The following is a 119,473-nucleotide window of genomic DNA, read 5'->3' on the forward strand; positions in this document are numbered from 1 at the left end:
ATTGATGTTTGGTACAGGACTGTTTTGGAATCGGTGAGGCAAAGTTAAACTAGGGTCAGGGGAGTTTTCAACGAGGCTGGTTTCGAAATTCGGCCATGGGTGTTTCAGAGTTGGATGGGAACGTTGTCACTTGTGACAGTAAACGAAGGGGGATAAATGTTTGTCTGTTACTTTGTCTGTCCAAGTAATAGTGTGGGTAGAGGTACGGTCTGTTTATCTAGCGGGTGTTTAGGGACGGGGGCGAGGGCGGCAGACATAGGTGGCTAGGGTGCAAGAGATATTCAACGAGGAGTAGTGTCTACAAGTTACATAGACCAGTCTGTTGGATTAGTGTCTAGGGGTTGTGATATTAGTTGAGTGTAGATAAATGTAGGATTGTCATACATCCTTTGTCTCTTAAATGGAATAGAATGGGTAGTGGTACGGTCTGTGTATCTATCGGTTGGTATTGAGGTTAGGGATGGGAGAAGGAGAAAGGGGTTGCGGACAAAGGGAAGGGGAAAGGCGAATAGTGATAAAAATACCTCACCCAGCCCCTTAATCAATAAAAATTATTGATTTGTACTTTAGAGTGATTAGATTGTATGATATGTATGCTAACGTCATATCATATTTAGTTTTTACGTCATTATATTGGTGAACTTTAAATGTAGACATTTTAAACGGTGTGTCATTTGACACGACGTACTATAACGTTGTTGTTTTTTAAAACTCGAAGTTTATAATCTTAAGCAAATTTTTACTAAGGTGATCAAAAATTAAGATGACAATGTAAGATATAGAAAAAGAAAATACATTGAGTGGTGAAAATAAAAAATTGTAATTAGACATAACGTCTTATGTATAAGTAAACTTTCTTAAAAAATTAAAGAAGTTCAAGTCAAAAAGAAGTTTGATGAAAACTGTAATACTAAAGCGAACATGGGAAGGTAATCTGCTTGAGGTTAAACATCGCCATGTTTTCAAATATCGCGATGCAAGTCACGTTCTCTCCCCTCTTACTTAGTAATCGCCTCCTCTACCCATTGTTTACAAGACTCTTACAAAGAAAAAATATCCCACCCCTCTACTTGAGACATAAACTACAAAAGTGTATTGTGCCTTGTCGTCACATGAAACAAAAATGGTGGCGTCTAATGTTGTTAACCCTTGTCTTCCTAAATTATTTTTAACTTGTTAAAGAAATTGACTGTTTAGTTAAGGATTCTGACGCGCAATTTTTTTCACAAGGGATGATACTCGTGGCTGTAAACAAGTCTGTTCTAATTTTAGAACAGTTGTCTTTCCTCTCGTTTCTCTATTAGGGAAGACATGTGGGGAAGACACGCGATACGTCTTTTAAAATGTAAACAAACGTGCACAAGGTGCACTTAAAATAAACCCCGCTGTGAAAATGGCAACGGCCTGGTGACACTTTTTGGAAAACACGCTTTCATGTTAATAAAATAAGGGTTGCTTTTGTTGTCGCCATGATAATGTATACCTATAAGTTCTCTCCGCCTTTACCGACCTAGTATGAATTTCGCGCGCGCGCGCGCGTGTGTGTGTGTGTGTGTGTGTACGTGTATCTCAAAAAAAGTGTATCATGTCAACACCTGGACAACCAGTCATAGTCAACAAGGCCTACTTCATTACAGATCTATAGGAAATCCCTCTTTACCTGTACTTACATTAGGAAAAGTAAACTCGTTTGAATCAAAAAAATGTATTTAAATATATAGAGTTATAGAACCTTAAAGTTAACAGATGCTGCAAAAATAAAATAAAAAATTAAAATTAAAATCCACCTCCTCACCCACCTCACTCAGGTGGTAGAGTCTTTTAGTATATATCCTTTACTCCTACTCGTGTTCCCCCCTTCACCCACCTTCTCCACCTTCACCCACCTTTCACCCTTCACCCACCTGATAAGACCGTCACCCGTCTGCTTACACCCCTTCACCCATGTTACTATAAGCGAGTATGTATTGAACATTTGTTAATATTTCCCCCTTCACCCACCTGTTCACACCGTCACCCGCCTGCTTACACCCCTCACCCATGTTACTATAAGCGACTATGTATTGAACATTTGTTAAATTTATCTGGCTCAGGGTGGTCAAATGGTGGTCAGATCAAAAGAAAATCGGAACGGTCATAAAAAACTTAATTACTTTTCCAGACTTGTAAAAAACATGTCTACCCCCGCATACCTTACGTACCAACGCACTAAGTCGCCCATGTCGCCCATTAAAAAGCACGAACCTACCGAGACCTCGTTTCGTCTCAAAACCTGATTTAACGGTGGTTGAAAGAAAATTCCGACCCTTAAATATATTTTGTTTTCGTTGACCCTCGCTATAAGCGAATAGTTACAACCATTAATCTTTCATACATAGCAAGGGACGGTTCGTAGGACATGTGGAAACAAAAAATTTTAATTTGATCAAAGAATGACCGGGCGTACGATATGTGAACATAGTTCATGGACAGTTGTAATCTAATGAAAAAAGCCGAGAGCCGTGACTAATTACAGCACCAGCTGTTACCTAAGGGCTTCACGGAGCTGACAAATCGATCGGTTTTCGCTGACCTCGCTATAAGCGAATAGTTACCGATGTCGCTACACTTAACGCGGAGAGGCACTTAATGTACGTCGTAAATTACCATGACCTTTCAAGCCGAGCGGGGGAAACTCGGTGAAGCATAACAAAAATTTAATTAGGTGGGACATCATGCTGTGATGGCCCCGTGGGTGCGATCAATACATTCCCATTAAAACGGGCAGCGCCGAGAAAACTTCGCGGGCGGTCGATACGTAACAGGTGTTACATGTCTGGTTAATGGATGTTATTCACAAAGTACACGCTAACGCACCCCTACCCTCAAACCCCATCATTACTCCCCCTCTCATCCACCAACACCCCTATCCGTTTAAAATCAAATAAACAGTGTCTTTTATTTTAAATACCATACATCAAAGAAAAGAAATATATCAAATAAATAAATAAACAAAAGTAATTAAAATCAAATTACGTAACTAGTTAATAATAATTTAACTAATTATAAAATAAAATAAAATTAAAAATAAACAAAATAAAAATAATTAAAAAGTAAACAAATAATCAAATTACGTAACTCGTTAATAAAAAATTACACAATATAAACAAAGTAATTAAATTAAACAACAAGTAAACAAACAAATTAAACAAAATAAAAATACAATCAAAGTAATTAAATTACGTAACTAGTCAATAAAAAATTAATTAAAATTTAAAAAACTCATTAAAACTCATTAAAATGCATTAAAATTACGTAACTAGGTCAATGATTACGTCACAAGGTCACTAATTACGTCACAAGGTCACCGGAGATTACGTCACAAGGTCACCCCCACCACCTCTCCCACCCTAGGGTGGGGGAGTATTTTACTATATCTCGTTGTACCTGCGGCTCCACCACCCTCACCCACCTGCTCCCCCAGGTGGGTTAGTATTTTACTATATCTCATTGTACCTCCGGCTCACCCACCCTCACCCAGTTGGGTGAGTATTTTGCTATATGTCGATGTACCTCCACCTCCCCCAGGGAGTATTTTACTATATCTCGTTGTACCTCCGGTTCACCCGCCTCACCCAGGTGGGTGAGTATTTTGCTATATGTCATTGTACCAGGCTGGGGGAGTATTTTCCTATATAGCCTTTGTTCCACCTCCACCTCCACCTCCACCACCACCACCCCCATGCGACCCAAAAGTGACCTAATATACTACTAACAGCTCTAGAATTGTGCCAACAGCTCTAGAATTGTGCCAACAGCTCTAGAATTGTGCCAACACAACAGCTTTAGAATTGTGCCAACAGCTCTAGAATTGTGCCAACAGCTCTAGAATTGTGCCAACAGCTCTAGAATTGTGCCAACAGCTCTAGAATTATGCCAACAGCTCTAGAATTGTGCCAACAGCTCTAGAATTGTACCAACAACTCTAGAATTGTGCCAACAGCTCTAGAATTGTGTCAACAGCTCTAGAATTGTGCCAACACAACAGCTTTAGAATTGTGCCAACAGCTCTAGAATTGTGCCAACAGCTCTAGAATTGTGCCAACAGCTCTAGAATTGTGCCAACAGCTCTAGAATTATGCCAACAGCTCTAGAATTGTGCCAACAGCTCTAGAATTGTACCAACAACTCTAGAATTGTGCCAACAGCTCTAGAATTGTGTCAACAGCTCTAGAATTGTGCCGACAGCTCTAGAGTTGTGCCAACAGCTCTAGAATTGTGTCAACAGCTCTAGAATTGTGTCAACAGCTCTAGAATTGTACCAACAGCTCTAGAATTGTACCAACAGCCAGCTCTAGAATTGTGCCAACAGCTCTAGAATTGTGCCAACAGCTCTAGAATTGTGCCAACAGCCAGCTCTAGATTTGTGTCAACAGCTCTAGAATTGTACCAACAGCCAGCTCTAGAATTGTGCCAACAGCTCTAGAATTGTGCCAACAGCTCTAGAATTGTGCCAACAGCTCTAGAATTGTGCCAACAGCTCTAGAATTGTGTCAACAGCTCTAGAATTGTGCCAACAGCTCTAGAATTGTGCCAACAGCTCTAGATTTGTGCCAACAGCTCTAGAATTGTGCCAACAGCCAGCTCTAGAATTGTGCCAACAGCTCTAGAATTGTGCCAACAGCTCTAGAATTGTGCCAACAGCTCTAGAATTGTGCCAACACAACAGCTTTAGAATTGTGCCGACAGCTCAAGAATTGTGCCAACAGCTCTAGAATTGTGTCAACAGCTCTAGAATTGTGTCAACAGCTCTAGAATTGTACCAACAGCTCTAGAATTGTACCAACAGCCAGCTCTAGAATTGTGCCAACAGCTCTAGAATTGTGCCAACAGCTCTAGAATTGTGCCAACAGCCAGCTCTAGATTTGTGCCAACAGTCAGCTCTAGAATTGTGCCAACAGCTCTAGAATTGTGCCAACAGCTCTAGAATTGTGGCAACAGCTCTAGAATTGTGTCAACAGCTCTAGAATTGTGTCAACAGCTCTAGAATTGTGCCAACAGCTCTAGAATTGTGCCAACAGCTCTAGAATTGTGCCAACAGCTCTAGAATTGTGTCAACAGCTCTAGAATTGTGTCAACAGCTCTAGAATTGTGCCAACAGCTCTAGAATTGTGCCAACAGCTCTAGAATTGTGCCAACAGCTCAACCAGGAGCTTCTCTAACGAAAACAGCCAGTGATGCCAATTTGAGGGTCGGAGAAAGAACTCCAAGCTAAAGTTGTCTACCTTGGTTCAAATTGCTTGTTTTATCTCGCTATCTTTATTACACAATTTCGGCAAACTTAATTGGGTGAGCATAATTAATAACGTCATGAAATTATTACATGACAGGAACTTAGTTTTACATGGCAGGATTTATTGACCACATGTAATTAGAGGATGGCCAAAGTTTAATGAGATGGTGGTCCAAGACAAGTTTAATGAGACGGTGGCCCAAGACAAGTTTAATGAGACGGTGGCCCAAGTTTAATGAGACGGTGGCCCAAGTTCAATGAGACGGTGGCCCAAGTTCAATGAGACGGTGGCCCAAGTTCAATGAGACGGTGGCCCAAGTTTAATGAGACGGTGGCCCAAGTTCAATGAGACGGTGGCCCAAGTTCAATGAGACGGTGGCCCAAGTTCAATGAGACGGTGGCCCAAGTTTAATGAGACGGTGGCCCAAGACAAGTTTAATGAGACGGTGGCCCAAGTTTAATGAGACGGTGGCCCAAGTTTAATGAGACGGTGGCCCAAGTTTAATGAGACGATGGCCCAAGTTTAATGAGACGGTGGCCCAAGTTCAATGAGACGGTGGCCCAAGTTCAATGAGACGGTGGCCCAAGTTTAATGAGACGGTGGCCCAAGACAAGTTTAATGAGACGGTGGCCCAAGTTTAATGAGACGATGGCCCACGTTTAATACGATGGTGGCCCAAGACAAGTTCAATGAGACGGTGGCCCAAGACAAGTTTAATGAGACGGTGGCCCAAGTTTAATGAGACGATGGCCCACGTTTAATACGATGGTGGCCCAAGACAAGTTTAATGAAACGCTGGCCCAAGTATAATGAGACGGTGGCCCAAGTTTAATGAAACGGTGGCCCAAGTATAATGAGACAGTGGCACATTCTTTTAAAGTTCATTTTCCTTGTGATAATCATGGAATCTTTTGATAACATCAAAGCAGTTAGGCTAAATTGGATATTATGATTAGAAGGCTAGGTAAAAGAAGGAAAGCCTTGTTTAAAAGTACGGAAAAATATAACATTGATGTTTTGTAAATCTTATCTACCCTCCCCCCCAACACCCCCACCTATAATCCTTGATGTCATTAATCATATCTCCATCCCTAACGCCCCCCCCCCTTCAAGACATGATGTCATATATACAACCAAAGCTAAAACACACAAAGAACGCAAACATAACACAAACGCAAACACAAATACAAATACAAACATAAACGATAACACAAACCCAAACACAAGCCCAACCACAAACGCAAACACAAACCCAAACACAAAGAAAACTTAAACGCTAAAAAAAACGAAAACACAAATACAAATGCAAACACAAACGCAAACACAAACCTAACCACAAACGTAAACACAAAGAAAATCCAAACACAAACGCAAACAAAAAGCAAACGCAAACACAAACACAATTGCAAATACAAATTGAAACACAAAACGTAAATTTAAACGCAAGCAATAACTCAAAATAATGCAAAAGTAAGCTCGAACATAAACACAAACTTAAATGCAAACACGAACGCAAAGTGCTCACAGTCTAGCCCCTGACGCCTTAATTGCACCCTGCTGGGGCGCCGGCGGAACCGCCTGATTTTACTTAGTAAACGACTATAACACCCCAACTTATTCATAGTCTTTGTATTCACTTTAACGATCGTATGCGCCATAGCAAACACGGGAAGGCCCGGGGCGCCAAATAGCACTCTGTTGGGGCGCCAGAGGACGACCTGGATTCGATTTAGTGAACGACTTTAGTAACCTTTCTTATACATAGTCTATCGGTAGCCTATCGCATTGTATAAAACGAATGTATACGCCATAGTGCTCACGGAAAAGCCCGGTGCGCTAAATAGCACCCCGTCGGGGCGCCGGAGGACGCCCGGATTCGATTTAGTTAAAGACTATAGTAACCTTTCATATCCAGCCTACTGTTTAGAACGAACGTATGCACCATGGCGCTCACAGTATATCAAAGGCGCCAAATCGAACCCTGCCGGGGCGCCAGCGGACGCGCCTGATACAATTTAGTGAAAGACCTCAACAAGCTTATCCGCAAACGGAAAGATAGAAGTAAACATAGTGGACATTTAGGAGCTGGCATCTAAACTATTATTGATTTTTAAAATATTAGTAAACAGTACGTTCAGTGTATAAAATAAATAAAAGGCAGCATTTAAAATATCTGTGTTTTACTAACCACATTTCACTTGATCAACCCACGCTAATTATGTAATTATTTTTTTCCCAACAAGACAAAGTAATAAAAAGTAAATTAAAGGGAACTATTTGTGTTTTCCTAATTTATCAAGGGGCGTGATTAGTGCAAAAGGACCAAAAGTAAAAAATTTCAGACACAATTAGAATTTTTGTAAAGGGTGATACATTTTCTTTAATTTTGTTTAATGCACATGCAGTCAGTTCACACTATAAGTTTGGAAAATGAAATTTAATTTACAACACCTTTAATATTAATTTTTTAAATATCATTGATTTAGATGATGAGCACTTTAGATATATCACACTATGGCGACCAAGCCTTTATTTTTTGCTCTATTACTTTGTAATCACGGGTCCGCTCGCTGTCCACTGTCCACCTCATACATACATAGTTCAACTTTATCTCTATCCACTTACCCTCAGACATAAAAACACCACTTTCCCTTTAACTGTTCCAACGACCCCACCACCCACCTCAACATTAATTTCGAATATCTATTCATTTACTTTTTAAAGTTCTAAATCTTGTTTCTTTCCCCTCATTTTTTACACAGCAACCTTTTGAAAACTCAATGCGACCAGTACATAAATAAACACTCTTTTAACTAGTCAACTTAATTTGTTTCCCTACATTGAAAATGCTCCACTGGCCCTTTGTCATTCTCGGAAAAATATCCTTTCCACTCCCCACCCAGACTTCTGACACGTTTATTTGACCTTCACCCATTTTACTGCCATCTTTTGTAATTTTTGTTTTAATCATATACATGACATCATGTAAATATTCATTATGTACATGTTCAAAACCTTTCGTTTTCATTTGAAACTATGTAAAAAAATGTGATGTTGATGTACTTGTTTTAATTGCAAATAAAAGTATTTAAAAAAAAAAAAAAAAAAAAAAAAGAGTTCAACTTTATATATTAGACTAGCCGTCCCGGCCAGACCCTGCACTGGCCTATGTGAAAAACTTATCTGTATAGGACCATGACATGTGTGTTTAGTAATCAGCATATAACCGGCATAGCCCACCCTAACTACAACAAACCAAAACAAAAACACACAAAAAACGCAAACATAACACAAACACAAATACAAACACAAACGCAAACACAAACCCAACCACACACGCAAACACAAACAAAAAGAAAACACAAACAAAAACGCAAAAAAAAACCAAACACAAACCCAACCACAAACGCAAACCCAACCCAAACACAAAGAAAACACAAACGCAAAGATCAACGCGCCTGTTTCAATTTAGTGAACAATTCCGCAAACGGAAAGAAGTATGCGCAAAAAAGACACAAATAATAACCTGCGGGCATTCCCGTTCCCAAATAAAGATGTCTTTGTTTACGTCAACTGTCTTTGATTTAAAAAATAATAAGAGTATGAAATAAATAAAAGGCAGTATGTAAAAGATCTACCACATTTCACTTGATCAATCTACGCTAAAATAATAAAAAGTACATTCCCCCCCCCCCCCCCCCGCGAGGTGATGTTTTAATAAAGGGAAGTAATTGTGTTTTCCTAATTTATCAAGGGACGTAAGAAGTGCTAAAGAACTAAATGTAAATAATTAGAATTTTTGTGAAAGGTGATACGTTTTTTAGAATTTCGTTGGATGTACATGCCAACAATTATTACTATAAGTTTGAAAAACGAAAATTGTTTTACAACACCTTAATAGTAATTTTTTAAATCCGGATATTAGACGATGAGCAATTCAGACTTTGGAACCACGGTTTGTTCGTTACAAACGTACACAATTGAACTTTATATATTAGATATAGAAAGCTAAATGTGACTTTTTAAAATGGCTGACAAAAAAGTCTGAAAGAAACACTAAAATCTGTCAGGGTGTATATAAGGTTTGTTTAAATATCTGATCATCTTTTTAAAAAAAAATATTTACGAACGAAACAATATTTGTTTGAAGCTTAGAAAAAAATTATTTTTAATGTAGCACATTTTACAGCAATATTTAACCTTCTTTTTAAATTCAAGACAGAGTTAATAAAAAAATATGTTGAAATATAAGCTAATTTCAGAAAAATAGCAAAGCTCATTTAGTTTAATTAAAATGACAGCTTTCAATTCGTTGTCAAGTCATGTAAAACTTTAATTTGTTGACAATTAATTGGTTTATAGCCAGCTTGACTATTGTATATATAGCTTGGCTCTCTAAAGGTAGCCTCCAACACTGTCACCGGTTTCTGACGTGTTTTTTTTTCACTTCTCCATGCTATCAACTAATTAGTCTTCACTGACGACGTGCTTGAGTTGTATGTGGGTTGTTTATGTGGGTTGTTTATGTGGGTTGTTTATGTGGGTTGTTTATGTGGGTTGTTGTATGTGGGTTGTTGTATGTGGGTTGTTTATGTGTGTTGTTTATGTGTATATGATCGCTGTTCGGGGATTGATATACACCACGCACTACGTTTGGTATGAGGTTGATGTATGTGTATGTACCACGCTCCACCTTATGAGGTTGATGTATGTGTATGTACCACGCTCCACCTTATGAGGTTGATGTATGTGTATGTACCACGCTCCACCTTATGAGGTTCTGTGTACAGTATGTGTGTACATACTGTCCCGGGACAAGACCCCATATACTTACCCGACTTTAATATAAAACGTCCCACAATGCACTACAAGAGCTAATTATAGAAATGTGTGGGGACGACAGGAAATGAAGCAGACACAATGTGACAAAATGAGGAAATAATTACAGCTTTTTTAAAATAAAATTACTTCTAGCTTGAGGGCACAAAAAAATTATTCTTTTTCTATCTGAACATCTAAAACATTGACTAAAAATAAGAACAGATTTTTTCAATTGGATCCCAGACTTTTATTTCTTAAACTTGTCCATCGTCTCAAAAATATATCAAATGATTCAGCAGGACATTTAACAATTCAAGGAGCCAATAGGACATTCAACAATTCAAGGTACCAATAGGACATTCAACTATTCAAGGAGCCATTAGGACATTCAACAATTCAAGGAGCCAATAGGACATTCAACTATTCAAGGAGTCAATAGGACATTCAAGTACTAGAGGAACTAATAGAGCGTTCATTATTTTAATGAACTAATAAGACGCTCAATAATTTAATTACCTAATAGGGCATCCAATAATGTAATTACCCAATATTACCTTATAGGAAACCCAATAATAGTGCTTGTAAGTACATCTGGCTACTGTACTTGCCATCTAGAACTTTCGAACCAAATACGAATATTTTTATCGAACCGGGTAAAAAAAATGAACAGAGAAGTAACTTCCGCTTTTATTAAGTTTTTTTTATCATTTTATAGGCTGGAAGAAGAATGTTAGCTTTAAGAAAAATGTAAGAAAATAGAAAAAAGAAACATAAAGCCTACGTTAAATTTGTTATTTGTACAGACGCGAACAGTTCGACAGTTATTCGAATCAGTATCAAGTTGTCCTAAACATCAAGTTGTCCTAACATCAGGTTGTCCTAAACATCAAGTTGTTTTAACATCAAGTTGACCTAACATCAAGTTGTCCTAAACATTTAAACATCAAGTTGTCCTAACATCAGGTTGTCCTAAACATCAAGTTGTTTTAACATCAAGTTGACCTAACATCAGGTTGTCCTAACATCAAGTTGTCCTAAACATCAAGTTGTCCTAAACATCCACTTGTCCTAACATCAAGTGGTCCTAACATTAAGTAGTCCTAACATCAAGTTGTCCTAACATCCAGTTGTCCTAACATCAAGTTGTCCTAACATCAAGTCGTCCTAACATCCAGTTGTCCTAAACATCAAGTTGTCCTAAACATCAAGTTGTCCTAAACATCAAGTTGTCCTAAATATCAAGTTGTCCTAACATCAAGTTGTCTAAACATCAAGTTGTCCTAACATCAGGTTGTCCTAAACATCAAGTTGTCCTAAATATCAAGTTGTCCTAACATCAAGTTGTCCTAAATATCAAGTTGTCCTAACATCAAGTTGTCCTAACATCAAGTTGTCCTAACATCAAGTTGTCCTAACATCCAGTTGTCCTAAACATCAAGTTGTCCTAAATATCAAGTTGTCCTAACATCAAGTTGTCCTAACATCAAGTTGTCCTAACATCCAGTTGTCCTAACATCAAGTTGTCCTAAACATCAAGTTGTCCTTAACATCAAGTTGTCCTAACATCAAGTTGTCCTAACATCAGGTTGTCCTAACATCAAGTTGTCCTAACATCAAGTTGTCCTAACATCAAGTTGTCCTAACATCAAGTTGTCCTAACATCAAGTTGTCCTAACATCCAGTTGTCCTAACATCAAGTTGTCCTAAACATCAAGTTGTCCTAAACATCAAGTTGTCCTAACATCAAGTTGTCCTAACATCAGGTTGTCCTAACATCAAGTTGTCCTAACATCAAGTTGTCCTAACATCAAGTTGTCCTAACATCAAGTTGTCCTAAACATCAAGTTGAGGAGGGCTAAAACTCTACCAGCCACGCCTTAATGGGTTCTCATTAAATTTTTATCAATGTTTTATAGACGTTGTTTCAAACAAAAATCATACTTTTATGTATTCATTAGCACTATTCACATCTTTTGAAAATTAAGTCTGGCGTATAGGCCTAGGCATATACATATATATATATATATATATATATATATATATATATATAGATATATATATATATATATATATATATATATATATATATATATACAAATATATATATATATATACAAATATATATATATATATATATATATATATATATATATATATATATATATATATATATATATACAAATATATATATATATACAAATATATATATATATATATATATATATATATATATATATATATATATATATATATATATATATATATATATATATACATGCCGGTTTTTAAAGACAGTTTTAAGACGCCGGACATTAATTGCAAGTGTCCTGTTACAGGATTTTACCGGTTAACCGTTTTGGCATTGGCTGTAATTAAGGTTAATTGGCTCTAATTAAGGTTAATGTGCTGATGGACAAGTCTAATAGCAGCAATCTTTAATTCTTTAATGTCGTTGACTCAAACACCGCTACATTGTTTATGTTGGAAATATTTTAATGAACTTTTTATAGCTAAAGACAATGCTGACGCCATTAAGTAATTAGTTAGGAGGCTATTGGGTAGCATGCCAGTATGGTTGACTTGCGTCTATTCTGACTTGTATTAGCTGACAAGTTATGTAGACAAACTAGTATGTCAATAGACTAGTTGTGTCAATAGACTAGTTGTGTCAATACACTAGTTGTGTCAATACACTAGTTGTGTCAATAGACTAGTTGTGTCAATAGACTAGTTGTGTCAATAGACTTGTTGTGTCAATAGACTAGTTGATTCAATAGACTAGTTGTGTCAATAGACTTGTTGTGTCAATAGACTAGTTGTGTCAATAGACAAGTTGTGTCAATAGACTTGTTGTGTCAATAGACTAGTTGTGTCAATAGACTAGTTGTGTCAATAGACTAGTTGTGTCAATAGACTAGTTGTTTCAATAGGCATGTTGTATCAATAGACGATGAACTGTGGACACCAGTTGTTGTGTCAATAGACAAAAAAATGTTTCAACAGACGACTCGTTGTACCACGAGACAACAGACTGTTTTACTACAAAAATTATTGTGTGAACAGAGTTCCCTGCCAAGAGAAAAGTAGTTTGGTCAATATAAAAACTCAAAATTCTAGTACAAAAAAAAATGTTGTGTAAACAGGGAAATGACAGTGTGAATAGGCAAGTAGTCAGACAAGAATTAGTTTCTTTATGTTTTGGTCCACTAACAAGCCAACGTGGTCACCAAAAAATTTGTTTTTGGTTAACAACAACGCACTTTTATCTGGCTCACTAATTGTTATGAACCCAACATTCTACAAAAAAATGTCGTTATTCACTGTCTCTTCCTTTAGTTTTAGAGTATAGTTTTAATGTCTGGCACAGTAATGACAAAACGTATTGTTGAAAGTCGGATTTTACAAAATTTGACTCAAAGTTTCAATAGTTGAGAAATAATATTGTTGAATGTCTAATTTACCAAGATTTGGCCCAAAGTTTCAATTGTTCACGCGGAGACATTATTAGTGAGGGAAAAAAGTTAACAAAAGGAAGGATATAGGGAATGACTGTTAACAGAAGGAAGGATATAGGGAATGACTGTTAACAAAAGGAACGATATAGGGAATGTAAGGTTAGGTTTGCCTGTCGCCCCTCCTGGGACTTAGGCCGCTGATAAGAGCATCGTTGAGGGATATCGGAGAAAAAGACGGTTAACGAATAGGTAAATGTAGGAAAATTAGCAACCCTTACAGGTAAATTAATGTTTATGTGTTTTATTTCTATTTTATTCCTATTTAAAACATCATTGAACCCCGCGTGATAGGTGTAGTAAAAACAGGTTGACTCTTCATTCTCGGTGATTCGTGACTCCACTGTGACCCCTGACCTAGTGGCTTCACTGTGACCCCTGACCTAGTAACTCCACTGTGACCCCTGACCTAGTGGCTTCATTGTGACCCCTGACCTAGTGGCTCCACTGTGACCTCTGACCTAGGGGCTCCACTGTGACCCCTGACCTAGTGACTCCACTGTGACCCCTGACCTAGTGATCCCACTGTGACCCCTGACCTAGTGGCTCCACTGTGACACCTGACCTAGTAACTCCACTGTGACCCCTGACCTAGTGGCTTCATTGTGACCCCTGACCTAGTGGCTCCACTGTGACCTCTGACCTAGGGGCTCCACTGTGACCCCTGACCTAGTGACTCCACTGTGACCCCTGACCTAGTGATCCCACTGTGACCCCTGACCTAGTGGCTCCACTGTGACACCTGACCTAGTGGCTCCACTGTGACCCCTGACCTAGTGGCTCCACTGTGACCCCTGACCTAGTGATCCCACTGTGACCCCTGACCTAGTGGCTCCACTGTGACCCCTGACCTAGTGGCTCCTCTGTGACCCATGACCTAGTGATCCCACTGTGACCCCTGACCTAGTTGCTCCACTGTGACCTCTGACCTAGTGATCCCACTGTGACCCCTGATCTACTGGCTCCACTGTGACCCCTGACCTAGTGGCATTACTGTGACCCCTGACCTAGTGGCTCCTCTGTGACCCTTTCCCACATTCTCTAATTTAACCATCAGTTTAAATAAAACAGAAAAACAAAACAATTTCAGAAATTATAGAAAAAAAATTATAAAACTCTTCGCCGACTAATTAGAAAATAATATATATAATCTTAACATTAATCTATTTTAATTATGAGCCTTAACATATACATTCTTTAATAGAAATATTTAGCGTGAGTTTAATTTCTTCTTTAAATTACCTTCCCTGGCATTATTATTAAACATTTTATTAAAAATTTTATTGATTAGTTTTATTCGACCCTATTGTAATTAAAATGAATCTATTTTTTTAAACGTATAAGCGAAAATATTATTTGACGTAGATTCCTATAATATGTTTTAGCAGTGCTTCTGTATTTAATATTTGTTTTATGTTTGATTTTTAACGTATGCAAAAGAATAAACACGTCGCCGACGATCGACACATTACTATATTTGTATCGTCATGGCTGCGTTTCATCGATTGTTGCTGTCTTTGTGAGTAGCTCGGTTGGTGAGTGTCTAGGTAGGTGCTCCTAATGATGTGATTTCAAACTTTTTGGGTAAGTCTCTGACCCACTAAAGTGCCTGTCAGATGTTTCACAAGACACATGACTTGACGACACCCTCGTTCCTGCACTGGTCATTTGGGCAGATGGGTCGGTAGTAAGCTGACGCAACGCTGTGACTAGAGCACAGGTACCCATTAGAGCTGGGTGGACTCAGACTAAAGCCAGGCACCCATTAGAGCTGGGTGGACTCAGACTAGCGACTAAATATTTGGATGGGACAAAACAATCGATTAAAAACAAGCAAGTTTATTTCGAAGAAATACTTTACAAATTGTTTAATAAGCATATTTTTTTCTTCACCTTTAAATGGTCGTAAAAACAAGATGAACATGATTCGAATTTTCACGGATAGAAATGTTTGAAATTATTGAAAACATGCCATTACTGGGTGGGAGGTTAATTAAAGGAGCCAATCAGGCAGACAAACAAAGAGCTAATTACACCCGCCAGACGAGGGTGTGGCGGGGACAGCTAAATGTGGAAACCAGCATCACTTCATTAAACCTGGGAAATTACCTTAATTAGGTGCCGAGCGGACCAATGAATTACCGGATTTAAAATACCTCTGCAAAATACGCTCCGGCCTTGGGTGTCTTGAAAATATAAATCTATATCACCCCCCCCCCCCTACCTCTTTGATATTTTAATACAAAGAATATTCTATTTTAGAATAAAAATGAAAGCCTCGCCTTTTACAGGTTGTTTGTTCCACAGTTATAAAACGTGACTCGGGTAAAGCATTCGATCGTGTTGGCTGTAAAGCATATTGACACGTGTGATATTTACCTCGCTAGTGCCTATTGAGGTCATGAACTTGACGAAACAAAACGAAAGTCTTGAGGAAGTGGCCACTGTCCATTGGACGAATTGTTATCACAAAATGTTTGTGTGAAGCCATTCTCCAACCACGGTAAGGAAATAAAGTTAACGCTAAACTTGCATTTAATGAACCTGCCTGTATGACCGTTTAACGATTGTGTGCAAGCCAGGTGGTGTCTAGTGTCAGATGGTGTCTAGTGTCAGATGGTGTCTAGTGTCAGATGGTGTCTAGTATCAAGCCAGATGGTGTCTAGTGTCAAGCCAGATGGTGTCTAGTGTCAGATGGTGTCTAGTATCAAGCCAGATGGTGTCTAGTGTCAGATGGTGTCAGATGGTGTCTAGTGTCAGATGGTGTCTAGTGTCAGATGGTGTCTAGTGTCAAATGGTGTCTAGTGTCTAGCCAGGTGGTGTCTAGTGTCAAGCCAGGGGATCACCTGACCTGTTTCTCCTATGATCGCAAAAAGATAATTTGTCGGAATTAGTAGCCGGTATCGATCTCATTGCTAGAGGGTGAAGGAGGGGAGGGACTGGCGCGGGGGGGGGGGGGTCAAAGAGTGGAGAAAATCGTTCACTTAGCTGGCAGAGATAAGACGTTTAGGTATTGAGAGACAATGTGTTCATGAGAAAACTATGACCTTGACCCGTATACTTGAGACTTTCCAGTTCTGGGAAACACGGGCAGGAGTATGGTGTGGTGGTTTATATATATATATATATATATATATATATATATATATATATATATATATATATATATATATATATATATATATATATATATATATATATATATATATATATATACACATATATTAGCTGCTTAGCCACCATCAATCTTTTTAAAATGTACCAACGGGAAAAAACCCAACACAAATATAAAGGAAAACAATCGCAAACAAAAACACAAACCGGACACGTCTGATTCAACTTAGTGAGCTTCTGTAACGCCGCATCTTATCCATTGTCTATCATACTGTTTAGACCGAACGTAGTCGCCATAGCGCTCACTGGAAAGACCAGGGCGCCAAACGCATCCTGCCGGGGGCCGCCCATGCAAAAGTAGATTTTCCCCCCCCCCCCCACCACCCACCCATTCCCACCACTCAAGTTGTGAAACCGCAATCAACTTTTTTTTAATATACCGTTTATATAGAAAAAACAAAGACCAGAAATCTCCCAAAGAATATTCTCAACAGCTTCCCAAAGTTTCATGGCGATCGGATGAAAGGTGTAGTAACGTATACAAGACAGACACACACACAGACACACACACACACACACACACACACATACATTGCTTTTTATTATATAGATATATTTATATATTTATTTATGCTTTTATAGAATCTGAGGGGGGGGGATTGACAGGGGGTAATTGACAGGGGGGGGAATGTGATGTATCCCTTGTCACTATCCTGCGGTAAGCTCCGCCCACAGTTGAATGGTGTAATCACCCTAAAGACGTTTGACCTCATTATTTTCCTGGCTCTGTTTCCACAACGATCTGTACGCAGGGTAAAAATAGCCACCTTTTTAAAAAACCATTGAGGAAGTTCTGACTTCCCTCCCTTTTTTCCTTCAGTCAGCCCACTGGTCAATGAGTCACGGCAATATTGACTGTACATCAACTTTTGGACTAACGTCAGATTTTATTGACTGTACATCAACTTTTGGACTAACGTCAGATTTTATTGACTGTACATCAACTTTTGGACTAACGTCAGATTTTATTGACTGTACATCAACTTTTGGACTAACGACAGATTTTATTGACTGTACATCAACTTTTGGACTAACGACAGATGTTATTGATTGTACATCAACTTTTGGACCAAAGACGGATTTTATTGATTGTACATCAACTTTTGGACTAACGACAGATTTTATTGACTGTGCATCAACTTTGGACTAACGACGGATTTTATTGACTGTACATCAACTTTTGGACTAACGACGGATTTTATTGACTGTACATCAACTTTTGGACTAACGACGGATTTTATTGATTGTACATCAACTTTTGGACTAACAACAGATTTTATTGACTGTACATCAACTTTTGGACTAACGACGGATTTTATTGACTGTACATCAACTTTTGGACTAACGACGGATTTTATTGACTGTACATCAACTTTTGGACTAACGACGGATTTTATTGACTGTACATCAACTTTTGGACCAAAGACGGATTTTATTGACTGTACATCAACTTTTGGACTAGCAACATACTTTATTGACTGTACATCAACTTTTGGACTAACGACAGATTTGATTGACTGTACATCAATTTTTTGACTAACGACGGATTTTATTGACTGTACATCAACTTTTGGACTAACGACGGATTTTATTGACTGTACATCAACTTTTGGACTAACGACGGATTTTATTGACTGTACATCAACTTTTGGACCAAAGACGGATTTTATTGACTGTACATCAACTTTTGGACTAGCAACATACTTTATTGACTGTACATCAACTTTTGGACTAACGACAGATTTGATTGACTGTACATCAATTTTTTGACTAACGACGGATTTTATTGACTGTACATCAACTTTTGGACTAACGATGTTTTTTATTGACTGTACATCAACTTTTGGACTAACGATGTTTTTTATTGACTGTACATCAACTTTTGGACTAACGACGGATTTTATTGACTGTATATCAACTTTTGGACTAACGACGGATTTTATTGATTGTACATCAACTTTTGGACCAAAGAGGAAGTGGTTGTGTCCAGTCACTGCGACCAAGAGCGACTACAGACAGACTGACCCTTGACCCCGAACGGAAGGAGTCAACTATCTCAAACTGAACCCATGACCCAGGTCACATTAAAGTTCGGACTATTGCGTCATCAGCAGCCGGAGAACATCCTTGACCTTCCAGGATCGATTACCCAGCTGATTGGGCGAACGATTTAAGAGCCTCGTTGTGAGCCCGAGTTAACTGTCGTTGACTAAAGCCCTCGTCTGCTGCAACAGTTCACAGTTTTAAAATTCCCGGATGTGACGTCACAGGCATTGTCCACACGTCTCTCGGGGTTTGACTGGTTGGACTTGGTGATGGTTCTCATGGTTACTGCTGACAGTTAGGTCATGAAGGTCACTGCTAAGAGTTAGGCCATGAAGGTAATTGCTAAGAGTTAGGTCATGAAGGTTTCTGCTAAGAGTTAGGTCATGAAGGTCACTACGCCTCTGCACTGTTTACGAGCTTATTTATTGATATTTAGAAGAGCCTCTGTTATTTACACAGTATCAAACTCAAGTGTAAACGAGCCTTTGTTTCATTTAGTCCTGTGTTGTGTAACTTGTTTGTGTTTGCTCGTCTTTAAGGTTGCGCGACGCACTGGATCACCCGTAAAGGTGTGTCCGTGAATTCATGAAGATATGCCTGAAAGAAACACTGGCACCCAGTCTATAAAGGTGTCTTCAGCTAACCATCACAACAAAGATGGAACCCAGTTTATAAAGGTGTCTTCAACTAACCATCATGACAAAGATGGCACCCAGTCTATAAAGGTGTCTTCAGCTAACCATCCCAACAAAGGTGGCACCCATCCAATCATCAAGACAAAGATGGCACCCAGTCTATAAAGGTGTCTTCAGCTAACCATCCCAACAAAGGTGGCACCCAGTCTATAAAGGTGTTTTCAACTAACCATCCCAACAAAGGTGGCACCCAGTCTATAAAGGTGTCTTCAGCTAACCATCACGACAAAGATGGCACCCAGCCAACCATCACGACAAAGATGGCACCCAGCTAACCATCACGACAAAGATGGCACCCAGCCAACCTTCACGACAAAGGTGGCACCCAGCCAACCATCACGACAAAGATGGCACCCAGTCTATAAAGGTGTTTTCAACTAACCATCACGACAAAGATAGCACCCAGCCAATAAAGGTGTCTTCAGCTAACCATCACGACAAAGATGGCACCCAGCCAACCATCACGACAAAGGTGGCACCCAGCTAACCATCACGACAAAGATGGCACCCAGCCAACCATCACGACAAAGATGGCACCCAGCCAACCATCACGACAAAGATGGCACCCAGCCAACCATCACGACAAAGATGGCACCCAGCCTATAAAGGTGTCTACAGCTAACCATCACGACAAAGGTGGCACCCAGCCAACCATCACGACAAAGATGGCACCCAGCCAACCATCACGACAAAGATGGCACCCAGCCAACCATCACGACAAAGATGGCACCCAGCCAACCATCACGACAAAGATGGCACCCAGCCAACCATCACGACAAAGATGGTACCCAGCCAACCATCACGACAAAGATGGCACCCAGCCAACCATCACGACAAAGGTGGCACCCAGCTAACCATCACGACAAAGATGGCACCCAGCCTATAAAGGTGTCTACAGCTAACCATCACGACAAAGGTGACACCCAGCCAACCATCACGACAAAGATGGCACCCAGCCAACCATCACGACAAAGATGGCACCCAGCCAACCATCACGACAAAGATGGCACCAAGCCAACCATCACGACAAAGGTGGCACCCAGCCAACCATCACGACAAAGATGGCACCCAGCCAACCATCACGACAAAGATGGCACCCAGCCTATAAAGGTGTCTACAGCTAACCATCACGACAAAGGTGGCACCCAGCCAACCATCACGACAAAGGTGGCACCCAGCCAACCATCACGACAAAGGTGGCACCCAGCCAACCATCACGACAAAGGTGGCACCCAGCCAACCATAACGACAAAGATGGCACCCAGCTAACCATCACGACAAAGGTGGCACCCAGCCAACCATCACGACAAACGTGGCAACCAGTTAACCATCACGACAAAGATGGCACCCAGCCTATAAAGGTGTCTACAGCTAACCATCACGACAAAGGTGGTACCCAGCCAACCATCACGATAAAGATGGCACCCAGCCAACCATCACGACAAAGGTGGCACCGAGGCAACCATCACGACAAAGATGGCACCCAGCCAACCATCACGACAAAGATGGCACCCAGCCAACCATCACGACAAAGATGGCACCCAGCCAACCATCACGACAAAGGTGGCACCCAGCCAACCATCTCGACAAAGGTGGCACCCAGCTAACCATCACGACAAAGATGGCACCCAGCCTATAAAGGTGTCTACAGCTAACCATCACGATAAAGGTGGCACCAGCCAACCATCACGACAAAGATGCCACCCAGCCAACCATCACGACAAAGGTGGCACCCAGCAGACATTACTGCGAGACCCGTCCAAAAAAAAGATCGTGCCCTCATTCCACCTTATTCGCCCCACCACAGCCCCCACACTCCCACCCCACAAATCCCTCACTCCACAAACCTCTCACCCCTACGCCCCCCCTCCCCTAGTGTTTTGATCCCTGCAGTGATAGCTCCTTAAACTCCCATTAGCCGGTCCGACTATCTGCTCCTGTCTCCCATTAGCCGGTCCGACTATCTGCTCCTGTAGGATTTGTGGGGGATATCAATAAGATGACCCGCCATATTTAACGGACCCCCTTTTAGCCAGCGGAAGTCGATACGCTGGTTGCACTTTTAGAAAAGTGCATTCGGCTTTTTTTTTTAACTTTTAACACATCGATGTCACCAGATAAATGTATTCTCGTCAATAAAACATTTGGGGTTCCCAAAAATTCCACCCAAATCACAAAATGCCAGGATTTTCTGCCGCTAATCGGAAGTTGAAATTTTAACTCTCAATGTCAAGGCCTCTAGGCATTATTTTCCTCATTGGACTCTAAAGGGTGAACTAGTTGGGACATTGTGTTGAATGTATTCCCACACAGTGTATGGAGGTGTGTGGGACGGTGTGGTCAAGCCTGCTCACATCGACACACACTGTGGCTGTGGTGTGGTGTGGTGTGGTGTGGCTGTGGTGTGGTGAAATATTTCAGCATCCATAAAAACTTTATTGGGCGGCAGTTAACTGAAGTTTCAAATAATTTAACCACGGTCAAATCTCATGGGGCCATCGTCAAATTTGGTGATTGGCTTGATACTGTCAAATTTGATTTGTAAAGAATTTACGAGATTATGTGAAGAACTACCGAGATTATGAGAAGAACTAGCGAGATTATGTGAAAAACTAACGAAATAATGTGAAGAACTAACGAGACTATGAGAAGAACTAACGAGACTATATAAAGAACTAACGAGACTATGAGAAGAACTAACGAGACTATATAAAGAACTAACGAGACTATGAGAAGAACTAACGAGACTATATAAAGAACTAACGAAATAATGTGAAGAACTAACGAGACTATATAAAGAACTAACGAGACTGTGTGAAGAACTAACGAGACTGTGTATAACGAATGCCTCTCAAATGAAATCCCAGTTGATTTCGTTGAATCGACCAGTTCTTCAGCTGATACAGACCAGACATAGTTGTAAACCATTTAAATATTTATATCAAGCCAGCTTATACACCATAGCGACGGCTTTATACTACAGCATATCCCCCATATTATTCAATATACCGTATGGAATAAATGTTTTTACAAAAGTTTTTAAAAAATGAATGCACAATTCAAACAAAATGAATAGTATTGTAATATTTGTTAAATAGTTGATGTGTTTCAAATATTTGTTAAAAAGTTGATATGTTTCAAATATTTGTTAAAAAGTTGATGTTTCAAATATTTGTTAAAAAGTTGATATGTTTCAAATATTTGTTAAAAAGTTGATGTTTCAAATATTTGTCAAAAAGTTGATGTTTCAAATATTTGTTAAAAAGTTGATATGTTTCAAATATTTGTTAAAAAGTTGATGTTTCAAATATTTGTTAAAAAGTTGATGTTTCAAATGTTACGTCAATCTAGGACGTGTTAGACGTCAACTCATACGTCTTATGTACGTCTTATGTTATGGCTGCTTCACCGCTGTAGGAATGACGTCTACCGGACACATATAAGCAACACACATACATTTAGAACAGTCAACAACACAAATATCTTCGACTAATATTTTTAGCCTTGACTAATATCTTAAGCCTTTGACTAATATCATATTTTATCCTAATATCTAAAAGCTGAGAGGTTCAGAGATGATGGAGAACTTAAAGATTCGGAGTTTTGTTAAAAATAATGTTGAATGTTTTAAATGTATAAACTAAATTTTATTTAAAGAAGGAAAATATAAATAAAGTAATATTCGAATATAGAAACACATTTTCAATTATGCATATGGAAAAGTGTTTATGATTGTGACAAGAACAATAATTATCGTCACATGCCACATATTTTAACTACGGATAGTACACAAAACTAATGGCGTCATCTTCCAATTTTAGAATATGAAGAAATAAACTATTTCATTCACATTTGATTTAGATCTAGATCTAGATTCTATAAATCTACTTATCACGAAGTACGCTGAAATGAATACAATTTTTCTCGGTGAAACTAATAAAAATTACTTTAAAAAACAACATGATGACAATAGGACTGCCGTATTTTTAACGGAATCATGTACGTCTCTTAATCAGTGTGTGCATTTAATTTGGTGTTGTGTTGACAAATAATATATATCATTTGGTTTTAATTTTTCTAATGTGTATTGTTAGATATGTTATTTTAAATGTGACAAATGTGTAGCTATTTTGTCATTTCTTTGCTTTCTCACCAATATCGTTCAACGTGTAGTAAAGCACATTTGGTTTTGACCAACAACTATTTTATAAATTATTTTTCCCAAATAAGTCAAACAGAAAAAATACCTAGGCCTATAATTCACGTGAAATTGGTACCCATAGCTAATACTTTATGTGTTGTGTATTCAGCAAGTGCAAACCAACATAAAATTAATAAAATTTAAAAACATTTAGTTTGAATTATGTAGGTTTTTATTCCATTATACTTAAAACATTTAACAGAATTAAGTTAAATTTAATTGAATGCCCCGACCTACTCAGTTTGTTTTTTGTCGTGTTTTTCTAATACAAGATTTACATCAACATGAAACTGGAAAAACACATAGTTGATATTATGATTTGCTGCCCTCAACTCATCGCAACAATAGTTGAACCATCCTTACTGCTGATATGATTTGCTGAACTCAACTCATCGCAAAAATAGTTCAACCATCCTTACTGCTGATATGATTTGCTGAACTCAACTCATCTAAACAATAGCTCAACCATCCTTCCTGCCTACATTAATCACGTTCATTGCATAACAAGCATAGGATCAAGACCAAATGCCGACAAGGTAATAAGGTCAACATAGACGTAATACGTCAACAACTCACAATGTGGATGGACAAGGCCGACAGAGAAAAAGACGACAAGGTAATAAGGTCAACATAGACGCGATACGTCAACAACTCACAATGTGGATGGACAAGACCGACTGAGAAAAAGCCGACAGACCTACGGGAACAACATACACAACACAATTTTGTGCCTAGATTTTATTTTATAATTATTTTTTTTACTGGATATTCAAATAAATGTAAAAAATTGAGGCTGTTCTTTAAATTATCAAACAGCATTTTACTTAAGAAGATCAAATTCAGTTTATTATTATAAATCATAATGCTTTTAAAATTTATAAATACACCAATAAAAAAAACTCTAATTTATAAACACCCACAATTTTGCAATGCTCAAGTAAATCAAAACATTTTTGAGACTTCTTTTTAACTTTTTCTCCTTTTAACAGATACATGGTTCGCCTACCGAACTCTACCGTAGCCAATACCGTCCCAAAAAGTACAAAGCTTGTCGTTGTAGTTGGAGACGATTCGGTTGACTGGAGTCTGGAAATACATGGCCTGCCAGCCGGTGGTGCTGCTGTACCTGGGCCACTCTAGAACGTCTGCAGCACACGTGACTCCCCCGCCCCGTCCCCCGGGCTGCAGGATTTCGAACAACGAGACATCGCTTTGACCTGATCTCACAACTTCCGGTTTCGTCGGTCGCCGTCTAGCAGGTTGAAGGTCACGTGGTCTGGCGGGCAGCCAACCAGCGGGCTGACGGTTGGGGTCGCCGGTCCAGGCGAAGTTGGTCCAGTAGGTCATCATGCTTGAGCTCAGCAGCTCCTCGTCTGGCGTGAAGGTGAAGTTGGCCAGGTAGGCGGTGTGGAACACGTACACCACCTCCACCCCGTGGCAAGCTCGACCTGGGGGGTCAAGGTCAGGTCAACATTAAATCATGACGGTCAAGTTGCCCAGGTAGGCGGTGTGGAACACGTACACCACCTCCACCCCGTGACAAGCTCGACCTGGGGGGTCAAGGTCAACATTAAATCATGAAGGTCAAGTTGCCCAGGTAGGCGGTGTGGAACACGTACACCACCTCCACCCCGTGACAAGCTCGACCTGGGGGGTCAAGGTCAGGTCAACATTAAATCATGAAGGTCAAGTTGCCCAGGTAGGCGGTGTGGAACACGTACACCACCTCCACCCCGTGGCAAGCTCGACCTGGGGGGTCAAGGTCAACATTAAATCATGAAGGTCAAGTTGCCCAGGTAGGCGGTGTGGAACACGTACACCACCTCCACCCCGTGGCAAGCTCGACCTGGGGGGTCAAGGTCAACATTAAATCATGAAGGTCAAGTTGCCCAGGTAGGCGGTGTGGAACACGTACACCACCTCCACCCCGTGACAAGCTCGACCTGGGGGGTCAAGGTCAGGTCAACATTAAATCATGAAGGTCAAGTTGCCCAGGTAGGCGGTGTGGAACACGTACACCACCTCCACCCCGTGGCAAGCTCGACCTGGGGGGGTCAAGGTCAACATTAAATCATGAAGGTCAAGTTGCCCAGGTAGGCGCTGTGGAACACGTACACCACCTCCACCCCACGGCAAGCTCGACCTTGGGGGTCAAGGTCAACATTAAATCATGAAGGTCAAGTTGCCCAGGTAGGCGCTGTGGAACACGTACACCACCTCCACCCCGTGGCAAGCTCGACCTGGGGGGTCAAGGTCAACATTAAATCATGGATTAACTTGTTTTATTCTAAAGCAACCAAAACAAGTACAAAGTGAGAGGATTTTAAAAAGCCTTGTCAACTCACACACTTTTGCCATTTCTCAGATACGCATTTTGTCATTTCTAAGTCAAATGTCATTAACCTTGTCAATTTTAAGCCACTCACAAACGTTTCGCATTTCTCTGACCTACCTTGGCCACACGTGTAGGCTAAGGCCACACGTGTAGACTAAGGCCACACAGTTCTCTGACCTACCTTGGCCACACGTGTAGACTAAGGCCACACAGTTCTCTGACCTACCTTGGCCACACGTGTAGACTAAGGCCACACAGTTCTCTGACCTACCTTGGCCATACGTATAGACTAAGGCCACACAGTTCTCTGACCTACCTTGGCCACACGTGTAGGCTAAGGCCACACAGTTCTCTGACGTACCTTGACCACACGTGTAGGCTAAGGCCACACAGTTCTATGACCTGGCCACACGTGTAGACTAAGGCCACACAGTTCTCTGACCTACCTTGGCCACACGTGTAGGCTAAGGCCACACAGTTCTCTGACGTACCTTGACCACACGTGTAGACTAAGGCCACACAGTTCTCTGACCTACCTTGGCCACACGTGTAGACTAAGGCCACACAGTTCTCTGACCTACCTTGACCACACGTGTAGACTAAGGCCACACAGTTCTCTGACCTACCTTGGCCATACGTGTAGACTAAGGCCACACAGTTCTCTGACCTACCTTGGCCACACGTGTAGACTAAGGCCACACAGTTCTCTGACCTACCTTGGCCACACGTGTAGACTAAGGCCACACATTAAGATATAAAGAATGGCCAGTTCTCACCAGACATGGCCGTCAAGGCCAAGCCTCTCCACCCAGATGATCCCCAATAACCTCGCGGACAAATTGCTAACGTGATGGAATCGGTGACGTATGGGCTGGAGAGTATGGTCAAATAACCTTCATCAGACCTTCAAACAGACGCAGCTTTTAGCGCCGTTACTCGCGAGACTTCGTTTGTTCGAGTCATATGAGGTTACGGTTTCCGCTTCTCTGAGAGTAATATGTAGGCACCAGGTCTTCTAGTGCTACTAGACGTACCGTTACAGTAGGTAGCAGGTCCCTAGTGCTACTAGACGTACAGTTACAGTAGGTAGCAGGTCCCTAGTGCTACTAGACGTACCGTTACAGTAGGTAGCAGGTCCCCACCCAGGGAAGGAGAGGGCGTGGTCGAAGACGTAGAACCAGACGTCCTGCAGACCCCGGGTCAGCGCTGTACGGGTCAGGTTCCGGGTCGGGCACTTGAAGACCAGGTCGGTGCTGATGTTGACCAGCACCTCCCTCTGGTCACGTGACGAGGCGGTGGGCGGGTAGTGCTGCACGATCTGGGGGGGGGGGGGGGGGCGAGAGAGATATGCATTAGATGTGCTCACCTCCGACATAGCCTAACTGTAACACCTGACCTACCTGTAACACCTGACCCACCTGTAGCCACCGACCCCCGGCAGGACTGACCCACCTATAACCATCGATCCCTCTCTCCCTCCTGCAGGACTGACCCACCTGTAACACCTGACCCACCTGTAACACCTGACCCACCTGTAACACCTGACCCACCTGTAACACCTGACCCACCTGTAACACCTGACCCACCTGTAACACCTCACCCACCTGTAACACCTGACCCACCTGTAACACCTGACCCACCTGTAACACCTGACCCACCTGTAACACATGACCCACCTGTAACACCTGACCCACCTGTAGCCACAACCCACCTGTAACACCTGACCCACCTGTAACACCTGACCCACCTGTAACACCTGACCAACCTGTAACACATGACCCACCTGTAACACCTGACCCACCTGTAACACCAGACACCCCCCCTCCTGCAGGACTGACCCACCTGTAACACCTGACCCACCTGTAACACCTGACCCACCTGTAACACCTGACCCACCTGTAACACCTGACCCACCTGTAACACCTCACCCACCTGTAACACCTGACCCACCTGTAACACCTGACCCACCTGTAACACCTGACCCACCTGTAACACCTGACCCACCTGTAACACCTGACCCACCTGTAGCCACAACCCACCTGTAACACCTGACCCACCTGTAACACCTGACCCACCTGTAACACCTGACCCACCTGTAACACCAGACACCCCCCCTCCTGCAGGACTGACCCACCTGTAACACCTGACCCACCTGTAACACCTGACCCACCTGTAGCCACAACCCACCTGTAACACCTGACCCACCTGTAACACCTGACCCACCTGTAACACCTGACCCACCTGTAACACCTGACCCACCTGTAACACCTGACCCACCTGTAGCCACAACCCACCTGTAACACCTGACCCACCTGTAACACCTGACCCACCTGTAACACCTCACCCACCTGTAACACCTGACCCCCTGTAGCACCAGACCCCCCCCCCCGACAGGACTGGCCCGCCTGTAACACCTGACCCACCTGTAACACCTGACCCACCTGTAACACCTGACCCACCTGTAACACCTGACCCACCTGTAACACCTCACCCACCTGTAACACCTCACCCACCTGTAACACCTGACCCCCTGTAGCACCAGCCCCCCCCCCCCTGCAGGACTGACCCACCTGTAGCAACTGGCCTGGCCTGGTGACCCCTATCAGCGCCAAGTAGTCCTCAATGTCCATGCTCTTGTTGTAGCTGCCGTAGATGTAGAGGACCGTCTCCTCGCGGGTGTTGCCCACCACCATTGGCTTCCTGCTGAACTCACCTCGGCTGTACACGTCCAGAGGCTGGCCTGACCAAGGTCAAGGTAAACAGGTCAGTAAAGCGGTGCATACAGGGAGAGGTCTGCTAACAGTCTGATACAGGCCATGTCCCCGGCGCTAATTGTCGTGTTGACTCACCAGTGACCAGCTGACCGACTCACTCACCCTTGACCAGCTGACCGACTCACTCACCCTTGACCAGCTGACCGACTCACTCACCCTTGACCGCTGACCGACTCACTCACCCGTGACCAGCTGACCGACTCACTCACCCTTGACCAGCTGACCGACTCACTCACCCTTGACCAGCTGACCGACTCACTCACCCTTGACCAGCTGACCGACTCACTCACCCTTGACCAGCTGACCGACTCACTCACCCGTGACCAGCTGACCGACTCACTCACCCTTGACCGCTGACCGACTCACTCACCCGTGACCAGCTGACCGACTCACTCACCCTTGACCAGCTGACCGACTCACTCACCCGTGACCAGCTGACCGACTCACTCACCCTTGACCGCTGACCGACTCACCCGTGACCAGCTGACCGACTCACTCACCCGTGACCAGCTGACCGACTCACTCACCCGTGACCAGCTGACCATCGATGTACGGGTTGAACGGCTCAAACATCTCCAGGAACTTCAAGGACGCGACCTTGGCCCGGGTGTCAAAGGCGGCCTTGGCTACGTCATCAGCTGACCTACTTCTGAGACACGTCACATCTGGAGCAGACGAGAACATTTTGTCAGACGTATTTGACCAGCGGGTCACGTCGGTGACGTAATGATTGACAGGTTAATTTCATCCAACCAATTTAGATGGGCGTGTCAAAACTGAGTGCTAGAAACTAATTTGATGAAGTTAGCCAATCACGTGATCTGATATAGGCCAAGCTTCAGGACAAACAATATCTGCCCCATACACAAGGAAGTGTTGGACAATATCTGCCCCATACACAAGGAAGTGTTGGACAATATCTGCCCCATACTTAAGGATCTGTTGGACAATATCTGCCCCACACACAAAGTTTGATTCAGTAAAAAATTCTCCCTCTCTCGTACGCCCACCTACAAAAGCCAATGAACTCAGCCCCCCCCCCCCCCCCCACCCTAACCCGTCCCTTGTCATTAGCCACAATATGCAGGTGAAACATCACACCAAATGATCACTTCTTATTTATCACAAATGTAATTATTTTAAACAAACAAATTACGGGCAAATTTTGCTTTTTGTTGAAATGTAGGAAAGAAGATCAGGAAAATATTTTTGTTAGGAATCTTATCTTTGTAAAAACTTGGTTCTAATCATTCACTGGCATTTTTTTTGTTCACTGAACAGCGCACTTTTAGCTGCATGCACAGTTACATAGATGGTGTGTCTTATATCGATGTTGGAAAGGTGGTTGGTGTATGCCATAGGGGTGGGTTAGTGTGTGCCACAGAGGTGGGTTGCTGTATGTCTTACAGTGTCATATGGCATAGCATTGGATGTATAAGATCTCACAGCGACAGAGCCAGTGCAACCCCTACCCTCCACCTGACAACCCAGCCAGTACAACCCTTACCTTCCACCTGACAACCCAACAACCCAGCCAGTACAACCCCTACCATCCACCTGACAACCCAACAACCCAGCCAGTACAACCCCTACCATCCACCTGACAACCCAACAACCCAGCCAGTACAACCCCTACCATCCACCTGACAACCCAACAACCCAGCCAGTACAACCCCTACCATCCACCTGACAACCCAACAACCCAGCCAGTACAACCCCTACCATCCACCTGACAACCCAACAACCCAGCCAGTACAACCCTTACCTTCCACCTGACAACCCAGCCAGTACAACCCTTACCTTCCACCTGACAACCCAACAACCCAGCCAGTACAACCCCTACCATCCACCTGACAACCCAACAACCCAGCCAGTACAACCCCTACCATCCACCTGACAACCCAACAACCCAGCCAGTACAACCCTTACCTTCCACCTGACAACCCAGCCAGTACAACCCTTACCTTCCACCTGACAACCCAGCCAGTACAACCCTTACCTTCCACCTGGCAACCCAGCCAGTACAACCCTTACCTTCCACTTGACAACCCACCCAGCCAGTACAACCCTTACCTTCAACCTGACAACCCAATGCCTCAGCCAACAGCCCACCCAGTACAAAAGCCTCGGCGTAAGTCTTGTAGGGAAGGGCAATGGGCGAACTCTCGATGATGACCTTGTGGAAAAGGTCAGCACTCTCTGCTGACGTCATGTGCTGCAGGGTTGACTGGGCGCCGGCACTCTGGCCGAACAAGGTCACCTACCAGGACATACAAAAGTTGAAGGTCACCTACAAGGACATACACATGTTGAAGGTCACCTACAAGGACACACAAAAGTTGAAGGTCACATATAAGGTTATACACATGTTGAAGGTCACCTACAAGGACACACAAAAGGTGAAGGTCACCTACAAAGACATACAAAAGTTGAAGGTCATCTACAAAGACATACAAAAGTTGAAGGTCGCCAACAAGGACATAGAACAGTTGAAGGTCATCTACAAGTACAATACACTTTTTTTTTTTGGCTTAGATTTGCTGTATAAAACAAAATTATTTTTATCATTTGGGCTGTGTTTAAAAACGATTCAATTATCCAGAAATTATTTTAACGAAACGACCTGGTTCGGATTCCCGCCAAACGACCGGATGTTGTCTCTGATCCACTTGAGAGCCTCGATCTGGTCGTACAAGCCGTAGTTCCCTCGGGCGTCTTCCTGTCTGCTGCCCGTCACTAGGAAACCCAGGGCACCTGTGGGCAGACAACAAGTGCCGTTAAACTCACTCCACATGGATCATCGCCCCTGTGGGAACAGATTTCTCTCCCTGATTAACGTTATGTGAATGGGAAGCCTGGGTGGCTTCCCTTGATTACTATTTTTATATTTGGGTTAGTGCCCTTGTAAACGATTCGGTTATAAGTGGGCTCGTGGGTAACGACGCCATTTTATTATTGATCTTGTGGGGGGGGGGGGGGGGGTAATATTTTGCAATAGCGAATAATACAGTTTGCAAAAAAGATAACTGCTGCTTCAGACATATTGGTGGCTCTGATTTAGACACAATTTGTGTATGAAATTAAACTGCTTCAGACATATCGATGGCTCTGATTTAGATACAATTTGTGTATGAAATTAAACTGCTTCAGACATATTGATTAGTCCAGTTTAGACCTAATTTGTTTGTTAAATTGAACTCAGAAATAGAACTAGTTATAATATGAAGCAACCTCAATTCCGCCAGCACAACGCCAACATAACGCCAGCATAACGCCAGCCTAACGCCAGCCTAACGCCAGCATAACGCCAGCATAACGCCAGCATAACACCAGCATAACACCAGCATAACGCCAGCATAACACCAGCATAACGCCAGCATAACGTAGTCCATATCGACGCCTACAAGAGCTAGGACGATTTGGAAAGATGTAAATATTACAATGATCAGTATCACATAGACGATCTACTTTGACTTTATTAGAGGAAATATTACAATGATCAGTATTACATGGACGATCTACTTGACTTAATTACAGTAAATATTACAATGATCAGTATCACATGGACGATCTACTTTGACTTTATTAGAGTAAATATTACAATGATCAGTATCACATGGACGATCTACTTAGACTTCGGACTGAAGAACATAGAGATCTAAATCTATAATGGGCCACGTTCGCACCTCTCTCTGTCTCTCTCTGTCCGCAAAATATTTTCGCCGGACATCACATCAGAATCTACAGCGATATATCGAGAAATTTTTACGGACTTTTGTTGAAAATAATATGGTAAATGTTTTAAATGTATAACCACAATTTTTTTTAAAGAAGAAAAATAAAAAATAAAGGCGTATTCGAATGTAGAGAAACAGTATTATTTATGCAACCGGTAAAGCATTTATAGATGTGAAAAAGAACGCATTAAACTGTGACGTCACTAATGTTTATACATTAACTAATGACGTCATCTGCCGTGTTTAAAAAAAAAAAAAATCTGCCGTGTTTAGAATAGAAAGAAATGAACCATTTCATTCAAATTTGATTTAGATCTACGTACACTATGAAATGGTTCCCAGAAAGAACCGCAACGGAAAAAAGCGCAACGGAAAAAAGCGCAAATCAAAAAGCGCAACGGAAATAAGCGCACACGGAAAAAAGCGCAAAGAGAAAAAAGCGCACACAGAAAAAAGCGCAAAGAGAAAAAAGCGCAAACGGAAAAAAGCGCAAACAGAAAAAAGCGCAAACGGAAAAAAGCGCAAATAGAAAAAAGCGCACACGGAAAAAAGCGCAAAGAGAAAAAAGCGCAAACAGAAAAAAGCGCAAAGAGAAAAAAGCGCACACAGAAAAAAGCGCAAACAGAAAAAAGCGCAAATGGAAAAAAGCGCAAAGAGAAAAAAGCGCAAACGGAAAAAAGCGCAAACAGAAAAAAGCGCACACGGAAAAAAGCGCAAACGGAAAAAAGCGCAAACGGAAAAAAGCGCAAACGGAAAAAAGCGCAAACGGAAAAAAGCGCAAACGGAAAAAAGCGCAAACAGAAAAAAGCGCACACAGAAAAAAGCGCAAACAGAAAAAAGCGCAAACGGAAAAAAGCGCAAACAGAAAAAAGCGTACACAGAAAAAAGCGCAAACGGAAAAAAGCGCAAACAGAAACAGAAAAATGCGCAACCAGAAAAAACACAACGAAAAATGTTTGCGCTTTTTTCTGTGTGCGCTTTTTTCCGTTTGCGCTTTTTTCCGTTTGCGCTTTTTTCTGTTTGCGCTTTTTTCTGTGTGCGCTTTTTTCTGTTTGCGCTTTTTTCCGTTTGCGCTTTTTTCCGTTTGCGCTTTTTTCCGTTTGCTCTTTTTTCCGTTTGCGTTTTTTTCCGTGTGTGCTTTTTTCTCTTTGCGCTTTTTTCCGTTTGCGCTTTTTTCTGTTTGCGCTTTTTTCTGTGTGCGCTTTTTTCTCTTTGCGCTTTTTTCTGTTTGCGCTTTTTTCTCTTTGCGCTTTTTTCCGTGTGCGCTTTTTTCTCTTTGTGCTTTTTTCCGTTTTCGCTTTTTTCTGTTTGCGCTTTTTTCTGTGTGCGCTTTTTTCTCTTTGCGCTTTTTTCCGTGTGCGCTTTTTTCCTTTGCGCTTTTTGTTTTGCGCTTTTTTCCGTTGCGGTTTTTTCCGTTGCGGTTCTTTCCGGCCACCCTATGAAATGTACACAATACAATTTTTCCGGCCTAAACTCATAAAATTTATTTTATTTATTTGGATTCTAGATCTAGAATCTAGAGATTCTAGATCTAGACTAGATCTAAATCTACAAATCTACGCAATAACTAGATCGAGACGTAGACGCTAAGATCTAGATTTAGACTCTATCTTCTCTAAAATCTATTCCAAAAATAAATTTCTATATTAGGACTAAACTATTTCAAGACATAATTATTTTATACAAAATCTTTGTTTGGAACTGGCTAATTTGGGATAAAAAAATTAATTTGAAAGAATAGGCATATTTGCGTAAGTTAAGATTTTGAAATACATCTTTCATTCTCCGAGTTTTATAAGGTGCTTATATAGCGGAGATGATAGTGTACTTAAACCCACGCAGGTGGTGCGGGTTCGAGACGCACCAAGACAACTTGGTTAATCTATTTTTTTTTTATTTTGCTCGGGCTAAACTTTAAAAAAAATTCTATTAGGATATTCTATTAGAAAAACTAGACTTACACAGATGTAGACCCTACCTAGATCTAGAATCTACTCAAACAATACATTTCTATACTAAAGTATTTCAGGCCTTAATTACTTTATTGAAATCTTTGTTTATCTTTGCAATTTGCTAATCTCTATATTATATAAAGCAAAGTTGTCGGATGTCCGATAGGGCACTTCCCGGCGCCGCATGCGCTCCAAATTTGGCAGGATCTTGCCTTGGGGCGACAGAACACGAGGGCCGGTTGGCCGAAAAGTCTACGATGAGGGGGTCAAAACTGACCTCGACTGACCGGCGCCTTATATGAGCTATAAATAAAAAAAAATTGTCCACTCCTGAGGTCGTAGACCGACCCTCGGGCGAATTAATTAAGCATTCAAATTCTCAATGTTTTCGAAAGCCTAAGCGAAGCTGGGCAGCATGCCTAGTTAAGTCATAAGTACAGTAAAATAGATTCAAAGTATGTATGGGTCTCACCACCAATTTAAAGTATGGGGGTCCGGCCAATTTAAAATATGGGGGTACGGCCAACTTAAAATATGGGGGTACGGCCAACTTAAAGTATGGGGTACGGCCAACTTAAAGTATGGTGGTACGGCCAACTTAAAGTATGGGGGTACGGCCAACTTAAAGTATGGGGTACGGCCAACTTAAAGTATGGGGGTACGGCCAACTTAAAGTATGGGGGTACGGCCAACTGATGAAACCCGAGCTCTTGATTTGACCCATGTTAAGGACACCCCACTTGACCCACTTTAAGGACACCCCACTTGACCCACTTTAAGGACACCCCACTTGACCCACTTTAAGGACAGCCCACTTGACCCACTTTAAGGACACCCCACTTGACCCACTTTAAGGACAGCCCACTTGACCCACTTTAAGGACACCCCACTTGACCCACTTTAAGGACAGCCCACTTGACCCACTTTAAGGACACCCCACTTGATCCACTTTAAGGACACCCCACATGACCCACTTTAAGGACACCCCACTTGACCCACTTTAAGGACAGCCCACTTGACCCACTTTAAGGACACCCCACTTGACCCACTTTAAGGACAGCCCACTTGACCCACTTTAAGGACACCCCACTTGATCCACTTTAAGGACACCCACTTAACCTATGTTAAGGACACCACCCTAAAATAACCAGACAAATATAAATCAAATCGATTTTAAAAGCGGATAATTTTAATGAAACGTTTTACATTTGAAATTGCCGGGATACATCGGTGCCAATATCGAGTTCTTGCTTCTAGCGGTGTCTGCTTGGTAATGGAGATTCCCGATTTCTTTTTATACCCGCAGCAAGGATTAGCAGTAAAAATATTTAAACAAATTATAGACGGATAAAATCGGTGGGGGGGGGGGGGGGGGGGTGGCGACAGAACAGTGTGGGGGACAGTGTGGGGGACAGGGATGTAAGCTGTAATCCTGCTCGTCAGAACTCCAAGCTGTGTGGGCAAGGGTTAACGATTGGAAACTTTATAAAATTATATTTAGAACATTTAAATTTATTAAAACAAAGAATCCATCTGCAATAGACATTAAAGATTGAAAGATAAAAATAAAATAACAATGAAATGTGGCTGAAAATTTGCTTGAATCACGTGACCTTGTATTCGATCGTTGCCGACTTTACAGACCTGAAGAAGGTTTCGATGTTATTGGTCAATTTCAAACTGTATAAATCAAACCAAACTTCCTAACAAGCGTTTCCCGTTTTGGCCAAGATTTATCTTGCTCAGTTTACTTTGGCCAAGATTTATCTTGCTCAGTCTACTTTGGCCAGAATTTTTTTTGTGTGGAGCATTCGCTTCCTGGCACGTGTTGACGTCACAACACGCGAGTTTAGGCAAAATGTCCAACCTTGACCTTGATTGGAAATAAACATTTCATGATTGATGAAGAAACGACATTTTCATGACAGATGAAACAACATTTTCTTGACAGATGAAACAACGACGCTCAACCACCACCACCACCACCAGCAACAGCTAACTGTTAAACCACGGACCGGCTGAAATGGTTTTGAACCCAGGTCTTGAACAAACATCAAACGCGGCCGATGATTTTTTTTCAATTCTCAACAATGTCACGTGATATTCGCGAATGTCGGATTTAAGTCATGAAAGAAATGTTGCATATTTCTAGCAGACATGTGATGCAACTCGGACTAGGCGAAAAACAGATTTCAAAATGTACATCTGATGACAGTTATACCGGCGCTATGTTCAGTGATCAATGTCTATTAATATCGTAACAGTATCAAATGTCTATTTATGGCTAAAATTTATCTAACAAGCCACCGACCCAAACCTTTATTAACTCCTAACAGTGTTTCTTCCAGACTTTTTTCGGGGGGGGGGGGGAGCGGACACTGTTAAAAGTATATATTTTCTATATAAATTATATAAATTTCATTTCGTTGGGGGGGGGGGGGGGGCGGTAGAATTTTTTCGGGAGGGGGGGAGGGAGGGCAATTGGCCCCCCCGAGGAGATGCCTGGAAGAAGCTCTGACTCCTAATGTCCTTAACCTTTACTTAGTCCTAATGTCCTTAACCTTTACTTAGTCCTAATGTCCTTAACCTTTATTTAGTCCTTATGTCCTTAACCTTTACTTAGTCCTAATGTCCTTAACCTTTACTTAGTCCTGATGTCCTTAACCTTTACTTAGTTCTAATGTCCTTAACCTTTACTTAGTCCTAATGTCCTTAACCTTTACTTAGTCCTAATGTCCTTAACCTTTACTTAGTCCTAATGTCCTTAACCTTTACTTAGTCCTAATGTCCTTAACCTTTACTTAGTCCTAATGTCCTTAACCTTTACTTAGTCCTAATGTCCTTAACCTTTACTTAGTCCTAATGTCCTTAACCTTTACTTAGTCCTAATGTCCTCAACCTTTACTTAGTCCTAATGTCCTTAACCTTTACTTAGTCCTAATGTCCTTAACCTTTATTTAGTCCTAATGTCCTTAACCTTTACTTAGTCCTAATGTCCTTAACCTTTACTTAGTCCTAATGTCCTTAACCTTTACTTAGTCCTAATGTCCTTAACCTTTACTTAGTCCTAATGTCCTTAACCTTTACCTAGTCCTAATGTCCTTAACCTTTACTTAGTTTCGCCCCAAACAAATCAGCATGGACGGTGTAAATCAGTGAAAATGTGCACCGTTTTTATTTTCCAGCTTTCTGTTTGTATCGACCCGAGAGGAAACACTGTCAGGGCAACAAACGGCTTGATGACGTCATGGCGGTTAGCCAATGAAAACTGTCGCTGTGTTAACGGTGTCTTGTTTCTATTTTTAGCTGTTGAGACAGCCCGCTTTGTGTTGCCTGACCAGTAGTTTTTGGACAACTTTGGAGAAGGGGGGGGGGATCTATCTCCGCCCCCACGAAGATATGCCTGGAAGAAACTCTGATCTACACTATGTGAGATTTGGGGAAATCTATTTCATTTCATTAAAAAAAATTATATATATATATATATATATATATATATATATATATATATATATATATATATATATATATATGTATATGTATATATGTATATATATATATATATATATATATATATATATATATATATATATATATATATATATATATATATATATATATATATATATATATATTTGAGCAATTGTGCGCGTGTGTGCGTGTGAGCGTGTGCGTATGTGAGCGTGTGTGTGCGTGTGTGAGTGAGTGTGTGAGTGTGTTTGAGTGTATGCTTATGTGAGCGTGTGTGTGCGTGTGTGAGTGAGTGTGTGTGTGAGCGTGTGTGTGAGCGTGTGTGTGAGTGTGTATGTGTGCGTGCGTGTGTGTGTGTGAGCGTGTGTGTGCGTGTGTAAGTGAGGGTGTGTGTGTGTGAGAGAGAGAGAGTGTGTGTGAGTGTGTGTGTGCGTGTGTGAGTGAGTGTGTGTGTGCGTGTGTACGTGAGTGAGACCTCACCTAATCTGTAGTTGATGTTGACCAGTATGACATTGCCTCTCTGAACAAAAACCTCCCCGTCAAATATTGGACTCGCCCCACTCATGAAGAAAAAGTTGCCGCCGTGAATGTTGACCATGACTGGCAGGTTGGACCCATTCTTGGCGAGTAGGGGTGTGAAGATGTTCATGTATAGACAGTCCTCTGAAGTCTGTGGATGAGAGAGTGGTGTGGTGTTGTGGTGGTCTGTGTAGATGTGTGTAGATGTCTGATGTGTGTAGATGTGTGTAGATGTGTGTAGATGTGTGTAGATGTGTGTAGATGTGTGTACATGTGTGTAGATGTCTGATGTGTGTAGATGTGTGTACATGTGTGTAGATGTCTGATGTGTGTAGATGTGTGTAGATGTGTGTAGATGTGTGTAGATGTGTGTAGATGTGTGTACATGTGTGTAGATGTCTGATGTGTGTAGATGTGTGTAGATGTGTGTAGATGTGTGTACATGTGTGTAGATGTGTGTAGATGTGTGTAGATGTGTGTAGATGTGTGTAGATGTGTGTAGATGTGTGTACATGTGTGTAGATGTCTGATGTGTGTAGATGTGTGTAGATGTGTGTAGATGTGTGTAGATGTGTGTAGATGTGTGTACATGTGTGTAGATGTCTGATGTGTGTAGATGTGTGTAGATGTGTGTAGATGTGTGTAGATGTGTGTAGATGTGTGTACATGTGTGTAGATGTCTGATGTGTGTAGATGTGTGTAGATGTGTGTAGATGTGTGTAGATGTGTGTAGATGTGTGTAGATGTGTGTAGATGTGTGTAGATGTGTGTAGATGTGTATAGATGTGTGTAGATGTGTGTAGATGTGTGTAGATGTCTGATGTGTGTAGATGTGTGTAGATGTGTGTAGATGTGTGTAGATGTCTGATGTGTGTAGATGTGTGTAGATGTGTGTAGATGTGTGTAGATGTGTGTAGATGTCTGATGTGTGTAGATGTGTGTAGATGTGTGGTGGTGTGTGTAGATGTGTGTAGATGTGTGTAGATGTGTGTAGATGTGTGTAGATGTGTGTAGATGTGTGTAGATGTGTGTAGATGTGTGTAGATGTGTGTAGATGTGTGTAGATGTGTGTAGATGTGTGTAGATGTGTGTAAACCCAACCAATGTTCTGGAACTTACCGTCTTAGGGCAGAGATATTGTGGCTCGCACAACAAATGTTCTGGAACTTACCGTCATAGGACAGAGATATTGTGGCTCGCACAACAAATGTTCTGGAACTTACCGTCTTAGGACAGAGATATTGTGGCTCGCACAACCAATGTTCTGGAACTTACCGTCTTAGGACAGAGATATTGTGGCTCGCACAACAAATGTTCTGGAACTTACCGTCTTAGGACAGAGATATTGTGGCTCGCACAACAAATGTTCTGGAACTCTCTTAGTACAGAGATATTGTGGCTCGCACAACAAATGTTCTGGAACTTACCGTCTTAGGACAGAGATATTGTGGCTCGCACAACAAATGTTCTGGAACTTACCGTCTTAGGACAGAGATATTGTGGCTCGCACAACAAATGTTCTGGAACTTACCGTCTTAGGACAGAGATATTGTGGCTCGCACAACAAATGTTCTGGAACTTACCGTCTTAGGACAGAGATATTGTGGCTCGCACAACTAATGTTCTGGAACTTACCGTCTTAGGACAGAGATATTGTGGCTCGCACAACAAATGTTCTAGAACTCTCTTAGTACAGAGATATTGTGGCTCGCACAACTAATGTTCTGGAACTTACCGTCTTAGGACAGAGATATTGTGGCTCGCACAACAAATGTTCTGGAACTTACCGTCTTAGGACAGAGATATTGTGGCTCGCACAACAAATGTTCTGGAACTTACCGTCTTAGGACAGAGATATTGTGGCTCGCACAACTAATGTTCTGGAACTTACCGTCTTAGGACAGAGATATTGTGGCTCGCACAACAAATGTTCTAGAACTCTCTTAGTACAGAGATATTGTGGCTCGCACAACAAATGTTCTGGAACTCTCTTAGTACAGAGATTATGTGGCTCGCACAACAAATGTTCTGGAACTTACCGTCTTAGGACAGAGATATTGTGGCTCGCATCCAATTTGTGGACACCCAGGCGGATCCTGGTCAGCATCCAGAATGTTCGGTGCCCAGGCATTGGGGGGCAGAGGCAGAGTCCATCTGTGGGCATATATGTCACAATAAAATGGCGCTTTATAATGTCACTTTATTGTGTCACTTCACTTTATTGTGTCACTTTATAATTATAATTTATAATTTAAGTGTGTCACTTTAGTGTGTCACTGGATTAAGTTACTTCAATGTGTCCCTTTATTGTGGCAGTCTATAATGTCTCTAATCAGTGTCGCTCTATAATCCGCCTGATGAAATTTGATCAATTTTTACACAACCTTCCGAGATTGAACGTTACTGGTGTCAAGTTTTTTTGTCAAGTTTTGTGTCAAGTTTCTGCAGTGTTGAGTTTCTGATGTGTCCGATTTCTCTAGTGTCACATTCTCTGTCACGTTTTAGCTGTCACATTTCATGTCAGGAAATAGGGTCTCAACAAGTAAGTCTTGTTGTACTGTCCTACAGGCTACAGGCTCACACTGTCTTACAGGCTCACACTGTCCTACAGGCTCACACTGTACTACAGGCTCACACTGTCCTACAGGCTCACACTGTCCTACAGGCTCACACTGTCTTACAGGCTACAGGCTCACTCTGTCTTACAGGCTACAGGCTCACACTGTCCTACAGGCTCACACTGTCCTACAGGCTCACACTGCCCTACAGGCTACAGGCTCACACTGTCCTACAGGCTCACACTGTCCTACAGGCTACAGGCTCACACTGTCCTACAGGCTCACACTGTCTTACAGGCTCACACTGTCTTACAGGCTACAGGCTCACACTGTCTTACAGGCTACAGGCTCACACTGTCCTACAGGCTCACACTGTCTTACAGGCTCACACTGTCCTACAGGCTACAGGCTCACACTGTCTTACAGGCTCACACTGTCCTACAGGCTCACACTGTCTTACAGGCTCACACTGTCCTACAGGCTCACACTGTCCTACAGGCTCACACTGTCCTACAGGCTCACACTGTCTTACAGGCTCACACTGTCCTACAGGCTCACACTGTCCTACAGGCTCACACTGTCCTACAGGCTACAGGCTCACACTGTCCTACAGGCTCACACTGTCCTACAGGCTCACACTGTCCTACAGGCTACAGGCTCACACTGTCCTACAGGCTCACACTGTCCTACAGGCTCACACTGTCTTACAGGCTACAGGCTCACACTGTCCTACAGGCTACAGGCTCACACTGTCCTACAGGCTCACACTGTCCTACAGGCTACAGGCTCACACTGTCCTACAGGCTCACACTGTCCTACAGGCTCACACTGTCCTACAGGCTACAGGCTCACACTGTCCTACAGGCTCACACTGTCCTACAGGCTCACACTGTCTTACAGGCTACAGGCTCACACTGTCCTACAGGCTCACACTGTCTTACAGGCTACAGGCTCACTCTGTCTTACAGGCTACAGGCTCACACTGTCCTACAGGCTCACACTGTCCTACAGGCTCACACTGTCTTACAGGCTACAGGCTCACACTGTCCTACAGGCTCACACTGTCCTACAGGCTACAGGCTCACACTGTCCTACAGGCTCACACTGTCCTACAGGCTCACACTGTCCTACAGGCTACAGGCTCACACTGTCCTACAGGCTCACACTGTCCTACAGGCTCACACTGTCCTACAGGCTACAGGCTCACACTGTCCTACAGGCTCACACTGTCCTACAGGCTCACACTGTCTTACAGGCTACAGGCTCACACTGTCCTACAGGCTCACACTGTCCTACAGGCTCACACTGTCCTACAGGCTCACACTGTCCTACAGGCTACAGGCTCACACTGTCCTACAGGCTCACACTGTCTTACAGGCTACAGGCTCACACTGTCCTACAGGCTCACACTGTCCTACAGGCTCACACTGTCCTACAGGCTCACACTGTCCTACAGGCTCACACTGTCCTACAGGCTCACACTGTCCTACAGGCTACAGGCTCACACTGTCTTACAGGCTACAGGCTCACACTGTCTTACAGGCTACAGGCTCACACTGTCTTACAGGCTACAGGCTCACACTGTCTTACAGGCTACAGGCTCACACTGTCCTACAGGCTCACACTGTCCTACAGGCTCACACTGTCTTACAGGCTCACACTGTCTTACAGGCTCACACTGTCCTAAGGCTCACACTGTCTTACAGGCTCACACTGTCTTACAGGCTCACACTGTCTTACGGGCTCACACTGTCCTACAGGCTCACACTGTCTTACAGGCTACAGGCTCACACTGTCTTACAGGCTCACACTGTCCTACAGGCTCACACTGTCTTACAGGCTCACACTGTCCTACAGGCTACAGGCTCACACTGTCCTACAGGCTACAGGCTTACACTGTCTTACAGGCTACAGGCTCACACTGTCCTACAGGCTCACACTGTCCTACAGGCTCACACTGTCTTACAGGCTCACACTGTCTTACAGGCTACAGGCTCACACTGTCTTACAGGCTACAGGCTCACACTGTCTTACAGGCTACAGGCTCACACTGTCTTACAGGCTCACACTGTCTTACAGGCTACAGGCTCACACTGTCTTACAGGCTCACACTGTCTTACAGGCTACAGGCTCACACTGTCCTACAGGCTCACACTGTCTTACAGGCTACAGGCTCACATTGTCCTACAGGCTCACTGTCTTACAGGCTCACACTGTCTTACAGGCTACAGGCTCACACTGTCCTACAGGCTACAGGCTCACACTGTCCTACAGGCTACAGGCTCACACTGTCTTACAGGCTCACACTGTCTTACAGGCTCACACTGTCTTACAGGCTACAGGCTCACACTGTCCTACAGGCTCACACTGTCTTACAGGCTACAGGCTCACATTGTCCTACAGGCTCACACTGTCCTACAGGCTCACACTGTCTTACAGGCTCACACTGTCTTACAGGCTACAGGCTCACACTGTCCTACAGGCTCACACTGTCCTACAGGCTCACACTGTCTTACAGGCTACAGGCTCACACTGTCTTACAGGCTACAGGCTCACACTGTCCTACAGGCTCACACTGTCCTACAGGCTCACACTGTCTTACAGGCTACAGGCTCACTCTGTCTTACAGGCTACAGGCTCACACTGTCCTACAGGCTCACACTGTCCTACAGGCTCACACTGCCCTACAGGCTACAGGCTCACACTGTCCTACAGGCTCACACTGTCCTACAGGCTACAGGCTCACACTGTCCTACAGGCTCACACTGTCTTACAGGCTCACACTGTCTTACAGGCTACAGGCTCACACTGTCTTACAGGCTACAGGCTCACACTGTCCTACAGGCTCACACTGTCTTACAGGCTCACACTGTCCTACAGGCTACAGGCTCACACTGTCTTACAGGCTCACACTGTCCTACAGGCTCACACTGTCTTACAGGCTCACACTGTCCTACAGGCTCACACTGTCCTACAGGCTCACACTGTCCTACAGGCTCACACTGTCTTACAGGCTCACACTGTCCTACAGGCTCACACTGTCCTACAGGCTCACACTGTCCTACAGGCTCACACTGTCCTACAGGCTACAGGCTCACACTGTCCTACAGGCTCACACTGTCCTACAGGCTCACACTGTCCTACAGGCTACAGGCTCACACTGTCCTACAGGCTCACACTGTCCTACAGGCTCACACTGTCTTACAGGCTACAGGCTCACACTGTCCTACAGGCTACAGGCTCACACTGTCCTACAGGCTCACACTGTCCTACAGGCTACAGGCTCACACTGTCCTACAGGCTCACACTGTCCTACAGGCTCACACTGTCCTACAGGCTACAGGCTCACACTGTCCTACAGGCTCACACTGTCCTACAGGCTCACACTGTCTTACAGGCTACAGGCTCACACTGTCCTACAGGCTCACACTGTCTTACAGGCTACAGGCTCACTCTGTCTTACAGGCTACAGGCTCACACTGTCCTACAGGCTCACACTGTCCTACAGGCTCACACTGTCTTACAGGCTACAGGCTCACACTGTCCTACAGGCTCACACTGTCCTACAGGCTACAGGCTCACACTGTCCTACAGGCTCACACTGTCCTACAGGCTCACACTGTCCTACAGGCTACAGGCTCACACTGTCCTACAGGCTCACACTGTCCTACAGGCTCACACTGTCCTACAGGCTACAGGCTCACACTGTCCTACAGGCTCACACTGTCCTACAGGCTCACACTGTCTTACAGGCTACAGGCTCACACTGTCCTACAGGCTCACACTGTCCTACAGGCTCACACTGTCCTACAGGCTACAGGCTCACACTGTCCTACAGGCTCACACTGTCTTACAGGCTACAGGCTCACACTGTCCTACAGGCTCACACTGTCCTACAGGCTCACACTGTCCTACAGGCTCACACTGTCCTACAGGCTCACACTGTCCTACAGGCTCACACTGTCCTACAGGCTACAGGCTCACACTGTCTTACAGGCTACAGGCTCACACTGTCTTACAGGCTACAGGCTCACACTGTCTTACAGGCTACAGGCTCACACTGTCTTACAGGCTACAGGCTCACACTGTCCTACAGGCTCACACTGTCCTACAGGCTCACACTGTCTTACAGGCTCACACTGTCTTACAGGCTCACACTGTCCTAAGGCTCACACTGTCTTACAGGCTCACACTGTCTTACAGGCTCACACTGTCTTACGGGCTCACACTGTCCTACAGGCTCACACTGTCTTACAGGCTACAGGCTCACACTGTCTTACAGGCTCACACTGTCCTACAGGCTCACACTGTCTTACAGGCTCACACTGTCCTACAGGCTACAGGCTCACACTGTCCTACAGGCTACAGGCTTACACTGTCTTACAGGCTACAGGCTCACACTGTCCTACAGGCTCACACTGTCCTACAGGCTCACACTGTCTTACAGGCTCACACTGTCTTACAGGCTACAGGCTCACACTGTCTTACAGGCTACAGGCTCACACTGTCTTACAGGCTACAGGCTCACACTGTCTTACAGGCTCACACTGTCTTACAGGCTCACACTGGCTTACAGGCTACAGGCTCACACTGTCTTACAGGCTCACACTGTCTTACAGGCTACAGGCTCACACTGTCCTACAGGCTCACACTGTCTTACAGGCTACAGGCTCACATTGTCCTACAGGCTCACTGTCTTACAGGCTCACACTGTCTTACAGGCTACAGGCTCACACTGTCCTACAGGCTACAGGCTCACACTGTCCTACAGGCTACAGGCTCACACTGTCTTACAGGCTCACACTGTCTTACAGGCTCACACTGTCTTACAGGCTACAGGCTCACACTGTCCTACAGGCTCACACTGTCTTACAGGCTACAGGCTCACATTGTCCTACAGGCTCACACTGTCCTACAGGCTCACACTGTCTTACAGGCTCACACTGTCTTACAGGCTACAGGCTCACACTGTCCTACAGGCTCACACTGTCCTACAGGCTCACACTGTCTTACAGGCTACAGGCTCACACTGTCTTACAGGCTACAGGCTCACACTGTCTTACAGGCTCACACTGTCTTACAGGCTCACACTGTCTTACAGGCTACAGGCTCACACTGTCTTACAGGCTACAGGCTCACACTGTCTTACAGGCTCACACTGTCTTACAGGCTCACACTGTCTTACAGGCTCACACTGTCTTACAGGCTACAGGCTCACACTGTCTTACAGGCTCACACTGTCCTACAGGCTCACACTGTCCTACAGGCTTACACTGTCTTACAGGCTACAGGCTCACACTGTCCTACAGGCTCACACTGTCCTACAGGCTCACACTGTCCTACAGGCTCACACTGTCCTACAGGCTCACACTGTCCTACAGGCTCACACTGTCTTACAGGCTACAGGCTCACACTGTCTTACAGGCTCACACTGTCCTACAGGCTCACACTGTCCTACAGGCTACAGGCTCACACTGTCCTACAGGCTCACACTGTCCTACAGGCTCTCACTGTCCTACAGGCTACAGGCTTACACTGTCCTACAGGCTCACACTGTCTTACAGGCTACAGGCTCACACTGTCCTACAGGCTCACACTGTCCTACAGGCTCACACTGTCCTACAGGCTCACACTGTCCTACAGGCTACAGGCTCACACTGTCCTACAGGCTACAGGCTCACACTGTCTTACAGGCTACAGGCTCACACTGTCTTACAGGCTACAGGCTCACACTGTCCTACAGGCTCACACTGTCCTACAGGCTACAGGCTCACACTGTCTTACAGGCTACAGGCTCACACTGTCCTACAGGCTCACACTGTCTTACAGGCTCACACTGTCTTACAGGCTCACACTGTCTTACAGGCTACAGGCTCACACTGTCTTACAGGCTCACACTGTCTTACAGGCTCACACTGTCTTACAGGCTCACACTGTCTTACAGGCTACAGGCTCACACTGTCCTACAGGCTCACACTGTCCTACAGGCTCACACTGTCCTACAGGCTCACACTGTCCTACAGGCTCACACTGTCTTACAGGCTACAGGCTCACACTGTCTTACAGGCTACAGGCTCACACTGTCCTACAGGCTACAGGCTCACACTGTCTTACAGGCTACAGGCTCACACTGTCTTACAGGCTCACACTGTCTTACAGGCTCACACTGTCTTACAGGCTACAGGCTCACACTGTCTTACAGGCTACAGGCTCACACTGTCTTACAGGCTACAGGCTCACACTGTCTTACAGGCTCACACTGTCTTACAGGCTCACACTGTCTTACAGGCTACAGGCTCACACTGTCCTACAGGCTCACACTGTCTTACAGGCTCACACTGTCTTACAGGCTACAGGCTCACACTGTCTTACAGGCTCACACTGTCTTACAGGCTCACACTGTCCTACAGGCTCACACTGTCTTACAGGCTACAGGCTCACACTGTCCTACAGGCTCACACTGTCTTACAGGCTCACACTGTCTTACAGGCTACAGGCTCACACTGTCTTACAGGCTCACACTGTCTTACAGGCTCACACTGTCTTACAGGCTACAGGCTCACACTGTCCTACAGGCTCACACTGTCCTACAGGCTCACACTGTCTTACAGGCTACAGGCTCACACTGTCTTACAGGCTCACACTGTCCTACAGGCTCACACTGTCTTACAGGCTACAGGCTCACACTGTCCTACAGGCTCACACTGTCCTACAGGCTCACACTGTCTTACAGGCTACAGGCTCACACTGTCCTACAGGCTCACACTGTCTTACAGGCTCACACTGTCTTACAGGCTACAGGCTCACACTGTCTTACAGGCTCACACTGTCTTACAGGCTACAGGCTCACACTGTCCTACAGGCTCACACTGTCTTACAGGCTCACACTGTCTTACAGGCTCACACTGTCCTACAGGCTCACACTGTCCTACAGGCTACAGGCTCACACTGTCCTACAGGCTCACACTGTCTTACAGGCTACAGGCTCACACTGTCCTACAGGCTCACACTGTCCTACAGGCTCACACTGTCCTACAGGCTCACACTGTCCTAAGGGCTCACACTGTCCTACAGGCTCACACTGTCCTACAGGCTCACACTGTCCTACAGGCTCACACTGTCTTACAGGCTACAGGCTCACACTGTCTTACAGGCTCACACTGTCCTACAGGCTCACACTGTCCTACAGGCTCACACTGTCCTACAGGCTCACACTGTCCTACAGGCTCACACTGTCCTACAGGCTCACACTGTCCTACAGGCTCACACTGTCCTACAGGCTACAGGCTCACACTGTCCTACAGGCTCACACTGTCTTACAGGCTACAGGCTCACACTGTCCTACAGGCTCACACTGTCCTACAGGCTCACACTGTCCTACAGGCTCACACTGTCCTACAGGCTCACACTGTCCTACAGGCTCACACTGTCCTACAGGCTCACACTGTCCTACAGGCTCACACTGTCCTACAGGCTCACACTGTCCTACAGGCTCACACTGTCCTACAGGCTCACACTGTCCTACAGGCTCACATTGTCCTACAGGCTCACACTGTCCTACAGGCTCACACTGTCTTACAGGCTACAGGCTCACACTGTCCTACAGGCTACAGGCTCACACTGTCCTACAGGCTCACACTGTCCTACAGGCTCACACTGTCCTACAGGCTCACACTGTCCTACAGGCTACAGGCTCACACTGTCCTACAGGCTCACACTGTCCTACAGGCTCACACTGTCTTACAGGCTCACACTGTCCTACAGGCTCACACTGTCCTACAGGCTCACACTGTCCTACAGGCTCACACTGTCTTACAGGCTACAGGCTCACACTGTCCTACAGGCTCACACTGTCCTACAGGCTCACACTGTCTTACAGGCTCACACTGTCTTACAGGCTCACACTGTCTTACAGGCTACAGGCTCACACTGTCTTACAGGCTCACACTGTCTTACAGGCTACAGGCTCACACTGTCTTACAGGCTACAGGCTTACACTGTCTTACAGGCTACAGGCTCACACTGTCTTACAGGCTACATGCTTACACTGTCTTACAGGCTACAGGCTCACACTGTCTTACAGGCTACAGGCTCACACTGTCTTACAGGCTCACACTGTCTTACAGGCTCACACTGTCTTACAGGCTACAGGCTCACACTGTCCTACAGGCTCACACTGTCCTACAGGCTACAGGCTCACACTGTCCTACAGGCTACAGGCTTACACTGTCCTACAGGCTACAGGCTCACACTGTCCTACAGGCTACAGGCTCACACTGTCTTACAAGCTCACACTGTCTTACAGGCTCACACTGTCTTACAGGCTACAGGCTCACACTGTCCTACAGGCTCACACTGTCTTACAGGCTCACACTGTCTTACAGGCTACAGGCTCACACTGTCTTACAGGCTCACACTGTCTTACAGGCTCACACTGTCTTACAGGCTCACACTGTCTTACAGGCTACAGGCTCACACTGTCTTACAGGCTCACACTGTCTTACAGGCTCACACTGTCTTACAGGCTACAGGCTCACACTGTCTTACAGGCTACAGGCTCACACTGTCTTACAGGCTCACACTGTCTTACAGGCTCACACTGTCTTACAGGCTCACACTGTCTTACAGGCTCACACTGTCTTACAGGCTACAGGCTCACACTGTCCTACACGCTCACACTGTCTTACAGGCTCACACTGTCCTACAGGCTACAGGCTCACACTGTCCTACAGGCTCACACTGTCTTACAGGCTACAGGCTCACACTGTCCTACAGGCTCACACTGTCCTACAGGCTCACACTGTCCTACAGGCTCACACTGTCTTACAGGCTTCAGGCTCACACTGTCCTACAGGCTACAGGCTCACACTGTCCTACAGGCTCACACTGTCCTACAGGCTCACACTGTCTTACAGGCTCACACTGTCTTACAGGCTACAGGCTCACACTGTCCTACAGGCTCACACTGTCCTACAGGCTCACACTGTCCTACAGGCTCACACTGTCTTACAGGCTACAGGCTCACACTGTCTTACAGGCTCACACTGTCTTACAGGCTCACACTGACCTACAGGCTCACACTGTCCTACAGGCTCACACTGTCTTACAGGCTCACACTGTCTTACAGGCTCACACTGTCTTACAGGCTCACACTGTCCTACAGGCTCACACTGTCCTACAGGCTCACACTGTCCTACAGGCTCACACTGTCCTACAGGCTCACACTGTCTTACAGGCTACAGGCTCACACTGTCTTACAGGCTCACACTGTCCTACAGGCTCACACTGTCGTACAGGCTCACACTGTCCTACAGGCTCACACTGTCCTACAGGCTCACACTGTCTTACAGGCTCACACTGTCCTACAGGCTACAGGCTCACACTGTCCTACAGGCTCACACTGTCTTACAGGCTCACACTGTCTTACAGGCTACAGGCTCACACTGTCCTACAGGCTCACACTGTCTTACAGGCTCACACTGTCTTACAGGCTCACACTGTCTTACAGGCTACAGGCTCACACTGTCCTACAGGCTCACACTGTCTTACAGGCTACAGGCTCACACTGTCCTACAGGCTCACACTGTCCTACAGGCTCACACTGTCCTACAGGCTCACACTGTCTTACAGGCTACAGGCTCACACTGTCCTACAGGCTACAGGCTCACACTGTCCTACAGGCTACAGGCTCACACTGTCCTACAGGCTCACACTGTCTTACAGGCTACAGGCTCACACTGTCCTACAGGCTCACACTGTCTTACAGGCTCACACTGTCCTACAGGCTCACACTGTCCTACAGGCTCACACTGTCTTACAGGCTACAGGCTCACACTGTCCTACAGGCTCACACTGTCTTACAGGCTCACACTGTCTTACAGGCTCACACTGTCTTACAGGCTCACACTGTCCTACAGGCTCACACTGTCCTACAGGCTACAGGCTCACACTGTCTTACAGGCTACAGGCTCACACTGTCCTACAGGCTCACACTGTCCTACAGGCTCACACTGTCCTACAGGCTACAGGCTCACACTGTCCTACAGGCTCACACTGTCCTACAGGCTACAGGCTCAAACTGTCTTACAGGCTACAGGCTCACACTGTCTTACAGGCTCACACTGTCCTACAGGCTCACACTGTCCTACAGGCTACAGGCTCACACTGTCTTACAGGCTCACACTGTACTACAGGCTCACACTGTCCTACAGGCTCACACTGTCCTACAGGCTCACACTGTCTTACAGGCTCACACTGTCTTACAGGCTCACACTGTCTTACAGGCTACAGGCTCACACTGTCCTACAGGCTCACACTGTCCTACAGGCTCACACTGTCCTACAGGCTACAGGCTCACACTGTCTTACAGGCTCACACTGTCCTACAGGCTCACACTGTCCTACAGGCTACAGGCTCACACTGTCTTACAGGCTACAGGCTCACACTGTCTTACAGGCTCACACTGTCCTACAGGCTCACACTGTCTTACAGGCTACAGGCTCACACTGTCTTACAGGCTCACACTGTCCTACAGGCTCACACTGTCCTACAGGCTCACACTGTCCTACAGGCTCACACTGTCCTACAGGCCCACACTGTCTTACAGGCTACAGTCTCACACTGTCTTACAGGCTACAGTCTCACACTGTCGTACAGGCTACAGTCTCACACTGTCTTACAGGCTACAGTCTCACACTGTCCTACAGGCTCACACTGTCCTACAGGCTAACATTGTGCTGCCCAGTTCTATTTTATGAGGAAAATTGTATGCTAGTTTTTACAGGAATTAATCAGTTTTAATTTTTTAATAATTTGCAATGTAATTACCCCCTTCTGTAATGTAATTACCCCCTTCTGTAATTTGATTACCCCCTTCTGTAATTTGATTACCTCAACTTCAGACCTTGAACCCTGTAACACGCATGTTGTTATCTAAGTGCACTGGGGTTGGGTGTACCCTCTCTCGCTGGAATAATCGTATGCTTACCTGAGTGCCCCCACGGGGGGTCTGGCGTAGGGCACGCCCCTGAAAGACACGGCTAAGGTCGAGCTGACCCCACGTATGCGGCCATACCCGGTCTCAACGATGACGTCACCTGCGTGAGCACCAGGTAGCAGAGACAGGAGCAGACAGGTAGCGAGTAGCTCTGGCACCATGACGTCGCCTGATCTCGTGAGCAATGACGTCATCTGGGGATGTGACCGTTTGGTTTTCAGAATCAGGCGGGTGTGGGTGGTGGGGGGGGAGTATTTTGTCGGTAAGTCAAGCTTCAAAACGTCTCTGATAACAGTTCAATCAATACATTCGAAAATATTGATCTAGACATACGGCAAATGAAATAAAATATTTCATGACATGAGATGACACCAGATGACACGAGATGACATGAGATGACATGAGATGATATCTGCTGACTTGTCGAAAATGAGATATAGAAATGACGTCATCACATGGTCCCTGTGGACGCCTCAAGGTGACACGTCATTGTTACGCGCCTTTTTTTTCACTCTTTAGTTTTTACTTCAGAATTAAAACTGTCGCGTCTTCAATCATCCAATCATTGGGACACTGAGACATGGCCGCGTCTTCAATCATACAATCACTGGGACATGGCCGCGTCTTCAATCATACAATCACCGGACCACTGGATGGTGTTACAAATGTTGAGGTGAGCCGGTATAGCCATTAGTCAGGTAATGTTGGTGTTGGTGGTAGCCATTAGTCAGCTGATTTTGGTGTTGGTGGTAGCCATTAGTCAGGTGATGTTGGTGTTGGTGGTAGCCATTAATCAGGTTATGTTGGTGTTGGTGGTAGCCATTAGTTAGCTGATGTTGGTGTTGGTGGTAGCCATTAGTCAGGTGATGTTGGTGGTAGCCATTAGTCAGCTGATGTTGGTGTTGGTGGTAGCCATTAGTCAGGTGATGTTGGTGTTGGTGGTAGCCATTAGTCAGCTGATGTTGGTGTTGGTGGTAGCCATTAGTCAGCTGATATTGGTGTTGGTGGTAGCCATTAGTCAGGTGATGTTGGTGTTGGTGTTAGCCATTAGTCAGATGGTGTTGGTGTTGGTGGTAGCCATTAGTCAGGTGATGTTGGTGTTGGTGGTAGCCATTAGTCAGGTGATGTTGGTGTTGGTGTTAGCCATTAGTCAGATGGTGTTGGTGTTGGTGGTAGCCATTAGTCAGCTGATGTTGGTGTTGGTGGTAGCCATTAGTCATGTAATGTTGGTGTTGGTGGTAGCCATTAATCATGTAATGTTGGTGTTGGTGGTAGCCATTAGTCAGGTGATGTTGGTGTTGGTGGTAGCCATTAGTCATGTAATGTTGGTGTTGGTGGTAGCCATTAGTCAGCTGATGTTGGTGTTGGTGGTAGCCATTAGTCAGGTGATGTTGGTGTTGGTGGTAGCCATTAGTCATGTAATGTTGGTGTTGGTGGTAGCCATTAGTCATGTAATGTTGGTGTTGGTGGTAGCCATTAATCAGGTTATGTTGGTGGTAGCCATTAGTCAGCTAATGTTGGTGTTGGTGGTAGCCATTAGTCATGTAATGTTGGTGTTGGTGGTAGCCATTAATCATGTAATGTTGGTGTTGGTGGTAGCCATTAGTCAGGTGATGTTGGTGTTGGTGGTAGCCATTAGTCAGGTTATGTTGGTGGTAGCCATTAGTCAGATGATGTTGGTGTTGGTGGTAGCCATTAGTCAGCTGATGTTGGTGTTGGTGGTAGCCATTAGTCAGCTGATGTTGGTGTTGGTGGTAGCCATTAGTCAGTTGATGTTGGTGTTGGTGGTAGCCATTAGTCAGCTGATGTTGGTGTTGGTGGTAGCCATTAGTCAGCTGATGTTGGTGTTGGTGGTAGCCATTAGTCAGTTGATGTTGGTGTTGGTGGTAGCCATTAGTCAGGTGATGTTGGTGGTAGCCATTAGTCAGGTGATGTTGGTGGTAGCCATTAGTCAGCTGATGTTGGTGTTAGTGGTAGCCATTAGTCAGCTGATGTTGGTGTTGGTGGTAGCCATTAGTCAGTTCATGTTGGTGTTGGTGGTAGCCATTAGTCAGCTGATGTTGGTGTTGGTGGTAGCCATTAGTCAGGTTATGTTGGTGGTAGCCATTAGTCAGATGATGTTGGTGTTGGTGGTAGCCATTAATCATGTAATGTTGGTGTTGGTGGTAGCCATTAGTCAGCTGATGTTGGTGTTGGTGGTAGCCATTAGTCAGGTGATGTTGGTGTTGGTGGTAGCCATTAGTCAGGTGATGTTGGTGGTAGCCATTAGTCAGGTGATGTTGGTGGTAGCCATTAGTCAGGTGGTGTTGGTGTTGGTGGTAGCCATTAGTCAGGTGATGTTGATGTTGGTGGTAGCCATTAGTCAGATGGTGTTGGTGTTGGTGGTAGCCATTAGTCAGGTGATGTTGTTGGTGGTGGTAGCCATTAGTCAGTTGATGTTGGTGTTGGTGGTAGCCATTAGTCAGCTGATGTTGGTGTTGGGGGTAGCCATTAGTCAGGTTATGTTGGTGGTAGCCATTAGTCAGCTGATGTTGGTGTTGGTGGTAGCCATTAGTCATGTAATGTTGGTGTTGGTGGTAGCCATTAGTCAGCTGATGTTGGTGTTGGTGGTAGCCATTAGTCAGCTGATGTTGGTGTTGGGGGTAGCCATTAGTCAGGTTATGTTGGTGGTAGCCATTAGTCAGCTGATGTTGGTGTTGGTGGTAGCCATTAGTCATGTAATGTTGGTGTTGGTGGTAGCCATTAGTCAGCTGATGTTGGTGTTGGTGGTAGCCATTAGTCAGGTTATGTTGGTGGTAGCCATTAGTCATGTAATGTTGGTGGTAGCCATTAGTCAGCTGATGTTGGTGTTAGTGGTAGCCATTAGTCAGCTGATGTTGGTGTTGGTGGTAGCCATTAGTCAGCTGATGTTGGTGTTGGTGGTAGCCATTAGTCAGTTGATGTTGGTGTTGGTGGTAGCCATTAGTCAGCTGATGTTGGTGTTGGTGGTAGCCATTAGTCAGGTTATGTTGGTGGTAGCCATTAGTCAGCTGATGTTGGTGTTGGTGGTAGCCATTAGTCAGGTTATGTTGGTGGTAGCCATTAGTCAGATGATGTTGGTGTTGGTGGTAGCCATTAATCATGTAATGTTGGTGTTGGTGGTAGCCATTAGTCAGCTGATGTTGGTGTTGGTGGTAGCCATTAGTCAGGTGATGTTGGTGTTGGTGGTAGCCATTAGTCAGGTGATGTTGGTGGTAGCCATTAGTCAGGTGATGTTGGTGGTAGCCATTAGTCAGGTGGTGTTGGTGTTGGTGGTAGCCATTAGTCAGGTGATGTTGATGTTGGTGGTAGCCATTAGTCAGATGGTGTTGGTGTTGGTGGTAGCCATTAGTCAGGTGATGTTGGTGTTGGTGGTAGCCATTAGTCAGGTGATGTTGTTGGTGGTGGTAGCCATTAGTCAGCTGATGTTGGTGTTGGTGGTAGCCATTAGTCAGCTGATGTTGGTGTTGGGGGTAGCCATTAGTCAGGTTATGTTGGTGGTAGCCATTAGTCAGATGATGTTGGTGTTGGTGGTAGCCATTAGTCAGGTGATGTTGGTGTTGGTGGTAGCCATTAGTCAGCTGATGTTGGTGTTAGTGGTAGCCATTAGTCAGCTGGTGTTGGTGTTGGTGGTAGCCATTAGTCAGCTGATGTTGGTGTTGGTGGTAGCCATTAGTCAGGTGATGTTGGTGTTGGTGGTAGCCATTAGTCAGCTGATGTTGGTGTTGGTGGTAGCCATTAGTCAGGTGATGTTGGTGTTGGTGGTAGCCATTAGTCAGCTGATCTTGGTGTTGGTGGTAGCCATTAGTCAGCTGGTGTTGGTGTTGGTGGTAGCCATTAGTCAGCTGATGTTGGTGTTGGTGGTAGCCATTAGTCAGGTGGTGTTGGTGGTAGCCATTAGTCAGCTGATGTTGGTGTTGGTGGTAGCCATTAGTCAGGTGATGTTGGTGTTGGTGGTAGCCATTAGTCATGTAATGTTGGTGTTGGTGGTAGCCATTAATCATGTAATGTTGGTGTTGGTGGTAGCCATTAGTCAGCTGATGTTGGTGTTGGTGGTAGCCATTAGTCATGTAATGTTGGTGTTGGTGGTAGCCATTAGTCAGCTGATGTTGGTGTTGGTGGTAGCCATTAGTCAGCTGATGTTGGTGTTGGTGGTAGCCATTAGTCAGGTGATGTTGGTGTTGGTGGTAGCCATTAGTCAGATGGTGTTGGTGTTGGTGGTAGCCATTAGTCAGGTGGTGTTGGTGGTAGCCATTAGTCAGGTGGTGTTGGTGTTGGTGGTAGCCATTAGTCAGCTGATGTTGGTGGTAGCCATTAGTCATGTAATGTTGGTGTTGGTGGTAGCCATTAGTCAGGTGATGTTGGTGGTAGCCATTAGTCAGCTGATGTTGGTGTTGGTGGTAGCCATTAGTCAGGTGGTGTTGGTGGTAGCCATTAGTCAGGTGGTGTTGGTGTTGGTGGTAGCCATTAGTCAGCTGATGTTGGTGGTAGCCATTAGTCATGTAATGTTGGTGTTGGTGGTAGCCATTAGTCATGTAATGTTGGTGTTGGTGGTAGCCATTAGTCAGGTGATGTTGGTGTTGGTGGTAGCCATTAGTCAGCTGATGTTGGTGTTGGTGGTAGCCATTAGTCAGGTGATGTTGGTGTTGGTGGTAGCCATTAGTCAGCTGATGTTGGTGTTGGTGGTAGCCATTAGTCAGCTGATGTTGGTGTTGGTGGTAGCCATTAGTCATGTAATGTTGGTGTTGGTGGTAGCCATTAGTCAGCTGATGTTGGTGTTGGTGGTAGCCATTAGTCAGTTGATGTTGGTGTTGGTGGTAGCCATTAGTCAGCTGATGTTGGTGTTGGTGGTAGCCATTAGTCAGGTGGTGTTGGTGTTGGTGGTAGCCATTAGTCAGCTGATGTTGGTGTTGGTGGTAGCCATTAGTCAGGTGATGTTGGTGTTGGTGGTAGCCATTAGTCAGCTGATGTTGGTGTTGGTGGTAGCCATTAGTCAGCTGATGTTGGTGTTGGTGGTAGCCATTAGTCATGTAATGTTGGTGTTGGTGGTAGCCATTAGTCATGTAATGTTGGTGTTGGTGGTATCCATTAGTCAGCTGATATTGGTGTTGGTGGTAGCCATTAGTCAGATGGTGTTGGTTGTAGCCATTAGTCAGCTGATGTTGGTGTTGGTGGTAGCCATTAGTCAGGTGATGTTGGTGTTGGTGGTAGCCATTAGTCAGCTGATGTTGGTGTTGGTGGTAGCCATTAGTCAGGTGGTGTTGTCGGTAGCCATTAGTCAGCTGATGTTGATGTTGGTGGTAGCCATTAGTCAGGTGGTGTTGGTGGTAGCCATTAGTCAGCTGATGTTGGTGTTGGTGGTAGCCATTAGTCAGATGATGTTGGTGTTGGTGGTAGCCATTAGTCAGGTGATGTTGGTGTTGGTGGTAGCCATTAGTCAGCTGATGTTGGTGTTGGTGGTAGCCATTAGTCAGGTGATGTTGGTGTTGGTGGTAGCCATTAGTCAGCTGATGTTGGTGTTGGTGGTAGCCATTAGTCATGTAATGTTGGTGGTAGCCATTAGTCAGGTGATGTTGGTGTTGGTGGTAGCCATTAGTCAGGTGATGTTGGTGTTGGTGGTAGCCATTAGTCAGCTGATGTTGGTGTTGGTGGTAGCCATTAGTCAGGTGATGTTGGTGTTGGTGGTAGCCATTAGTCAGGTGATGTTGGTGTTGGTGGTAGCCATTAGTCAGCTGATGTTGGTGTTGGTGGTAGCCATTAGTCAGGTGGTGTTGGTGGTAGCCATTAGTCATGTAATGTTGGTGGTAGCCATTAGTCATGTAATGTTGGTGGTAGCCATTAGTCAGGTGATGTTGGTGTTGGTGTTAGCCATTAGTCAGATGATGTTGGTGTTGGTGGTAGCCATTAGTCAGGTGATGTTGGTGTTGGTGGTAGCCATTAGTCAGCTGATGTTGGTGTTGGTGGTAGCCATTAGTCAGGTGGTGTTGGTGGTAGCCATTAGTCAGGTGATGTTGGTGTTGGTGGTAGCCATTAGTCAGGTGGTGTTGGTGGTAGCCATTAGTCAGGTGATGTTGGTGTTGGTGGTAGCCATTAGTCAGGTGGTGTTGGTGGTAGCCATTAGTCAGATGATGTTGGTGGTAGCCATTAGTCATGTAATGTTGGTGGTAGCCATTAGTCAGCTGATGTTGGTGTTGGTGGTAGCCATTAGTCAGGTGATGTTGGTGTTGGTGGTAGCCATTAGTCAGGTGATGTTGGTGTTGGTGGTAGCCATTAGTCAGGTGATGTTGGTGTTGGTGGTAGCCATTAGTCAGGTGATGTTGGTGTTGGTGGTAGCCATTAGTCAGCTGATGTTGGTGTTGGTGGTAGCCATTAGTCAGATGATGTTGGTGTTGGTGGTAGCCATTAATCAGGTGATGTTGGTGTTGGTGGTAGCCATTAGTCAGCTGATGTTGGTGTTGGTGGTAGCCATTAGTCAGCTGATGTTGGTGTTGGTGGTAGCCATTAGTCAGATGGTGTTGGTGTTGGTGGTAGCCATTAGTCAGATGATGTTGGTGTTGGTGGTAGCCATTAGTCAGGTGGTGTTGGTGTTGGTGGTAGCCATTAGTCAGATGATGTTGGTGTTGGTGGTAGCCATTAGTCAGCTGATGTTGGTGTTGGTGGTAGCCATTAGTCAGCTGATGTTGGTGTTGGTGGTAGCCATTAGTCAGATGGTGTTGGTGTTGGTGGTAGCCATTAGTCAGCTGATGTTGGTGTTGGTGGTAGCCATTAGTCAGGTGGTGTTGGTGTTGGTGGTAGCCATTAGTCAGCTGATGTTGGTGTTGGTGGTAGCCATTAGTCAGATGATGTTGGTGTTGGTGGTAGCCATTAGTCATGTAATGTTGGTGGTAGCCATTAGTCAGCTGATGTTGGTGTTGGTGGTAGCCATTAGTCAGGTGATGTTGGTGTTGGTGGTAGCCATTAGTCAGGTGATGTTGGTGTTGGTGGTAGCCATTAGTCAGGTGATGTTGGTGTTGGTGGTAGCCATTAGTCAGGTGATGTTGGTGTTGGTGGTAGCCATTAGTCAGCTGATGTTGGTGTTGGTGGTAGCCATTAGTCAGATGATGTTGGTGTTGGTGGTAGCCATTAATCAGGTGATGTTGGTGTTGGTGGTAGCCATTAGTCAGCTGATGTTGGTGTTGGTGGTAGCCATTAGTCAGCTGATGTTGGTGTTGGTGGTAGCCATTAGTCAGATGGTGTTGGTGTTGGTGGTAGCCATTAGTCAGATGATGTTGGTGTTGGTGGTAGCCATTAGTCAGGTGGTGTTGGTGTTGGTGGTAGCCATTAGTCAGATGATGTTGGTGTTGGTGGTAGCCATTAGTCAGCTGATGTTGGTGTTGGTGGTAGCCATTAGTCAGCTGATGTTGGTGTTGGTGGTAGCCATTAGTCAGATGGTGTTGGTGTTGGTGGTAGCCATTAGTCAGCTGATGTTGGTGTTGGTGGTAGCCATTAGTCAGGTGGTGTTGGTGTTGGTGGTAGCCATTAGTCAGCTGATGTTGGTGTTGGTGGTAGCCATTAGTCAGATGATGTTGGTGTTGGTGGTAGCCATTAGTCATGTAATGTTGGTGGTAGCCATTAGTCAGCTGATGTTGGTGTTGGTGGTAGCCATTAGTCAGGTGATGTTGGTGTTGGTGGTAGCCATTAGTCAGATGGTGTTGGTGTTGGTGGTAGCCATTAGTCAGGTGATGTTGGTGTTGGTGGTAGCCATTAGTTAGCTGATGTTGGTGTTGGTGGTAGCCATTAGTCAGGTGATGTTGGTGTTGGTGGTAGCCATTAGTCAGCTGATGTTGGTGTTGGTGGTAGCCATTAGTCAGCTGATGTTGGTGTTGGTGGTAGCCATTAGTCAGATGATGTTGGTGTTGGTGTTAGCCATTAGTCAGATGGTGTTGGTGTTGGTGGTAGCCATTAGTCAGCTGATGTTGGTGTTGGTGGTAGCCATTAGTCAGGTGGTGTTGGTGGTAGCCATTAGTCAGGTGATGTTGGTGTTGGTGGTAGCCATTAGTCAGGTGATGTTGGTGTTGGTGGTAGCCATTAGTCATGTAATGTTGGTGTTGGTGGTAGCCATTAGTCATGTAATGTTGGTGTTGGTGGTAGCCATTAGTCAGCTGATGTTGGTGTTGGTGGTAGCCATTAGTCAGCTGATGTTGGTGGTAGCCATTAGTCAGGTGATGTTGGTGGTAGCCATTAGTCAGGTGATGTTGGTGTTGGTGGTAGCCATTAGTCAGGTGATGTTGGTGTTGGTGGTAGCCATTAGTCAGCTGATGTTGGTGTTGGTGGTAGCCATTAGTCAGGTGATGTTGGTGTTGGTGGTAGCCATTAGTCAGCTGATGTTGGTGTTGGTGGTAGCCATTAGTCATGTAATGTTGGTGGTAGCCATTAGTCAGGTGATGTTGGTGTTGGTGGTAGCCATTAGTCAGGTGATGTTGGTGTTGGTGGTAGCCATTAGTCAGCTGATGTTGGTGTTGGTGGTAGCCATTAGTCAGGTGATGTTGGTGTTGGTGGTAGCCATTAGTCAGGTGATGTTGGTGTTGGTGGTAGCCATTAGTCAGCTGATGTTGGTGTTGGTGGTAGCCATTAGTCAGGTGGTGTTGGTGGTAGCCATTAGTCATGTAATGTTGGTGGTAGCCATTAGTCATGTAATGTTGGTGGTAGCCATTAGTCAGGTGATGTTGGTGTTGGTGTTAGCCATTAGTCAGATGATGTTGGTGTTGGTGGTAGCCATTAGTCAGGTGATGTTGGTGTTGGTGGTAGCCATTAGTCAGCTGATGTTGGTGTTGGTGGTAGCCATTAGTCAGGTGGTGTTGGTGGTAGCCATTAGTCAGGTGATGTTGGTGTTGGTGGTAGCCATTAGTCAGGTGGTGTTGGTGGTAGCCATTAGTCAGGTGATGTTGGTGTTGGTGGTAGCCATTAGTCAGGTGGTGTTGGTGGTAGCCATTAGTCAGATGATGTTGGTGGTAGCCATTAGTCATGTAATGTTGGTGGTAGCCATTAGTCAGCTGATGTTGGTGTTGGTGGTAGCCATTAGTCAGGTGATGTTGGTGTTGGTGGTAGCCATTAGTCAGGTGATGTTGGTGTTGGTGGTAGCCATTAGTCAGATGGTGTTGGTGTTGGTGGTAGCCATTAGTCAGATGATGTTGGTGTTGGTGGTAGCCATTAGTCAGGTGGTGTTGGTGTTGGTGGTAGCCATTAGTCAGATGATGTTGGTGTTGGTGGTAGCCATTAGTCAGCTGATGTTGGTGTTGGTGGTAGCCATTAGTCAGCTGATGTTGGTGTTGGTGGTAGCCATTAGTCAGATGGTGTTGGTGTTGGTGGTAGCCATTAGTCAGCTGATGTTGGTGTTGGTGGTAGCCATTAGTCAGGTGGTGTTGGTGTTGGTGGTAGCCATTAGTCAGCTGATGTTGGTGTTGGTGGTAGCCATTAGTCAGATGATGTTGGTGTTGGTGGTAGCCATTAGTCATGTAATGTTGGTGGTAGCCATTAGTCAGCTGATGTTGGTGTTGGTGGTAGCCATTAGTCAGGTGATGTTGGTGTTGGTGGTAGCCATTAGTCAGGTGATGTTGGTGTTGGTGGTAGCCATTAGTCAGGTGATGTTGGTGTTGGTGGTAGCCATTAGTCAGGTGATGTTGGTGTTGGTGGTAGCCATTAGTCAGCTGATGTTGGTGTTGGTGGTAGCCATTAGTCAGATGATGTTGGTGTTGGTGGTAGCCATTAATCAGGTGATGTTGGTGTTGGTGGTAGCCATTAGTCAGCTGATGTTGGTGTTGGTGGTAGCCATTAGTCAGCTGATGTTGGTGTTGGTGGTAGCCATTAGTCAGATGGTGTTGGTGTTGGTGGTAGCCATTAGTCAGATGATGTTGGTGTTGGTGGTAGCCATTAGTCAGGTGGTGTTGGTGTTGGTGGTAGCCATTAGTCAGATGATGTTGGTGTTGGTGGTAGCCATTAGTCAGCTGATGTTGGTGTTGGTGGTAGCCATTAGTCAGCTGATGTTGGTGTTGGTGGTAGCCATTAGTCAGATGGTGTTGGTGTTGGTGGTAGCCATTAGTCAGCTGATGTTGGTGTTGGTGGTAGCCATTAGTCAGGTGGTGTTGGTGTTGGTGGTAGCCATTAGTCAGCTGATGTTGGTGTTGGTGGTAGCCATTAGTCAGATGATGTTGGTGTTGGTGGTAGCCATTAGTCATGTAATGTTGGTGGTAGCCATTAGTCAGCTGATGTTGGTGTTGGTGGTAGCCATTAGTCAGGTGATGTTGGTGTTGGTGGTAGCCATTAGTCAGATGGTGTTGGTGTTGGTGGTAGCCATTAGTCAGGTGATGTTGGTGTTGGTGGTAGCCATTAGTTAGCTGATGTTGGTGTTGGTGGTAGCCATTAGTCAGGTGATGTTGGTGTTGGTGGTAGCCATTAGTCAGCTGATGTTGGTGTTGGTGGTAGCCATTAGTCAGCTGATGTTGGTGTTGGTGGTAGCCATTAGTCAGATGATGTTGGTGTTGGTGTTAGCCATTAGTCAGATGGTGTTGGTGTTGGTGGTAGCCATTAGTCAGCTGATGTTGGTGTTGGTGGTAGCCATTAGTCAGGTGGTGTTGGTGGTAGCCATTAGTCAGGTGATGTTGGTGTTGGTGGTAGCCATTAGTCAGGTGATGTTGGTGTTGGTGGTAGCCATTAGTCATGTAATGTTGGTGTTGGTGGTAGCCATTAGTCATGTAATGTTGGTGTTGGTGGTAGCCATTAGTCAGCTGATGTTGGTGTTGGTGGTAGCCATTAGTCAGCTGATGTTGGTGGTAGCCATTAGTCAGGTGATGTTGGTGGTAGCCATTAGTCAGGTGATGTTGGTGTTGGTGGTAGCCATTAGTCAGGTGGTGTTGGTGTTGGTGGTAGCCATTAGTCAGGTGATGTTGGTGTTGGTGGTAGCCATTAGTCAGGTGATGTTGGTGTTGGTGGTAGCCATTAGTCAGGTGATGTTGGTGTTGGTGGTAGCCATTAGTCAGCTGATGTTGGTGTTGGTGGTAGCCATTAGTCATGTAATGTTGGTGGTAGCCATTAGTCAGGTGATGTTGATGTTGGTGGTAGCCATTAGTCAGGTGATGTTGGTGTTGGTGGTAGCCATTAGTCAGGTGATGTTGTTGGTGGTGGTAGCCATTAGTCAGCTGATGTTGATGTTGGTGGTAGCCATTAGTCAGCTGATGTTGGTGTTGGTGGTAGCCATTAGTCAGGTGATGTTGTTGGTGGTGGTAGCCATTAGTCAGCTGATGTTGATGTTGGTGGTAGCCATTAGTCAGGTGATGTTGTTGGTGGTGGTAGCCATTAGTCAGCTGATGTTGGTGGTAGCCATTAGTCAGGTGATGTTGGTGGTAGCCATTAGTCAGGTGATGTTGGTGGTAGCCATTAGTCAGGTGATGTTGGTGTTGGTGGTAGCCATTAGTCTGGTGATGTTGGTGTTGGTGGTAGCCATTAGTCAGGTGATGTTGGTGGTAGCCATTAGTCAGGTGATGTTGGTGGTAGCCATTAGTCAGGTGATGTTGGTGTTGGTGGTAGCCATTAGTCAGGTGATGTTGGTGTTGGTGTTAGCCATTAGTCAGGTGATGTTGGTGTTGGTGGTAGCCATTAGTCAGATGGTGTTGGTTGTAGCCATTAGTCAGCTGATGTTGGTGTTGGTGGTAGCCATTAGTCAGCTGATGTTGGTGGTAGCCATTAGTCAGCTGATGTTGGTGGTAGCCATTAGTCAGGTGATGTTGATGTTGGTGGTAGCCATTAGTCAGATGGTGTTGGTTGTAGCCATTAGTCAGCTGATGTTGGTGTTGGTGGTAGCCATTAGTCAGCTGATGTTGGTGTTGGTGGTAGCCATTAGTCAGCTGATGTTGTTGGTGGTGGTAGCCATTAGTCAGGTGATGTTGGTGTTGGTGGTAGCCATTAGTCAGGTGGTGTTGGTGTTGGTGGTAGCCATTAGTCTGGTGATGTTGGTGGTAGCCATTAGTCAGCTGATGTTGGTGTTGGTGGTAGCCATTAGTCAGGTTATGTTGGTGTTGCTGGTCTAGAGCTGCTGTTGGGGGGTGGAGGGGTGGGATGTTGTTGTCGTTTACAACGCCAGAAAGTTTCTTCAATGTCTTGAAAAGATTGCACGTGCCACCCCCACGTGTTACCCCCACGTGCCACCCCCACGTGCCACCCCCACATGCCACCCCCACTTTGGCCGTTACATCTGAAGAACGTGTACTTCTGTTTGCTTAGGCTGTCAAATGACAGGCAAAAACATTGTTTAAATTGATGTTATTTTCGATGTTCAATTTTCTAGGTCAGTTCCTTGTTGATCTGTTGTATAATATTTGATATCAGCAAACTTGCAACATGCGAACATGTTAATTAATTTTAGAACATCTAATAATTAAAAAAACTAATTTGTGCTTTAAAAAAATGATTACATTTATGACATATTAGCTTTATAAAAAACTTTACCAATCTCACGGAGTAATTCTAGATGTTTCCAGTGACGGCCCATGCGCACGCAGCAAAGATAAAAATTATTTTAAAAATGAAGAGTGAATCGGTGTAACTTTATAAACCTAATTTTCACGGATCTACAAGTTGTTCACGTAATTTCTGATGTCGGCAAAAAAAAATATTTGCTCACATCTCGGCCAGGCCAAATTTTAAAGATTTGAAACATTCCAGAATTTTCATCATCAGCCTTTTTAGTATCAGCTTTTATTTCGTTCACTGTTGGTTTTTTTCTAATCACAGTTTGTGGCTAATCGAGTAAGTAAATATGGACCCACTTCTTACGCAGCAATGTCAAATTTATAGATACATTCGTCTCTAACGACAACGCAAGAATGGATCATTTTTTAATCCACTTAGATATTAAATTGTTAATAAAACTTAATTTAAAGATTACTAAAATTAAAAAATAAAAGGGGAGATAACAACATAATTAATACCGTCCAACTTGATTAGCCAGGTCTGGTTAAGGACGATTGGTTGCTCGACTGAGATCCGAACCTCGGACCTAGTCGGGGTAGATAATTAGCTTTTAGAGATCGCGAGCTACTGTTTGGGTTTAAAGCGAATATTTTAGTGGCGGGTGCTATCGGCTTCATTAGGAAAACAAAAAAGCGGGAGTGATCTCCCCTAAACTTTCTCCAGTATTCTTATATAAAAAATACGTGGGATGGCAACTTAAATATAGACATGATTTTTAATCCATTTTTAATTACTTAAACTGTTTATAATAGAATAGAATATCGCAGAAAAAAAAAAGAATTGCGCACTAAGTGAATGGCAAACATTATCTTTAAAATAGTACGGAATATTATTTCTTTATAAATTCATATTAGTTTTTTGAGAAATCGGAAATAGCATAAATTACTACTTCCGGTCAAGGGAAATTTCTCAAAAATTTTAACGAAGGCAGAAAATAATATCTTTTTTACATGTTTGAAATTCCATTTATCTATTCTAAACAGTACCCAAGTTATAGGCTTTTTAAAAATTAAAAGTAGAATAAGTTCCACTTTCGGTTACCGGAAATTGCTGAAAAGTTGATACAAAACTACAAAATTTGAAAGAATATTTATATCTGAAGTTTCAGCAACCTGGGTGTAATGGTACTCAAGTTATCGTGTTCACACACATATATACACACATACATGCATACATACATATACTTCGCATGCAAGAGAGTAGATAGCTTTAAAATTGGTTGACACTGTGTAAATACACTGACTAACGAACATACGAGAACTTACATAGAGATTTACAATCCAAATCTAACGGTTGTCCTACACAAGTTGTCTTACACAGGTTGTCCTACATAGGTTGTCCTACATAAGTTGTCTTACACAGGTTGTCCTACATAGGTTGTCCAACATGTCCTACACAGGTTGTCCTACACAGGTTGTCCTACATAGGTTGTCCTACATAGGTTGTCCTACACAGATTGTCCTACACAGGTTGTCCTAGATAAGTTGTCCTGAACAGGTTGTCCTACACAGGTTGTCCTACATAAGTTGTCCTACACAGGTTGTCCTACACAGGTTGTCCAACATGTCCTACACAGCTTGTCATACATAGGTTGTCCTACACAGGTTGTCCTACATAAGTTGTCTTACACAGGTTGTCCTACACAGGTTGTCCTACATAGGTTGTCCTACATAGGTTGTCCTACACAGATTGTCCTACACAGGTTGTCCTAGATAAGTTGTCCTGAACAGGTTGTCCTACACAGGTTGTCCTACACAGGTTGTCCTACACAGGTTGTCCTACACAGGTTGTCCAACATGTACTACACAGGTTGTCATACATAGGTTGTCCTACACAGGTTGTCCTACAAAGGTTGTCCTACACAGGTTGTCCTACACAGGTTGTCCTACATAAGTTGTCCTACATAAGTTGTCCTACACAGGTTGTCCTACACAGGTTGTCCTACACAGGTTGTCCTACATAAGTTGTCCTACACAGGTTGTCCTACATAGGTTGTCCTATACAGGTTGTCCTACACAGGTTGTCCTACACAGGTTGTCCAACATGTCCTACACAGGTTGTCATACATAGGTTGTCCTACACAAGTTGTCTTACACAGGTTGTCTACATAGGTTGTCCTACACAGGTTGTCCTACACAGGTTGTCCTACACAGGTTGTCCTACACAGGTTGTCCTACACAGGTTGTCCTACAAAGGTTGTCCTACACAGGTTGTCCTAACTCTGACGGATCACTCTCTAAATGTTCCGTTATCTGCTGTGCCACATGACTTGATTAGAAGTACACCAAGGCCAAGGCCACACTGCTGTCATATGATGGCCGAGTTTGGCCAAGGTCATACTGCTGTCATATGATGGCCGAGTTTGGCCAAGGTCACACTGCTGTCATATGATGGCCGAGTTTGGCCAAGGTCACACTGCTGTCATATGATGGCCGAGTTTGGCCAAGGTCACACTGCTGTCATATGATGGCCGAGTTTGGCCAAGGCCACACTGCTGTAATTTATGGTATTTATATTACTGCCTATAAAAGTCCCAGGATTTTATATATTACTGCCTATAAAAGTCCCAGGATTTTATATATTGCTGCCTATAAAAGTCCCAGGATTTTATATATTGCTGCCTATAAAAGTCCCAGGATTTTATATATTGCTGTCCATAAAAGTCTCAGGATTTTATATATTGCTGTCCATAAAAGTCTCAGGATCTAAAGTCACATTTGTGAAACATAAAGTCCCAGGATGTAAAGTCACATTTGTGAAACCTCTCGACGTCGGGTTGCGGTAACTTTTTGACTTGACTGGACTTAGATCTCTCTATCAAGTCACCTTGAGGAAATTATCTTGCCATATCTCATTGATAATGATTAGCCGTCAAATAATCTCATAGATAAAGTTTTCGTGTGGAAAATATAATCACACGTCTACTGATCGCGTGGTTGTGCGGCCTTGTTGATTTATCTTTGACCAGCCCACCTCCCCCCTCAGCTAAAAACTAACCTGACAGAAAAGACCCTCCAATAACCGACCCCTACCCCGCCCCACCCCCACGTACCCCTCAGCTAAAACCTAACCTGACAGAACAGACCCCACCACCACCACCACCACCACCACCACCACCACCACCACCACCACCACCACCACCACCTCCACCACCACCAACACCACCACCACCACCACCACCACCACTACCACCACTACCACCACCACCACCAACACCACCACCACCACCACCACCACTACCACAACCACCACCGACCATTCCAGACTTGCTCAGTCATTTAGTAAATTAATCACCCCCTCACCTTTATAAATCTTCTAGCAATACGACAGCAGGTCATTACGCCAGCGTCCAACCGGGTGACGTCACACTAATCAAGGGGTTAATGAGACACCTGTAGTCGTTACATTATGAACCCTTGACAAGGGAATTTGAAATCTCGAGACATTGAAAGGCTCGGGTTTCTGGGGAACTTCCTGGGGAACCTTTTCTGGAGGGTTACATTGTTAAAATCAGATGGACGATTACAACTTTAAAATCAGATGGACGATTACAACTTTAAAATCAGATGGACGATTACAACTTTAAAATCAGATGGACGATTACAACTTTAAAATCAGATGGACGATTACAACTTTAAAATCAGATGGACGATTACAACTTTAAAATAAGATGGACGATTACAACTTTAATTGCACTAATAATGTGTGTATGACGTCATATTCGACACGTCAGATAATACCCTCTGGCTAATATCGAGCTGTTTCAGTGGATAATCCTATGCAGTGGCGTCGCTAGGTTGGGTGTCACTGGGTGCGGAACCTTATGGTGCATACGTTCGTTTTAACGAGTGCGATACTCTGTGAATAAAAAGGGTTTCTATAGCTTTCACTATATCGAATCCAGGGCGTCTTATGTGTTGACACTTGTGTTTGCTTTTGTTATTGCGTTTATGTTTGTGTTTGCGTTTATGTTTGTGTTTGCCTTTGTGTTTGCTTTTTTGTTTGCGTTTATGTTTGCGTTTGCGTTTTTGTGTTTGTGTTGGGGTTTGGGTTTTCGTTTGTGTTTTGGTTTTGGTTGATTGTGGCATGGGTTAATTCGAAAAGTAATATATTTCCTAAACCCGAACAGAGCCGTGTATATACTGATTACTAAACACACAAGTCATTGTCCTTTACAGATATAATATTATATATATATATATATATATATATATATATATATATAGATATATATATATATATATATATATATATATATATATATATATATATATATATATATATATATATATATATATATATATATATATATATATATATATATATATATGCATGTGTGTGTATGTGTGTGTGAGAGTATGTGTGTGTGTGTGTGTGTAAGACTACAAATGACTATAATTTAAATGTGTGCCATATACACGTAGGTGTATGTGTATAAGCATGTGTATATGTAATTGTATGTCGTTTTTCTTGATGTATTTAAAATTAGTAAAGCTACGCATTTTTGGTTTGGTCTACGAACTCTATTTCTAATGTATAAGAAAGTTATTTCTATAGTGACCAATGAGACTTGCCGTTATTTCTATAGTGACCAATGAGACTTGCCGTTATTTCTATAGTGACCAATGAGACTTGCCGTTATTTCTATAGTGACCAATGAGACTTGCCGTTATTTCTATAGTGACCAATGAGATTTGCCGTGGCAATCCGCTAAGGGTTCTTTACCTTTATTTTGTTTTGACCAGTAGACTACATTGCTTGTCATTGAAAGTTGCAAATGGTATCACCCCCTTCCTCGCATTTTACCTAATGCCGTTTATTTGTGCACGTTATTATATCAATGTACCTATAAATTCAAGTGAAAAATATATATTTTTCAATGTAAACTATTAGATATGGTGTTCCCCCACCCCGGTCTTTGATTGAAAATATTCAACAATTTCATCTTTAAATTTTGCAGTTGATGTCACCCCCTCCCCCAGTACCCCGGGTGATATATTTAAGGTATTCCCAGTTACTAGTCTTTAGTAAATTGTGCAGTTTTTTTGCCTTGGTGTCACCCGGTCAGGGGGGGGGGGATACTGTTAAATGTATATATTTTCTATATAAATTTCATTTCGTTCGGGGAGCAGTAGACTTTTTTCGGGGATAGGGGGCAGAGGCGTAGCTAGGGGAGGGCGGGGAGGGCGGCCGCCCCGGGCGCCGACCCTCGGGGGGCGCCAAAAGGGGTAGAAAATAATGTTAAAAGCTCATTTTAAGGTGCAGTTTTGAATTATAAACAGTCAAAGTAAAGAAATTTAACGGCTGTGAGCCTTTACATACTGATTTAACTGTTTTCTACCTTGATTAAGTAACTGTAAAACGTATAACCTTAAGAAACAGTGACCGGAAAAACCGCTTTCCAGCTTCCTAGATGGGGGGGGGCGCTTTTTCCAAGACTAAAATCGTAAAAATTCACACCGGAATGACTCAAAAAAGAAACCTATTGTACTAAAGCGTATTGTGTAACATAAAAAAAGAGTTAGTGACGTTTAAAATCCGCTCTCCCTTTTTTGTCCAAGATGGTGGTTGGGTGGGGGCGCTTTTTCACCAGCAAAAAACCGCAGGATTTGTACTGGATCGGTTGCTAGATAAATCTTTTAACACTTAGAAAAGAGATCAATTGAATTAACACTTAATGTACGATTTCACTACTTAGTTTTGCTAAGTAATAAAGCGACTAGTTCTTTGTAAGATTCTTACGATTCTCTCAACTTCAACGTAAGAGATTAGATACTTTTACTTGATTGCATTATATCTAACCTTGATCACTTCATTAAAGAGAACTAAATATCACGGATTCTTGTATCGCTATTCGTTCGATAAAATAGCAGACTGTCGGAGCGGGTGGGTGTATAGCGACACTCTTTGCCAAAATTTTAAGAGAAAAGAAAATTAGTATATTGTACTGAATAGATAATTTTTTATTCATTTTTAGCGCAATTTCCATTCTGGAGAATTGCGTTTATTAACCCGTCATTTCTGGATGTATGAATGTATGAATGAATGGATGGATGGATGTGTGTCCGCAGCTTTAAGTCGTATCTCCTCCTCAACGAAGCAATATCGAGGACTAGTTCCAAAAGCAATTATGTTAAGCAAGTTACGAGGATGAACATAGGCCATAAAAATTCCGGGTTTCTTTCATGGATTTCCCGGAAAAGCCAAAAAAACTCGAAAAAAAAGCAGTTTTTGGCCCATATCTCGGCAACCAGACCACTTAGCGACTTGAAACATTTACCAATCGATTCCTGCCATAACTTAGAACAATATTGCCGAAGAAAGTTTTTAAAAATATCCTTTCGTTCGGTCACAAATTTTTTTTTGAATTAATTAAAATTTGGACCGAATTAGTAGGCATGTTTATCCAACCACACCACACGCGTCATCACGTTCAATAGCTGCGCCATCACGTTCGGTAGCTAGGCGCGCAACGGTTTTTAGTCATGTAACTCTATTGTAAATAAAACATGTAAAATACTGAAAAAAAAAATAAAAAACGTTTTAATAACTAACCAATGGTTTTACTAACCCTGCTCTTGATTTACGCTACGACAGAGCTATTTTTAGATAACATAAGGAAATTGCGCTAAAATTGTCACTAGACTTTTTAATTACCTTGTTTTCATAACACTTTGGTTAACCTAAGTGATAATTTAAAATTGTGATATAGGTATTATCGAAATTGTTCTAAAGACACGACCAAAAGTAGATCAGATCGGGTTGCACCTTTTACAAAGTACACTCTAAAGCAGTGGTTCTTAACTTTTTGGAGTAACTAACCCCACCCGTTTTATATGCCCAATCACCGAACCCTTCTTAATAGTTGTATCGTCCACATTGACAAAATCCGATCGCGAATCATATGAGTCGGGTGTGTCTTGACCTCCGCGGAAGCCCTGAGATTGAATTACCTAACCTCTTGGGTTCGATGGAACCCACTGTTCTAAGCTCTTTTGATTTTCTTCTTTTTATTCGTTTTGGCTTCATAAGGAACACAAACGTAGGCAACACTTCGTCAACTCACTTGATTTTTATGAAGATCGAACCCTAATAATCCAGCCTCCCTCATCTCTATTTCAAACGATTTCCTTCAGGACTTATTTAGTCTTTTCCTCTTTCTCTTTTCCCTTGGACTTCACACAAGCACCTGCATAGTGATGTTATTTTTTGTCTTTCTCAAATTATGCCCTTACCACCACCTTTTCATTCTCCACTGTCTTTAACCTAGATCCAAGCCATACAGTAAAATAGATATCATATTAGCTATGGATCCTGATTGAATTGTTTTGACAATGCATTTGAATTCCACATCAACTTAGAATGTTAATACGCATTTTATCGCCGCTAAAATTCTAATCTGAATGTCATGGACTGTTGCACACACACACGCACATATATATATATATATATAAATATAAATATATATATACATATATATATATATATATATATATATATATATATATATATATATATATATATATATATATATATATATATATATATACATATATATATATATATATATATATATATATATGGGGGCGCCAGACTGAAAGTTCGCCCCGGGCGCCGGGAGGGGTCGCTACGCCTCTGATAGGGGGGGGGGCTCCGCCTGGAAGAAACTCTGCACCCGGTGCGGTCCTCACCCCCCGCCCCGTTGTCCCATGTTGGGATAATCGTGTGGTAGAAATATAAATCTATTAGTTAATGACACAACACATCGTGCGATAGAAATATAAATCTATTAGTTAATGACACAACACATCGTGTGGTAGAAATATAAATCTGTTAGTTAATGACACAACACATCGTGCTATAGAAATATAAATCTGTTAGTGACACAACACATCGTGTGGTAGAAATATAAATCTATTAGTGACACAACACATCGTGTGGTAGAAATATAAATCTATTAGTTAATGACACAACACATCGTACGGTAGAAATATAAATCTATTAGTTAATGACACAACACATCGTGCTATAGAAATATAAATCTATTAGTTAATGACACAACACATCGTGCTATAGAAATATAAATCTATTAGTTAATGACACAACACATCGTGCGATAGAAATATAAATCTATTAGTTAATGACACAACACATCGTACGGTAGAAATATAAATCTATTAGTTAATGACACAACACATCGTGCTATAGAAATATAAATCTATTAGTTAATGACACAACACATCGTGCTATAGAAATATAAATCTATTAGTTAATGACACAACACATCGTGCGATAGAAATATAAATCTATTAGTTAATGACACAACACATCGTACGGTAGAAATATAAATCTATTAGTTAATGACACAACACATCGTACGGTAGAAATATAAATCTATTAGTTAATGACACAACACATCGTACGGTAGAAATATAAATCTATTAGTTAATGACACAACACATCGTGCGATAGAAATATAAATCTATTAGTTAATGACACAACACGTCGTGCGGTAGAAATATAAATCTATTAGTTAATGACACAACACATCGTGTGGTAGAAATATAAATCTATTAGTTAATGACACAACACGTCGTGCGGTAGAAATATAAATCTATTAGTTAATGACACAACACATCGTGCGATAGAAATATAAATCTATTAGTTAATGACACAACACATCGTGCGGTAGAAATATAAATCTATTAGTTAATGACACAACACATCGTGCGATAGAAATATAAATCTATTAGTTAATGACACAACACATCGTGCGGTAGAAATATAAATCTGTTAGTTAATGACACAACACATCGTGCTATAGAAATATAAATCTGTTAGTTAATGACACAACACATCGTGCGATAGAAATATAAATCTATTAGTTAATGACACAACACATCGTGTGGTAGAAATATAAATCTATTAGTTAATGACACAACACATCGTGCGGTAGAAATATAAATCTATTAGTTAATGACACAACACATCGTACGGTAGAAATATAAATCTATTAGTTAATGACACAACACATCGTACGGTAGAAATATAAATCTATTAGTTAATGACACAACACATCGTGCGGTAGAAATATAAATCTATTAGTGACACAACACATCGTGTGGTAGAAATATAAATCTATTAGTTAATGACACAACACATCGTGTGGTAGAAATATAAATCTATTAGTTAATGACACAACACATCGTGTGGTAGAAATATAAATCTATTAGTGACACAACACATCGTGTGGTAGAAATATAAATCTATTAGTTAATGACACAACACATCGTGTGGTAGAAATATAAATCTATTAGTTAATGACACAACACATCGTGTGGTAGAAATATAAATCTGTTAGTTAATGACACAACACATCGTGTGGTAGAAATATAAATCTATTAGTTAATGACACAACACATCGTGTGGTAGAAATATAAATCTATTAGTTAATGACACAACACATCGTGTGGTAGAAATATAAATCTGTTAGTTAATGACACAACACATCGTGTGGTAGAAATATAAATCTATTAGTTAATGACACAACACGTCGTGTGGTAGAAATATAAATCTATTAGTTAATGACACAACACGTCGTGCGGTAGAAATATAAATCTGTTAGTTAATGACACAACACATCGTGCGGTAGAAATATAAATCTATTAGTTAATGACACAACACATCGTGCGATAGAAATATAAATCTATTAGTTAATGACACAACACGTCGTGCGGTAGAAATATAAATCTGTTAGTTAATGACACAACACGTCGTGCGGTAGAAATATAAATCTATTAGTTAATGACACAACACATCGTGCGGTAGAAATATAAATCTATTAGTTAATGACACAACACATCGTGCGGTAGAAATATAAATCTATTAGTTAATGACACAACACATCGTGCGGTAGAAATATAAATCTATTAGTGACACAACACATCGTGTGGTAGAAATATAAATCTATTAGTTAATGACACAACACATCGTGCGGTAGAAATATAAATCTATTAGTTAATGACACAACACATCGTGCGGTAGAAATATAAATCTATTAGTGACACAACACATCGTGTGGTAGAAATATAAATCTATTAGTTAATGACACAACACATCGTGCGGTAGAAATATAAATCTATTAGTTAATGACACAACACGTCGTGTGGTAGAAATATAAATCTATTAGTTAATGACACAACACGTCGTGTGGTAGAAATATAAATCTATTAGTTAATGACACAACACATCGTGCGGTAGAAATATAAATCTATTAGTTAATGACACAACACGTCGTGTGGTAGAAATATAAATCTATTAGTTAATGACACAACACGTCGTGCGGTAGAAATATAAATCTATTAGTTAATGACACAACACATCGTGCGGTAGAAATATAAATCTGTTAGTTAATGACACAACCCGTCGTGCGGTAGAAATATAAATCTGTTAGTTAATGACACAACACATCGTGCGGTAGAAATATAAATCTATTAGTTAATGACACAACACATCGTGTGGTAGAAATATAAATCTGTTAGTTAATGACACAACACGTCGTGTGGTAGAAATATAAATCTATTAGTTAATGACACAACACGTCGTGTGGTAGAAATATAAATCTATTAGTTAATGACACAACACATCGTGCGGTAGAAATATAAATCTATTAGTTAATGACACAACACGTCGTGTGGTAGAAATATAAATCTATTAGTTAATGACACAACACGTCGTGCGGTAGAAATATAAATCTATTAGTTAATGACACAACACGTCGTGCGGTAGAAATATAAATCTATTAGTTAATGACACAACACGTCGTGCGGTAGAAATATAAATCTATTAGTTAATGACACAACACGTCGTGCGGTAGAAATATAAATCTATTAGTTAATGACACAACACATCGTGCGGTAGAAATATAAATCTATTAGTTAATGACACAACACATCGTGTGGTAGAAATATAAATCTATTAGTTAATGACACAACACATCGTGCGGTAGAAATATAAATCTATTAGTTAATGACACAACACATCGTGCGGTAGAAATATAAATCTATTAGTTAATGACACAACACATCGTGCGGTAGAAATATAAATCTATTAGTTAATGACACAACACATCGTGCGGTAGAAATATAAATCTATTAGTTAATGACACAACACATCGTGCGGTAGAAATATAAATCTATTAGTTGATGACACAACACATCGTGTGGTAGAAATATAAATCTGTTAGTTAATGACACAACACATCGTGCGGTAGAAATATAAATCTATTAGTTAATGACACAACACATCGTGTGGTAGAAATATAAATCTATTAGTTAATGACACAACACATCGTGCGGTAGAAATATAAATCTATTAGTTAATGACACAACACATCGTGCGGTAGAAATATAAATCTATTAGTTAATGACACAACACATCGTGCGGTAGAAATATAAATCTATTAGTTAATGACACAACACATCGTGCGGTAGAAATATAAATCTATTAGTTAATGACACAACACATCGTGCGGTAGAAATATAAATCTATTAGTTAATGACACAACACATCGTGTGGTAGAAATATAAATCTGTTAGTTAATGACACAACACATCGTGCGGTAGAAATATAAATCTGTTAGTTAATGACACAACACATCGTGCGGTAGAAATATAAATCTATTAGTTAATGACACAACACATCGTGTGGTAGAAATATAAATCTGTTAGTTAATGACACAACACATCGTGCGGTAGAAATATAAATCTATTAGTTAATGACACAACACATCGTGTGGTAGAAATATAAATCTATTAGTTAATGACACAACACATCGTGTGGTAGAAATATAAATCTATTAGTTAATGACACAACACATCGTGTGGTAGAAATATAAATCTATTAGTTAATGACACAACACATCGTGTGGTAGAAATATAAATCTGTTAGTTAATGACACAACACATCGTGCGGTAGAAATATAAATCTATTAGTTAATGACACAACACATCGTGTGGTAGAAATATAAATCTGTTAGTTAATGACACAACACATCGTGCGGTAGAAATATAAATCTATTAGTTAATGACACAACACATCGTGTGGTAGAAATATAAATCTATTAGTTAATGACACAACACATCGTGTGGTAGAAATATAAATCTATTAGTTAATGACACAACACATCGTGTGGTAGAAATATAAATCTATTAGTTAATGACACAACACATCGTGTGGTAGAAATATAAATCTGTTAGTTAATGACACAACACATCGTGCGGTAGAAATATAAATCTGTTAGTTAATGACACAACACATCGTGCGGTAGAAATATAAATCTGTTAGTTAATGACACAACACATCGTGCGGTAGAAATATAAATCTATTAGTTAATGACACAACACATCGTGCGGTAGAAATATAAATCTATTAGTTAATGACACAACACATCGTGCGGTAGAAATATAAATCTATTAGTTAATGACACAACACATCGTGCGGTAGAAATATAAATCTATTAGTTAATGACACAACACATCGTGCGGTAGAAATATAAATCTATTAGTTAATGACACAACACATCGTGCGGTAGAAATATAAATCTATTAGTTAATGACACAACACATCGTGCGGTAGAAATATAAATCTGTTAGTTAATGACACAACACATCGTGCGGTAGAAATATAAATCTGTTAGTTAATGACACAACACATCGTGCGGTAGAAATATAAATCTGTTAGTTAATGACACAACACATCGTGCGGTAGAAATATAAATCTGTTAGTTAATGACACAACACATCGTGCGGTAGAAATATAAATCTATTAGTTAATGACACAACACATCGTGTGGTAGAAATATAAATCTATTAGTTAATGACACAACACATCGTGCGATAGAAATATAAATCTGTTAGTTAATGACACAACACATCGTGCTATAGAAATATAAATCTGTTAGTGACACAACACATCGTGTGGTAGAAATATAAATCTATTAGTGACACAACACATCGTGCGGTAGAAATATAAATCTGTTAGTTAATGACACAACACATCGTGCGGTAGAAATATAAATCTATTAGTTAATGACACAACACATCGTGTGGTAGAAATATAAATCTATTAGTTAATGACACAACACATCGTGCGGTAGAAATATAAATCTGTTAGTTAATGACACAACACATCGTGCGGTAGAAATATAAATCTGTTAGTTAATGACACAACACATCGTGCGGTAGAAATATAAATCTATTAGTTAATGACACAACACATCGTGTGGTAGAAATATAAATCTATTAGTTAATGACACAACACATCGTGCGATAGAAATATAAATCTGTTAGTTAATGACACAACACATCGTGCTATAGAAATATAAATCTGTTAGTGACACAACACATCGTGCTATAGAAATATAAATCTGTTAGGGACACAACACATCGTGCGGTAGATATATAAATCTGTTAGTTAATGACACAACACGTCGTGTGGTAGAAATATAAATCTGTTAGTTAATGACACAACACGTCGTGCGGTAGAAATATAAATCTGTTAGTTAATGACACAACACGTCGTGCGGTAGAAATATAAATCTGTTAGTTAATGACACAACACGTCGTGCGGTAGAAATATAAATCTGTTAGTGACACAACACATCGTGCGGCAGAAATATAAATCTGTTAGTTAATGACACAACACGTCGTGCGGTAGAAATATAAATCTGTTAGTTAATGACACAACACGTCGTGCGGTAGAAATATAAATCTGTTAGTGACACAACACATCGTGCGGCAGAAATATAAATCTGTTAGTGACACAACACATCGTGCGGCAGAAATATAAATCTGTTAGTTAATGACACAACACGTCGTGCGGTAGAAATATAAATCTGTTAGTTAATGACACAACACATCGTGTGGTAGAAATATAAATCTGTTAGTGACACAACACATCGTGCGGCAGAAATATAAATCTGTTAGTTAATGACACAACACGTCGTGCGGTAGAAATATAAATCTATGAGTTAATGACACAACACATCGTGCGGTAGAAATATAAATCTATGAGTTAATGACACAACACATCGTGCGGTAGAAATATAAATCTATTAGTTAATGACACAACACATCGTGCGATAGAAATATAAATCTATTAGTTAATGACACAACACATCGTGTGGTAGAAATATAAATCTGTTAATGACACAACACATCGTGTGGTAGAAATATAAATCTATTAGTTAATGACACAACACATCGTGTGGTAGAAATATAAATCTATTAGTTAATGACACAACACATCGTGTGGTAGAAATATAAATCTATGAGTTAATGACACAACACATCGTGCGGTAGAAATATAAATCTATTAGTTAATGACACAACACATCGTGCGATAGAAATATAAATCTATTAGTTAATGACACAACACATCGTGTGGTAGAAATATAAATCTGTTAATGACACAACACATCGTGTGGTAGAAATATAAATCTATTAGTTAATGACACAACACATCGTGTGGTAGAAATATAAATCTATTAGTTAATGACACAACACATCGTGTGGTAGAAATATAAATCTATGAGTTAATGACACAACACATCGTGCGGTAGAAATATAAATCTATTAGTTAATGACACAACACATCGTGCGATAGAAATATAAATCTATTAGTTAATGACACAACACATCGTGTGGTAGAAATATAAATCTGTTAATGACACAACACATCGTGTGGTAGAAATATAAATCTGTTAGTTAATGACACAACACGTCGTGTGGTAGAAATATAAATCTGTTAGTTAATGACACAACACATCGTGTGGTAGAAATATAAATCTATTAGTTAATGACACAACACATCGTACGGTAGAAATATAAATCTATTAGTTAATGACACAACACATCGTACGGTAGAAATATAAATCTGTTAGTGACACAACACATCGTACGGTAGAAATATAAATCTGTTAGTGACACAACACATCGTGCGATAGAAATATAAATCTGTTAGTTAATGACACAACACATCGTGCTATAGAAATATAAATCTGTTAGTGACACAACACATCGTGCGATAGAAATATAAATCTGTTAGTTAATGACACAACACATCGTGCTATAGAAATATAAATCTGTTAGTGACACAACACATCGTGCTATAGAAATATAAATCTGTTAGTGACACAACACGTCGTGCGGTAGAAATATAAATCTATTAGTTAATGACACAACACGTCGTGCGGTAGAAATATAAATCTATTAGTTAATGACACAACACATCGTGCGATAGAAATATAAATCTGTTAGTTAATGACACAACACATCGTGCTATAGAAATATAAATCTGTTAGTGACACAACACGTCGTGTGGTAGAAATATAAATCTATTAGTTAATGACACAACACATCGTGCGGTAGAAATATAAATCTATTAGTTAATGACACAACACATCGTGCGGTAGAAATATAAATCTGTTAGTGACACAACACATCGTGCTATAGAAATATAAATCTATGAGCTGACCCGCGCCGTAAGCATACGCCGCTGTTTAGTTGTTTTATTTTCTAAAATTCACTACCAATGCTGCGACTGAAAATATTTTGCTTTAAAACACAATCAGTAGCTGGTAAAGGCGATTATCTTCACCCTTTCTCCTCACCCCCACCCCTCCCGCGAACTCCGTGAAAGCAGCCGTCCGTGACGACAGTTTACAGACGACAATGAATAGTTATGGCAGAAATTGTTATTACCTCCCCTTTTCAAATCTCAATAATCTGCCCCTACCCCTAATAGCCGATCCGGCTCTACGATTGTAAACATTCAGGGTGAACCACAGCTCACCTGACAGGTGGGGTAGAGGGTGGTGGCTAATCTGCGTTGTGTCTTCTATGGTCCCCATGAAGAGAATTACATATATAGATTAGTTAATGAAACAACCACTCGCATTTCGAGGACTCACATATAGGCAAAAAGTGCTTTGAATATTCTGCTTTAAAAAGTACGATACAAAATTATCAAATCTTGTATGGTTTTTTGTTGTTGGTTTTTTTTTGTTGTTTTTTTTTTTGTTGTTTTTATTTTTGGGGGGGGGGGGGAGTTGATGAGAAATTGGAAGTACCGTAAAGTACTACTGCCAGCCACTGTAAATCACTCAAAATTTGAAAGAATTAAAAGGACACATTACTGTAGGCATATAATTGGTATTTTAGAGACAGAAATATAGTTAAAGTACCACTTCCGGAGATCGGAAGTCAATCAAAAATTTAAAGTTCTCTGAGTATAAAAACTTTTATTTATATAATGGAAACATTTCTTAAATTATGTTTACATGGAAATAGAAAAAAATTCTACTTCCAGTTACCGAAAATTTGTTCAAAAATTGACAGAATCGTTGTGCATACAAGTTCATGTTTATCTGTGAAATTTCGCCCACGTAACGTAAAGGGATGTATGTTTTCACCAATGATATTCTGGCGGTAATGGACTGGAGTATGCAGAAAACTGCAAACAACGACACAAGAATCCAGTGAAGTTTCACCAAAAGGCGGGAGGATATCTGCTGATGACATCTGTCTTCTGTCTGACAAGCAATGACATGCACGACTAAAAGTAAAAGAAAAACAAATTCACGTATCTGGGAAGCGTGATCAACAAGGACGGGGGCGCAGACGAGGACATAAAATGCCGTATCAACAAGGATGGGGGGGGGGGGGGGGGGGCAGGCGAGGACATAAAATGCCGTATCAACAAGGATGGGGGAGCAGACGAGGACATAAAATGCCGTATCAATAAGGATGGGGGGGGGGGGCAGGCGAGGACATAAAATGCCGTATCAACAAGGATGGGGGGGGGGGCAGGCGAGGACATAAAATGCCGTATCAACAAGGATGGGGGAGCAGACGAGGACATAAAATGCCGTATCAATAAGGATGGGGGGGGGGCAGACGAGGACATAAAATGCCATATCAACAAAGATGGGGGGGGGGGGGGCAGGCGAGGACTTAAAATGCCGTATCAACAAGGATGGGGAAGCACAACAAGGATGGGGGGGGGGAAGCAGACGAGGACATAAAATGCCGTATCAAGAAGGCCAGATGTGCCCTCACTAGGCCGGCCGATATGAAAGTGCCCAACCATATCACTCCAGGTCAAGATTAGAATCTTAAACACAAATGTGAAGGCAGTATTGCTTTACGACTGGGAGAACTGGACGGTTACCATAACAAATCCACACAGGCTACAGTCGTTCACAAACTGATGTTTACGACAGATCATTAAAATAAGGTGCCCAGACAAAATATCAAATAAAGACCTGCGGCAAAAAACAAAACAACAGCCAAGAGATAAGGATATCAAGGCCCGTAAATGGGGATGGATTGGACGTACCACGAGAAGGGAAGAAAGCTATGGACTGGAATCCTCGGAGAAAAAGGAAAGTGGGCCGGCCAAAGAAAACACGGAGAAGAACGTTAGAAGAAGAGGCCAAGACAGCTAGGCTCACGTGGGCACAGATAAAGGGAGCAGCCCAAAACCGAGTCCGGCGGAGAGGTGTGATTGCAGCCCTTTGTTCCCTAGGATTGCTAGTCCGGTGGAGAGGTGTGATTGCATGCCTTTGTTCCCTAGGATTGCTAGTCCGGTGGAGAGGTGTGATTGCAGCCCTTTGTTCCCTAGGATTGCTAGTCCGGTTGAGAGGTGTGATTGCAGCCCTTTGTTCCCTAGGATTGCTAGGCCGGTGGAGTGGTGTGATTACAGCCCTTTGTTCCCTAGGATGGCTCCACAAAGGATTAAGTCATCCTAAACGGAACTTGATTTATCGGGGTTTGAGTTAAACCATTTCCGATTACCGGAAGTCACTTAAAATTGCGATTTTTATGTAATATACTTTTGTAAGAGACTTTCAATATAACCGAAACAGTACACAAGTTTTCCTGTTTACATACAGACAGACGCACAGACAGACATAATTGCAAATCTGACTCGGGAAGGTCTAAAAAGTCGAGTGTATCAAACAATCGATTTAGATTTCTTGCACAATAACAAAATCTCATTACATTTTTTGTGTACGATTACAAAACTTTTTTAAACTCTGTGTACGAGAAAGTAAGGTTTAACAGCATACCAATGGTGAGTAGGTTTAAGAACAAACTAGAGTTGAGTAGGTTTACACCGTTTTAATGGCAAAGCAATATTACATTAGACAATGGCACAAAAAACTAAGTACAACATAACAGTTTTTCTACAAAACATAATTATGTACAACATAATATGGGTACATTCTATGTGTACAGCATTACAGTTGTACAACATTACATCTGGTCGTTGTATTGTATAACCTAACACGTGTACAAAAAAACTGTACAAGTGAGACAGTGGTTGGCCAACTGCCCACCGAACCTGTCAATATCTTGTTCTGCTGTAGTTAACGACGTCTAGCCGGACAATGCCGTACGACTTCCGCTGTCTAGGCCCTGTCGGCTCCATACCCAATCCCGTCCCAGAACTGACAGAACTGGTCCCTGTAGTCGTGCACCAACGTGCGGCTCGGCACCAGGAAGTGCATGGCCGGCCACTGGGACGTGGGGCTGTACTTCGGCCAGGGGGTCAGTTGACCTCTGACCTTGGATGAGATGTCCAGACGCGCGTGCATGTCCTGGTGGCCGAGGTGGATGGTGGCCTCGGCGTTTATGGCCATCTGGTCAGTCTGGCGTGGCCGCTGGCGAGTGACGTCACGGGTGTTGGGGTCACCGGACCAGGCGAAGTTTGTCCAGTAGCTGATGAGATCGCTACTTAAGGCCTCCTCGTCTGCCGTAAATGTGAAGTTGCCTTTATTGGCGGTGTGAAACACGTACACGATCTCCGTGCCGTGGCAAACCCGACCTGCAAACAGGCAGCGGTGGTCAACTTTTGTTACAGATCAACTTTTGATACAGGTCAACTTTTGTTACAGGTCAACTTTTGATACAGGTCAACTTTTGATACAGGTCAACTTTTGATACAGGTCAACTTTTTACACATGTCAACTTTTGATACAGGTCTACTTTTGATACAGGTCAACTTTTGATACAGGTCTACTTTTGACACAGGTCAACTTTTTTACACGGGTCAACTTTTTACAAGGGTCAACTTTTGATACAGGTCAACTTTTGTACACGGGCCAACTTATTATACAGGTCAACTTTTGATACAGGTCAACTTTTGTAAACGGGTCAACTTATTATACAGGTCAACTTTTGATACAGGTCAACTGATTTTATTGTCAACATTATAAACGGTCGATGTTCTTGAACTATCAATAATGAGTAATGTTTATTGAATTTTTCAACCTTTAATTCTACCTACGCACCCGACCATCTATTCACCCCAACCATACCCCCCCACCCTATTATCCGACTCTTCCCCCTCTACCCCACTGTTGAGTGCCTCCCTTGCAGCCTCACCTGACTGTTTTATAGAATGTCGAGATACTGAGTTGCAGCCCTTGGTTGTGTGTTGTGTGTAGGAATTTGTGACATGAACGGCTGACGTGTGTTCACGTGAACGGTTGCCGTGTGTTCACATGGACAGTTGCCGTGTAATAGAACGTGTGTTTGTGTACCAGTTAGTTGGGAGGTCAGCACAGAGAGGATGTGGAGTGGACGTGTATGCTGGAGATTGTCAGGTACCGTTTTATTGTATCGGAGTTTGTATTTATCTGTACAACGTATTATGGTATACTTATTGTTGTTATTGTTGATTATCAAGTAGGCCTATATTGTGTGGTACGTCTTAGTATTGTATTGTCTCCCCCCTTACCCCTCCCCTTGACATCTAAGAACCTGACGCCCATTAACTGTGACGTCACTAATCAGCGTGTGGGAGTGAAAGAGAGATATTGAGTACACGTGAACCTCTGTCCTTCGTTGTTGTTGTTGTTGTTGTTGTTGTTGTTGTTGTTGTTGTTGCTGCTGTTGCTGCTGCTGTCGTCTCCCCGTGTATGTTCTGTCTGTTGGCTGACAGTTTATTGGTGTCAAAACAAAATACAAACTCGACATTACCACGTCAGTGCTACCAACCCGACCATGGGGGTGCACTCGGCCTTACCCTGACCGTGCAACTAACCCGACCATGGGGGTGCACTCGGCCTTACCCTGACCGTGCAACTAACCCGACCATGGGGGTGCACTCGGCCTTACCCTGACCGTGCTACCAACCCGACCATGGGGGTGCACTCGGCCTTACCCTGACCGTGCAACTAACCCGACCATGGGGGTGCACTCGGCCTTACCCTGACCGTGCTACCAACCCGACCATGGGGGTGCACTCGGCCTTACCCTGACCGTGCTACCAACCCGACCATGGGGGTGCACTCGGCCTTACCCTGACCGTGCAACTAACCCGACCATGGGGGTGCACTCGGTCTTACCCTGACCGTGCTACCAACCCGACCATGGGGGTGCACTCGGCCTTACCCTGGCCGTGCAACTAACCCGACCATGGGGGTGCACTCGGCCTTACCCCGAACGTGCTACCAACCCGACCATGGAGGCGAACCTTACCTTCACAGAACGTGACCTGCCCCCAGCCGGGGAAGGAGAAGGCGTGGTCCCAGAGGTAGAGCCAGACATCCCCCGACCCCTGGTCCAGCAGGGTACGGCTCAGGTTCCGAGTGGGGCAGCCAAAGACCAGGTCGGTGCTGATGTTGACCAGTACCTCCCTCTGGTCCTCCAGGGACGTGGGTGGGTAGTGTTCTGCCATCTGATCCGTGGGGGGGGGGGGAGTCATTAGGTACGTTAAGTTTGTTGTATACATTTAGGTCAAACATATAAGTAACAGGTTGTAACTTGTGTATAAAATATGTAATATAGTTATAACAAATTGTGGTTACATTACATTAACATATACATAGATGTTTAACACTTAACTCCTCACCCCCTGACCTTTAACCCTAATTCGGAAACGTGTTAAATGTTTAATGTTAATGCCATTTACACCATAAATAAACAAAAAACACAACAGCTGTACTCGGTCCCGAACCCAAAACTTTGACGATAGATGCCGTAAGCTCTACTCCACCTGGCCACCATTCCAAAATATAACCTTATATACAATCTGGGGAACTTCATTTCAAAATGTCTAATGTATGTTTGCCTTTATATAGAAGCTAAATATAGATTGACAGATATAAGCACTCGCGACACTTACATATATATATATATATATATATATATATATATATATATATATATATATATATATATATATATATATATATATATATATATACACACAAACTCAAGTTTGTTTACATGTTTGAATATTTGTTTGTTTGGCTGATTGGCTACTGGAGAGAATCTACTCTATGTGTAGAGCTGTGAAATAGAATGTAGGTAGAGAACAATTTTTGTTTTCAGACAGACTGTTAATCACAAATTTATTTAAAGACGTTAATTAATTTATTGATTTATTCATTAGTAGATTAACCACATTAATTTTAAAAGTTTAGAAAAACGACTTTACTATGAGTGAATAGTGACGTCACATGATTTGTTAACTTTTTAGCACAATGAATGGCGGCTCCTATACAAGATTTCGTTGCTTATTCAGATCTTTAACGCGTTATAAAGCTAATTTTCTGTCGGCTAGAACTTTAACAATACGTTCATTTGCTGTTTTTATTATGTTCCAACATTTTCAACTGTCTTTTTCATTTAGTTTTACAATAAATGTATCTAGCTCTACAATCTGTCCAAGAAAGTTATTTATAGATCTAGATCTAGAATCTAGGTCAAACCAAAGATTAATTAGTTAAAAATACAATCCATTTTAAAATCATAATACATTTTTGAGTTTCTTTATTAAACTACTTTAGTCCTTAAATACTTGATATAAATCTTTGTGATTTATCAATCTAGATCAAGCAAGAGTTACGCAAAAGCTAGACTTAAGCAAACGAGTAATAGAATCTAGATAATTCTATCTAGATCTAGATAATAATGAGTTTCTATACTAAACTATTTCAGACCTTCATTATTTTATATAAATCTTTGTTTGTGTAGCTATGGAATTGGCTAATTTAAGATAAAATTTAATTTGAAAGTTACTACACTTAGATCTAGATCTAGAAAGGTCCTATGCGCGTAAATCAAGTTGCATTAGGAGACTCAAAGTATTAAACTATACCATAAAAAACATTAGTGACGTTACGAGTCTAAATAGCTATGTTGTTAGTGTAATAGTCTTTCATGCGGGTGGCACGGGTTCTAGTCAAATCATGTCATTGTTAAAAAAAAATTATATTTTAGATATGAATGATAAAGTTGCCTATCTGAACTTGGCGGGATACAGGGCAAGTGAAGTAGAGTTCATCTGTTTCTTTGTCCTAAGCATATGAAGGGATAGTGTGGTCAGAGACGTGCTCGGACGGAATAGTTTTTTAAACGATAAAAACATGTTGTCTGAGACTTGGCGGGACACTGGGCAGGTGAAGTAGAGTTGAGTAGGTCACCAGTGACGTCAGTATATGAAGGGATAGTGTGGTCAGACCAATGTTCAGCCAAAATCGGCGTTTTTAAAAGATAAAAAAAAAAACGTCTTTTTGAATGTGGGGTCTGGTTTTTTGTGACGATAAGTGACAGACGTGATGTTCTTTATTAATGGCCCCCAAAACTCACAGTTATCAAAGAGATGACGGGTAAGTCTAGTATATATATATATATATATATATATATATATATATATATATATATATATATATATATATATATATATATATATATATATCCCATAACGCCAATCTAACGACGAATGATTCTGGAATGAAACCAATTATGTTTTATTGTGAACTCATACGCAGCCAAAAAATTAATTTCTCCCACCATTTTAAAGCAGGCCGAGAAAAAAAAACCGAGATATTAAAATTCCTCGCTCGTTTGCCAGAGGAAATTGGAGGCCGTTTTTAAATCCGGACGTCCTTGTAGCGGCTGTAGATGTCCTATCACTTCATAATTGCATTGCTTATGTTCGGGGGTGTAAAAACCGATTGATTTAATGAGTTAATTAGTTTTTTGACATGATCTATGGGTACGGGTCAATGGGTGCCTAGTGCATTGGTGGCACATTCGACGGATGTATGAGGGCAGAAGGTTTTGTGAGGGCAGATGGGAAGGTTTTGTGAGGGCAGATGGGAAGGTTTTGTGAGGGCAGATGGGAAGGTTTTGTGAGGGCAGATGGGAAGGTGTTGTGATGGCAGATGGAAAGGTGTTGTTAGGGCAGATGGGAAGGTTTCGTGAGGGCAGATGGGAAGGTTTCGTGTGGGCAGATGGGAAGGTTTTGTGAGGGCAGATGGGAAGGTTTTGTGAGGGCAGATGGGAAGGTGTTGTGATGGCAGATGGAAAGGTGTTGTTAGGGCAGATGGGAAGGTTTCGTGAGGGCAGATGGGAAGGTTTCGTGTGGGCAGATGGGAAGGTTTTGTGAGGGCAGATGGGAAGGTTTTGTGAGGGCAGATGGGAAGGTTTTGTGAGGGCAGATGGGAAGGTTTTGTGAGGGCAGATGGGAAGGTTTTGTGAGGGCAGATGGTTTTGTGAGGGCAGATGGTTTTGTGAGGGCAGATGGTTTTGTGAGGGCAGATGGTTTTGTGAGGGCAGATGGTTTTGTGAGGGCAGATGGTTTTGTGAGGGCAGATGGTTTTGTGAGGGCAGATGGTTTTGTGAGGGCAGATGGTTTTGTGAGGGCAGATGGTTTTGTGAGGGCAGATGGTTTTGTGAGGGCAGATGGTTTTGTGAGGGCAGATGGGAAGGTTTCGTGAGGGCAGATGGGAAGGTTTCGTGTGGGCAGATGGGAAGGTTTTGTGAGGGCAGATGGGAAGGTTTTGTGAGGGCAGATGGGAAGGTGTTGTGATGGCAGATGGAAAGGTGTTGTTAGGGCAGATGGGAAGGTTTTGTGAGGGCAGATGGGAAGGTGTTGTGATGGCAGATGGAAAGGTGTTGTTAGGGCAGATGGGAAGGTTTCGTGAGGGCGGATGGGAAGGTTTCGTGTGGGCAGATGGGAAGGTTTTGTGAGGGCAGATGGGAAGGTTTTGTGAGGGCAGATGGGAAGGTTTTGTGAGGGCAGATGGGAAGGTTTTGTGAGGGCAGATGGGAAGGTTTTGTGAGGGCAGATGGTTTTGTGAGGGCAGATGGTTTTGTGAGGGCAGATGGTTTTGTGAGGGCAGATGGTTTTGTGAGGGCAGATGGTTTTGTGAGGGCAGATGGTTTTGTGAGGGCAGATGGTTTTGTGAGGGCAGATGGGAAGGTTTTGTGAGGGCAGAAGGGAAGGTTTTGTTAGGGCAGATGAAAAACCTACACACAAACGTCATACGTAAACCGACACACATTAACTACAAACACACAACCCCCCCACACACACACAACCCCCACACACAAGCCCCTACAACCCCCCCACAAACCCCCACAAACCCCCACAACCCCCCACACAAACCCCACAGCCCCCCCCCCCCCCCCCCCACACACACAAACCCCTACAGACCTCGATGACCTTGTCCGGCCGCACGGCCAGCAGGAGCGCCAGATAGTCTATGACCGTCACCGTCTTGTTGTAGGCGCCGTAGATGTACAGGACCGTCTCCTCGCGCGTGCTACCGATCATGATGGGCTTCTTCTGGTAGCCCCCAGCCCCGTACACATCCAGGGGCTGGCCTGGGGGATAGACACGTGACATGGTTGTTAGACACGTGACATGGTTGTTAGACACGTGACTTTGTTGTTAGACACGTGACAGGGTTGTTAGACACGTGACTGGGTTGTTAGACACGTGACAGGGTTGTTAGACACGTGACAGGGTTGTTAGACACGTGAAAGGGTTGTTAGACACGTGACATGTTTGTTAGACACGTGACTTGGTTGTTAGACACGTGACTGGGGACACGTGACAGGGTTGTTAGACACGTGACATGGTTGTTAGACACGTGACTTGGTTGTTAGACACGTGACTGGGGACACGTGACATGTTTGTTAGACACGTGCCTTGGTTGTTAGACACGTGACTTGGTTGTTAGACACGTGACTGGGTTGTTAGACACGTGACTGGGGACACGTGACAGGGTTGTTAGACACGTGACTTGGTTGTTAGACACGTGACTGGGGACACGTGACATGTTTGTTAGACACGTGACTTGGTTGTTAGACACGTGACTGGGGACACGTGACAGGGTTGTTAGACACGTGACATGGTTGTTAGACACGTGACAGGGTTGTTAGACACGTGACAGGGTTGTTAGACACGTGACAGGGTTGTTAGACACGTGACAGGGTTGTTAGACACGTGACAGGGTTGTTAGACACGTGACAGGGTTGTTAGACACGTGACAGGGTTGTTAGACACGTGACAGGGTTGTTAGACACGTGACAGGGTTGTTAGACACGTGACAGGGTGTTAGACACGTGACAGGAGACACGTGACAGGGTTGTTAGACACGTGACTGGGTTGTTAGACACGTGACTTGGTTGTTAGACACGTCACGGGGTTGTTAGACACGCGTTAGGGTTGTTAGACACATGTTTTATCAAGTTGTAGCTATGGGATTTGTTTGACATATTTAAACGGCAAGCAACACATCAAAGGCAGACAACCTAACCACTAGACAGGTTCCATATACTAGACCAAGGGCAGACAACCTTTAACCACTAGACAGGTTCCATATACTAGACCAAGGGCAGACAACCTTTAACCACTAGACAGGTTCCTTATACTGGAGACAAAGGTCAGACAACCTAACCACTAGACAGTTTCTATATACTAGAAGGGCAGACAACCTAACCACTAGACAGTTTCTATATACTAGAAGGGCAGACAACCTAACCACTAGACAGTATCTATATACTAGACCAAGGGCAGACAACCTAACCACTAGACAGTTTCTATATACTAGAAGGGCAGACAACCTAACCACTAGACAGGTTCCTTATACAAGAGACCAAGGGCAGACAACCTAACCACTAGACAGTTTCTATATACTAGAAGGGCAGACAACCTAACCACTAGACATGTTCCATATACTAGATCAAGGGCAGACAACCTAACCACTAGACAGGTTCTATATACTAGAAGGGCAGACAACCTAACCACTAGACAGTTTCTATATACTAGACCAAGGGCAGACAACCTAACCCCTAGACAGTTTCTATATACTAGACCAAGGGCAGACAACCTAACCACTAGACAGTTTCTATATACTAGAAGGGCAGACAACCTAACCACTAGATAGGTTCCATATACTAGACCAAGGGCAGACAACCTAACTACTAGACAGTTACTATATACTAGAAGGGCAGACAACCTAACCACTAGACAGGTTCCATATACTAGACCAAGGGCAGACAACCTAACCACTAGACAGGTTCCATATACTAGACCAAGGGCAGACAACCTAACCACTAGACAGTTTCTATATACTAGAAGGGCAGACAACCTAACCACTAGACAGGTTCCATATACTAGAGATCAAGGACAGACAACCTAACCACTAGACAGTTTCTATATACTAGAAGGGCAGACAACCTAACCACTAGACAGGTTCCATATACTAGACCAAGGGCAGACAACCCAACCACTAGACAGTTTCTATATACTAGAAGGGCAGACAACTTGTAACCACTAGACAGGTTCCATATTCTAGACCAAAGGGCAGACAACCTAACCACTAGACAGGTTCCATATACTAGAAGGGCAGACAACCTAACCACTAGACAGGTTCCATATACTAGATCAAGGGCAGACAACCTAACCACTAGACAGGTTCCATATACTAGACCAAGGGCAGACAACCTTTAACGACTCTGCCGTCGATGTGAGGTCCGTAGGGTTCAAACATCTCGAGGAACTTTAGGGAGGCAACTTCCGATCTAGTCTTCAGGGACGCTTGAGTTATCTCCTCCGCTGTTTTAGCCCTCAGACAGTCCATATCTGTGGACCAATTATTAGAGCAGTCGTTAAGAGGCCACCCCTGTGTGTGAGGCCACCCCTGTGTGTGGGGCCACCCCTGTGTGTGAGGCCATCTTAGTGTGTGAGGCCATCTTAGTGTGTGAGGCCATCTTAGTGTGTGAGGCCATCTTAGTGTGTGAGGCCACCCCTGTGTGTGAGGCCACCTCTGTGTGTGAGGCCACCCCTGTGTGTGAGGCCACCTCTGTGTGAGGCCACCTCTGTGTGTGTGAGGCCACCTTGTGTGTGTGAGGCCACCTCTGTGTGTGTGAGGCCACCTCTGTGTGAGGCCACCTCTGTGTGTGTGAGGCCATCTTGTGTGTGTGAGGCCACCTCTGTGTGTGTGAGGCCACCTCTGTGTGTGAGGCCACCTCTGTGTGTGTGAGGCCATCTTGTGTGTGTGAGGCCACCTCTGTGTGTGTGAGGCCACCTCTGTGTGTGAGGCCACCTCTGTGTGTGTGAGGCCATCTTGTGTGTGTGAGGCCACCTCTGCGTGTGTGAGGCCACCTCTGTGTGTGAGGCCACCTCTGTGTGAGGCCACCTCTGTGTGTGTGAGGCCATCTTGTGTGTGAGGCCACTCCTGTGTGTGAGGCCACCCCTGTGTGTGAGGCCACCTCTGTGTGTGAGGCCACCTCTGTGTGTGAGGCCACCTCTGTGTGTGAGGCCACCTTTGTGTGTGAGGCCACCTTTGTGTGTGAGGCCACCCTTGTGTGTGAGGCCACCTCTGTGTGTGAGGCCACCTCTGTGTGTGAGGCCACCTTTGTGTGTGAGGCCACCTTTGTGTGTGAGGCCACCCTTGTGTGTGAGGCCACCTCTGTGTGTGAGGCCACCTTTGTGTGTGAGGCCACCTTTGTGTGTGAGGCCACCCTTGTGTGTGAGGCCACCTCTGTGTGTGAGGCCACCTTTGTGTGTGAGGCCACCTTTGTGTGTGAGGCCACCCTTGTGTGTGAGGCCACCTTTGTGTGTGAGGCCACCCTTGTGTGAGGCCATCTGTGTGTGAGGCCACCTCTTCATGGCCACCAATTGAATCAAGTATTGCTGAAGATGAGAACGTGCTGCCCTACGGCCATTTGAAATCGAAAAATGTAAAAACAATATCCAGGTTAATTAGGGGGGCAAATTAGCTTCTGCCGGCCTGGTCCGTCATGTTTCTTCTCTCTTCTGTCATGTCTGGCTGTCATGTTGTCTGTTATAATTGTTAAAGTATGCTTCTCTCTGTTATATGTCTTTCATATTGGTCTGTCACGTCGGGCTGTCACGTCGGACTGTCATGTGAACTTTGTTTCGTCTGACCCAGCTACCCACCCCTGACCCAGCTACCCACCCCTGACCCAGCTACCCACCCCTGACCCAGCTACCCACCCCTGACCCAGCTACCCACCCCTGACCCGGCTACCCACCCCTGACCCAGCTACCCACCCCTGACCCAGCTACCCACCCCTGACCCAGACAGCCACCCCTGACCCAGCTACCCACCCCTGACCCAGCTACCCACCCCTGACCCAGCTACCCACCCCTGACCCAGCTACCCACCCCTGACCCAGCTACCCACCCCTGACCCAGCTACCCACCCCTGACCCAGCTACCCACCCCTGACCCAGCTACCCACCCCTGACCCAGCTACCCACCCCTGACCAAGCTACCCACCCCTGACCCAGCTACCCACCCCTGACCCAGCTACCCACCCCTGACCCAGCTACCCACGACCCAGCTACCCACCCCTGACCAAGCTACCCACCCCTGACCCAGCTACCCACCCCTGACCCAGCTACCCACCCCTGACCCAGCTACCCACCCCTGACCCAGCTACCCACCCCTGACCCAGCTACCCACCCCTGACGGGACAGCCGACAGCCTCCGCCAGCAGCCCGCCCAGCACGAAGGCCTCTGTGTATGTCTTGTATGGCAGGGCCAGGGGTGAGCTCTCGATGATGGCGCGCTGGAACAGTCCGGCAGTCTCGTCCAGCGTCATGTGCTGGATGACGGACTGGGCGCCGGCACTCTGACCAAACAACGTCACCTGCAACAAGAACAACGGCGAACAACGTCACCTACAACAACAAACAACGTCACCTGCAACAACAGCGAACAACGTCACCTGCAACAACAGCGAACAACGTCACCTGCAACAACAGCGAACAACGTCACATACAACAATAACAACACCGAACAACGTCACCTGCAACAGCAACAGCAAACAACGTCACCTGCAACAGCAACAGCAAACAACGTCACCTACAACAGCAACAGCAAACAACGTCACCTACAACAACAACAACAACAGCGAACAACGTCACCTGCAACAACAACACACTCCGGTGATGGACGCGTCCTCATCGTTTACCGAGGTACCATCATTGTCCTGATCGATCACCTCACTATATGTGTCACCACCTGATCACCTCAAATTATGTGTCACCACCTGATAACCTCACCTTATGTGTGTCATCACCTGATCACCTCACCTTATGTGTGTCACCACCTGATCACCTCAAATAATGTGTCACCACCTGATCACCCCACCTTATGTGTGTCACCACCTGATCACCTCACCTTATGTGTGTCACCACCTGATCACCTCACCTTATGTGTGTCACCACCTGATCACCTCACCTTCCCAGGGTCACCACCTGTTCACCTCTCATTCCACGTGTCACCACCTTATCATCTCACCTTATGTGTGTCACCACCTGATCACCTCACCTTATGTGTGTCACCACCTGATCACCTCACCTTATGTGTCGCCACCTGATCACCTCACCTTAAATGTCGCCACCTGATCACCTCACCTTATCTGTATCACCACCTAATCACATCACCTTGTGTGTGTCACCACCTGATCACCTCACCTTCCCCGGGTCACCACCTGATCACCTCATCTTCCCCTGGTCACCACCTGATCGCCTCACCTTATGTGTGTCACCACCTGATCACCTCACCTTATCTGTATCACCACCTAATCACATCACCTTGTGTGTGTCACCACCTGATCACCTCACCTTCCCCGGGTCACCACCTGATCACCTCATCTTCCCCTGGTCACCACCTGATCACCTCACCTTATGTGTGTCACCACCTGATCACCTCACCTTCTCCGGGTCACCACCAAACTGCCGGATGTTGTCCCTGATCCACTTGAGGGCTAACACCTGGTCGTAGAGGCCGTAGTTGCCCCGGGCGTCGTCATCCCCGTCCCCGGTCACCAGAAACCCCAGAGCACCTGCAAGTAGAGCACGTCGTGACGTCAGTCGAGAAGACTGACCAATGAGTGGACATGTCTGGGGTCACGTGGCTCGCCAAGAAAAAGTACCCCGAGTGTACTGTGTTAAAGCCTATACCATTTGTGTCTGTCCACTTCTGACATCCCTACATGTACACAAGGACGGTCTGGGGGCTAGTAGAGCTACGTTTCTCTCTGGTAAATGTAATATTAGAGAGAACGCTGAACTACGCTTCTAAGTACGATAGTAAATGTAATCTTATAGAGAAATACCAACGCAGAGGGTGGGGAGGGCAAGGGTGGGGGAGCGGGGCCGAAGTCCACTTTTACCCCAGACGTGGATGGAACTTAACGTGACGTTAGAAATCAAATTTTCTCTCCATCAAAGTCAAGGTCACGTCTGATGGTGCGCGCCGGTCTTCACGTGACTGACACGCCCCTTGATGTCGATGGGTGCTTCACGTCAACCCGTGGGTGGCTAGGAGAACTCACTGGGACAGTGGGTGTTGACCCGTGCCCCCCACCCCCACCAAATAAACTCACACAGACTGGTGTATTTTTACCCGCCCCACCACACCAGTTAATATGTGAGACCAACCCACACCGGAAGTAGGTCTGATGATTATTCAGCCTCCCCCTCCCCCACACACCACACACACACACCACACACACACATAACCCACTCACGCAAACAGCATCTCATTTTCTGTTAGACGTTTTCATGTTGTCATGCCCCCCCCCCTCCCCAATAGACTCCCCCAGCCTGTAGTTCTTGACCCTACCCCCCCCCCCCCAATAGACTCACCCTGTCTGTAGTTCAAGTTGACCCCCCCCCCCCCAATAGACTCACCTAGCCTGTAGTTCAAGTTGACCCCCCCCCCCAATAGACTCACCCAGCCTGTAGTTCAAGTTGACCTTACCCCTCCCCCCTTCCATCCCCCCACAATAGACTCACCCAGCCTGTAGTTCGTTGACCCCCCTCCCCAATAGACTCACCTAGCCTGTAGTTCAAGTTGACCCTACCCCCCTCCCCCCCCCAATAGACTCACCCAGCCTGTAGTTCAAGTTGACCCTACCCCCCCATAGACTCACCCAGCCTGTAGTTCAAGTTGTCCCCCCCCCCATCAATAGACTCACCCAGCCTGTAGTTCAAGTTGACCCCCACCCACCAATAGACTCACCCAGCCTGTAGTTCAAGTTGACCCTACCCCCCTCCCCCCCCCCAATAGACTCACCCAGCCTGTAGTTCAAGTTGACCCCCCCCCCCAATAGACTCACCCAGCCTGTAGTTCAAGTTGCCCCCCCCCCTAATAAACTCACCCAGCCTGTAGTTCAAGTTGCCCCCCCCCCCCTAATAAACTCACCCAGCCTGTAGTTCAAGTTGCCCCCCCCCCCACCAATAGACTCACCCAGCCTGAAGTTCAAGTTGACCCCCCCCCCCAATAGACTCACCCAGTCTGTAGTTCATGACCCTACCCCCCCCCCCCCCGCAATAGACTCACCCAGCCTGTAGTTCATGTTGACCTGCACAACATTCCCCCACCAATAGACTCACCCAGCCTGTAGTTCATGTTGACCTGGACAACGTTCCCCCTCTGTGTGAAGTAGACCCCCCCCCACCAATAAACTCACCCAGCCTGTAGTTCAAGTTGACCCCCCCCCCCACCAATGGACTCACCCAGCCTGTAGTTCAAGTTGACCTGGACAACATTCCCCCCCCCCTAATAAACTCACCCAGCCTGTAGTTCAAGTTGTCCCCCCCCCCAATAGACTCACCCAGCCTGTAGTTCAAGTTGTCCCCCCCCCCCAATAGACTCACCCAGCCTGTAGTTCAAGTTGTCCCCCCCCCCTAATAGACTCACCCAGTCTGTAGTTCAAGTTGACCCCCCCCCCCACCAATAGACTCACCTAGCCTGTAGTTCAAGTTGACCTGGACAACATTCCCCAATAGACTCACCCAGCCTGTAGTTCAAGTTGACCTGGACAACGTTCCCCCCCCCTAATAGACTCACCCAGCCTGTAGTTCAAGTTGACCTGGACAACGTTCCCCCCCCCCTAATAGACTCACCCAGCCTGTAGTTCAAGTTGACCTGGACAACGTTCCCCCCCCCCCCTAATAGACTCACCCAGCCTGTAGTTCATGTTGACCTGGACAACGTTCCCCCCCCCCCTAATAGACTCACCCAGCCTGTAGTTCATGTTGACCTGGACAACATTCCCCCTCTGTGTGAAGTAGACCCCGTCGAACAGCGGACTTGACCCACTCATGTCGAAGAAGTTTCCGCCGTGAATGTAGGCCATAACCGGCAGACCGGAAGTATTTCCGGCACCATCGGGGGCGAAGATATTCAGATAGAGACAGTCTTCAGACATCTGTTCAGATAGAGACAGTCTTCAGACATCTGTTCAGATAGAGACTGTCTTCAGACATCTGTTCAGACTGTCTTCAGACATCTGTTCAGACTGTCTTCAGACATCTGTTCAGATAGAGACTGTCTTCAGACATCTGTTCAGACATCTGTTCAGATAGAGACTGTCTTCAGACATCTGCTCAGACTGTCTTCAGACATCTGCTCAGACTGTCTTCAGACATCTGCTCAGACTGTCTTCAGACATCTGTTCAGATAGAGACTGTCTTCAGACATCTGCTCAGACAGTCTTCAGACATCTGTTCAGATAGAGACTGTCTTCAGACATCTGTTCAGGCTGTCTTCAGACATCTGTTCAGACTGTCTTCAGACATCTGTTCAGATAGAGACTGTTCAGACATCTGTTCAGATAGAGACAGTCTTCAGACATCTGCTCAGATAGAGACATTCTTCAGACATCTGTTCAGATAGAGACTGTCTTCAGACATCTGTTCAGACTGTCTTCAGACATCTGTTCAGACTGTCTTCAGACATCTGCTAAGATAGAGACTGTCTTCAGACATCTGCTCAGATAGAGACAGTCTTCAGACATCTGTTCAGATAGAGACTGTCTTCAGACATCTGTTCAGACTGTCTTCAGACATCTGTTCAGACTGTCTTCAGACATCTGTTCAGATAGAGACTGTCTTCAGACATCTGTTCAGATAGAGACTGTCTTCAGACATCTGTTCAGACTGTCTTCAGACATCTGTTCAGACTGTCTTCAGACATCTGTTCAGATAGAGACTGTCTTCAGACATCTGCTAAGATAGAGACTGTCTTCAGACATCTGTTAAGATAGCGACTGTCTTCAGACATCTGCTAAGATACAGACAGTCTTCAGACATCTGCTAAGATAGAGACAGTCTTCAGACATCTGCTAAGATACAGTCTTCAGACATCTGCTAAGAAAGAGACCGTCTTCAGACATCTGTTCAGAAAGACATTCTTTTTTTTTTTTGCTTTTTGTTATACGGAGTAAAGTAGATTAGCATTGTAATTCGAAAAATTGAAATTAATATTGTCACAAATTAATATTGTCACAAATTAATATTGTCACAAATTAATATTGTCACAAATCTCTACATCTTTCCTTCGTCGGAATCGTAAAGGTCTTAACTTATGTAGGGCCTACTATTTTTTAGTCAGGTAGATGAAAAAATTGTCATAAATATGTATTAGATCTAGATCCTATACCTAGGTTGTATTAACTTTTGAGTGATTTCCGGTTACCGAAAATGGTACTTCTATCTGTGCCTGCTTTCTCAGATTCCTATTAAATTTTTAATTTTCATGTTCCCACAAAGCATCCGAGTCAAGAACTTTGCAAGTTAAGGAATATTGACTTTACAAGGCCAACATTGCAAGTAAAGGAATATTGACTTTACAAGGCCAACATTGCTTTAACCCAATTCCACTATTTGTGACAGTTGCCTAGCGTATTTGTGACAGTTGCCTACCTTTTTGGGGCAGGCGATGGTGGGCGTCAACTTCTCGCAGCCGATCTGTGGGCACCCGGGCGGGTCTACGTCTGCTGCCAGCACATGGGCCCACGGGGCGGGGGGCTGGGGCGGCAGCCATCTAAATGACAGGTAGCCTAAGTTTACATCGAGTAGTTTAAAGGTAGCCTAAGTTTACATCAAGTAGTTTAAAGGTAGCCATCTAAATGACAGGTAGCCTAAGTTTACATCAAGTAGTTAAAAGGTAGCCTAAGTTTACATCAAGTAGTTTAAAGGTAGCCATCTAAATGACAGGTAGCCTAAGTTTACATCAAGTAGTTTAAAGGTAGCCATCTAAATGACAGGTAGCCTAAGTTTACATCAAGTAGTTTAAAGGTAGCCATCTAAATGACAGGTAGCCTAAGTTTACATCAAGTAGTTAAAAGGTAGCCTAAGTTTACATCATGTAGTTTAATGGTAGTCTAAGTTTACATCAAGTACTTAAAAGGTAGCCTAAGTTTACATAAAGTAATTAAAACTGACACAGTCTCAAATTTTCATCAACCCCCGACCCCCCCCCCCCTCGAACCGTCTCCCTCGCGTCACGTGCCACTACGTCACTGGCCAAAGTTTCTGGTGACCGGAAGTCCGTGTGCTGACGTCTGCTGGTCCAACTGGACAACTGGACACTGGTCTGACGGAAAATGCCGGGCGTCACGGGAGAAATGTTGATCACGTGGTCACCCGATCACGTGACAGACAGGACCCGAGCAGACGATATCTCGCTGACGTCACATCCGTTGCTACGGTCGTGTGGCAGGTAATATTGCTTTACAAATGAGGGTCACTGGGGTCACTGGTCAGGCGGGGTTGCAATGAAATACGTTGACCCCAAACATTAGACGGCTAGAAAAACATGAGTTCTAAAAAAAAAAAGGAAAATCAAATCTCCATCTGTGGCGATTCTTGATGCCTTGTCACAGATACAGGCTGGTGGGCGGGGCTTCTGGACAGGAAGTGGATGAATCAGTTGCATCTACGGGGGCGGGGTTGTGATGGTTTGTACCGATGTCTTATGCGTGGTCAACTTTCCTCTGATGAGAAATCACACTTTGGTCAGTGATGTCAGGTGGTGAGACGTGGATGGTAAGACGTGGATGGTGAGACGTGGGTGGTGAGACGTGGGTGGTGAGGCGTGGATGGTGAGACGTGGATGGTGAGACGTGGAAGGTGAGACGTGGATGGTGAGACGTGGATGGTGAGGTGGTGAGACGTGAGGTGGTGAGACGTGGATGGTGAGACGTGGATGGTGAGGCGTGGATGGTGAGATGTGAGGTGGTGAGACGTGAGGTGGTGAGACGTGAGGTGGTGAGACGTGGATGGTGAGGCGTGGATGGTGAGACGTGGATGGTGAGGTGGTGAGACGTGAGGTGGTGAGACGTGGATGGTGAGACGTGAGGTGGTGAGACGTGAGGTGGTGAGACGTGAGGTGGTGAGACGTGGATGGTGAGACGTGGATGGTGAGACGTGGATGGTGAGACGTGGATGGTGAGACGTGGATGGTGAGACGTGGATGGTGAGGTGGTGAGACGTGAGGTGGTGAGACGTGAGGTGGTGAGACGTGAGGTGGTGAGACGTGGATGGTGAGACGTGGATGGTGAGGCGTGGATGGTGAGACGTGGATGGTGAGGCGTGGATGGTGAGGCGTGGATGGTGAGGCGTGGATGGTGAGGCGTGGATGGTGAGGCGTGGATGGTGAGGCGTGGATGGTGAGACGTGAGGTGGTGAGACGTGAGGTGGTGAGACGTGAGGTGGTGAGATGGTGAGGTGGTGAGATGGTGAGATGGTGAGACGTGAGATGGTGAGACGTGGGGTAGTGTGAAGACAGATGGTTGGCCAATGAAAATTGGTGTTTGTTGCTGTGTTTTTTAAAGAGATTTTACAGTAATTTGAAAAGATCTCAAACGTTTACTTATATATTTTAAAAAATCGCGTGCAATGTTATTAAAATAAATGTCGATATAGAAACTGGATCGTTTGGTATTTATCATCACAACTTTACTAAAGATCGGACTTGTTAGATGCTTCTATTTTCAGTGAGGAAATAAAATTTGAAAATTAGGTAAAAAAATGTGGTTGTATCTTGTGTTGAGTTGGTGATGGAGATCCTAAAAGATCCTGCAGGTCAATAGGTTAGCATCAATTACACGGGGAAAATGCACATGCATAAAAATAATGAGAAGATAAACTTTAAACAAATTGACGGCGGACTTATTCATATCTAATATGTCCACGTCTACAAGGGGACACTATTCTATTACCGATATTTGTTTTTAATTTTACACTATTTTACACACGCTATGTTGACAAAACTGAGAAAAACATTTATTGTTTATCCATGACCACCTCACCCGTCCATTTGTGTCCGTTGAACTGTATAAGTCATTTTCAATTTCCCCCCCCCTCCCATTTAACATACGGTAAAGAACTACATTTACTGAACAAATCCCCCCCCCCCCCCCTCCCATTTAACATACGGTAAAGAACTACATTTACTGAACAAATCCCCCCCTCCCATTTAACATACGGTAAAGAACTGCCTTGACCCGGTGCATACCATGTTTTTTTCCTGCGCAGTTTGCTCAACATTTCAATGTCGTCTTGTTTTTAGCTTTAGGGTTTCGTGTTTTTAATTTTAGTTTTTATTCGTGAGATTTAAAGTACAAACTTCATCGAAGACTTACCTTACCGACAGGTTGTGGGCAGGCAAGACTTACCTTAATTTACCAACCGGTCGTGGGCAACAAAGACTTACCTTAACTTACCGACAGGTTGTGGGCAACAAAGACTTACCTTAACTTACCGACAGGTTTTAGTAGGCAAGACTTACCTTAATTTACCGACAGGCGGTGAGGCAAAGGGCACACCTCTGAAGGCCACGGTCAAGCCGTCGCTGATGCCCTTGACCTTGCCATGGCTCGTCTGCACGATGACCTCTCTGCCCAGCACGGACAAGATGGCACACGACAGGAAACTAAGGGCGAGCAACCCACGGGACATTGTCTGGAGCCAAAAACAAAGGGCCAGGAATTAGTTACGTCATCGGTCGTCGTGTAGGACTTAATCTACATGCTCAACACTACCTGGTGTCCGCTATTCAGCACTCAACACTACATCGTGTCCGCTATTCAGCACTCAACACTACATCGTGTCCGCTATTCAGCACTCAACACTACATCGTGTCCGCTATTCAGCACTCAACACTACATCGTGTCCGCTATTCAGCACTCAACACTACCTCGTGTCCGCTATTCAGCACTCAACACTACCTCGTGTCCGCTATTCAGCACTCAACACTACCTCGTGTCCGCTATTCAGCACTCAACACTACCTCGTGTCCGCTATTCAGCACTCAACACTACCTCGTGTCCGCTATTCAGCACTCAACACTACCTCGTGTCCGCTATTCAGCACTCAACACTACCTCGTGTCCGCTATTCAGCACTCAACACTACCTCGTGTCCGCTATTCAGCACTCAACACTACCTCGTGTCCGCTATTCAGCACTTAACACTGTGTCGAGTTACAATCGCCGTAGTCCTTGTTTTAGTGCCACAATCGTGATTTCTCTGGGCCTGAGCTCGTGACAAAAACGTGACTTGACGATCTCTATATCAGACTAAACTTGCGAACGAAGGCCGATGTATCATAGAAAATGTTTGACACGAAGGCCGATATATAAGTTTTATACAAAGGCCGATTTATCTTGCATGGAGTGTAAGACACAAAGGCCAGTGTATCAGACAAAACTTTGGACACAAAGAACGGTGTATCACGCATGGATTATTGACATAAAGGCCGATATATCATGAACGAAGTATAGCTCTGAGATTCTTGCAAAATACAACTTTGGTTTATCGACGTAGTCCCCCCCCCCCCCCCCGACCTCCTGACCTCTCCCCGGGACGTTTCAGTACCGCTGACCGGCAGTATCAGCAGAATAATCTAAAACTCGAGGTCTGACAGCTCTGTGGTTGCCATGGAGACGGCCAGTGGTTGCCATGGAGACGGCCAGTGGTTGCCATGGAGACGGCCAGTGGTTGCCATAGTGAGAGCTAGCCCCAACTATCCAGTGTTTGACACTTGTGTTGGACTGGCCGACAACCTGCAGCAGATCTGTCAGATGCGGGACTTGTTTATGCGACATGTTTGTTGTACAGATTTATGCGACATGTTTGCGCAACTTGTTTATGCGACATGTTTGTTGAACAAATTCATGCGACATGTTTGCGCAACTTGTTTATGCGACATGTTTGTTGAACAAATTCATGCGACATGTTTGCGCAACTTGTTTATGCGACATGTTTGTTGAACAAATTCATGCGACATGTTTGCGCAACTTGTTTATGCGACATGTTTGTTGAACATATTCATGCGACATGTTTGCGCAACTTGTTTATGCGACATGTTTGTTGAACAAATTCATGCGACATGTTTGCGCAACTTGTTTATGCGACATGTTTGTTGAACATATTCATGCAACATGTATGCGCAACTTGTTTATGCGACATGTTTGTTGAACAAATTCATGCGACATGTTTGCGCAACTTGTTTATGCGACATGTTTGTTGAACAAATTCATGCGACATGTTTGCGCAACTTGTTTATGCGACATGTTTGTTGAACAAATTCATGCGACATGTTTGCGCAACTTGTTTATGCGACATGTTTGTTGAACAAATTCATGCGACATGTTTGCGCAACTTGTTTATGCGACATGTTTGTTGAACAAATTCATGCAACATGTATGCGCAACTTGTTTATGCGACATGTTTGTTGAACAGATTCATGCGACATGTTTGCGCAACTTGTTTATGAGGCATGTTTGTTGAACAGATTCATGCGACATGTTTGCGCAACTTGTTTATGCGACATGTTTGTTGAACAGATTCATACCACAAGTTTGCGCAACTTGTTTATGCAACATTGTCGCACAACCTAACTATAAAATGTGAACGGCATAGATTCTCAAACATTTTAAAGTTGTAAAACGTGAGAAACTACATTTTAGGGAAGCATTTTTACCTCCCCCCTCCTTCCTTCACCTCCCCCCCCCCCCCTCCTTCTTAACCACCTTCCTTCACCCGCCCCCCCCTCCCCACCCGTCGATCTAGAAAGTTTCACGTGTCAAACAAAAGAATAATTGTGCCGCTCAAATAACGCCCGGCCGGAAAATGTAATAATATCCGGGTCAATTGAAGCCAGCAACCCGGACAAGTGAGGCTAGCGGGCCGGACAAGTGAGGCTAGCGGGCCGGACAATGAGTATAGTAAGTAAATATCCGGAGCGGTTCCAGCCATTTCCCGCGTCTTGTAGCAGACGTGTCTGGTCTGGCAGCCAATTGTTGGCACGCAAGAAAAACAAATTTCCCAAAAGCCACTTAACATTGCACGAGAAAAGTCTTTCCATTTTGAACCCTACACGCAGTCGCCCCCCTTGAGTATTATGAAAGCTACCTAATCAATCAAGGGGAGATTACTCCGTCCGCGAGTTGAACAACTCGCTATCCCAACAACGGGCTCAGGCCGGGCTCAAAGGGAAGTTACTGCAGATCTGCTCACACTGGGTACGGTGGGGAGTTGATGGCTGGGGTTTAGCGCTTACATTAGCCGGGTTTAGCGCTTACATTAGCCGGGTTTAGCGCTTACACTAGTCTGATTTAACGCTTACATTTAACGGGTTTAGCGCTTACATTAGCCGGGTTTAGCACTTACATTAGCCGGGTTTAGCGCTTACACTAGTCTGATTTAACGCTTACATTTAACGGGTTTAGCGCTTACATTAGCCGGGTTTAGCGTTTACACTAGTCTGATTTAGCGCTTACATTTAACGGGTTTAGCACTTAGATTAGCCGGGTTTAGCGCTTACACTAGTCTGATTTAACGCTTACATTAGTCTGATTTAGCGCTTACATTAGCCGGGTTTAGGGCATATATTAGCCTGGTTTAGCGTTTACATTTTACGGGTTTAGCGCTTACATTTAACGGGTTTAGCGCTTACATTAGTCTGGTTTAGCTTACATTAGTCTGGTTTAGCACTGACACCAACCTACCTTCCCCACCCCCAATCTCCTGCTCCCTAAGTTAAACCGAAAGGTTGTGCCGTTAAACCCGTCCATATCGAAATACAGAGGTCTAAAAATAGAGGAAAAAACTCACCAGTTTGTGTCGGTAGGTCTCCCGCTACTAAACATGTGGGCGTGGCATATCTCCATACCACGTGACCACTGTTATCGCCAGATGTGATACCGCTGTACCACGTGACGGAAGGGGACCAAAATACGTCAGTTAACGACACTTAGCTAGACGTGTGACGTCAGCACGGTGGTACACGTCCGGCGTTACCGTACATTGTGTTAACCTTACTTTCACATTAAATGACGTCCAGATATGACGTCCACAAACGACGTCCACAAATGACGTCCACATATGACGTCCACAAATGACGTCCATATTGACACACTGTAAAAGTTGTAAGGTACTCTGGAACTGTTTTGGTCTCCTACACACGTGTCGGCCTTGAGGGATATCTCAGGTAGGCTAATTAGGTTGATCTGATATCTATCTGATCAACAAATGGGATATCGATATCGATCTCATCAATTAGTAGGATAAAAGTTTAGCTCTAGCTCTATTGTGATTTGCAGCAATGTGGCTTTCCAATTTTGGCGGGAATCCTATTTTTCCGTTTTTTCGGTACAATTTTTCTCCACTCATTACGTTTTCTCCAAAAAATTTCTGCCGATTTTACGATTTTTGTTAAATTTTTCGGAAGTTTTAAAAATTTGAAAAAAAAAAACATCTACGGAAAGAGCCCACACACACATATTCCACTTATCTGTCTATCTAACTCTCTATCTATATACTACTAAAACTCAATTTAGTTTACATATTTGTATATTTATTTAGGTTTTTTTTTGTCTGTTTGGTTACAGGAGAGAATCTGCGCTATGTGTAGAGCTGTACAAAGCGTAATTATATATAGAATAATGTTCTTTTTGACCAAACTGTTAATCACAAATTAATTTAAAGACGTTAATTAATTTATTGATATATTCTTTTGAAGATTAACCACTTAATTTACAAAAGTTCAGAACAATGACTTTACTTATAGTGACGTCACATGATTTATTTACTTTTTACAACAATAACGGCGGCTTCCATCGAAGATTTTAGTGCCCATTCAAAAGTTTAACGCATTAGAAAACTAAATTTTCTATTTTTTTTTTCTATTTTTATTAGGTTCCAACACTATTATCAATTTTCAACCGTTCTTCTAATTTGAGTATATCTTTATATTTAAATCTCTTCATCGCCATAGATTATTGAGTTTCTTTATAAAACTATTTTAGTCCTTAAATCTTTAATATAAATCTTTGCTTTTTAGCTTCAAGAATAATCTAATTCGATAATACATGGGATTTATCTATCTCTAGGTTATAGATCTACATCTACGGAAAAAATAGATCTAGATCTAAACTTAACGTAAATTCTATATCTAGACCTAGCGTGAATTCTACATCTAGAATCTAGATCTAAACCTATCTAGATATATTAAATTATTTCAGGCCTTAATTATATTATATAAATCTTTGTTTGTTTAGCTACGGATTGGCTAATTTGGAATATAACAATGTTAATTTTTTTTTTTTTTTTTTTAGATGTGAACTAGACTACCCGTCATCCGTTGGATAACTGTGGGTTTCGGGGGTCATCCATCAAAAAACATCACGTCTGTCACTCAGAGGCATAGCAACCCTTCCCGGCGCCCGGGGACAAACTTTTCGATTTGAACCCCCCCCCCCCCCCTCCCCGCAGGATTTCGATTTGCAACCCCCCCCCCAAACTTTTGATGTGCACCCCCCCCCCCCTCAAGATTTCGATTTGAACCCCCCCCCACTCAAACTTTCGATTTGCACCCCCTCAACCTTTCAATTTATTTTTCCAACCTATTTTGGTGCCCCCTAAGGTCGGCGCCCGGGGACATATGTGTCGTCCCCCCCCCCCCACCCCCGCTACGCTATTGCAGTGTCACTTATCGTCACAAAAAAACAGACCCCACTTTCAAAAATATGTTTTTTATCGTTTAAAAACAACGAAAACACCGATTTCGGACTATCCCTTCATATACTGACTTCATAGGTGACCTACTCAACTCTACTTCACCTGCCCAGTGTCCCGCCAAGTCTCAGACATGTTTTTATCGTTTAAAAAACGATTCCAGCCGAGCATGTCTCTGACCACACTATCCTTTCAAATGCTTAGGACAAAGAAACAGATAAACTCTACTTCACCTGCCCTGTATCCTGCCAAGTTCAGATAGGCAACTTTATCATTCATATCTAAAAAAAAAAAAAAATTGAAAAAAAATCATTGACGTATTGGTCTAGAACCTGTGCCACCCGCATGAGAGCCGATTACACTACCAACTTAGCTATTTACTCGTGACGTCACAAGTGAAGTTTTATACTATACTTTAAGTCTCCTTATGCAACTTGATTTACGCGCATAGATTTAGATCAAAGTCTAGTAGTAGTAACTTTCAAATTAAATTTTATCTTAAATTAGCCAAACAAAGATTTATATAAAATAAAGAAGGTCTGAAATTATCTAGATCTAGATAGAACTATCTAGATCTAGATTCTACGACTCGTTTGCTTAAGTCTTAAGTTTAGTTTTTCTTGCTAGATCTAGAATCTAGATTTTCTAGATCTAATCATTAGCTAATAGCTACGCTAATAGGCCCAGGAGCGAGCATTTCAAAATTACCATATTCCAAAGATTTATATAAAATAATAAAGGTCTAAAATAGTTTAGTATATAGAAAATCATTATTAACTAAATCTAGATAGAATTGTCTATATTTTAGATCTACGACTGAGCTATATTTAGAATTTACGTTTATAATTTAGCAAAATTAGCGGTATCGAAGCTGCGTATGAATCTTAAGCTACGCAAAATTTCAAAATTTGCATAGTCGAAACAAAGATTTATACAAAATAATAAAGGTCTTAAATATTTTAGTATATCGAAACTCATTATTATCTAAATCTAGATAGAATTATCTATATTCTAGATCTACGACTGGTTTGCTTAAGTCTCGTTTTTTTTTTTTTTTTTTGGATTGTATTCATAACTAATAAATCTTTGATTTTACCTAGATTCTAGATCTAGATCTAGATCTATAAATAACTTTCTTGGACAGATTGTAGATCTAGAGAAATTTATCGTAAAACTAAATGAAAAAGACAGTTGAAAATTGATATAAGTGTTGGAACGTAATAAATACAGCAAACGGACGTATTGTTAAAGTTAAAGCCGACAGAAAATTAGCTTTAGAACGCGTTAAACATTGGAATGGGAACACAATCTTCTTCGATAGGCCGCCATTATCGATGTAAAAAAATAAACACATCATGTGACGTCACTGTTTCCGTCGAGTCTAGTGGTTTTTGTAATCTTTTTTTAAAAAAGTGGTTAATCTACCTATGAATAAATCAATAAATTAATTAACGTCTTTAAATAAATGTGTGATTAACAGTCTGTCTTAAAACAAATAATTTTCTCTACCTACATACTATTTTACAGCTGTCCACGATGAATAGAAGTATTCACAATACTCGATCAGCCAAACAAAAAAAAAACAAAAAACAAAAAAAAAATATTCAAACATGTAAACAAACTTGACTTTTAGTAGTATATAGATAGATTTCTCTACCTACATACTATTTTACAGCTGTCCACGATGAATAGAAGTATTCACAATACTCGATCAGCCAAACAAAAAAAAAATAAACAAACAAAAAAAATAATATTCAAACATGTAAACAAACTTGACTTTTAGTAGTATATAGATGATAAAGTTGCCTATCGGAACTTTGCGGGATACAGGGTAGGTGAAGTAGATTTCATCTGTCTCTGTATCCTCATCATATGAAGGGATAATGCTCGGCCGAAATCATTTTTTTAAACGATAAAAACATGTTTTCTGAGACTTGGCGGGAAACTGGGCAGGTTAAGTAGAGTTGGGTAGGTGTAGAGTTCACATGTGACGTCAGCATATGAAGGGGTCAGACTCATGCTCTGCCGAAATCGGTGTTTTTAAAAGACAGAAACGTCTGAGGTATGACATCTTTTTGAATGTGGGGTCTGTTTTTTTTTTGTAATGGATGACTCCCGAAACCTACAGTTATCCAAAGGATGACGGGTGGTCTAGTTTTTATTAAAATCGAGTATTACGGTACCTGCGTCAAACAGACAATCGAATAAGCCGGGTCTGACGGTGCAGATTAAATGTAGGTCAAGATTCAAAATCTCGGCGGATTTCCGAATTTTTCAGAATAAAATTTATTTTTGTCCGAATTTTCCGCTGATATTTTCAGTTGGATATTTATCAAAAACATAGGGGAAAGCTATCAAAAATCAACTGGGAATGATCTCCCCTAAACTTTCTCGAATATTCTTATACGAGCCGACTCGCGGCCGACCCCCCCCCCCCCCCACCTTTCCCCCAACCCCCTACCCCCCCCCCCCCTTCCGTGAAAGTAGCCTCCTCTTAGCTACCTCCCCTAAGTTTAAAATCGTTTCAAACTAAATTATCTGCCCCTAATAGCCGTCACTAAACCCGGCTCTACGATTATAAACATTTAGCGTGAACCACAGCTCACCTGACTTCTAGAGAGGAAGAGAGGGGGCTGCAAGGCGCGCTTACAGCTTTTTTTCTAACGTCTCCAAGAAGAGAATTATATATATAGATAACACTACGGGGGTTGGCAACTCGGGATATAGGCAATATTTTAAACCCTTTTTAATTACTTAAACTTTTTAAAATAGAATAGAATCTCGTAGAAAAATACTTGCACACTAAGTGAAAATTTGCATAATAGTGCGGAATAATATTAGTACTTTATAAATTCAAATGCGGTTTTTTTTTGAGAAATTGGAAATAGCGAAAATTATTACTTCCGGTCAACAGAGGTTACTCAAAATTTGACAGAAGGTAGAGAATTAGATCTTATACTTATATGAGAAATTTCATTTTTCTGTCTGAAATAGTACTCAAGGTATAGACTTTTGAAAAATTCAAAGTAGAAAAAGTTCCACTACCGGTTATCGGAAATTGCTCAAAAATGGATACGGATCTACGATTTTGATATAATACTTATATATGAAATTTCATCAACCTAGCTGTAACGGTAATCAAACACACAGACACACATACACACACACAGACATACGGACAAGATTGCAAAACTATGTTTTTCCGACTCAGAGAGCTGTAAAACGTCGAAATTTGCAAAAATCTTGATTTTTTTTTTTTTTTTTTTTTTTTGAAAGATTACAAGACTTTCTCTATACTTCGTATATAAAGTAAAAATACGATACGAACTGTTTTCATTAAGGGGGTCTTACATTAACCAAACTTTTTAAAACGTCAGAACTTTTATTACTACTTGAGATATGTGAACAAATTTGGTATCCACTATCTTAGAATCATAAGTTCTTGACATGGCAACTTTCAAAAAAGATCTGGGACCGTTTTAAAAAATCAGTTTGACAACCCTTGTTGTATACGTCACCCCATGATGAACCTTGGTGTCAGTTTGGCGGGGTAGAGTGGCATCAACGTGGGGGGGGGGGGTAGAGTGGCATCAACGTGAGGGGCGGGGTAGAGTGGCATCAACGTGAGGGGCGGGGTAGAGTGGCATCAACGTGAGGGGCGGGGTAGAGTGGCATCAACGTGGGGGGCGGGGTTAGAGTGGCATCAACGTGAGGGGCGGGGTTAGAGTGGCATCAACGTGAGGGGCGGGGTAGAGTGGCATCAACGTGAGGGGCGGGGTTAGAGTGGCATCAACGTGAGGGGCGGGGTTAGAGTGGCATCAACGTGAGGGGCGGGGTTAGAGTGGCATCAACGTGAGGGGCGGGGTTAGAGTGGCATCAACGTGAGGGGCGGGGTTAGAGTGGCATCAACGTGAGGGGCGGGGTTAGAGTGGCATCAACGTGAGGGGCGGGGTTAGAGTGGCATCAACGTGAGGGGCGGGGTTAGAGTGGCATCAACGTGAGGGGCGGGGTTAGAGTGGCATCAACGTGAGGGGCGGGGTTAGAGTGGCATCAACCTGAGGGGCGGGGTTAGAGTGGCATCAACCTGAGGGGCGGGGTTAGAGTGGCATCAACGTGAGGGGCGGGGTTAGAGTGGCATCAACGTGAGGGGCGGGGTTAGAGTGGCATCAACGTGAGGGGCGGGGTTAGAGCGGCATCAACGTGAGGGGCGGGGTTAGAGCGGCATCAACGTGAGGGGCGGGGTTAGAGCGGCATCAACGTGAGGGGCGGGGTTAGAGCGGCATCAACGTGAGGGGCGGGGTTAGAGCGGCATCAACGTGAGGGGCGGGGTTAGAGCGGCATCAACGTGAGGGGCGGGGTTAGAGCGGCATCAACGTGAGGGGCGGGGTTAGAGCGGCATCAACGTGAGGGGCGGGGTTAGAGTGGCATCAACGTGAGGGGCGGGGTTAGAGTGGCATCAACGTGAGGGGCGGGGTTAGAGTGGCATCAACGTGAGGGGCGGGGTTAGAGTGGCATCAACGTGAGGGGCGGGAAATGTTCTCATGCAGTGGTTGGGGCGATATACAGGGGATGCGGAATTAATCAAAGGTATTTATGTCCTATCGCTCGTAAGGATGATGTGAAACAATAAGCAACAAGTATTTTAAAATGAATGGGGGTCACTGGATTCTCGTTCATAGATCTGAGGGTTATTTTCATTTAATCTTTGGTTGGGTTGTGTCCCTTAAATCTTTGGTTGGGTTGTGTCCCTTAAATCTTTGGTTGGGTTGTGTCCCTTAAATCTATGGTTGGGTTGTGTCCCTTAAATCTTTGGTTGGGTTGTGTCCCTTAAATCTTTGGTTGGGTTGTGTCCCTTAAATCTTTGGTTGGGTTGTGTCCCTTGAATCTTTGGTTGGGTTGTGTCCCTTGAATCTTTGGTTGGGTTGTGTCCCTTAAATCTTTGGTTGGGTTGTGTCCCTTAAATCTATGGTTGGGTTGTGTCCCTTAAATCTATGGTTGGGTTGTGTCCCTTAAATCTATGGTTGGGTTGTGTCCCTTAAATCTATGGTTGGGTTGTGTCCCTTAAATCTATGGTTGGGTTGTGTCCCTTAAATCTATGGTTGGGTTGTGTCCCTTAAATCTATGGTTGGGTTGTGTCCCTTAAATCTATGGTTGGGTTGTGTCCCTTAAATCTATGGTTGGGTTGTGTCCCTTAAATCTATGGTTGGGTTGTGTCCCTTAAATCTATGGTTTGGTTGTGTCCCTTAAATCTTTGGTTTGGTTGTGTCCCTTAAATCTTTGGTTTGGTAGTGTCCCTTAAATCTTTGGTTGGGTTGTGCCCCTTAAATCTTTGGTTGGTTTGTGTCCCTTAAATCTTTGGTTGGGTTGTGTCCTTTAAATCTTTGGTAGGGTTGTGTCCCTTGGTTCTTTGGTTGGGTTGCGTCCCTTAAATCTATGGTTGGGTTGCGTCCCTTAAATCTATGGTTGGGTTGTGTCCCTTAAATCTTTGGTTGGTTTGCGTCCCTTAAATCTTTGATTGGTTTGTGTCCCTTAAATCTTTGGTTGGGTTGCGTCCCTTAAATCTATGGTTGGGTTGCGTCCCTTAAATCAATGGTTGGGTTGTGTCCCTTGGTTCTTTGGTTGGGTTGTGCCCCTTAAATCTTTGGTTGGGTTGTGTCCCTTAAATCTTTGGTTGGGTTGTGTCCCTTAAATCTTTGGTTGGGTTGTGTCCCTTAAATCTTTGGTTGGGTTGTGTCCCTTAAATCTATGGTTGGGTTGTGTCCCTTAAATCTATGGTTGGGTTGTGTCCCTTAAATCTATGGTTGGGTTGTGTCCCTTAAATCTATGGTTGGGTTGTGTCCCTTAAATCTATGGTTGGGTTGTGTCCCTTAAATCTATGGTTGGGTTGTGTCCCTTAAATCTATGGTTGGGTTGTGTCCCTTAAATCTATGGTTGGGTTGTGTCCCTTAAATCTATGGTTTGGTTGTGTCCCTTAAATCTTTGGTTTGGTTGTGTCCCTTAAATCTTTGGTTGGGTTGTGTCCCTTAAATCTTTGGTTGGGTTGTGCCCCTTAAATCTTTGGTTGGTTTGTGTCCCTTAAATCTTTGGTTGGGTTGTGTCCTTTAAATCTTTGGTAGGGTTGTGTCCCTTGGTTCTTTGGTTGGGTTGCGTCCCTTAAATCTATGGTTGGGTTGCGTCCCTTAAATCTATGGTTGGGTTGTGTCCCTTAAATCTTTGGTTGGGTTGTGTCCCTTAAATCTTTGACCCCTACTACACGTGACAACTTTTAGCCCCCCCCCCATGTGTCCTGTACATATATGTGACCGACCCACTACAGCATGTGTGTGGGATTGTGAGGCTGCCGTCAGTAGTTACGTAATGTAAACAAATCCAACAAGTAAACAAATCCAACAAGTAAACAAATCCAACAAGTAAACAAATCCAACAAGTAAACAAATCCAACAAGTAAACAAAGAAGACAACTTCCAATGAAACAATCATAACAGAAAGTTTAATATCAAATTCTGTAGCAACTCCTCCATCTTTCAACAGAGCAAATATCAGAGATAAACAACACATGACCTAACGTTTGTCTGTTTGTCTGTCTGTCTGTCCGTCATGAAGGGTTGTAAGCACTGTACACCTACGATGAAAGAGACACCACACACTAGCACCGTGACACCACACACCATGAATGTGACACCACACACCATGAATGTGACACCACACACCATGAATGTGACACCACACACCATGAATGTGACACCACACACCATGAATGTGACACCACACACCATGAATGTGACACCACACACCATGAATGTGACACCACACACTAGCACCGTGACACCACACACCATGAATGTGACACCACACACCATGAATGTGACACCACACACCATGAATGTGACACCACACACCATGAATGTGACACCACACACCATGAATGTGACACCACACACCATGAATGTGACACCACACACCATGAATGTGACAAACGTTACGTCACTAATGGACGACCTCCAAATTATTGTCGACTTTTGACCTAAATATAGCCCTAATGTAAAGGACAATGGTGGGCACAATACAGGCAAGAAAAGATAACTCTACAAAAATACTGGCTGTGGGAATTCATAGACAACCGCCAGCGCGGACTAAGGAAAATTTTCACCTCACTTCATAGGAGTAAGGGCGATAACTGGAATAATACCTTCACTTGACAAGAGCTGACAAGAGTTACTTTTAGCAATGAGACATTTAAGTTACAAAAAATGTACATGACAAAAACAGTTTTTAAATAAATAAATTCCATTTGAGTTGCGGCAACAAAAACTCCCATAAATATGTAGAGTGTGTGACACGTGAAAATGTGACACGTGAAAATGTGACACGTGAAAATGTGACACGTGAAAATGTGACATATGAAAATAGATGTGATACAGGCACACAACAAAGTAGATTTTAATTCTAACCAACCAGCTCTTTCTAAACTTACATGACCAGCTAGATTTAACCACCTTGACCCAACCAGCGAGATTTACCCACATTGACCTAACCAGCTAGATTTAATCACATTGACCTAACCAGCTAGATTTAACCACCTTGACCTAACCAGAGTTTCTTCCAGGCATCTCTTCGGGGGGGCGAAGCCCCCCCGAAAAATTTTTACCGCCCCCCGAACGAAATGAAATTTACATAATTTATATAGAAAATATATACTTTTAACAGTGTCCGCCCCCCCGAAGAAAGTTTACCGCCCCCCCGAAAATTTCAAGTGCCCCCCCGGAGAAAAAAGTCTGGAAGAAACACTGGACCTAACCAGCTAGATTTAACCACATTGACCTAACCAGCTAGATTTAACCACCTTGCCTTAACCAATTAGCATTAACCAGGTTCTGATCCACACTAATGAGCTAAAAGATCATGTGACTTGGGCCAACAAACTAGCAATGATCTGTGTCACGTGACTTGGGCCACACACTAATGAGCTAATAGATCACGTGACTTGGGCCAACAATCTAGCAATGATCTGTGTCACGTGACTTGGGCCACACACTAATGAGCTAAAAGATCATGTGACTTGGGCCAACAAACTAGCAATGATCTGTGTCACGTGACTTGGGCCACACACTAATCAGCTAATAGATCACGTGACTTGGGCCAACAATCTAGCAATGATCTGTGTTACAGGCACCTCTTGGGAATTTCTATAGGAATATATACTTCTAACCGTGTCGTCCAACCCCCCCCCTGAAATTTAGTCCGATCCCGGACAAACAAGTCTGAAAGAAACACAGCAACAGTGAGACATGTATACAGCCCCCCCCCCCCCGCCCCTCGTAATAGAATTTATATTGTAAATATATACTGTGACCAGTGTCCACTCCACTCCACACACTCCAGTTACAAAAGTCTGAAAGAAACACAGACAGACATTAATGATGTCATCTGATTGTATCTGATCTCTGACATGATGACTGACTGATGATTTAACATAAAATCAGCAATCCTTATGTTGACTAGACCTCGCGAGTCAGCTTTTCAAAATACATTTCAGCTACAATAGAAAGTAGGAGAATGAATCTAGACCAGATCTAGACGTGACCATCCATAGACGTGACCAGGTCTAGACGTGACCAGGTCTAGACGTGACCAGGTCTAGACGTGACCAGGTCTAGACGTGACCACCTCTAGACGTGACCACCTCTAGACGTGACCGGCTCTAGGCGTGACAATGAAACGCAATAAATGACTATCAACACAATAAAAGACTATCGACACAATAAAAGACTATCGACACAATAAAAGACTATCGACACAATAAAAGACTATCGACACAATAAAAGACTATCGACACAATAAAAGACTATCGACACAATAAAAGACTAACAACACAATGAATCTATTGCACATAGTCCGTGAGTGAAATATAAATAAAAACATATCCAGTCCACCTTTATGTACAATGTAAGCCCCACGGCTAAATGAGAAATTTGTTTCACAAAATCTCAGAAACTTGGATGTCATTTCTAAGATTTCCAAAGTGTTCAAAACATGCTTACATTGATTAGAACTGAGCAATCTACAATCATTATCAGAAATGTATGTGTGAACGTTCTGGGAAATGGGGGTCAACCAGTGATGGGAAATGGGGGGTCCACCAGTGGTTGTTGACAGATGATCCCCCACTTCTGTGAGTTTATAATCCACAAGTAGATCCAGCTGTGGATTACATCCAGCTTCCAATTTATCACAAAAGCTTGTTTCTTCTGGCCAAATGAGCCTGGGCGGTGCACATCATTGGTGCACATCATTGGTGCACATCACTGCAGCACATCATTGGTGCACATCATTGGTGCACATCACTGCAGCACATCATTGGTGCACATCATTGGTGCACATCATTGGTGCACATCACTGCAGCACACCATTGGTGCACATCACTGCAGCACATCATTGGTGCACATCACTGCAGCACATCATTGGTGCACATCATTGGTGCACATCACTGCAGCACATCGTTGGTGCACATCACTGCAGCACATCATTGGTGCACATCACTGCAGCACATCATTGGTGCACATCATTGGTGCACATCATTAGTGGAAATCATTGGTGCATGTGTAGTGCACAGTTAAGATGACGAACATGAAATACAGACAGACACTATGAATGTATTCAAATAAATCTGGCGACGATTGGTGCTCACTATTTCATAAATTCTGTCCAAACTCGAGACCACGCCCCTACTGTCTCGCCCAGAATGTGAATGTTGTTTGTAATGTCATCTGTTGATTTGAAGTTGGTCGACAACTTTCAACAGTAGACAAAACCTATTGACCCATGTACGACTAGCAACTTGACCAAGATGACCCATATACGACCAGTTGCCTAGCAACATGACCCTGGCAGTGATGGGTTTCCGTTTTTGACCTGCTGTCTTGGTTCTTCTGCTCTGTTTGACTTGACCAGTATAAACTTGACCAATAGAAACTTGACCAATAGAAACTTGACCAATAGAAACTTGACCAGTAGAAACTTGACCAATAGAAACTTGACCAGTAGAAACTTGACCAGTAGAAACTTGACCAGTAGAAACTTGACCAGTAGAAACTTGACCAGTAGAAACTTGACCAGTAGAAACTTGCCGGTCCTGCTAGAGATTGACCGGAAGTGAGACTTTCTCTGTCCCCTGACTGTAGGTGACACTGGTGCTATTATTAGACTTATTGGATTTTCCCGACTTGCTGCTGGTAGGGGTGTAGGGGCGGTGCTGTGACTGCTGGGAGGAGTATGTGCTGCCGGCTGGGGCGTAGGCGGTGCCGGCTGGGGCGTAGGCGGTGCCGGCTGGGGCGTAGGCGGTGCCGGCTGGGGCGTAGGCGGTGCCGGCTGGGGTGTAGGGATCTTTGGCGTATGAATACAAAGAGCCGTGAGGGGTGGGGTAGACGGGCTGCATGGGGTAGTAGCCCTGGTGGGAGTAGGCGTGGTTGCTGAACGCGCTTGCTGCTCGTGAACCTGGGAAGGAAATAAAAACTAATTATCATGGTGCACTATGATAACGATAAAGAAAAGGTTTAAAGGTTACAATGCAACAAACGATACAGGAGCCGTCAGCTAAGATTTTTATGTTTGTGGACCCGAATATAAACTTTGAACTCTTTCCCTTGGAACTATGTTCCTAATTGTGAAAGCTACAAAAAGAGAATTGTAGAAAATACATTCTTTATTGAATTTTTTTAAAAATTAGATTAAAAATGTAATGATTTTAAATTTTGAGACAAATCTAAATGTAATTCTTTAAATTCTTTTTAAATTCTTTATTTAAAAGGGAAGTGACTCTGTTCAAACATTTCTCCTTTGCGTATTTATCGAGTTAATTCCCTTGGTATCTAAAAATACTTTTTAAGAAATAAGCCTATACTTTTAATTTAATTTTTACAAAGATCAGCAGATAATTCATTTATAATGCAAAATCTTTTTGTTTAGCTAGAAACTGCTACTATTTTAATGTTAGAGAAAAAGGTAATTATTTTTCTTTTTTTTTTTTATTATTTTGCTACTGAACGGACATAACTCTGTTAAACCATTTCTCCGTTGCGTATTAATTGAGTTAATTCCCTTAGTATAAAAAAAACTATAGTTCTAAAAAAAAAATTGTTTAAATTGCCAAATATTTCTCGATTTGTTGAGAAAAGAAATTACAAAACCCAGAGGGGAAAAAAGTTGTAAATAGCAATAGGAGAAAAAGCTAGTGAAGTTAAGGAAAAAGAGAATTATTTCTTAGCTATGTTAGAATCTATTAGTAATGCGAAAAATTGTGTAGACCAAAATAAAAACTTCTTCACTTGTCCTCAAGTATGTAGTCTTCTAGTGTGGGATGGTTGGAAATTTACTGTAATTTTTTTTTTCGAGCACCTACCTTGATAGCTGGCCACACATGGCCCTCCACCCCCCCCCCCCCCATGTAGCACCTACCTTGATAGCTGGCCACACATGGCCCTGCACCCCCCCCCCCCATGTAGCACCTACCTTGATAGCTGGCCACACATGGCCCTCCACCCCCCCCCATGTAGCACCTACCTTGATAGCTGGCCACACATGGCCCTCCACCACCCCCCCCCCATGTAGCACCTACCTTGATAGCTGGCCACACATGGCCCTCCACCACCCCCCCCCCCCCATGTAGCACCTACCTTGATAGCTGGCCACACATGGCCCTCCACCCCCCCCCCCCCCATGTAGCACCTACCTTGATAGCTGGCCACACATGGCCCTCCACCACCCCCCCCCCCGCCCCATGTAGCACCTACCTTGATAGCTGGCCACACATGGCCCTCCACCACCCCCCCCCCCCCCCGCCCCATGTAGCACCTACCTTGATAGCTGGCCACACATGGCCCTCCACCACCCCCCCCCCCCATGTAGCACCTACCTTGATAGCTGGCCACACATGGCCCTCCACCACCCCCCCCCCCCATGTAGCACCTACCTTGATAGCTGGCCACACATGGCCCTCCACCACCCCCCCCCCCCCATGTAGCACCTACCTTGATAGCTGGCCACACATGGCCCTCCACCACCCCCAGTGCCGTTGGCCACGACAGCGGTTGCTGTGGTGACGACCCCGCCGCCGCCACAGGTCGTCAGGTCCTGCGACTTGCGGCAGAGTGTGCGCCGGCAGCAGCAGACGAGGGCGACAACACACGAGACGACGATGACGATGCTGCCCACAGAGATAAAGATGGAGGCCGTCACGCCGAGTGACAGGAACTTGCACAAGATGGCGCACTCTGGGGATACAAGGGATCACGTTAGGGGGGTGACACAAGGGATCACGTTAGGAGGTGACATGTCAGATAGGGCTAAAAAAGGGCACATAAGCGCTTGAACAGTCACATTAATTTGACACAGAAGTCTTGATTGTGACAAATTATGTGTGTCACGTTTATCTTTGTTTGTCCCCATCTTGTGGCTAGCTGTCTTTAACATGCGTCGTGACACCTCACCCCACACAGTTCACCCCACACAGTTCACCCCCCTCACCTCACCCCATACAGTTCACCCCACACAGTTCACCCCCCTCACCTCACCCCATACAGTTCACCCCACACAGTTCAACCCACACAGTTCACCCCACACAGTTCACCCCCCTCACCTCACCCCATACAGTTCACCCCACACAGTTCACCCCATACAGTTCACCCCACATAGTTCAGCACACACACCTCAGCACACACACCTCACCCCACACAGTTCA

General features: G+C 43.6%; 4 protein-coding genes across 10 annotated transcripts; 1 reads left to right on the forward strand and 3 right to left on the reverse strand.

Moving 5' to 3' along the window:
- Positions 1-19,964: 19,964 nt before the first annotated feature.
- LOC131947637 (putative uncharacterized protein DDB_G0284695) lies at positions 19,965-20,375 on the forward strand. Its single transcript, XM_059308871.1, has one exon. The coding sequence runs from the start codon at positions 19,965-19,967 to the stop codon at positions 20,373-20,375; it is 411 nt and encodes a 136-aa protein (XP_059164854.1).
- Positions 20,376-23,829: 3,454 nt separating this feature from the next.
- Positions 23,830-66,848, reverse strand: LOC131947632 (cAMP-regulated D2 protein). Of its 4 annotated transcripts, none has more exons than XM_059308863.1 (10): positions 66,681-66,848; positions 52,056-52,258; positions 40,550-40,664; positions 38,472-38,661; positions 31,455-31,585; positions 30,905-31,091; positions 29,359-29,496; positions 28,628-28,797; positions 27,174-27,375; positions 23,830-25,170 (listed from the first exon to the last, which is right to left on the reverse strand). In XM_059308863.1, exons 2-10 carry the CDS (start codon positions 52,256-52,258, stop codon positions 24,725-24,727), a joined length of 1,782 nt encoding a protein of 593 aa, XP_059164846.1. In that variant the 5' UTR covers positions 66,681-66,848; the 3' UTR covers positions 23,830-24,724. The 4 variants fall into 4 exon arrangements, with proteins under 4 accessions (XP_059164846.1, XP_059164848.1, XP_059164847.1 ...); XM_059308865.1 differs by lacking the exon at positions 66,681-66,848 and adding an exon at positions 66,327-66,368; XM_059308864.1 differs by lacking the exon at positions 66,681-66,848 and adding an exon at positions 65,852-65,932.
- A 15,900-nt stretch (positions 66,849-82,748) lies between these two features.
- Positions 82,749-104,943, reverse strand: LOC131947631 (cAMP-regulated D2 protein). Of its 4 annotated transcripts, none has more exons than XM_059308861.1 (11): positions 104,730-104,825; positions 101,508-101,680; positions 98,639-98,759; positions 96,976-97,143; positions 96,449-96,470; positions 94,640-94,770; positions 93,384-93,570; positions 91,398-91,535; positions 89,100-89,269; positions 85,133-85,331; positions 82,749-83,474 (listed from the first exon to the last, which is right to left on the reverse strand). In XM_059308861.1, exons 1-11 carry the CDS (start codon positions 104,793-104,795, stop codon positions 83,059-83,061), a joined length of 1,791 nt encoding a protein of 596 aa, XP_059164844.1. In that variant the 5' UTR covers positions 104,796-104,825; the 3' UTR covers positions 82,749-83,058. The 4 variants fall into 4 exon arrangements, with proteins under 4 accessions (XP_059164844.1, XP_059164843.1, XP_059164845.1 ...); XM_059308860.1 differs by lacking the exon at positions 96,449-96,470 and adding an exon at positions 96,783-96,804; XM_059308862.1 differs by lacking the exons at positions 96,449-96,470; positions 104,730-104,825 and adding an exon at positions 104,836-104,943 and having other exon boundaries at positions 96,954-97,143.
- An 11,305-nt stretch (positions 104,944-116,248) lies between these two features.
- Positions 116,249-119,006, reverse strand: LOC131947638 (uncharacterized; the record flags this gene model as incomplete). The annotated part of the gene is made up of 2 exons (XM_059308872.1): positions 116,249-117,231; positions 118,764-119,006. Coding segments are annotated over 2 exons (602 nt in total), but the record flags the coding sequence as incomplete, so codon positions are not given.
- Positions 119,007-119,473: the final 467 nt, after the last annotated feature.

This window comes from Physella acuta, unplaced genomic scaffold (genome assembly GCF_028476545.2).
Source record: "Physella acuta isolate Inbredline_101_S28 unplaced genomic scaffold, ASM2847654v3 ptg000602l, whole genome shotgun sequence".
Classification (NCBI taxonomy): Eukaryota; Metazoa; Mollusca; class Gastropoda; family Physidae; genus Physella; species Physella acuta.

Coding starts and splice junctions, on each gene's coding strand:
- LOC131947631 (XM_059308861.1), bottom strand. CDS start 104,795: ATGGACGGGTTTAACGGCACAACCTTTCGGTTTAACTTAGGGAGCAGG. Junction 97,144..98,638: donor CCATCGCCTGCCCCAAAAAG/GTAGGCAACTGT, acceptor CTATCTGAACAG/ATGTCTGAAGACTGTCTCTA. Junction 85,332..89,099: donor GGCCGGACAAGGTCATCGAG/GTCTGTAGGGGT, acceptor CCCACGGATCAG/ATGGCAGAACACTACCCACC.
- LOC131947632 (XM_059308863.1), bottom strand. CDS start 52,258: ATGACGTCATTGCTCACGAGATCAGGCGACGTCATGGTGCCAGAGCTA. Junction 40,665..52,055: donor CCCCCCGTGGGGGCACTCAG/GTAAGCATACGA, acceptor ATATGCCCACAG/ATGGACTCTGCCTCTGCCCC. Junction 29,497..30,904: donor ATTGGGTTGTCAGGTTGAAG/GTAAGGGTTGTA, acceptor CGTCTGCTCCAG/ATGTGACGTGTCTCAGAAGT.
- LOC131947637 (XM_059308871.1), top strand. CDS start 19,965: ATGGCACCCAGCCAACCATCACGACAAAGGTGGCACCCAGCTAACCAT.